Raw genomic sequence first — 144,179 nt, forward strand, 5'->3', positions numbered from 1 at the left:
TAACGGTTTACGCTGGCGGGGCACCAGTGGAGGATGATAGGATGAACATGAAGTCAGGTCAGTTAGCCCACCGTGACAAATTCACAAGGAATGTATCACGATGGTTTTCAAGGGGAACCGCTTGGAGGTCGATCTGACATGGTACATCCCCTTCCCCCCTATTGAGGGCATTGGCTATTGTCAGGTGCTAAGACCTATAACACTGCGACCTGTATAAATCTATTTTTTTTTTATGGATGATAATGGGATGGTGCACCCGCCTCCGCTAACGGTTTACGCTTGGAGGATGATAAGATATGATAGTGTTATCGTGACAAATAATATACAATGGTTTCCAGGGGGAACCGCGTGGAGGTCAACCTGACATGGTACATTGCTAGTAATGGGTTCATGAGTCTCCACTATAACAATCCCCTTCCCCCCTGTATAAATCTATTGTGCTCGCCCTTACTCAAAGATCGCGTTCAGGGGGAACCGCGTGGAGGTTTGACATGGTACATTATAATGGGTTCAACACACCAGTAACAATCCCCTTCCCCCCACTTACTCAAAGATCGCGTTCAGGGGGAAATAATTGATGTACATTGCTAGTAATGGGTGTCTCCACTACTAACAATCCCCTTCTTTATAAATCTATTGTGCTCGCCCTTACTCAAAGATCGCGTTCAGGGGGAACCGCGTGGAGGTCAACCTTAATTGAAATGGGTGTCTCCACTACTAACAATCCCCTTCCCCCCTGTATAAATCTATTGTGGCTCAAAGACAGTCAACCTGACATGGTACATTGCTAGTAATGGGTTCATGAGTCTCCACTACCATCCCCTTCCCCCTGGATAAAAGATCAAAGATCGCGTTCAGGGGGAAAGGTCAACCTGACATGGTACATTGCTAGTAATGGGTTCATGAGTCCCCATTACTAACAATCCCCTTCCCCCCTGTATAAATCTATTGTGCTCGCCCTTACTCAAAGATCGCGTTCAGGGGGAACCGCGTGGAGGTCGATCTGACATGGTACATTGCTAGCGTCAATAAAAAAATCCCCTTCCCCCCTTCACCAATATTGGAATTCAAAATAATTGATGTTGTAAGTGTTTCTTTATAAGGGATGTTAATGAAATGGTGCACCCTTCTGGGCTAACAGTTTACGCGAGGCACCAGTGGAAGAAGATAAGATGAGCATGAAGTCAGGTCAGTTGGCCCTTCGTAAAAAAATTACCAGGAATTTATCATGATGGTTTAAAGGGGGAACTACAGGGGGAGGGGGACTAACTTACTAAAGGGGGAATTACTAGCAAGGGGGTCAACAGTCCACCTTACTAACAATCCTCTTTTTCCGGCGCCCTCCGATCGATTCCCCGTCCAATTCAAACGGGGATCGAAATTACGACGGCCTGAGCCGAGGTTCGAACCCCTAGTGGAGCCCTCAGACTAAAGTCGTCTCCGTCAGCCAGGAGTTGGCCTTCAGCCGCTCCATATGTCTTTACGCAGGTTTGGAGCGCCATCTGCACTCGCCCCCTTAACGTCCGGTGAAGCTGTAAAGGGCAGCTGCGGCCAACAGCATTAGAGTAGTCCGAAAAAAAAAACCTCGAACATTCCTCATATTTATGAGGAATGGTAACCATTCCATTGTCATACATAAAAAAAACTTGTAGGCGAGATAAGATATAGAGGTATCGACGCAGATGACTTTTAACCCTCCCTCTCTCTCTCTTTTATCTATCTTGGTAGAAGAACTTACTAGAACCTTACTTATATATGTAGAGATAATATAATATAATATAATCTCAGGACAATTCACACAGCGCCATCTAGACCCAAGTTAAGCTAGCTAAAGCTTGTGTTATGGGTATTAGATAACTGATACATATACATAGATATTTTTTTTTTTTGTAAATACATACATATTATACGTAGAAAATACCCAGACCGATACAAACAATCATACTTGTGAATACAAATGTTTGTGCCGTGCGAGGAATCGAACCCGCGACCATCGGTTGTAAAGCGGAGTACTAGACCGCTAGACCACCGAGGTCGTCAGATATGTTCAATTTTATTAAATAATCATATATTCATATTACTGACAAACACACATATATATTAAATGCAGACATTTATATTTTCGTAACATCCCTATTGTATCAACTTTTTTATTGTATTTGACCTCGCAGAAAAAAAGAATCAACATAAAAATAAAACGAAACATATCCATCTAGTAGCAATAACCAAACCCACAGTAGCTTTTCATTATGTGCAAATTAAAGAGTATTATATTAAGGAACGCATTCAAAAATGATACTTAACACTTGACGTTAAAGAATAATTTCTATAATCATACACGCAAGTAGGGACTCCAGTATTTGGGAAAGGAACGTAGACTTTATTGTAAGGTGATAAAGTTGTTATAACAAACACGTGGCTATTTGCAATTGACATAACACTAATGTGGTGAGTGAAAAAGTGTTATCAATCATTTTTGACGATGATCGATCACACGTCGCTGTGTATGTAGGGTTGACAAACCTGTTGAACATACAATAAAGTCTGTTAGTCTCTTAATTTAAACTGACAATTGTTTTTAATTTATATTACAATTAGATTATGATGAACCTAAAAAAAACCTAATAAATATTATTTATATTTATTTAAAGTTATTACGCATTTTTACGTAAATATATTTCAGTTTATACAAGTTTCGTATTTATTTGTTATTATAGTAATATTTATTTTTGTCAATTCGTTTATTAAATCGAATTTACGAAAACATTGTGTTAATTTTTATACGGTCGAAGTGAGATTGAGAGGTATACCAACGATATCTCTCTACGACCTTCTTAAAGATTTTGCCCAGTTTATTACAGGAAGTCCTATATTAGAACGTGTATCTAAAGAAACAGATGTGACTGGACGGGGAAAGAAACACGAGCGTTGAACGTAAGTGAATAAGTACTTACTACGTACGTACGTACTAACGTCGCCAAAGGGCCTCTTACACTAACAATCCCCTTCCTTCACCATTCCTCATAAATAACCATTCCATTGTCATGCATACAAAACTTGTAGGCGAGATAATAGATAGAGGTATCGACGCAGACGACTTTTAACTCTACCTCTTTTAACTTCTCTCTTCTCTTTTCGCCAAAGAGCCCCTTATACCTATTATACACCTGGGTCACCAGTTACACGATGGACCCGACACCTGGATGGTGAATCCGAGGGAATGTTAAGAAATACATCTGCATATGATTTAATATCCGTATTCATGAACAGTCTGTTAAACCAGCATATTATTTCATTTTAGAAAAAAAAATATGTAAGTAATTAACATATAAACATATTGTACTCGTAACAGATGAAGATTATCAAGTGTAATATATATAAATTAATTTAAAAGCAAAAGTCTATAACTTACACCATTATTATTTTTTAATAAAAAAAGTGTAACTTCAGTTATATCTTACAAGTTCCTGATAAAAACCTCCTATCAGAGAAATTTATCAGTTGCATACTATCCTAATATACGCAGACATTATATTCGTGAAATAAAAAATAAACAAGCGAAGCATTGAAATATAACCGCCACTCGTTCTCGCATATATTCATCGATAAAAGTCCACAACAAACCGCCGACAAAGGTACCATGTGTCGGCAAATCGATAAAATTTAAGTAACATTCAAACTTTTGATAAAACCGAGGCGGCGGTAGTTAAAACGTATTTCGAGGAGCCGGCCTAATCTATCTTATCTCGAGTTTGAAAGCTCCTCGTATTTGTAATCTGTTAGGGCGTCATTAAATTAAATCTCAAGACGGGACATGTGAAGTGCTGTAACGAATCGAATTATTTTTAAAAACATTTACGAGAACAACTTTATACTTATTTATTTAAGATGTGACTTTAAGCTTTATGAGCAAACCCTGATTAACATATCACACAACTAATCAATGAAACAAATGTCTTCTTAGCTTGGGACTAGATGGCGCTGTATGAGATTGTCCTAAGATGTTATTATTAAAGTCGATTACTAATCTTCTACAGTCATGTTACTAACTTAATTTTCATATAATTGTAACCATGATATTGCGTCATCATTTGATATAGGTATACATAATAAAATTTTAGCTAGATTACATGTCAAGGAAGTGATGTTGACCAAAATGATGAACATTGTATTGCAAACACGTTAATTTACTTAATTAGTAATTTAGCTTATAAAAATAAACATTGTTCCAAAGTAATTAATTGGATGAACATTGTCTTTATAATCAAGATTCTTTTTAATCAACACATTTACTTTTCAGCTAAGTATAATAGTAATAGTTGAACAAATATTATTCTAAGTAAATACACATTAAAAAGGATTAGACATGCGAATAGACATTGATCTAGAGATTGGAACAATGTCGTTAGGAATGAGGACGAATATAAGTGGTATGTACAATTTATTTAGTTACCATTTGATGTCTGCTATTAAGATGATGAATCAAGAACTTACCGTATAGAAGAAAAATTAACCATCTACTCATCGTGTCTTTACGTTGACAGTGTACAGTAAGGACGTTAATAAATTTTGCTCGAGTTATGTTTTAACATTGTATAATGTATATATTCCTTATTTATGCGCATATAACAAAGTAATATGAAAATGCAACGTCGGAATTGTATGTTCAACACATCCATCAACCGTATCATTTATAAATGTAACTGTCAATTGCTTGCAATGTCAACTTTGACGTCCTATAGGAAGCAGATTATTATAAATGGAGACTAGTGGGCTATAAGCTAACATTGTATCATTTCAAGACGACCTCCAACGATTCTTCCTGGAAAGTATTGCATAATTATTGATGTTATTTTTTTTATAGCACACGTGATGGTAAGTGACTACCGCCGTCCAATAACACCCGCAACACCTGGGGAATTGCAAATACGTTACCAGACTTTTAAGAATAAGCTCTTTTCTTGAAGGTTTCAATATCGTATCGGTTTGGAAATACTATTGCTGGAAGGACCACAATATGGTTGTGCGCGGCAAAAAGTTTAACGTAAAGTGGAGGACAACTATTGATCCAAATTATTAGGATGGTATTTGTGTGTCTAGCGGGTAGTATGAATGGTGTATTAATTATTGAACATGAAGGACCAATCTATCTTCAATAGCCTAGTTTAGTTCAGGAGCATAATTTTATCACAACCAAAAAAGAAATAAACGTCCCGATTTCTATGAACCAGTTAGTCACCCTAATTAGCGAGACATGATTCACTACAAAATGGACGCCGAATGTTGTGTATTATTTTCGAAGGAGCAGGTAATTAAGTCATTTAATGTTAAAGAGCTGTTTAAAACGTTGTAATTTACGATAATTTATAGCGCGTCTGTAACTTTTCAACGCGAATAAGTGATTTTGTCTGAGAAACATTTGTTCATGTTCAGGCGGAGTGCTTTTTGTGGTTTCTTAATTAAGTTTACGTTGTAAAAAGCGTAAACAGGTATGCGTGAAGATTTAAAAGTGCCAGTATATTTTTAAAGACTCAATTTGACTTTATTATGCAATAAAGATAAATAATGAGAGAACTAATCCTGAACAATTTATATAATACCATCTAGACCAAAGCGTAGCTTGTAATATAGTAGAAATCTGGTTCTCTTTCTTTGTCCAACCCATGTTCCCAGTTTATCTGGGGTCGGGTCTCCGTGTACATCTGCGCCAGAGAACTCAGTTCTGGGTTGTCTGTATATCAAAGTTATCCTGGTCCATCTGCTTCTTAATATTATTCCACCAAGTAGCGCGTGGCCCCTACCTCTGGTCGAGTTTGGTATCTGGAGCACTTTTTTAACCACGTAGTCGTCTTCGCGTTTTTGAATATGGTCATACCAGCGTAAGCGACTTTCTCTTACTTTTTCCACGATAGGAGCTACTCTGAAGGAACCTCTAATGCACTCGTTGCGGACTTTATCCAGGCGTGTCACACCACCAGACCATCTCAGCATTTTCATCTCATTCGTGTGCAGTTGTTGTTCGTGGACTTTTTTCTTAGTCTGCTCCGTAGGTTAAGGCTGGTCGGACCACTGTCTTATATACTTTCCCCTTGATCTTAACGGGCACTTTAGGATCATCCAGAACACCTGACAGTGACCGGAATTTGAGCCAAGCAGTGTGTATTCGATGATTGACATCTTTATCCACATCGGCATCAAGTGTAATGACTGACCTATTAATAATAGTAGAAATCTGGTTGATTTTTAATATTTATTTTCCTAGATATTATGTATATATAGGGGGTAAGTGGATTGTTGGAGACTAATAACCATATTACTAGCAATGTACCATGTCAGGTTAACCTCCACGTATTGGGGGAAGGGCATTGTTAGTAATGTGGACTCATAACTCCATTACTAGCAAAGTACCATGTCAGGTTGATCTCCACGCGATCCCCCCTGGAAACCATTGTGATAAATTCCTGGTGAATTTGTACGATGGGCTAACTGACCTGCCCTCATGTTCATCTTATCATCCTCCACTGGTGCCCCGCCAGCGTAAACCGTTAGCGCAGGCGGGTACCCATTCTATTTTCATCCTCTAAAAAAACCTCCACGTATTCACCCTGGAAACCATCGTCAATTTACCAAGATGGGCTGACTGACCTCACCTCACGTTCATTTTATCATTCTAGTTCCCTGGCAGAGGAAACCGTTATGGCAGGGGATTTTTTCAGAATTTTTGTCTGCCTGTATGTTTGTTCCGGCTAATCTCTGAAATGGCTGGATCGATTTTGCCGGAACTTTTTTTGGCAGGTAGCTGATGTAATAAGAAGTGTTTTAGTTATTTTTATTTTAGAAAAATAAAGTTATATTCCACACGGATAAAGTTGCGGAAACAGCTAGTAGTTTATATACATATATTATCAAAAAAGAGGCACTTATATCAATTTATATACTACTATAATATTTACATACTCTCGGACACAAATATTTGTACTAAGCGGAAATCGAACCCTCAACCAGGAGAGGGTGAGGTATTGTACAGTGAGATCACCACTGAGAGCTATATTGTGTCAACCAAATCAATATCATCATTACATAGTATAAAATAAAGTCACTGTCGCAGTCTGTCCCTATGTATGCTTAAATTTTTAAAACAACACTACAGATTTTGAAGCGATTATTTTTTAATGGATAGAGTGATTCTAGACGAAGGTTTATATATATAACACATGTATATAGTATAATATAATTTAAGAATATATAATACATTACACATTATAAAAATAACGACCCTTCATTCGTTGATGATGGCAAGTCTAAGTTTAATAAAAAACAAATATTAGTAACAAAAAGGAATTTGTATTGCCGTACGGCAGGGGTCCTTGAAACTGGTCGGAGTTTCTCTCTCTACCACATGATGGACCCGGCACCCGCACTGTGAAACCCAAGAAAGCTAAGAAATTCGTATCTCTTGTGAATACAATGATGAAAAACTCAATTGTTAGAAATGGTTGAGTAACTAAATAGTAAATCAGTCGTAGTAATTAGAGCAGAGAAGTCCCTATAAGCAGCAATTTTTCACGAGTATGACGGTTGAGCCAGCCATCGCTGCACTAGAGCTTAGTTTAGGCAGGCCAATGACGCGGCCCACCATACCGGAACATGTCTAGACATTTTGGTGAGTTTGACTACTTAAGAGACTCGACCACGTCATAGCTATATAGAATTATCATATGATAGTTGTTAACAGTAAAACCTTTATACAATGTTAAATAATAAGAATGGGCACTGGACGAAAATCTTTCACATCTGTACTCTGCGCTGGCTGTTATGTAACTATGTAATACTTATAGACGTTTCTTCGAAAATAAAAAAAAAATATTATCCTGCCAAATTATGTTAACACAGTTAACAAAAGCGTAGTGTACAAGTAGACACTATTTAACTAAGGTATTGTTTCGTCAAATAAAACCCCACACGGCACACCTAAGAAAACATTAATTGCACCAAAAATAACAACTCTAAACACATAAGCGTAAAGTGTATTATAGAATGGCGCTGAATTAAAAATTTAAGTGTTGTTTAAATTATAGACGATGCTGCATTCACATCTGAGGCCAAATACAAACAGTAGCCGGGCCACCCGTGGATTTAGAAATGTCGATATCAAGTGTTGGTTCTGTAAACACGATTAACTAGTGGGGCTCGCTACCATCATCGATCATACAAAACTGTACTTAGTATCGAGTGTTTGTATAGGTTATGGTCTAGTGATGTGACTTTATCTTACCTATATTTTGTTCTATGAGATTTTATTTGATGGTACACAAAGTGGTAAGGAAGAATCGTCTCCTATATTTGACGGTCTTGGTGATCTATCTGATCATCACCACTTTACTTTCAATGGTCATAGATTCCTCACAGAGTACAACACACCGCTTTCCACTTCGCGGTTTCGATTCCTCGCACCCTATAATCCTCAGAGTGTTTTCAGTTGCATGTAATTCTAAAACAAACTTGTTTAAAGAAAATCCGACTAGTGTCTATATAATTTCATTAACTTTAATTAGTAATTGTAGAAAATTTTGAGTGTAGAACATTTTGTATGAAGAAACGCCTGGGATATGCAACCTTAAAAAAGTATGTAATTTTATCGATAAAACTATAAAAACTTACCGTCCATCACTGGCCTATCCACCGACAATGCTTACAATTATCCCGTTGCTCTCGAGGCGTAGTTTGCTCAGCAGCCTGTCAAAACAACTGAGCGCTACCGTGACGCGCCAGTCGACTCGCTTGAGCACTCGCCCGCAGTGCAAACAGACCTCCAAGTGTTTGACTAGGCGGTGTGTTGATGTAATAATTTGAAATCGTGAATGGCTGATTATTTTATTGACAATACGAGACACATAAAGACAGACACTTAAATTTAAGGAACTGTAAGTAACTAGAGATAAAGATAGCCTTAAATTTAGGTACATCTAAGTAAGTAAAGGTAAAGACATTCTGTTTAAGGAAGTTCAAGTAAATTAAGATAAAGATAGCGTTACATTTAAGGAAATATAAATAAGTTAAGATAGAGACATTCTTTTTAAGGAAATTCAAGTAAATTAAGACAAAGACGTTTATGATTTTAAGGAAACATAAGTAAATTAAGATAGAGACATTCTTAAATGTAAGGAAATAAGAGTAAACTAGCAGACCAGGCTAGTGGCTAAGGTTCTTGAATAAAATAATATTGCGACTATAAATTGACATATAAGCTATCCTATCTTTCAAGTTGGATCAAATTGTACACAAGGTGTAAATCAAATTTCCAATCGGTTTAGTAGTTTATGAGTCTATCGTGGACAAACAACGTGACACGTAATTTTTATATTATAAAAATTAAGAGAAAGACATTCATAAATTTAAACAAAACTATACTAAGTTTTGTTTAAATTTATGAATTGATATGTTCGAGCAAAATGTAAACAGAATTGCTTTAATTTAAGGCTAAAGACAGTTACTTTAAGCAAATACTATATAATCTCCTAGTATCATCTATTCACAATTTCAAATGATTACTTATGGCAATCTACTTATATTGGGAAGAGGAAATTATTAATTAATGCTGACTAATAACCCCATTGCTCATTGCTAGCATTGGGATTAACATGTCAGGTTGACCTCCACACAATTCCTCCTGGATTACCAGGGTTAAATGAACTGACGTCATCTGCTTCCTACCATCCTCCACTGGTGCCCTGCCAGAGTATACGAAAAAAAAAGTACTACATTCCATTATTTGGTATGAAAACCCTTGTGACAATGGAAGACAAAGTAATGAGCTGTTTGGTCATAAATCTATTGTAATAATACAATTACTTATTTATGTCAACTAATTAGCAACATGTTAGATGTTAATTAAATACCAGGGAAACCGGTGCAGACGAGTTACTATATATTTATTTGAAGATTTGTCAACATTTGAACATGTATTATCTCAAACCAAAGCCCACCCCGACCACACTTTTATACACACACACGACACCGTCCTCGCCGGCGAAGACGACAACCTCTTACACCTTATATCGCGCCCAGGCGCTCCACACCGGCGCCCCCGGTCGCCCCTTCGATCGATCCCCCGTCCAATTCAAACGGGGACCGATATTACGATGGCCTGAGCCGAGGTTCGGACTAGCAGTGCCCTCAGACTAAAGTTGTATCCGTCAGGCGGGAGTTGGCCTTCAGCTGCTCCATAAGTCCTTCCGCGGGTTTAGAGTGCCATCTGCACTCGCCCCCTATCGTCCGGTGACGCTGTAAAGGCCATCTGCGGCCAACAGCATTAGAGTAGTCCGAAAAATAAATCAAACAAAAGTCTCCGAGGTAGAATTTATTTAAATTTTAGACGTCATTCATTTTATCAAAAAATAATTGGCGGAAGTTCATTATATTACTTAATAGATTTATATACACCCTACAAATATTTAGTGCAATTTCATTCAGGCAACATGGCGGTATGAAGCGATAGGAAGCTATAAATTCCTGGTAAATTTGCCACGATGGGCTAACTGATCTGACCTAATGCTCATCCTATTATTCTCCACTGGTGCCGTCAGCTTATGCCATTAGTGCAGATGGGTGCACATTTCCATTATCTTCAATTAAGAATAAATGGAGACCACATACCATCAGGTTGAGCTGTCAGCTTGTTTGCTATTTAGTTGACATATCAAAATGTATAGGTAATTATAACAACTTATCATTAGGTAGTTAATCAAGTGCTTATTTGAAGTTTATAAATTAGATATATTTTAAAATTCTATATATTACTTTAGAGTGGAGCCTCCTGGGGCACGCTTTTTATGCTTAACTAGCTGTAACTGCGACTTCGTCCGCGTGGAATTTAACCTTATTTTTCTAAAATAAAAGAAGCCTCAGTTACTCTTTATTACATCAGCTACCAAAAAAAGTCCCGTCAAAACCAGTCCAGGCATTTCAGAGATTAACCGGATCAAACAGACAGACAGACAGCCAAAAATTGTAAAAAATGTTATTTTGATGTATCGTATTTATATTCATATGCATGTAGTAAAACACGGTTATTTCAATATTACAAACAGATACTCCAATTTTATTTATATGCATAGATTAAAGCTTCAATGACTATGTAGAACTAAATAAAATTTATATTAATAAAATAAATAATTTTTAATTCCGTTGAATAAAAATCGTATCTCGTCTGCAAAGGCCGTGAAGAATAAACCCACTGGTGTTAATTTATACCCTATAATCGTTCATATAGGTGTGGTTCTCGTTATATTCCCAAATGGCACTCTCTGAAACGGTAATTGTTAATTGTGAAAGCTCTTAACCTAATTTTATTGTAAATGAGCATTATTCATGTCAATGTATTAGTTGCTTAGTGCACGTTGTCCTGATTACACGTGTCACAAACATTATATAATGGAGTAAGTATATCATTATTATTATTATCTATGTTTAATCTATCTGCATCTATATATTCTCCAGCCATGTTACTTATGCTTTGTACAGAATCGTCTGAGTGGTAATATCTCGTGTTTTAATTTTGCATGCCTCAAAGGCTCTGCTTCAATTTATATTATGTATGTTTTTGTGGAGAAAAATTTGCTTGCATAATCTTAGCATATGCTATGACGATAAGCGGTCACAGCATACGCTAAGTTGAGTGTGAGGCATATTGTTTGCAATTAATGTTTAGTCTACTACATCCATCTATTCTCCAGCCAAGTTACTTAGACAAAATCGTCTGAGTTTGCATGCACAACCTTAGCATATGCTGTGACAGTAAGCTGACAAACATGAGATATCTGCAGCTTACAATGCTACAGGTCTAAGCACCTAGTAATAGCCCAAACCTTGTAATAAAAAGTACATTACGTACATACGTATGAAGCCGAGGGTTACTCGAATAATAATCGAAAAAATTGTCCATTCGTGTGGAGATGGAATAAAAAAAGAACTATTCGAAGTGCTTATATTAATTTCATTTGAAAAAAAAAACATTTCTTAACAAAATTTGAGGTTACATTTTAGGCAAAATATTCCTCAAGCCAACACCAAAAATGTTCTATGGAAACAACGTAGGAAAAGGCAGAAGGGCTTGGTGAAGAGTCTGCTTTTGGACTACGCGAAGAACACGACGCTGCATGGACTGAGATATGTTACCCAGAAAGGACTTAGCATTGCTGAGAAGTAAGTGAGGTGAATTAAATATTAATTAAAAATATTAATATTAGTGATATTTCAGGGTGGGTCATCGAGGTTACTTGTGTCCCGAGAGCTAGTAGCTACTTTACCCAAGGGCTAAGTATGGCCATTCAAAGAGGCAACGCTGCCAGTATCTTGGGTACGCTGCCTCGATGTGCCGCGTTGGATTACAATGATTGTTTTTTGTAATTGTTTGTAATAGTCATACTTCAGATATATAATTCAAATAAATAGTTTAAAAATTAATTAGAAAATAGAATTTAAAATAAAAAATAAACAACCTCTGGACATTTAACACAGCACCATCTAGTCCCACGGTAAGCAGAGATTGTGTTATGGGTTCTAGAGAACTGATATAAATAAATAGATTTTTTTATAAATACATTTATAATAATTGTAGAAAACATCCAGACCGATACAAATAAACGAACCCATCAATCAATACAAATATTTGCATTGTGCGAGGAATCGAACCCGCGACCATCGGAATTAAAGTGGTGTGCTAGACCTCGGTGAGGTTGTGATTGAGAGTAAAAATGAATGTTTATTTACAAAATTATGTATTTGCACAAAGCGGATCTTATATATTAAAGAATATTCAGCAGTATTAATTCAGCAATATTAACCATTGGCATATATTTATGTTTACAGATTATTCTGGCTGCTGACATTCACGTTGAGTGTAGCTCTATGCTTCTATTTAATAAGCAATGTTTGGATGAAATGGCAATCGAGTCCAGTTATAGTCAGTTTTAGTGAGAAGTTTGTACCTGTTGAGATGGTAAGATATATATAAATAGAATTTTAATTGTAATAGAACTCAAGTAGTTTCGGTGAATAATATTGTTTCACAGAAAGCACAATTTTACATAGGAATACCACAAGGTTCTATTCTTGGTCCCCTGTTATTTCTAATATATATTTTAATTAGATTTACCGGCAAATCTGCCACCAAATAGCCTTGTAACATTATTTGCCGATGACACACACGTGGGCGTAAGATCCCAAACTAAAAACATTTTAGAACATGAAGTAAACTCGGTCACTACTATTCTAAATGATTGGTTTAAATCAAATGGAATTGTACTTAATACAGATAAAAATGTTATTATAACATATAACACTACCAACAAATCATACATAGGAAATATAAGCCAACATCTTGCAGTAAAGAGACAACTTTCCTTGGATATACTATTGATAATAAATTGAGCCATAAATCGCATTTCGGAAAACTGTGTAAGAAACTCGCGTCAGCTAATTTTGCCTTAAGCAAATTAAAATCATTAGTTCATAAAAAGTCTGTATATTATGCTTACATCCAATCTTTAATTATTGACAATTTGGGGAAACGCTAGCGATGTAAACAAAATAGTCGAGCAGCAAAAACGAGCCGTAAGAATTATTTGTGGTCTCCACAAACGCATATCAGCCAGACCACACTATATAAAAGAAAAAGTTATGACTGCAATTTCATTATACATCTAACACAGTTTAATAAAAGTACACGATGAAAGAAATGAGCTAAGATTTCGGATAATCAAAATTACCACACGTGAAATAAAGATAATAACAATTGCAAAAAAAAAGACTTGATGAAACTTTTAAACAAGGCATTACTTTAAAAATGAAAATATATAATAAGTTACCTATTACTATTAGACAATTACCCCAAAAAGCATTTAAATTGAAAAACATCGTTTTTATAATATTACAGAATATATGTATCAAAATGTAATTATACCGTAATTATGATTTTTAAACATTATTATGACGTATTATAGTTAGCTATACCGGATATTGTGTACGTAATTCATTTATTTTATTTTATTATTAACATAATTATAATCAAATTTTAATTTTATAATCGTATATTATGATTATGACTTGCCATATATGTAAAGATATTTTTACATTGGTCAATAAACGAAACTAAACTAAATTTTTTTTTTTAAATCAACCGCTCATAATAATAATAATATAGTAATAACCCATCAGTTTGACCACCTCTGTGTGGTGATATATCATCTAATTTGTTGATAGTACATACTTACTTACAATGCATATATATATCATATTATTATCGTGTTTTAATTTGTCATTACAGGTTCCCTTCCCGTCTGTAACAATATGTCCGGACATCAAAAATCGAGCGTCCGCATACAATTATTCAGAGGAAATATCAAAATATAATAATAAGTCTTGTATTGATGAGTACGTTAATTAATTCTTTGTAATATTTTCTATTATTCTGAATAATAATATGGATGGCCGTAGATGGCCGTTGGGGCAATAAAGTCTTCGAGTGGCGATCACGGACCGGAAGACGCAACGTGGGTAGGCCTCCAACAAGATTGACCGACGATCTGGTCGAGATCGCTGGAAGACATTGGATGCGAGCAGCTCAGGACCGATTGTCGTGGAGATCTTTGGGGAGGTTTTTGTCCAGCAGTGGACGTCTTCCGGGCTGAAATGATGATGATGATGATGATGATGAATAATAAGAAAAGATTATCGACTTCAAAACTATAAATTAAAATGTCCTTTATCAGGAACTCCATGCTGTCTCTGAAGCAAAGCTAAGTTAATGATCATTTTAGATAAATTTTACACAATTCAAAAAAATATTATATTTTTCACGTTTCTCTAGGGACGACAACATGGGGTTTGTTTAAGAAGGTATATATTATACTAAACCTGAATGTAGATGGATGTAAAGGGAGGAGACGCCTTAAGAAAAGATGTATGGATTGTGTGAAAGATTATATGATCAAAGAAGAGTATGCTCAGATGTAACGACCGATAGAGAGCAGTGGAAGAGAATGACGTACTGCGCCGACCACAAATAATGGGATAAAGGCAAGGCAATGATGATGAGGATACTATACTAAATCTTTTTAATTAATTTTAATATTGTTACAGTCCTCCTTCTTTGTCTTCTTCTACATTTTGACTACAGTACGGACTTCTAGGACTATCATTACATTTTTCAGAAATTTCCGAAATGTTTAAACAATATTATTTTTGGTTACAGTTACATCCATAACAATCTGTCTGCTGATATCATGCGAGCAATGGAAAAGATACAAGATATAGCACTTATTTGTAACATACAACAAATATATCCTCGTTTTAATCTGAACCGAGATGCGGGTAATGTTACTATTATCAAGAATTTATTGGAGGTATATTATTGTATACAATAATTCTTACTAATCTTACTTCTTTACTAAAATTATAAATATCAAAGTAACTCTCTCTGTCTGTTTGCCTTTCACGCAAAATCTACTGTACCGATTTAAATGAAATTTGGCACATAGATAGTCTAGAGCTAGACTCTTAGGAAGATATGTCCTTTCTCAGGGTCCTTTCGCATTAAAAAGTAACCTGAAGAAAGGTTACTTTTTAATGCGAAAAAAGGTTGTATGAAAGTATCATAATTTTTAAAGCTAGAAGCTCGAAATTTAATGTTTAGGCTGATGATTAAATATAAACAAAGAAAAAAGGTTTGTAAGGGGTATCATATTTTTGAAATTATTGTTTGGGCTGTTCATTAAATATTAATAAACATGATTAAATATTAATAACTTAAGAAGTATAGTGAAATACCCCTATTATGACAGTCTGTATGGACAATCGTCATTTTTGAAGCTAAAATGCTAAAAAATGTTTGGGTTAGATTATTAAATATTTTATTATTTGTAATTGGTCAAGGACACACGCGGACGAAGTATTATATACAAAAAATATTTAAGTGTTCACATCAGTTGTTCATCCACCCATAACATAATCGTCCACCCATAACACAAGTTCTGCTTATCGTGGGACTAGATGGCGCTGTGTTAATTGTCCAGGGTTATTTCTTATTATTATTTAAGCTACTGGTTTGATTGTAATAAAAAAAATTACAGGTATCTCCATCAGCTTCTAAATACATTTTCAACTGTAATTGGCGTGGTGATATTGACTGCAGTGAGATGTTTTCTACTGTGCTAACTGAACATGGTGTATGTTTTAACTTCAATTCATTAGCTGCTAATGAAATATTACGTGAGCAAAAGTAAGTAACTAAAAGTTTCATAATCAGTACAGTCTTTAATACAGATGAGGGATTTTATATCAAAACTAAGTGTATCACTGGCTGAACTAGTAACCTTGTCAGAAGGTCTGCATATAGTTTTAAATACGCAAATGTAAATGAATGTGAATGAATGAAATAGCAATGTTTGATACGGATATTTGTGCAAGCTTTGAACAAATATTTGTCAGTGAGCATTAACGCAGATCAAAGCGTCCAAATATGCCTTCAATGCTGATCTTAAAGAAGTATATTCATATACTTTTGAATATTCACGAAGTATGTTTGACAGCGCCAATTGCTCACCAAAAGCTATTATAGACTCTGGTGAAAAGTTTCCAAATATGTGATCAAACCTAGTGTACAACGATCTTTGAATTAGTCTGTAGAATCAGAATTTAGAATTTGGAACGAATTAGGACAGAATTTAGATTTAGGATAATTAATATGCAAAATACACACATGCATTTATCTCATAGCCATGAATATAGATAAATGCGTGCATATATTTTGAGATGCACCATCAGTGTCTATAACAGCGTACTTTGCTAAATAAAGGATTCTTTAAAAAAATCATATACTGGAGTAATAATTTTAGCATTCAGAAGGAGTATAACTACAGTGACGCTTCGACACCAAGTAAAGGTTGGAGTTTGGATACAGGATATTCAAAAGATCGACTGCCTTATCCACGTCGGGGAGTGGTAATACATTAACATGTTATCGTCATTACCTTGCTTTTGTCCCTTATTTGAGATCGACGCAGTATTTAATCTTCTTTCACTGATTCCTATCAGCTGTCATATCTGAGCTTACTTTCCATTTATGCATATCATCTTTTGCATTTCTTCCATCTTGTCTTTGCTTATCATCTCTCTTAACATTGATATATAATTAATTTTCGAATTATAAATTGTTTTACATATGTAGGTAATTTAATTACGTTTTAGAATTCAGGGTCCGTTTATGATCTGACAGTCATACTTCAAATGCCCAAAGAAGATCCTGATGAAACTTGTAACGGTGGAATCAAGGGGTCCAAAGTAAGTTATCTACTATAATAATTATGTTAGAACAGTCCACAAATTAATCAGTCCCGGTGGCCCTAAATTGCATTGAATGTCGCTCTTTTGAATTATGATATTCATATCAAGTTTATTGTTGTATAGGACGTAAAAACAGCGGCGCTGTCACCGGGTCAGATCAGTCAAGTTTGTGGAACATTATACATGAAAATCACTATTAATAAATATTATATTTTTTTTATATATACATCGATATAATTGACACCTCATTCTAAAATACAGGATGTATTTTAGGATGAAGTGTCAATTATATCGATGTACAAGATAACAAGAAACAAAATAGACAGCAATTAATTTATTTAAAGCGAGTTTCATCAAACAATATACAGTTCTCCAAACATTGATTTGTCTTATTGTAATGACTTGTTGTTTCGTAGATTTTCGTACAACATCCAGCTGATCATCCACAGTCATCGCTGTATTACTACGCGTCATTACCTGGTCAAGTATCATCTGTGGCCTTAAAGTTTAGTATGATGAGCACGTCTAAGAGTTTAGAAAATTACAGCCCTGAAGTGTAAGTATAATCTACGATATATTGGGTGACAATATTTGTTCAGATTTATATTGTGTGTTTGACGTTATTCCAATTACTGTTAAATTGTTATTACGTATTGGATGTGAGTAAAAACTAATACTTTTTTTAAATCTGATTATTTCATTACAATTATCAAATGATGTATAATGTCATCTACGTAAATATTATCTTCCTTTAGATTAAATAAAACACGGACATAAAGTTACTAAAATCCATCCATACTCAAAAACTTTTGCGTTTATAATATTGATATGAATACTTTATTTTTTTACTTGCAGACGACAATGTTATTTCCAGAATGAAAGACATTTACGTTATTTCAAAATATACACATCAAGAAACTGTAGGCTAGAATGTCAAGCCAATTATACATTGGAGAAATGTGGATGCGTTTGGTTTCATATGCCACGTATGTTCGTAAGATATATTATTTACGCTGTCATATATGTAATACGTTCTAAATTAAATTGCTTAATTGATTTATATTATTTTCTTGCATTTCGCTAAAACACACAAATATTCAGTGTGGAAACTTGACTACCGTTACGACCTTCTCTAACGGTGATCAAATTCCGACCGTATTCATATTGCTGCACGTGTTTCGCCTTTGAACGAGACATCATCAAGCGTTAAATAGACTTCAGATATAGCTTGGAAGCCTAGTGTTGATTGTTCGTCGACCAAACCGCGCTATCTCACACATGATAATTGAAACGGAATTAAACAAATTAATATAAATTCATTAAGTAGTGAAATGAACTTCCTTAAAATAACACCGAATTGCATAAAATATTCTAAATAAAACCTCTATGTTATAGATAACGACAGTGCATCAATTTGTACAATAGAGAAATTGGACTGCGTCGAAGAAACTGTAGGTAAATATTGCTATAAAATATTTGTGTCATTATGTCATAATCATGGGAGTTTTCTTTTATTTTTTCCATTTTCTTTTACGTTTCATCGTCTATCTTTTGTTCAATTTCTTCTTATTTTTCATTTTTATCTTTTACAGGTACACTTTTTTGAGGTTTTTTTACATTACTTATACTCGCAATCTCCTGACCAATATTTTTTTTTATAACGTCGACATATAGTCAGCAGTATGTCCTCCGGAGAGGTGATGGGTGATGTATGGATATCTTATCCACTAAAAAATCACAAGGGTACCTACTAGCGCAATTGACGGAGTCACAAGGTCATGTTAGCATAACTACTAACGACTCCTGCGGCATTAATTCACCGTATATGGTGTTGGGCAGGCCCCATCTCGTTATTAGGGCGTCCTATTTCGCCCTAAATTGTGGAAGTGTGTAACCAATAATCCTATACATTTTGATTGACAATTAGTTCCTCATAATTTAAGTTATTGACCTAATTTTAATCACAATTAATTAAATATTAATGTAATTTCTTTTGCAGAACAATTCGCCGATGAAATAATTGAAGATTTTGTTGAAAATGAACCAGATCCTTGTTCATGTCTGCCAACATGTAACGCTATATCTTACGATGCCGAAATCCTTAAGACTGACTTCAATTTCAATTCAGTTATTAAACAAGTTGAAAAAAAATATGATCTTAATCTATCTGAACTCATTGATAAGTAATAATTTACAATTCAATACATTATTGTAAGCATAAGAGACAAAAAAATACTTGATTATATATTTTATAGCTGTACCCGCGACTTCGTCCGCATGGAATTTAACTTTATTTTCTAAAATAAAAGTAGACTAACTTACTTCTTATTACATCAGCTACCTGCCAAAAAAAGTTTTTTTTTTATAACACAGGGGACAAACGAGCATGCGTCTCACCTGATGGTAAGTGATTACCGCCGCCCATGAGCACCCGCAACACCAGGGGAATTGCAAGTACGTTGTCGGCCTTTTAAAAAGGAATAAGCTCCTTTCTTGAAGGTTTCAATATCGTATCGGTTCGGAAATACTATTGCTGGAAGGTGATTCTACAATGTGGTGGTGCGAGGTAAAAAGTTTCTAGAAAACCGCGCTGTGGAAGACCGCCATTCATCCAGATGATAGTCCCCCTATGATATATATTTGGCCAAGGTCACTATAACACTCGGACGTCCGCTGCAGAGGCACTGGACATCGTTGCGGACCCAGTGCTTCTGGACGTGGACAAAGATATATGAATTAAGTGTATATTTCTGTATATTATAATTCATTAACATAGTTTATAAGTTCTTTACTCACACAATATGGATGTAATCCGAATTAAATCTCATCATCATCATCATCGCAGCCCGGAAGACGTCCACTGCTGGACATAGGCCTCTCCCAAATTAAATCTAAATATATATAACTCAAAGGTGACTGACATAGTGATCTATCAACGAACAGCCCAAACCACTGGACGGATCGGGATGAAATTTGGCATGCAGGTAGATGTTATGTCGTAAGCATCCGCTAAGAAAGGATTTTGGTGAATTCTACCAAGGGGATAAAATAGGGGATCAAAGTTTGTATGAAACTTTGTCAATTTTAAACCGATCGGGCTGAGACTTTGCATGCATAAAGCTACTATGACGTAGGCATCCTCTAAGAAAGGATTTTGATAAATTCCACCCTTAAGGGATAAATTAACGCGAGCGAAGCCGCGGGAAAAAACTAGTAAATAAATAAATCACACAGTTGCTTTTTGCATTTTATTTTATTTTATTTTAATATATAGATGGCCAATGTTTCAGGTATGATTATTCTCAAATTGATATTCACTTTAAAGAGCCAAGATTTGCGTCGATGCGTCGATCGGAGTTGTTCGGACTGACTGATTTCTTGGCCAACTGCGGTGGCTTGCTTGGACTCTTCCTTGGATTCTCTGCTCTCAGCCTCATTGAGATTATCTATTTCTTCACAATTAGGTAAATTATCTTAATCTTATTAATATATATATAAATGCGAAAGTTTGTAAGTATAGATGTTTGTTACTCTTACACCCTAAAACTAAACGGATTTTGATGAAATTTTACAGTAAAGTAGCTTATGCTTCAGAATAACACATACACTATATGTTGTGTTAAAACTTATATATTGGAATTTAACGCGGGTGAAATCGCAGGCACTGCTAGTAATATTATAAACGCGAAAGTTTGTGAGTATGGACGGTTGTTACTCTTTCATGCAAAAACTACTGACGGATTTTGATGAAACTTAACAGTAATATAGTCTATGAATCAGAATAACACATAGGCTATATTTTTTGTTTGCAACAGTCAGCCCTTTTTTTTTTTAATTTTTTTTTTTAACGTGTGGAAAAATCTTCAACAAGACCGTCACCCCGCCGGAGGGATGGCTAGGTGGTGTGTGGGACTCGTACCCACTAAAAAACCACACGGTATACCTCGAGGTGCCGCGGGCCGAAGTCCGGGGCTCGCACTTGGCACTCAACCCAGACTTCGGCGGCTTGGCCTGTCCTGTAGATGTTGTAGGACAGGCCCCCTCTCTCTGGTTAGGGTGCTATGACTTGCACCCTACCATCTCGTGGAGGCGCGTGGGTACACGCGCGCGCCTCCAGGGGCCTGGTTGTGGGGTGATGCCTTGCAACAGTCATCCCTAGGTGCCGGCAGTTGTCATCTAAAATGAATTGAATTTACTTCACGGAAATGTTTAATTGTTATTTATCTTGTGCTTTAATTAAGAAGAAACTATAGCAAAAGTGTATTACATTTATTATTAATTAATTAGTATAAGCGAAACTAAATATAACTGAATTGTATACATCATAAATATACATATATACCTGTCTACATTACGTAACTAAGGAACAGGACATTGTCGATTATCGTCCCCTCCCTTTACATTCATCCACATTCTTTGTATGTTAGACTATAAGGTATTTATAATATGGGCTATATAAGGCTACTAAATCCTGAAATAAATAAATAAATATATTTGTTATAGACTTGGATTTATATTGAAGAAAGATTTGGATCAAGAGAAAAATACACTGAACAAAGACAGAGTTGTTGATGTTATGGACACTAATACTGAACGACGTTGACAAACTAATAAACATTCATGAAAAGAACCTGCAACAGACAGACTGACAAGTGCAAAAAGAAAATAACTCTAAGCAAATGGCCCTGAATGTTTTGTTACCTTCTCGTAACTTGTTTGTGTTCAAATTATACCATGTTTCATCTGCAATATGTATTAAATAAATTAATAACTATGAACGTTCTATTATTATATCATCAGTTTGACGGCCTCGGTGGTATAGCGGTGATGTGCACCGCCTTCCGTCCGTTGGTTCGAATCCTCGCACGGTACAAACATGACTATGATTGTTAGTATCGATCTGGGTGTTCTTATGTATATAATATACAATGCTGTTGGCCATCTGCGGCCAACAGCATTAGAGTAGTCCGAAAAAACAAAAAATATTGATACTTATACGGAAGACGGTTCAGATTGTTCTAATCCTTCAGTACTATGTTATTGTCGGCTTCAAAAATATGAGCAGATTATCTAGTGAAGCTATATGTATACTCTAATGCTGTTGGCCATCTGCGGTCAACAGCATTAGAGTAGTCCGAAAAAAAAACAAAAAATATTGATACTTATACGGAAGACGGTTCAGATTGTTCTAATCCTTCAGTACTAGGTTATTGTCGGCTTCAAAAATATGAGCAGATCGTCTGGTGAAGCTATATGTATACTCTAATGCTGTTGGCCATCTGCGGCCAACAGCATTAGAGTAGTCCGAAAAAAAAACAAAAAATATTGATACTCATAAGGAAGACGATTCAGATTGTTTCAATCCTGACATCACTATTCATTAACTAAACACGAAGCGAGATATGAAAAAAAAACTTTTAAAATAATATTAGGTACATACCAATAGAATAATGATTGGCTGGAGCATGCAGATCCGCCTGATGTACCTACCTAACCAGTTTGCCTTTATTTTTAACTTGACCTTAGTATGATTTGATTTTGTATCTAATTTTTAGTAGATGTTCAAATTTTGCAGTGGCCGGTTTCCTTTATACCTCATATACATTCAAGATTTGTGCCTGTATTACTGAAAATACTAATTTTGGACATGTCGTAAGTACTTACAATTAATCATGTAACTCGTTTACATTCATAGATATCTAATTAGAATATATGTTTGTGTTTGTGACAACATTATCTGATTGCACTAGGAATGAGTGCGTAGCGATTTCTATGTTGGTTATCGCATGCCTCTTACTTGTTATTGTGTTATTTATTTTAAAAAAATATAGAAATTAGCGACACATAAGTTTCTTTCTCTTTCTTCTTGTTACGAATCTGCGTTCCGAATGATAGGGAGAATAATAAACATTTTTATTTGAATAAAGATTATTTCTATTTCTGTTTAACTAAAATTGGAATTCAAATGAGATTTGTGAAATGAAATGAAATTTATCGCTTAAATGTGGTTTTACATAATTATCATATATTAGTTCTACACATTAGTCATTTCTGATATGCAACAGACAACAAGTGCCATTTATCAGTAGTACTTTTATATATATAATAGTATTCATAATTCCAATTTTTAATCAACATGTACTCAATACATTCATCTCCAATATCATAGTCAATCAGATATGATTGCAAACCATCGTGACAAATTCACTAAAATTTTATCACGATGGTTCCCAGGGCGAATCGCATGAAGGTCAACCTGATATGGTACATTGCTAGCAATGTATAGCAAATATCATATTATTATATTATTGCGATCTATAAATAACTACATAACCTGTTCTATGGCCTACCACACCAAATCTTTGTGTAGTCTGGCCTAACCTATTAAGACAGGCTATATAAAGATTCCATATTTTTTTAAGTTGATGTCTAAAATATGGAAATTGCTCTTTTGCGTACAATGTCTTCATGATTTATGAACTGGCTTTATACATTTAATGTTAATGTTTAGAACCTAAAAATTATTAAAAATCTAAATATATATAACTCAAAGGTGACTAACGTAGTGATCTATCAACGCATAGCCAAAACCACTAGACGGATCGGGCTGAAATTTGGCATGCAGGTAGATATTATGACGTTAGCATCCGATAAGAAAGGATTTTGATTAATTCTACCCCCAAAGGGATAAAATAGGGGATGAAATTAATGATTGTCTGTATGAAACTTTGTCAATTTTAAACCGATCGGGCTGAGACTTTGCATGTATAAAGCTACTATGACGTAGACATCCCCTAAGAAAGGATTTTGATAAATTCCACCCTGAGGGGATAAGTTAACGCGAGCGAAGCCGCGGGCAAAAGCTAGTAGTTTATAAATGACGAACATGTCATGACGTCAGCTTAAAAATTAACAGATGCTTTGTCTATTCTATCCTAATCTACCGCAAAACGTGTAATATAGCTAATTTAAAACATAGCAATAACAATAGATGTATAATTAGTAAATCACAGGATCTGGTAAGATCGTAACAAGTTATCCGCTATAGCTGATTTACGCGGATCGTTATTTTTAACAGTTTTTATATGTTCATTAATGCGACGGGCAATTGTTCTTTTTGTCTGTCCGATGTATGAGCTTCCACATCTGCAAACCACTTTATAAAGTGGATTTCAGTAGATCAATTGTTAGAATCAGGACCCAATCACTGGATTGAACTACACCAACCGAAGGTATTGGCATCAGAATGACATTTCGTCCCAAGAATGGTTAGAGAGGCAATTGAAATACAGAAATATAAAAATTTCAAGCGGGAAGATGGCTATAGTCTCTCTAATGCCTGTATCATTATATCCTATAATTAATACGAACAATTCCTAGAAGACTAGTTAGATAGATTATCATCATCATCTGCTTCTTCCTTATCCCTTTTATTTGTAGTCGACGTAATATGTTTTTCGCTTCCATTCATCCAAAAACCGCTTCAAACTCCGTTGCGTATGTACGTGTGTATGTGTTCGTTATTGTATGTATGTATTTGTGTAATTTGTCATATATATGTGAAATTAGTATGTAACTAGCTAACTATTAAACTATATTGTCCCTTTTTCGAATATAATTAAATAGTATACTTAACTAACGACCAACCTCGTCTTCGCACGAGTGGGTTCCAAACCTTTTAATTCATCGAATTGTTATATATATATATTATATATAAAGCTTCCTCTTGAATAGCTCTATCTATTTATATATTTGTACACTCTCTTAATTAGGTTCTGTTACGTAAGTACACACATTTTTAAGATAGCAGAATAATAAAAACAAACTTGCATTCAAAGACAAAATACTCCTGAAACGGTGGAGTACCGTCGGAAAATATGGTACCTGATACTAGAATACATGGAAAATTCAACAATACATGGTCTCAAATATATATTTCCGAGTGTACAAGAACAGAAGGAGAGAGACAAAGACAGAAACAAGTCACCGCAACAGAAAGGTTGCCTTCAGACTAATTGTTTCAGCCTCAAAAGGTAAGTTTATTGCCATATAGTAAACATTCCTTTGCAACTGTAGTCCTCCTGTAGATAACAGAGTCACAATCATCGTCAAAGTGAAAACAGTATTTTGTATGTACAATTTACTGGTTATATTTAAATTATGTGATTATGGTTGTATTTACAATAAAAAACGTATCTGTGTATTTATATGAGTTGTCTAGTGCAAATAATGAGTAATGTAAAGTGTGAATACTGTAACTACCATATAGTAATTTTTGTAGCTGTGACGTGGTCGTGTGGAATGAGTAGTCATGCTCACTAAAATGTCCAGACATGTGGCGGCTTGGTGGGCCGGGTCATTGGGTTCCCTAAAATAAGGTCGAGCGCAATGATGACTGGCTCATCCGTCATACTCGTGAAACGAGTGCTGCTTGTAGGGACTGGTCTGCTCTTATCACTACTACTGATTTAATCTTATTGCATATTTATATTTGACCCAAAAAATTAGTGCTTGTTGATAGTTTGTATTCACACATTTCGACTTGTAAATGTAAACTTACAAGGTTTATTTAAAAGAGCAACACACAAGTTTCTTTCTCGTTCTTCTTGTGATGAGACAGCTTTCCGAACGAGTGGTAGATAAAAAACAAATTGTTATGACTATTCAAAAGTGCTTAAATTAAGTTTATTTGAATAAATGATTTTCTATTCTATTCTATTCTAGTATCCATAACACAAGCTCTGCTTAGCTTGGAACTAGTTGACGCTGGGGGGATTGTCCAGGGTTATTACATTATAAATAGTTAACAGCATTACTACGGGAAAGGAGGGGATCCTCAGTAATGGGAAGTAATGGCCCCATTTTACCCTGATAGGTCATCATTCAGGTTATCTCCACTATCTAAACTGTTCTACATGATTATTGATATTATTAGAATTGTGGTCAATTTCTGATAAATACGCCATGATGAGTACACAAATATTAGTAGCGTGCGAAGAATAAAACCCGCGACCATCAGAACTAAAGCGTGTCCTAAACCGCTAGACCCTCGAGTCTGATAATTACATATACATCCATTAAAAACACTATTATTTCTTCAGACTTTTCTGGATAGTTGTGTTCCTGGTCAGTGCTGTTCTGTGCGTTTCACTTATCAGTAAAGTATGGTCCAAATACAAAAACAGTCCGGTTATAGTCAGCTTCAGTGAGAAATATGTGCCAGTAGAAAAGGTGAGTATCTAGTTAGTCTAATCTGATAACTATGACTGATTTATTTTGTTATCTAAGTATTTTTTTCTACCACTCATTCGGAAACTCGTTAAGACAAGAAGAACGAGCAAGAAACTTGCGTATTGCTCTGTAGTTCAAAATTATATTTTTAAGATTTTTGTGTGAATACAAACTGCCTAATAGCATAATTATGTAAATAAATAGTTTATTCCTTAAATAAACTATTTATTTACATAATTGTGCTAAAAATATAAATTTAAAAGAGCAATACGCAAGTTTCTTGCTCATTGTTCTTGAGTACGAGTCTGCGTTCCGAATGAGTGGTAGAAAAAAATATATAACTATTAAAAAATGCTTATATAAAATTTATTCGAAAAAGATTATTTATGAATGAATGAATGAAAAATACTTTATTGTTTCTCTCACAGAAAGAATAATTACATAAATTTATATGTACATCAAATATAAAAATAAAAACAATATAATTATAACAATGTTATTTATGTTATTAAGGTATTTATGTTATTTGCTATTCTTATTCATAGTTTTATTTTCGTAGCAGCAATGACAAACTTACTATAGTCCGATGTCCGTATATGTTCATCTTAGGCGAAGATCAACGCTTACTGTAAGCTTTTTTTCGAACTATTCTTATGCTCTTGGCAGTAACTGGCCTTTACAGTTACACCGAATTATAGGAGGCGAGTACAGATGGCACTCCAAACCCGCGGAAGGCCAACTCCTGCCTAACGGAAACGACTTTAGTCTGAGTACACCGCTAAGGGTTCGAATCTTGACTCAGACCGTAGTAAATTCGGTCCCCGTTTTATTTGTACGGGGAAACAATTAGAATATGAGCCTTCCGTTTGTTTGTAATACCAATTACATACAAATAGAATAGAGGCCAGAGACGAATAAGTGCTAGAGAGTTCTTAGGAGTATCAACGCGTAGAAGTTCAACAAACATAACAATTTATTTAGTTATATTTTTTTCTATAATATAATAAAATAACTCAATGTTAAACTATAAACATTTAACTAAGACGTATTAGAATCACTATAGATATGAATTGCGGAAATCAATTCAATGACTCTGATGAAGGTTGGATATTTTTCAATATTATAGTAGCTAGTATTTTTTAAATTCGTAATTACAACCCTAATGTATAAATCATTGTGTATATAATGCTATGGTATAATAAATGTATTATTTTTAAAGGTACCATTCCCATCTGTGACGATATGTCCGAATGTAAAAGTGAATCCATCATACAATTTCACAAATGAATATATAAAATACTTTACAAATGCTTCGTTTCGCAACGAGTAAGTTACTGTTTACTTTTATATAAAAAAAATATAGCAATATTTGCATCGGGCTTACGTCTAAGAGATGTAGATTATCTTTCTAGGGTTAATAATATAATTAAAAGTAGAGTTATTAAATAAACTACATATTTATTTATTTATTTTCATGTGTATGTAGATAAAACATTTAATACCAATATCTAAACAGTACAAATACTTATATTAACAATAAATATTTTTTTCAAATTCTATGTCATTTATAAAATACTTAGTATATGATATTATTAGAAAATATATATTGAATTATTTATTACCAGCATTTTTTTATTATTTTTTTATACTCTATGCCCAAGAAATATTAAATCAGGTTATCTGTTAAAAAGTGCTTTAAGCGATAAGGCAGCCTTTTGTTTATTCCATATATATATATATATTAAGTTCTTTTTTTTTTGTAAAAAAAATCTATGCACAATAGAGATATATATTATTATTATCGACGAGTCAATTAAAAACATATATTAACACATTTTTTTTTTTTATTATTAATTGAGCTCACCCCTCTTTGGGATTTAGAAGTACTACCAGCTTGCCACCTGGCCATAGATCTAAAAGTACACCACTTGTCTTGAAGGCAAGACTACTTACTACATAGAAATATAATTTTATTATAAATATATAGACTAAGTAAATAAACTGGCATCACTCCTAAAGTACAAAAGTCCAGTAGAGGAAAATGGTGATTTTTGGAGAACGGCATACATTTTAACGACATTTTTTCAGATATAAAAACCATAATGAAACCATTAGAAAAGCAATGGAAGCCGTTCAGGATATCTCGATGATATGTCCTACTAGTACTGCTCAACGTATATTTAAAACGTTAAATTTCACTTTAGGTCGAAATTTCACTGATGATACAATTCAAGATAATATGAAGAAGGTATGTTAAGACCAGTAGTTAGAAGGTTCTTAATATAAAATTGGACACACAACACAATGTAATGAAAACTGTGAAATTAGTAGTAGTGTAAGATTTATATAATTGTATATGCATATTGGTAAATGTAACTGGCTCCTAATAAGGATGGGTGACACTTCATGTTGTCAACTCACCCGGCCGGCCAGCGGTGGTTCTGGGCCAGACGGATAAAGTCTGCCTCGGTGCCACTGTTAGGCAAATTGTAACATCTCGGCTGGAGTTGCACAAAAGTGGAAATTAAATAAATATAATAATATTAAAGTAAATTAAAAAAAAGGCACGGACGAATATGTCTGTGGAAAATTGTATTTAAAATAAAATAAAAAATATGAAATTGGATGGAAGTAGATTTGAGTGGACGACGGAAAAATATGGATGTGTGAAAGATGATTAACATAAAAGAAGAGTAAGCTCAAATATGACGGCCGATAAGAATCGATTGATGAAGATGACATACTGCGCAGATCTAAAATAATAGGATAAGGGCAAGGCAATGATTATTGAGAAGGTAGGGTTAGCGTTACCCGTACTGGTGCTCCAGTTTTACTGTTTTTACTGTAGATGGTAATACGGCCATTTGTACGCTTGCTATTGTAATTAAGACATAATAAACTGCTACAAAGTAAACTTCTTCCAGTAATGAACAATGATGATTACAGGTTCTTGTCAATATGGATGACAAATTGCGATGGCTAGACAATATAGCATTGCATATTAAGTATGCTACAATATTGACAGAGGAAGGTTATTGTATCAACAGAGATGTGTTAGCGGCTACAGAAATATTTCGCGAGGAAAAGTAAGAACTCTTAGCGTGCAAATTTCTTCTTTAAAACGCTTTAACAAGTTTAAATAGTTAAGCTAAAAATTTTTTTTTTTAATTTTGTTATGTTCATATACCTATTATGTATTTCATATTTAAAATGTTGATAAATTTTACTTCTACTTATAAAAACGATATTTTTGGAGTCAAATTACACACCAAGGTTTGTGTACAAATTTTATAAAATACTGTTCAATTTTTATGTAACTACCTTTTATTTAACTCCGTCTAATCGCAGCTACGCGGCTATTGATCATAGTGTAATGTAATATATCCTTTAGCATTCTTTGATAAATAGACTCTCCAATTCTAAAAGAATTTTGAAATTTGGATCAGTAGTACCGAGGATTACTCCGAACATTCAAACAAACTTACCCCTATTAGTATAGATATGATAGAAAATGTAAAAAAGGGAGTTTTCTCATAAACTCACTATATGCATTGGATTAATAATATTATAATATTTCAGCTTGCGACCTAATTATCCATTGAGCGATGCCTCTGAACGCAGCAAAGGTTGGGACCTTGTTAAAGGTTACACAAGTGAATCTATACATGTATACCCACCCAGGACGGTAATATTCTCAGTTGTTTTCGGAGTAGATAATATCAAGATGAATTATAAAACCCACTTACCATACCAAATTTTTTACACAAAGCAGCTATTAGAAACTTTAAACATTGTCACATGCATGGTTACTATTAAATTTCTTACTGCGGCCAGATAGCTGTTTCACTTTAAACATGAGATCTAGCAGTAAAATTATAGGGTATAGGCTCATTCCTGCCAAACTTAGTTCTCAAGAATGAAGAATATGTGAATAGTACTAAGGGAGTTAATATAAAAAGTGTCTTCGATTTTACATAGTGTTGTTCTATAATTTCTTTATTCCAATTTATTCCTTGTAAAGCTATGTTAATGGTTGTTTTTCAGACAGGAGAAGCATCTCGTATTACACTATTTCTCAAACTGCCAAAAACCAACCAATATGATTACTGTAATGCTGGTCTTAGTGGATTTAATGTAAGTATTTTTTGTAAGATTTGAAATGCGAATCTAATGTTGTGGTAGGAAAATATTTGACAATCATTAGCTTTAGCTTGAGTGCAGGATTCCTAGTAATGACGACCGATCTATTAATGTACCCGTATCAGACCTTCCCTTGGAAACTACCGTGGTTGATTCCTAGTAAATTCTTCCAGGTAGATTAACTTACCTGGCTTCATTTCCATTTTGTCTTCCTTAATTGGTACCCCAACAGCATATACCGCTAGCAAGGGCGGGTGCACCATTCTTTCGTGCTTTAAAACTACTCTTAGATACGGGGAAGAGATAAATAGTAAAGGAGATTTGCGATTTGAATTTGATGATGTTTGTAAGTATATTTTTTTCTATTTTATCGAATTAAGTTACTTTTCGGAAGTTCATTACATTTGTTTACATCCGCTACTTTTAGCATATGTGTCATAATCATAGCCGCCGAGCAGTCATTACTAGGCATCCCATAAACTAAATCCAAATTCTTTTCATTGCCTGATGATGCCGCTTTTAGAAATATTGTGATACGTGTTTGTTTATTTGACAACGATGGGAGTTTGACCACTTGTGAGGAAGCTCGTAACGCCTTCAGTAACGTGGGTCAGGTTACCGCGCTAAATGTTTGTGATTTTACTCGTGCTTACTTACTAATAGCAATGGAATTAAACACAATAATACAAATCCATTTAGTAATGAGCATGGTTTTACAGATATATTTACAACACCCGGCTGATCATCCGCAAGCGCTCAGGCATTTCTACGTGGCATCCCCAGGGAAGACTACATCTTTGGCAATTAAATTTCAAACCACATCCGCGTCTGCTGATTTGGAAAAATTCGGAGTGGACGTGTACGTATAGTTAAAACGTTCACTACTAGGAATTATATAGAATACATTAGAGTAAATTTATTATAACTCAACACAATATAAAATACAGAACGTAAATTACAATGAGCTTTGCTCATTTTTTAATTATAAGTAGCTTAATGATTGTTGTGCCATATATTTTTGTAATCAATAGACAGTGGCCCGTTATTGACCCTATCATTATTTTGAGGTGTTATGTTATTCAGAGAAAAATACGAGAAGCATTTAGGCCAGAGGTTGCAAAAAAATGCAATTTATAACTATACTTTTAGTATAATATAAAATTGTTATATTTAAATATTCTTATAATTATTTAAGACTATGTGATACTTCCACGATGGATGAACCAAATCTGCAATCTGGTAAGGTGCCTGGGCGAGGGAGATCAGGTGTGCCCGTTGGTGCCTTTGATACGGCAACTTTCTTAGAAGCGGACCGAAACGGAACGCTGACTGTGCGGTATTGATGAGGCAATATAACCATCTGGTTATTGTAATCACTGTTATTGTAATATTGTTATTGTAATCACTGGCATCTGCCAGTCTATGCAGATTCAGTGTTGCCATTCCATGTAACAAAGAAATGTTGATGACTTGGTACAATGTATCCATCAGATAATTTTCCTTCCTCCTTCATAATTCTTTGTTTTTCTTCTAATGAGCCTAATGACATATTAGGCTCATTAGAAGAAACTCATTGAGACAATTTTTCTTACTTGTTTTAAATTCATATTTTAACTGATTGAAAAAAATTTGTATGCGTAGCGGTTTCTATGTTGCTTCTCGCATCCTTGTTAATGTAGATCTACTTAAAACATAATTTATTTAAATGAGCAACACACAAGTTTCTTGCTCATTCTTCTTGTGATGAATCTGCGTTCCGAAAATCTGTGACTTTCCAAAAGTATATTAAGTTTATTTGAACAAAGTTTTTTTTCTATTTCTGTGATGGTACGAAATAATTTATTTAATTTTTTAGCCGCAAATGTTATTTGCATGAGGAACGAGTCTTGAAGTATTTCAAAATTTACACCCCCAACAACTGTAGACTGGAGTGCATATCAAATTATACGTACGAAACATGCGGTTGTGTTTCATTTTATATGCCACGTAAGTTGTTTACTGTATGTATTTACTAGCTAAAACCCGCGATTTCGTCCTCGTCATTTTTTTTATTATAATTATCTATTTTTTTTTTAAATAAAAGTATGTAATCCTAAGTTACTACTTGTAATATTAGCTATCGGTGAGTGTATGTCTCATCAACATCGGTACTCATTTTAGAGATTAGCAAAAGCAAATAGATAAAACAAAAATGTTTGTTATGTAAGTACCGTATAATATATGTGTAAAATAATGTTAAGGGGTGGACAAACCCTATTACTATGAAATATATATAGTATAGTAGGGATATGAAAAATAGATAGCAGCCGATTCTCAGACCTACTGAATATGCATATAAAATTTCATAAAAATCGGTCAAGCCGTTTCAGAGGGTATGGTAACTAACATTGTGACACGAGAATTTTATATATAAGATTAAATCGCCGTACATAGATTATGTTGCTACGAATTTACGATAATTTATAAGTTTATTTTTTTTGTTTTCATCTTAATCTAAATTGTTATTTGTTTTTTTATTATTTTTGTTTTAATTTTCATTTTAATCTAAATTTTTTTTTTCCGTAGACTAAAGGTCCACATCGTTTTTATCTAAATTGTTATTAGAAAATGACTTAGATAGTCTAAGTCATTTTCTAGAATATGTTAGAATAAATATTTCATACTAGCATTAAATTTTATTTTCAGTTTCACAGATAGGTTTATTAACCTAGTACCAGTGCCTGCTAGATTTACATATGTTGCTATCTGTACTTACAGTATACGTCAGTACAGACAGCAACATAATTTTATCAAATTATCGTAATTAAACTATTTTCAGATGATGGAAACCAATCCATTTGTACTTTAGAAAAAATGGCTTGCACTAAAAGGGCTCGAGGTAATTTATTATATTAAAATCTTACTAATATTAGAAACGAGACAGTTTGTGTGTATGGATGAATGTTTGTTACCATCCATCCATCCATCAAACATTTACAGCATATATCACGGGGAGTGTTCTGAAGAATTGTTCGGATTAATACCAGCTGCTCAGTTTCACCACCGTACCACCCGTCAGAAACTAAAATACCATCCTGATCATCTGGATGAATGGCGGTCCTCCACAGTGCGGTTTTCTAGAAACTTTTTGCCACGCACAACCACATTGTGGAATCACCTTCCAGCAATGGTATTTCCGAACTGATACGATATTGAAACCTTCAAGAAAAGAGCTTATTCCTTTTTAAAAGGCCGACAACGTACTTGCAATTCCCCTGGTGTTGCGGGTGCTTATGGGCAGCGGTATTCACTTACCATCAGGTGAGATCTCTTTTGTCCCTGTGTTATAAAAAAAAAACAACTAGCCATCCCAGACTATGGCTCACCTACTGTCCTGTCCTTTATGCCCATCATCCTGCACAAAAGAAGATTTAAAAATGCGACAGTATACGCAAAAGTCATCGCAACGTACTGGAGAAGATACATTTAGTTGCCGTTGAAACGAAAGAAGAAGGAGAAACCATACTCACAAACTTTCGCATCATCACTACAGTAGTATAAAACAAAATCGCTGTCTCTGTCCGTCCCTATATACATAGGGACACAAATTGAATTGTTTCGCACCTCCTTACTTCCAATGATCACGAGTTTGATTTGTATCTATAAAAGAATAATTTAAATATTTACATCAGTTATCTAGTACCCGTAGCATAAGTATAAAACAAAGTCGCTGTCGCTGACTGTCCGTCCCTATGTCTGCTTAAATCTTTAAAACTACGCAACGGATTTTGAAGCGGTTCTTTTAATCGATAGATTGTTTCAAGAGGAAGTTTTATATATATAAATTACATAGTATAAAATAAAGTCGCTGTCGCTGTCTGTCCGCCCCTATTTATGCTTAAATCTTCAAAACTACCTAACGGATTTTGAAGCGATAGATAGAGTGATTCAAGCGGAAGGTTTATATGTATAATACATGTACACCCGTCCACAGCCAGGGCGAGTAGCTGGTTTATAATATTAGTTAGATGATGTAATATCTAATTTCAGCCATATATCAGAGTGAAATCTTCCAGGCGTATTCAAATGACCGTCCTGACAAATGTTCCTGCTTACCGTCATGCGACGAAACCGTTTACGACGCAGAAGTGTATGAATCCGATTTTGATATTCAAAAAATTGCTGCACACTTATTAGCGACTGGGTACAAGTATAAAACAGACGTAGACATGTAAGCATATAATATTATTTATTATTCTTATGTTTAATTCCGCTAACATTAGCATTTGTGAGACCACAAATATTCAGTTCGGAAAGCTGACAAATTTGCGCGTTTATATAGTACTAGCTTCTGCCAGCGGCTTCGCTCGCGTTAATTTATCCCTTTGGGGGTGGAATTTATGGAAAGCCTTTCTTAGGGGATGCCTACGTTATAGTAGCTTTATGCATGCGAAGTCTCAGCCCAGTTTAAAATTGAAAAAGTTTCATACAAACTTTCATCCCCTATTTTATCCCCTTGTGGGTAGAATTAATAAAAATCCTTTCTTAGCGGATGCTTACGACGTAACATCTATCTGTATGCCAAATTTCAGCCCGATCCGTCCATTGGTTTGGGCTCTGCGTTGATAGATCACTATGTCAGTCATCTTTGAGTTATATATATTTAGATTATGTCAAGCAATAACTTTGTACCCCTTTTTACGAATATTACGGATAGTGAGATACGGAAGAGAATGAAATTTCGCTAATATGTTTTATACTATGCATAAAAGTACATTGAATCAATAAAAACATTACACACACGCATAGAAGTATAGTCTATATAATTTATAAATATAGTCTTTCTACTACAGCCCTAATAATATTCAAACTTATAATTTAAATTAATTATAGTCGACTTTCGACCATTAGTATTAATAAATATACATCTTAAATTTGTCCCCCTTCGATCGATCCCCCATCCCATTCAAACGGGGATCGAAATTACGACGGACTGAGCTGAGGTTCGAACCCCTATTGGTGTACTCAGACTAAAGTCGTATCCGTCAGGCAGGAGCTGGCCTTCAGCCGCTCCATAAGTCCTTCCGCGGATTTGGAGTGCCATCTGCACTCGCCCCCTATCGTCCGGTGAAGCTGTAAAGGCCAGCTGCTGCCAACAGCATTAGAGTAGTCCGAAAAAAAAATCTTAAATTTATTTATGTTTCAGCTATGACTACTTTAGGATCGATGTATACTTCAAGTCACCAAGCTCCTTGTCGATACAGCGGTCAGAATTGTATACCCTGTCAGAACTCTTTGGTAACATTGGTGGTCTACTTGGACTTTGTCTTGGAGTTTCCTTCTTCAGTTTGCTGGAGATTTTGTATTACATTTTTATGGGGTGAGTCAGTAATTTAGTTTATTGTAATTTCGGGTTTAGTCCTGATTGATCAGTTTCATAACGGAACTAGATTAGCTGTTCTTTCTATCGACATTGATTAAGACAAGTTTTCCTAATGACGCAATTTTGTCGCTGTTTTATATACAAGAATATATATGTTTACATCTATCTAGTACCAACCTAAGCAGAGCTTGTGTTATTGGTACTAGATAACTAATATAAATACTGAAATACATTTTTGGGTGAATATACACATGGAAAACACCCAGATTATACAAACAATACCCATGAAATCAAATGCGTTTACCATGCGAGGAATAAAACCTGCGGCCATTGCAGCAGGCAGCTATGATAAACCACTAGAACATCGAGGTCGTAAATTTTGTTTTCCAGTGACAGTAAAATTACAGTTCAGTAAAATTTAGTTATGGCAAAACAATCTGAAAGTGCGTCATAATGTATTATATGTTACTGCTCGCAGATGGATAGGATACGAAGCGTCATGATACCTTACAGTTATACCAAAAAATCTGAAAATGCGTCATAATGAATTCTATGGTAATCCTCAGATTCCAGCAGATGAAGTATCAGTTGATTTTTTTGATACTAATTATAAAAACATTAACTCGTATTGTGACAATTTGACTATGTCACATTTCGATCTGATCGATTGCATCAAATTATATTGCACGCCCACACTCTTATAATATACATATAAAAATGCAAAAAAAAACAAATATGTATATATACAGTTTTTAATTCTTCCACTTACATTAAAATCTTAAATATTATATAGATACTGTATTAGAACTGACTGTCATAAAACAAACTAAATAGGTAAAACATAGTGTGGCCCCTGCGATACAAGCTATGCTTAGTGTAGAGGCCGTTGTAAATAAACACAAGTGACCACTTTGTTTAACTGTCATAGGTTAAGTTAAGTTAAAATAAGGTAAAGTTGTGTCTCATGTGAAATGTCTTTTCTTGAAATAATTATTGTTATATTATTTTGTTTATTTTTCGCAGTTTTTAAGTTGTATTTATATGATAAATATTATAGATGTTTTTTTGTAATTGTTCTACGTGTGTATGTATGTAAATATGTATGTGTGTGTGTGTATGTGTGTATACATATGTATATGTAAAATGTACCAATGTCAAATGTGTAAATGTATATTTACATCAATAATGGTTGTCAATAAATGTTTTTCTTTCTTTCTTTATATGTAGACACTCCGTATGATATAAATAAGTTTGTTCTATTTTTTTTCACAGATTTAAGGTAACTAAAGATAAAGTGGAAGAAACTATAGATGAAAAGTACAAACATCAAGACATAGAGATAAAATAGTTAGTAAAAATAGAAATTTTAATTAATGTTAAAAATATGATAATAATAGTGACAATAAATTTTGTATATTACAAAATAAAGAAGTTAGAAAGCTTTGAATTCAATACAATAAAAAATATTGAAATAACGTTTTTTTTAATTCCGCCATTATCACTATATCCTTAAAATTAATAAAAGAAATTATAAAGATTTCTCATGACAATTCACACAGCGTTACCTAATTCCAAGTCAAGTACAGCTTGTGTTATGAGTACTAAACATTTGATATAAATACATAGATATTTATTTTCATATATATACAGAAAATACCCAGACTATACTCATGAATACAAATGTTTGTGCGTGCGAGGAATCGAACCCGCGGTCATCGGAAGTAAAACGGCGAGCTAAACCGCTAGTCTACCTAGGTGGTCATAGTAGAAAGCAATTTAATTACATTATGTATGTCCCGTCCCATATGAGCTCACTATATGCCAATATAATTTGGTATAATACATTCAACATGGTAACTAATATAAAAGTGAAAATGATTTTGTAGGTTTGTTTGTAACACTATCACACTGGTAATATTATAAATCTAATGGCTTACCCAATTATCATGAAATTATAACTAATCTTATACAAAGAGATGATATTATTATGAAGAAAGAAAACTTCAGTACTGCGAAATAGAATGAAAAAAAAAATCTAATGTAAAGAATTTTTTTTTATTGGAATTTATATTTAAAATATTTTGCTTTATATTTATATATCTTTCCTTTGACATTTCTCATTTATATTAGTGCACCGCCAACAATCTTTCTCTGCACCACTCATGGTTGCCTGGTAGATAACGCCGCAATGATATTAAGTCCGCCATAGGTACACATTGTTTTTGTGCATTAAAGTTAAAAAAATTAAATTTTTAACGCATATTTTTTATAAAATATACTAGGCAGTAGTATTTTGGGGATCACTTAAATAGACTACTTTTGGTTCCTGTTAATCATGGTCGTGAGGATAAAGTAGTGAGAATAAATAATAATAATTGAAAGTACATATATATAAATAAATAATAACAATAAAATCCAGGGACACTCACACACTGTTATCTAGTCTAAAGCTAGGCAGAGCTTGTTTTGTTTATTTATATATTTCAGGCTATTAGGCCCATATTATAAGTACTTTATAGACTAACAGAAATATGAAATAGTATAAAATTAAGATATTGAAATTGTCTCTGTCATCACGGCACTGACGGCGGCAATCTGCCACGGTAGCGCCGGTACACCACACCCTTCGGCCTGTTGTCTTCCTTCATGAAGGTGGGCAACATGTTAGTGGGGACCCGGGCTACAAACGCCTTGAAACTCGCGTTGTGGCTCGACTCCAGCTGCGTCACCCTCAATGTCAGGTTACTCTTGGTACGGATATAATCGACATAGTTTAATGAGTACTAGACAACTGATACTTACTTAGTTACATTATACTTATAACACAGTCATCGATACAAACAATCATATATCAATACATGAATACAAATAACATTTGTATTCATGAATATGATTGTTTGTATCGGTGGTATGGCATGCGAGGAGTTCAACCCGACATTATACATATAACATAGTCATGGATACAAACAATCATACATGAATACATGAATACAAATAACATTTGTACTCATTTTGTATTCATGAGTATGATTGTTTGTATCGGTGGTATGCCATGCGAGGAATTCAACCCGACATTATATATATAACACAGTCATCGATACAAACAATCATACATGAATACATGAATACAAATAACATTTGTATTCATTTTGTATTCATGAGTATGATTGTTTGTATCGGTGGTATGCCATGTGAGGAATTCAACCCGACATTATATATATAACACAGTCATCGATACAAACAATCATACATGAATACATGAATACAAATAACATTTGTATTCATTTTGTATTCGTGAGTATGATTGTTGGTATCGGTGGTATGCCATGCGAGGAATTCAACCCGACATTATACATATAACACAGTCATCGATACAAACAATCATACATGAATACATAAATACAAATAACATTTGTATTCATTTTGTATTCGTGAGTATGATTGTTGGTATCGGTGGTATGCCATGCGAGGAATTCAACCCGACATTATACATATAACACAGTCATCGATACAAACAATCATACATGAATACATAAATACAAATAACATTTGTATTCATTTTGTATTCATGAGTATGATTGTTTGTATCGGTGGTATACCATGCGAGGAATTCAACCTGCAACCATTGGAAGTAAAGCCGTGTGCTAAACCGCTAGACTACCATCTATATGTAGACTATAATGATACATAATGACAGACAGTTCGTGTCCAATTAACTATAATAGATAATTGAATTACATAGTGTGTTATTTAGTGTTACATTTCATAGAGGCCAGTGTAACTTGTGTGTAACGTGTTTTTTATACAATTTTTTATAATGAAGTAAGTATTTGTACTTATAATTTTATAATAATCGGAATCTTATTGGATTTTTGGGAGATATTGCATCTCTATGCATTTTCTACCGCATATATTATGGGGAGTATTCTGACGAATTGTTCGGATTAATATCAGCTGCTGAGTTTCACCACCGTACCGGGTGGTGAAACTCAGCCAACCATCCTGATCATCTGGATGAATGGTGGTCCTCCACAGTGCGGTTTTCTAGAAACTTTTTGCCTCGCACAACCACATTGTAGTATCACCTTCCAGCAATGGTATTTCCGAACCGATACGATATTAAAACCTTCAAGAAAAGAGCTTATTCCTTTTTAAAAGGCCGACAACGTACTTGCAATTCCCCTGGTGTTGCGGGTGCTCATGGGCGGCGGTAATCACTTACCATCAGGTGAGCCTGCTGAGCATGCTCGTTTGTCCCCTGTGTCATAAAAAAAATCTATATTCATCCCGTGATGTGTCTATTAGGTTTCATTATTCATCACAATGTATTTGAAGTCAAAATAATTAGCAAAGTTTCATGCAATAAGATATTAAAAATATGTATATGAATATGGAATGGTGCACCCACCTGCGATAACGGTGTATGCTGGATCATCCTCCACTGATGAATATAAGATCAGGTTAGTTTGCCTGTAATGAAAAAATTACCAGTAATTTATCATGATGGTTTCCAGGAGGAACCGCGTGGAGGTCAATCTGACATGGTCATTTTAAGAGGCGAAACTACCGCCTTCTTTCGAATTTGGTTTCTTTATCAAAGTACATGTATATAGAATAGGAATGTTTAAAAAAGTAACAGTTTTATTCATAATATATGTCTCTAATAACATTATATTAAAAAAGCAAGGTTTTGTATAAAATAATAATAATAATCTTAGGACAATTCACACAGCGCCATCTAGACCCAAGTTAAGCTATCTAGAGCTTGTGTTATGGGCACTAGATAACTGATACATATACACAGATATTTCTTTTTTGTAAATACTAGAATTATACAAGATATTATACATAGTAAACACCCAGACCGATACAAACAATCATACTCATGAATACAAATGTTTGTGCCGTGCGAGGAATCGAACCCGCGACCATCGGTCGTAAAGCGGTGTGCTTGACCGCTAGACCACCGAGGTCGTCATGTCAAATGTAATAAAATTTCAATTAATTTTCTTTCGTTTATAAATTTTGCCTCACAAGGAAAGGAACAAATATAAAGAAGAAATCAGAACGTCGCAGCAAAAGTAGGAAAATCCTGTTTAAAGATTTACTAACAGATTACGCATCGAAGACTACGCTGCACGGTCTAAGATATCTCGCCGAGAAGAGTCTCAACATCTTTGAAAAGTAACTAATTTTATTATCTTTTAACAGTAATAATAAAAAGTCCGGTTGGTTTAAGGTTGGAAGTGTACATGCCATATAGGGTCACAAACCAGCAAAGGCTGAGAAAAATAATCTATACATCTATACATATAAATAAAATTGGAGTGTCTGTGTCTAATAACCGTTTTTTACTACATGCATATGAATAAAAATACGGTACGTACACCGAAATAACAATTTTTACAATTTTTATCTATCTGTCTGTTTGTTCCGGCTAATCTCTGAAATGTCTGGACTGATTTTGACGGGACTTTTTTTAGCAGGTAGCTGATGTAATATGAAGTAAGTTAGGCTACTTTTATTTTAGAAAAATAAAGATAAATGCGGACGAAGTTCCGAGTACAGCTAATCAATAATAATAATCAATTCTTCAATTCAATTCAAGTTTCTTGCCAGTTCTTCTCAATTGGATCTATATACCGAACTGGACGGTAGGGAAAAAAAATTCTAAAGTAAAAACTTGACGTTCATAAGCGGCTAAAATTTCCTACATGAATAAATGATTTTTGAATTTTGAATTTTTGAATTTTTTGAATTCAATTCTATTCAGTTATCTAGTCCCAAACTAAGGAGAGCTTATGTTATGAAAGAAAGAAAGAAAAAGATTGAAAGAAAATTTTTTAAATACATATATAAATATTTTTAGAAAATTAAGTTTACATTTTATATTAATAATTATATATATATATATATATAATCGTGACGGGGTGCCACGACGCTTGTGTTTTGATTATATACAATAAATATAATAAAATAATAATAATAATACACATACATACATAAATCCAGGCGGACAACACAAAGCAAACATTTACGACATAATACCATATATAAATAAAAACCAAACATAAACTACACACTGTTATGGGTACTACGTAACTGATTGAAATACTCTTTTTTTTTAAATACATATATAATATACATAGAAAATACCGAGACCAATCACACTAATTATATATATATATATTTTAAAATTAATTGTATTTTATAATAAATAAAGCGATCTTCGTGAACTCATTCAGAGAACAAGAAAATAGATCTATTTGCTCCGTTATATGATTTAATGTACGCAGTGCTCTTGTATATATATATAATAGAGAAGTAAAGCTTGTGTTTTGATTACTAGACAACTGATAACAATAATCAAATACTTTTTTGTAACTACATACATAAATTACAAAGAAAACACCCAGACCGATACAAACAATAATACTCATGAATACAAATGTTTGTGAACCCGCGACCATCGGAAGTAAAGCGGAGTGTTAAACCGCTAGACCACCGAGACCGAAAAACTCATAATTACATATTTATAATTATATGCATGAGTATATGAATCGAACCTATAACCATCGGAATTAACATGACTAGACTAAATCACTGAAACCATGTGTTACTGTAGAATGGCATAGCCGAAGCTAAAGCCAACCTTTCTGTAAGTGGTAACAGTCATTATACCTGAACAGTTCCGCCGATATTACGTTGTTATTTGACGTCTCAACTATTTAACCCCAAAAATGTTAGAAACAAACATATAGATAGACAATTTTATTATGAACTAACTAACCCGCGTTAAATTTCAATTAAAAATTTAGCATATATGCTATTCTGATGCATAAGCTATATTATTGTAAAGTTTCAACAAAATCCGTTCAGCAGTTTTTGCGTGAAATAGTAACAAACATCCGTACTCACAAACTTTCGCGTTTATAATATTATATTAAGATTAAGATGTTCAGTTGATGTATGTACTAAGTTATTGTAAACCCAACATGCATGATCATAAATTATATTAAAGTATTAAGATATGTTGGTCGCATATAAACTAATATATTTTCTACTTATAATTATAATAGTGTATATGTTGTAGGTTGAATGAGGAAAAGATATGAGATATGTGCATATATAGGTATATATACAGGTAATAATTTTAATTTTATATTATATCTTTATGGTATTTTGAAAATACCTATTTTGCATTTAATATTTGAAATTTGAAAACATAAAACTATTTTAGTTTTTAGAGTGACATTTCTATGAATTCACTGTCGATAGCGAGCGGTGTGATGGAAAAAGATAACCGTTTACAAAAATATAATAAATAGCCTTGGACAATTAACACAGACTGATACTGAACTGATATAAATAGATATATTTATTTTGTAAATACATATCTAGACACGAACCATTTGGAGCCACTTTTGACCCCCTCATAACTCAAAAACTCTTTCACATAAACCTGTCAAATTTGGTTCATATATTGAGACTTGCGAGATAAATATGTGTTCCAAATTTCATAAACATATCTCAAACGGTTATTTAGATATTAATATCCAAATATCGTCATTTTTACTGATCAACTATTACAGTATATTTCGTATATGAAAACTAGCCAAGTCAGACCTTAGGCTACAGTATATTATCCTAAGTTATAAGAAGAAATGATATTTTATATTGTTATAAATACATTTCAGGACAGACCATTGAACTTGACACCCATTTAGATCTCATCTCTTTTGTCGTAGAAGTCAACAATCAAGGCATATATCATAATATTAAACTCGGCTATCATTTCACATTTATGTTTTTGATGTGATAGATTATTTTCACTATATAATATTGCAATCCGTAGGTTGTTTTGGCTGGTGACCTTCCTACTGAGTGTGGTACTATGTTTCTTACTAATAAGAAACGTTTGGATCAAATGGCAAACTAGTCCAGTCATAGTCAGTTTCAGTGAGAAGTTTGTGCCAGTTGAAATGGTAAGTATCATATGTATATACTAACTTTTGCCCGCGGCTTCTCTTGCGTTAATTTATCCCCTTAGGGGTGGAATTTATCAAAATCCTTTCTTAAGGGATACCTACGTCATAGTAGCTTTATGCATGCAAAGTCTCAGCTCGATTGGTTTAATATTGAGAAAGTTTCATACAAACTTTTATCCCCTATTTTATCCCCTTGGGGGTAGAATTAATCGAAATCCTTTCTTAGCAGATGCCTACGTTATATAACATCTACCTGCATGCCAAATTTCAGCCCGATCCGTCCCGTGGTTTGGGCTATGCGTTGATAGATCACTATGTCAGTCACCTTTGAATTATATATATTTAGATTACAATATATAGATTGATATGACATCTTCTCCTTGATCGGTCCTCACTGCTGAGGATCACGACTCTACACTATCTTGTCGAGCTGTCACCATCGTCTGGGCTCAGACGTATTAGTAGATTCTTACGTAGTTTTTATACATCAGTAGATAGATACTGCTGTAGATTCTTAGGTTTCTTTTGTTATATATAATTATTTCTGACTAAATTTCAGGTGCCTTTTCCGTCGATAACGATCTGTCCAGAAATAAAAACTAGAGGTACTATATACAACTTCACAAATGAATACATTAAGTACGTTATAAACAGGTGAGCAAAATCTTAGTAATGTTATAAACGCGAAAGTTTGTTTGTATGGATGTGTAGATGGATGGATGAATGTTTGTTACTCTTTCACGCAACTACTTTTTACCTACTTTACTTTTACTGAACGATTTTGATGAAACTTTATAGTAATATAGTTCTTTCATTAGAATAACATATAGGCTACAAATAACATGCGAGTGATACCGTAGGCACAGCTAGTTAAATATAATTTTATTTGGCTGTAATACTCAGTTACGTTTAGTTACATATTTTGTTACCTACATTACATTTTAATAACAAAATGTGTCGATGATTAATATTTCTATAATATCATATAAACATAATATGATATACTAAATAACCATAATAAAAAAACCATATCAGTATAATAGTTAACACTGGCAAGCAAAAATATAAACGAAACTAAGTATTAAGAAAAAGAAATTCTTTTCAAATTTCGAATGGAAATTTGATAAATCTGTGCCTGTTCCATCACTGAAAAGGAGATGGACGAATATGAACAAAAAAAGGAAATTTGGTAATTAATTGGCGGTAAAAATAATGCTGATTAAAATTTAGTAGTGTCATATCAAGAATTCGATTTTTTATTATTCGAAATTTAAATTTATTTTATAACAATGTATTATATGAATGTCATAATTATTCTATGACATTCTGCTTATGGCTTGATGTATCTATCGAGCTATTTAAGCTAACCGATGCACGATGGTTGCAAAGAACCGTCACTTGTAGAAAAAAAAAATCAAATTCAAATCTCGTTTTTTTAGTACAACTATAACAAAAGAAGTGGAAGCGGCAAGAATAAAACTTCAAGATATTAGTCTTATTTGTCAACTTAACGATGTAATGTCCGATTTTGAAATTGGGCGCAAAACTTCGAATGCGTCGGTTACTCGGAGTTTCTTAGAGGTAACCATATCATTATTAATATATTTATATATACATCATATCTCACATACACAGGCAGATAGAGAAGTCAAGAGGAATACCCGTTCGAGTTAAATTAAAATAATAAAATATTTCTCTACTTCTTTTAAAGCCTCTATTATAAAGCTAATATTATAAGGATAATATTAGCTATCTGCGAATGAAAGTCTCGTCAAAATCGGTGCAGCCGTTTCAGAGAAAGAACAAACAAACAGTTAGATTACGTTTAAAATTATTTTTTTGATGTGTATATGTATATTCTTTCTCGTTCTTCTTGTAATCAGAAAACTTTCCGAATGAGTAGTAGATTAAAAATTTTTTTTGGACAATACAAAAGTGTTTAAATTTAAGTCTATTTGAATAAAGAAATTTCTATTATATTCTAATGGTATTTTTTTTATAAATAGTGAGTCTTTTATGGGAATTGGTATAAAATTTAGAATAATATACCAAAGGAATTACCCTTAAATAAATTCAAAACAACTGTTAAATCATAGTTACTGAGCAAAGTCAAAATGATTACCTGAACGACGAGCGTGCCTGGCAATAGTTGTTCATGCACTGGATTTTCATTTAATATTACACATAGACACCTAAATTACAATGTAAATAAACGGGCGTAAAAAAAGTTATTCAATAGAGTTACTTGTCTGTTCTTCTCAATTCGATCTATATATCGAACTGGACGGTAGGGAAAAAATTATAACATAAAAATTTTTACGCTCATAAGCGGCTCAAATGTGCTATATGAATAAATTATTTTTAAATTTGAATTTAAGTACACTGATGCCTGCTTTAGGTCTCACCCACGATAGAAGATTACATGTTCATGTGTTCGTGGCGAGGAAACTCCTCGGTGCCATGCTCTGACCTGTTCTCCACTGTTCTGACGGACGAAGGAGTGTGTTTCAACTTTAACTCACTTGCGACAACTGAAGTACTTAATATGGACAAGTAAGAATAGTTATTTAGCGGTTAGTCACACGGCCTTACTTTTTAAAGATCGCAGGTTCGATTCCCGTATAATATTTTTTTTTTACTAATCTGAATGTTTTCTACATGTATTAAGTATCTTTCAATTCCACTAGATATGAATAGTGAGAGAGATTAACTAAATCGATTTATATTATTTTTTTTTAATTCCACTACCATTAGCATGTGAGAGACCACAAATATTTGGTGCGGAAACCTGACCACCCCTACTGGAAACGTTACGACTATCTCTCATTATCTGCTTCTTCCTTATCCCATTTATTTGGGGTCGGCGTTATATGTTTTTCGCTTCCATTCATCCCTGTTCGCAATCATCGCGTTATTTACTTCCTTTCTTACTATATCGTTACGACCATCTCTATTGGTGATCAAATCCGATCGTTGCATTGTTGATCCGAAACCTGACCACCGTTACTAGTTACTATTAGTGATAAAATTATTACGACACTTATTAAGTCTCTCTCTCTTCCCAGCATTGTATCCCACATGGTGATGGGGTCAGCTTTCCTTGTTTTTCTCCGCCACTTTTCCCTGTCCCATACATCGTCTTCAGAAACCTCGCACTCCACCATATCTCCAACAATTACATCTTCCCACCGCTTCCTTGGTCTGCCTCTGCCTCTTTTACCGGGGATGGAAAGCTGTAGCGCCAGATTGTCAGCGTAGTCAGGTGGTCTTCTTTTCACGTGCGCGTACCATTGCAGTCTGCTTTCCTGCATTTTTTCGGCAATGTAGTGATCAGCCAGACTTCCTCCTACGACCCTTTTTGAGTCTACACTCATATTTGTGATCTCAAACATGCTAATGGTAGCGGAATTAAATAAAATGATATAAATCCATTAAGTAATGATATGGACATCCGCAAAATAACACCCAATTCGATAAAAAAGTGCGAGTTATGTTTTACAGTGTTCAAAAGGAATATAACTACAGCACATCTGAAACACCTAGTCATGGATGGAACTTAACTGAAGGCTACTCCAGAGACCCTGACCCTTATCCACGCCGAGGGATGGTAAATAAACTCTTTAATCATAATGATGAGGATGAGGAATTATAATGTATAATATAAAATCAATGTTTACGCTATATCTCTTACTATAGATGGAAAGAACCTAGTCTGTTACATATATTTGTATACTCAAATTTCTTCATTAGTATTCATCAGTCGATCAATCTCGTGATTACACTGTCGGTTCTGGAAACAAAAGTAACAAACACATGATCTATCTGATCACAATAGAAACTGATCTACTTTGATGATTTTTATATGAGAAACCAGCTTATATCCTGCCTGATGATATGGAAATGGATGATAAACATCATTTCTTCATTAGTAGTCATAATTCATCAGTCGATCAATCTCGTGGTTATAATGTCGATTCTAGAAACAGAAGTAACAAACACATTATCTATCTGATCACAATAGAAACTGATCTACTTTAATGATTTTTATATAAGCTGCTATCTCATATCAGCTGATATCTCACCTGATGATATGGAGATGGATGGTAAACATCGCCTATATACATGAACAGCCCTAAGGATTTCTCCAAATATAATCATTACATGGTAACTCTCCTATATTGCAAATTGGATTAAGATATTATGCTGGGGGCTAAGATGAAATGCCTAGAAATCAAAAGAATATTTTAAAGAAAGTGTTATATATGAACGTGGATAGTTATAAGGAAAGAGGAAGGCCGAAATTGATATGAATGGACTGTGTGAAATATGATAAAGCAAGAAAGACAATTAATAACGAGATGACTGCGAACAAATATGAATGAATGGAAGAAAAAAATATTACGCCAACCCCAAATGATTAGGTAAAGGAAGAAGCAGATGATGCTTCAGTGAACTGTATGTTTATTACCAAATTTCCACTCATCAAACCGTAAAGATAAATAATAATAAATAATAAAATAAACTCAATTTTCTTTCACATTTAGGACTCCAGACATGTGCCAGAATTGGACGTCATACTTAGAGTACCTGATAATGACGATGATCGTTTATGTAATATCGTCAATAAAGGTTTCAAAGTACGTTTATATTTATATTTATTCTTTCATAATTAAAGAGCGATACTCTTGTTGGTGGAGCTCTTGCCACTTCCCACAATCTTCCTTTATTCTCTTTAAATATACAACTCGACTACAATTTTGTCCTTAATGTACTAGATATAACTATGTCTTGGTATTCCCCTTACCCTCTTTCCATTATTTTTTCTTCTTATAGTGCATTCCAAATTCCATTTTAATGATAAAACAATTTAGCATTCTATGAAGGTATTTTTTTATATTATTAAAGTTATTGTGGACGGCTCGTTTTAGGAAAAGAAAATACTAATAGAAAAGCTGAATAGAAAAAATATGTTTATTGCAAAAATTTCTAAATATCTAATTGACTAGTACTAATTGAGCTATTTGATGGCATTTTTAACGTTTTCGTTGTTGAGGTGGATGCAACGCTTGATTGCCAATATTTTTCCGAGTATAATTAAAGACCTTAGGTTTTATTAAGTCCTGACCCACATCCGTATCCTGGATTTTTTTTAATAACTACCTCTTTTCTAATATCTATTTTACTAAATTGATGTTATGTTTTAGATATTCGTACAGCATCCCGCTGATCAACCACTGACATCTCAATATTACTACTCGGTGGCGCCGAGACGAGTCACATCTCTGGGTCTTAAGTTTCAGATGATAACAACAACCAACAGTTTAAAAGACTACAGCCCTAAAGCGTACGTTAATCTACTAATTACATGTTCTTAATACTATAATAGTTGTATCCTACAAATACATGATACTTGCCAAAAATTAACTTTCTCTAGGTAAGTGAATATTAAAAAACTAGTAACACATTTCAGTTTGTTCCGTTGTCATCAGATACGCGATCTTTCATCTGCTCACAGATGGAATAAATTTTCTCTGGCTTTACAACATTTTTATTGATGCTCCGTTTCTATTGATTGTATCGTGACATTATATACCTTATACCCTAGCTCCAATATTATTATTAGAGCTATTCTACATTGAAAGATTGTTTTTATTGCAATCAGTGGTTCCTGACATTAGTAATTATACCTTCAGCGTTATAATAAAGAAATGTAATATTTCTTCCTGTAATATTAATTTAGATTAACTTCTGTCTGCTACCTTTACCGCATGATTATGATTAATCGAAATTACATAACGTATTATTTTGTTCAATTCAATACTATTAGCATATGCGAGACCATAAACATTCAGTGCAGCAATTTGACCACCACTACCTAATGCGTTACCAACATCCTCACTAGTATATCAATTTCCGACAATTATTAATTTAGAACGTTTTGATCTCACAGTAGCGGAAATAAACAAAATAATACAAATACATTATGTAATTCCAATTCCTAGTTTACATTATTGTTGCAAAAAGAAAAACTGAAATGGGATTCCACATTCGATAAAATTGATTAATCGGGATATAAAATTAGTAGCAATAAATATTTTGTTTTCTAGACGACAATGCTACTTCCCAGCGGAACGACAGTTGCACTATTTCAATATTTACACAGCCACTAATTGCATGCTTGAGTGCCATTCAAATTTCACATACGAACAGTGCGGTTGTGTCGCATTCTACATGCCGCGTGAGTAATTTCTAATTTTTTATCGATATTCGTATATTTAAGGCAAATTTTGTACAATTGTATTTGCGTGGGTTTATTTTAGCCGTCATTCGGTGTTTTAGTTTGAAAGCTGCCATTCAGGTATGTTTATGAACTCTTAGTTTGAAGGGTAAAATTATTGTGTACTAGCTGACCCGCGTAACTTCGTCTGCATCACACTTTACACATATCATATGCTAATATGACATTCACATGGGACCTGCATAACGCTATAATTAAATGGCTTTCTACTATATTTCTATACCATATTGCCCGCTCAGCTTCGTCTTCATCGAACTTGACATTTCCACCAATTTACACATCTCTTTTAAATTATACCTTATATGTTAGTTTGATATCTAAGCTATATTACTGTAGTTGTATCAATGTGTTCAGTAATTTTTGCGGGAAAGAGTATCAAACATACATACACACAGAAATTTGCGTTTCTAATATTACTAAGATCAAAGCATGACATCTTCGTCCCCCGAAATATCACATGGGAAGTGTCATTGGCGTCACGTGATGACGTGTTTCCTGTCGTGCAGTTTATGTATATATCTGGCCACTTCCCATCAAACCTTGTTTGCCAATCCTTTTCATTAAACATTAGCTATTACGCGTTTCTGTATCGTTATCTTTTACTTGTACTTGTTTATATTTAATTTCTTTTTTGTTTATGTATGTGTTTATTACATCTTTAAGTTTTAAAAAAACATTTATAGTAATTATTACTTTTTATTTATCCTTTTTATCTATAGGCATTGTCTTGTGTGTCTGTAACAAATTATATTGTAGAATCTCAAAATTTTCATTACCAGGAAGCTAAACTAAGTCATCACTACCAGATACTTCGTTTTTAAAAACTAAAACGTATCTGACTTAGATATAGTCAGATACGTTTTAGTTTTGTAGTGTTAGATGAAGCTACGAGTAGATAACCTAAGTTTGGTTTCAAATTCATTTCTATTCAGGACAGAAAAGAATTTGATAACATACGGCAGTCTTATGATTTATATTAAATATACATATGTCATCATCATTGCCTTGCCTTTATCCCATTATTTGGGGTCGGCGCAGTATGTCATTCTCTTCCACTGCTCTCTATCAGTCGTCATATCTAAACATACTCTTCTTTTATTCATATCATCTTTCACACAATCCATCCATCTTTTCTTAGGGCGTCCCCTCCCTTTACATCCATCCACATTCATATTATACACTTTCCATAAGACATGGTCCTCATTCCTCCGCATAACATGCCCATACCAGCTCAATCTGTTACCTCGCAACTTTTCTATAACCGGCGCAACTTTCAAACTTCCTCGTATATACATACTCATTCCTTATTCTGTCATTCCTGGTAACCCCACACATCCATCTTAACATTCGCATTTCTGCCACATGCACACGCCTTTCGTCCATCCCCTTTACGGCCCAACATTCAGATCCATACAAAATGACAGGTCTTATGATAGATTTATAAACTTTACCCTTTAGTTTCAAGGGCATTCGGGGGTCGCATATCGTTCCCGAGACCTGTCGCCATTTCATCCATCCCGCACTAATTCTGTGCCTTACATCGCGGTCTATGTCGGCATTGTTCTGAATAACTGAACCGAGGTACCGAAAATCGAAGCAGACCGGAAGCATTACACCGTTTAGATAGATAGGCTTGAAACTGGAGAGACCGCCGAAATCGCAGAATAGGTATTCAGTTTTAGTTCTGCTGATCTTCAAGCCAACACTCTCCAGTTTTTCTTGCCATCTATCTAGTCTACTCTGGACCTCGATTCCATCCTCACCAACAAGCACAATATCGTCGGCAAACAGCATACACCAGGGTACCTAGTTCTGAATGTCCGATGTCAGAGCATCCATTACAATGAGGAAGAGGTAAGGGCTTAGAGCCGAACCCTGGTGTAAGCCTACCGCCACACTGAACTTATCGGAGGCACCTACCGCCGATCGGACGTATGTGTTAGACCGAATGTACATGGCACGTATCAGATCTACATACTTCCCTGGTACACCTTTCTTCTTTAGGGCCCACCACAAAACTAGACGGGGAATTCGGTCGTATGCCTTTTCGAGATCGACAAATACCATATGCAAATTTTTATTTACACTCCGGTATTTTTCGCACAGCTGGCGTAGTGCAAAAATGGCATCCGTGGTACCTCGACCAGGCATAAAACCGAATTGATTTTGTGAAATATCACACTCCTCTCGCAAGCGTCTCTCTATCATTTTCTCCCACACTTTCATAGTATGTGACATAAGCTTTATTCCTCGATAATTGCTGCAGTCTTGAACATCACCCTTATTCTTGAAGATAGGCTGTACGGGTATCTATTCCCCGTACTTGTTTGTAAGGTTGCGGGTGCAGGTGGAAACAAGAAAGACAAGTGTAATTATCCTCTCGAGCAGAGTTCGGTGGTCTGTACTAGCGATGGAAGCGGAATGAATTGTGCCGTTTTTTTTTTTTTTTTTTTTTTTTTTTTTTTCGGACTACTCTAATGCTGTTGGCCGTAGCTGGCCTTTACAGCTTCACCGGACGTTATGGGGCGAGTGCAGATGGCACTCCAAACCCGCGGAAGGACTTATGGAGCGGCTGAAGGCCAACTGACGGATACGACTTTAGTCTGAGGGCACCACTAGGGGTTCGAACCTCGGCTCAGGCCGTCGTAATTTCGATCCCCGTTTGAATTGGATGGGGGATCGATCGGAGGGGCGCCCGGGGGCGCCGGTGTGGAGCGCCCGGGCGCGCGCAGGCGCCCGGTTGAATGCGCGATATTGTGTGTTTGAGGTCGTCGTCTTCGCCGGCGAGGACGGTGTCGTGTGTGTGTGTAAAAGTGTGGTCGGGGTGGAACGGGTGGGCCCGTGGGGAGGTTACCTGCCGTTATGGGGTCGTCGGGGTCAATGAGAACGTGCCTCGGGCGACGTTGTCGCGTATGTCGGATATTACTCCTCGGTGCGTAGTCGACCGCACTGACTATAAGCGGATTAGGGTGGGATTGGGCAGAGTCGAAGTAGCGTCGAGACGCTTCCTTCATAAACTGCTTGATGGAGGGCAGATTAAGATCGCGGTGGAGATCTACGCTGCGAACGAACCACGGCGCACCGGTGGCTCGACGCAGAAACCTATTCTGAATGACCTGCAGTCTGTTGATTAAGCAGTAGGGTATGTGGGCGAATACGGGACTAGCGTAGGTCATGATGGGACGGATGCAAGCCTTGTATAATGTCAGCTTGTTGCGAAGCGACATTTTACTGTGCTTGTTAATAAAAGGATAGAGTCGCCCTAGTATAAAGGCGGCTCGGTCGCGGACACGCTTGATGTGAGGACGAAACGTTAGTTTCCTATCTAGGGTGACGCCGAGATATTTCGTTTTCGAAACCCACGGGATGTTTTGGCCGAATAGTTCGATCGGGTGATTCATAGAGTCGAATTCCCTGCTAAAGTACACTGCTGCACTTTTTTCGGGATTGACTTCTATGCGCCACCGGCGGAACCATTCGCCCAGTATCGTTACGGCTTTCTGAAGCCGTCTGGCTATTGTCGCACGGGACTTGGCGGATGTAAAGAGAGCCGTGTCATCGGCAAACAGCGATATTTCGACTTTTAAGTCGGAGAATTTGGGGATGTCGTTGGTGTACAACGAGTAGAGCATCGGAGAGAGGACGGCGCCCTGAGGGACGCCGGCTCGTATGGGGTGCGGGTCGGATAACGCTCCGTTTATACGGTAGCGATAAGAGCGATTCGACAGGAAATCTCGTACAATGAGTACTAGCCTGTCGGGGACACCTAACTGATGAAGCTTGTAAATCAAGCCGTTGTGCCAGACTTTATCGAAAGCCTTAGCCACATCGAAAAATAGGACGCCTGTACCGCCTTTGGGGGACTTGGTGGCGAAGTACAGAGTGTTTTTGTGAATGTGCTCCGTGATGCGGTGCACTTGATGGACGCATGAGTGTTTGGCTCGGAAGCCAAACTGCTCATTGATGAGCAGGCCTTTGGAGTATATAAACTCCTTTAGGCGGGCGAGGAGGATTCGCTCGTACAGCTTGCCTATAGCCTTGAGGAGGCTGATAGGACGATAACTGGACGGGTCGGATTTATTTTTACCGGGCTTGGGGATGCCAATGACCACGGCTTCTTTCCAGCTGTCTGGAAATATAGCGTTGGACAGCGCCGCGTTAAAAATAGCGACGAGTAATAACAAAAGTTGGGATGGCAGACTTTTGACTAATCTATTCGATATGCCGTCTGAGCCGGGTGATTTTTTGATAGGTAGTTGTTTAACTAGCGTTTTGACCTCATCAAGCGTGACTGGTGAGAGGGATTTGGTGGGCGGGGTGGACGCGATGCGTTCGACTTCGGTGTCTATCTTCTCGAGATGACCTGCCTCGACTGGGAGCGTGCTGGGGGAGCATTGGGCTTCTAAGTTGGACGCTAGACACTCAGCCTTGTCTTCGTCGAAGAAGGCTATAGTGTTGTCGAGTCGGACTAGCGGGGGCATGTCGTTTGTCTGTTGGTCGGTTTTGAGAGATTTCGCTATGCGCCAGTACGCGGTGTGGCATGGCGTTATCTCTTCTAGGAGCTTGCCCCACCGGCCGTCCCGGATCTGCGCGATGCGCTCCTTAACGCTACGCTGTAAGGCTCGCAGGCGCACCCGGTTCGGTTCGGAGGGGTAGCGATCGTACGCTCTAGTGGCTGCGTTCTTATCGCTTATTAACCTCCTTACGTCATCGGGGAGCTGCCAGCGACGGTCGTCCGTCGCCGGTACCTCCCTGGAGCAGTCCTTGACTGCCGACTGCAGGTGGTTAGTAAGCGAGTCGATCGCAATGAGAGTGTCCTCGGTGGACTCTATGACGTCGGGAATACGGTTTAGTATCGGTGTGTCGGTCGATTCGAGAGATTTCTCGAGTCGTTGCCAGTCTGTTATTGTTTTGGTTGGTAGTGGCGTGTCGGGCGGAGGGCCCAGAAGGTGGGTTACCGGTCGATGGTCCGAGTTAAGCTCGGCATGGACTTCTGGGGAGCTCACCCGTAGGGTTACGTTCCTCAGCAGTGCCATGTCCAGTATGTCGGGTCGGTGGTTCACGTTATGGGGATAATGAGTAGGGCGGAGCGGGGCGATTATCTCGAATTCGAGCGAGTCGGCTAGTCTGTCTAGTTTGTGGCCGTTTGTCGTGGACACGTGGCAGTTCCAGCGGGTGTGTTTACAATTCAAATCGCCAGCCAGAATGGTGGCGCTGTTGATATCTAGGAGGGCGCGTAGGTCGCTTTCCAGCAGTAGTTTGCCGGGAGGCTGATATACGGATGCCACGGCGAGCGGTCGGTGGCCGGTCATGCCGAGAAGACAGACGGAGGCCTCCATATGAGTGAGAGGCGGTGTTTGTAGCGGTATACAATGTAGGGACCGTTTATAGTATATGAGCGTACCGCCGCCTCTACAGGCGGTGCGGTCGTTCCTAACTAAGTTGTAATTGGCGATTCTAGGATCGCGGACTGAACGTTTCAGTAGGGTCTCCTGCACGAGGAGAATATCGACTTGGTGGTCAGTGAGAAAGGAGGCGATTTCCTCCTTTTGTTTTTTTAATCCGAACGCGTTAAAAAACGCTATTCGAACGGACCGAGGCTTTTCTCTCTGAGCTCGAGTACCCATAATTACAGGTTAAAATTGAGGATGGCGGTAAGTACGCCGATGTGCTCGCAGACGGCTGCGAGCCTATTTTGGGGCGACTCCTTATACAGGCGGAGCTTGGAGGCCAGAAGGGCAATCTCGTTAGGGTCGATGGTGCTGGCTAAGCGAGCGACCAATGCGAAGTCCTGCGCGAGGGAGCTGCCGTTGGCCTTGGGGGCCGCGGGCAGTGTTTTGGGGACGGGTTTGTGTATGGGCATGGGCGGGGCCGACTGGGCGGGCGGGGCTTTCTGGGCGGGCGGGTTGGGTGCTACCTTGCTTACAATTGCCGGGGGTTTAATCCAGGCATTGTTAGCAGGCAGAGGGGCGGGTACGAGCGGCTCGGGTTGTGTTTGAGCCTTGGCAGGGGCACGTGCCGGAGCACGGTTGCCCTGGGTGTGGGTGGCCTTCTTTTTGGCGGGACGTGGGGCGCGTGAACAACCGCGGTAATTCGCGGTGTGACCCTCTGTGAGGCAGAGGGTGCAACTGGGGGGCGTGGGGGTGTTGGGCCTACGGCCGCAATCTGCGGTGGCGTGATCGCCTAGGCATGACGCACCGTGGGCGAGCGAAACAATTACGGGCAGAGTGCCCGTAGTTCTGACAACGGTGGCATTGTCCGGGGTAGGTACGCTTGCGAGGCGCCTCTACGGAGAGCGAGGATAGTTGGCAAATGCTCTTTATATCAAAGATCGATTTGCCTTCTGGGGATAAATCTAATACGACTAGAACAAGGTCGATAGCGGCCTTGTTGCGTGAGCGCGACTGGTACATACGATGTACCTCGTGCGCTGGGTAATTCTGGGACTGAAGGTCCTCAAGGATGGAGTCTGTTGAGAGCTCCTTGGGTAAACCGCGTATTACAACGCGGAGCTTTTTCTCTTCCTCGAGAGCATAGGTGTGATAACCTATGTTTTTCTCCCGCAGGAAGGTGGTGAGACGACGATGGTCGTCAGATGATGGGACTGATACTTTGATCCCTATTGAGGTAGCCTTAGCATGGCTGAAATTGATATGCTTGTTTTTAAGCATATTGGATACGGTGTTCCAGGCACTTTTGTCCTGGATGATGACGGGGGCGGGGCTTTGGTCTCGGGGTGCGACTTGCGTGCACTCGGACCGGGGGCGGTTTTAGCGGTGCCGTCATGGGCACGCTTTGTTTTGGCTGGCTGGGAGCCCTGGGTCTTCTTGGCACGCTTGTTGCCAACAAGAATAAAATCGTCCTCGTCTGAGGAGACCGGGGGGATGGGAGAGGGGACGTCGCCGTCGCGGATGGCGTCGAGCTCCATACTAGGAGCGTCAAGCTCCGCGACGGAGTCGTCCTGCTCCATGGACGGAGAGGCGGGATCGGCCTGGTCGGCTTGGGTCGGGGGAAGCGGCGGGAGCCGTTGGGAATCGTCCTCGAATTCGTCAGTGTCAGTCTGAGTCATCATTGGGGACGCGGGGGGCGAGCTGTACACTAAGTGGACGGGCTTGGCGGCTTTGAATGCTATAAAAGCATTTAAGATGCCGGGACACTTTTTTTCCAGGAACTGGAAGAACAGAGGCATATCGGCCTCTGATAAGGACATTTTTTTGAACAGTGGTAATGTTAATTACCACTGTTCAAAAGAATAGAATAAGAGTAGAAATAGTAATATAAAACAATACAATAACAATACAACACAATAACAATACAATACAATGAAACAATAGGGTAAGTCAGTACTTAAGATAAGGACGGTCGTCGGCGGGTGCAGCCGACGGTGTCAGCGGGGGCCTCCCTGCCGGGTGAGGCAGGGGGGTGAGTGCCTATTGATATGTGACTCTAATATGTAAGATCACTAATCTTATTGAGTGAAAAATGTGTACCTAAGCGAACCTACTTGGTGGCGTCGGTGGCGTCGGTGGCGGGCGGCAGGCAGCAGGCGTCGGCGGGTGTTGGTGGCAGCGGCGGCGGCTCGGATCGGCGCGTCGCGCAATAGGCGTGACGCACCTCCCTAACTCACGACAGTCCGTGCCACTGAACGTCCACACACAACACTTCACTTCACTTGAACGAAGAGAGTTTCTCCTTCAGTCCTCACAACACAACACTACACACGCGGAAAGTCCGGTAGCACTGTGTCGGAACGGATGCCGAGAGCGCGGTCGGCCGCGGTCGGCGCGGGACACGGAGGCCCCGGGCCACGCTAGGTGCACCGAGTGCACCTAACACGCGGCGAAGTATATGAATAAGAACGCGCGAACGTAACTGCGCTACGTGCGCGCGCGCGGTGGTTTGCTCGAGGGAGCAGAGAACAGCGAGACGGCGGCGGGACGAGCGAGCACATACGTGCGTTCGCTAGCGCGTCGGTCAGCGGAGTGTCGAATTGTGCCGCGTTCGGCACCTATATTTATACTCCGCCCGCTCGTACCGTGTCACGTACTAGGTAACGATTGTGTTACGCACATAGGTGCGAGCGGGACGGAGAGCGCGAAAAGACCACCTCTACTCGCTCCTTTATTTATTAATTTAAACTTTACATACAATACAATTTAATTCTACCTATTAGGGAATTGAAACTACTACAATTATAAATTTTATTAAGCTAACAATAATCAAATATTTACAATAGTCGCGAACATATCTCCCGCCGCAGCTAAGCTGTATTTATTTCGAGTTCGCGTTGTTCGATTGGCAGGATTACTAATTTCTTCGTAGGCCGCCGAAGTATCCCCTTGTTAGTGCGCACGTCGACCGCCCGTATTTCACCATCCGGTCCCGGATACGTAGCCACCACCACGCCGCGCGGCCAGGAGTTCCGAGGCAGGTTGCCGTCCGCCACCAGCACCAAGTCTTCTAACTTGATGACTCCGTGTTTAGCTCGGGGCTCCCGCCGGTGTTGTAGCTGTATTGTGTGGGCGCGCTCTTCGCTTGTATTTTCCGTCTGGTGGGAATCGTCTTCATGAGGCCACTCTTCTTCTGGTCGATATAGAAATTGCGGCCCCCGGAACCATCTGTGTGTTGAAGTGAAGTGGTGTGGCACGTCGCGTGTGGCATCATCCGCGACGTTGTCGGCCGTCGGCACCCATCTCCACTCGTTCGTTTTCGTATCTTCCATAATTTCAGCGACTCGGTGAGCGACGAAGGGCTTGAATGCACGCGGCCCGGTGCGTAACCAAGACAGTACGGTACGCGAATCCGACCAGTAAACACGACGGGCAGGTTTCAGATCGTGTTCTTCGACAGCCGTGCGTGACAGGCGGCTCCCTAGTACGGCCGCTTGTAGCTCCAGACGTGGTATAGTGGTGACCTTGTTCAAAGGGGCCACTCTTCCCTTGGCTGCGATGAGTGACACACGTACCTCGCCGGTCACGCATACGGCCCGCCAGTATACGACACAGGCGTATGCATCTGAGCTCGCGTCGACGAATGTGTGAAGCTCCGTCGTATATGCCGTCGCCACACCGGGGTAACACCGTGGTATTACCAAGTGGGGTAACTGCTGTGCGTGCGATATCCAGCTCCGCCACGCTGCTGCTTCCCGTTCTTGCAGTTCGGTGTCCCAGCCGATACCCGTGCGCCACGTTTCTTGTAATATCTTCTTGGCTTGTATTGTGACGGGTGTGGCCAGGCCCAATGGGTCAAACAGCGACATAACGGCGCGGAGGGCTTCTCTCTTCGTTGGGGTGCGTTCGCCTCGTATGATGTGTAACGGAAGTTTGTTCCCGTTGAAGTTGAACCCGAGACTGTCTTCCTCAGGCCGCCACACCATACCCAGTATCTTCTCAGCGTCGAGTTGCACCATGTTCTCTTCATTTCTATGTGAGAACTCTTCTCGTACATGGCGCGAGTTCGATGCCCAGCGCTGAAGATAGTAGTTCGCCCGGCTGTGGATGTAGGCGACCTCGCTTGAGACTCGTACGGCTTGCTCTTCAGTGTCGAAGCTAGCGAGGTAGTCGTCAACATAGTGATTGACAACCACCGCTGCAGCCGCCTCCGGGAACTCTTCTTTATGTAGTTCGGCGTTCTTGTTCTTCACGTATATCGCCGTGCATGGCGACGAAGTGGCCCGAAGATGACGCTCTTCATCCTATATTCGACAGCTGGACCCTGGCGTCGATCTCCTCTCCATAGAAACCGTTGCATGTCTCGGTCTTCTTCTCGTATTGTGACACGCATGAACATATCCTTGATGTCCGCTGTGATCGCCACACGGCGCTGTCGGAACCTCATGAGGACCCCAGGTAGTGATTGGAGTAGGTCGGGTCCCGACAGCAGCATGTCGTTGAGACTAATGCCCCTTGTCTTGGCGGCGGCGTCGTGCACGATGCGCAGCTTGTCCGGTTTCTGTGGGTTGATGACAGCGAAGTGTGGCAGGTACCATACTCGTTCAGTCTTCACCGGTGGGGCGATTTCTGCATATCCCCTTTCTAACAGCGTGGTAATTTGCTGTTTATATCTGTTCTTCATGTCTTCATTCTTGTCGAGTTTTTTCTCAATTAACTCGAGGCGTCGCATTGCTGAGTCGTAGTTAGCCGGCGGCGTTGCGTTGTCGCGTTTCCATAGCAACGCGGTCTCGTAGCCTCCCGCCGGTAACGGGCGAGTTTTTTCTTGCAATATTTTCAGCGCGCGTTGTTCCTCTTCATTGTATGAGCGCTTCGGTGTGACGCCCAGTGATTCGAGAGCGAAGTGTTCTTTCATTAATCGCTCTATGGATTCTTCATTTTCTTGCCCGTCGACTAAGTGACTGATTCTGTGCACTTGCTGTCTCGCTCTCGCCGCTCCCGTGCCGTGCAACACCCAACCCAGGTCGGTGAGTGATGCGACCGGTTGTGTCTTATTGCCTCTTCTGACTTCATGTGCGAGCAGCAAATGCCAGTTGTCTTGACCCAGCAGAACCGTCGGTTGACCTTCTTCATATGTCAGCTGATCTATTATATCGTACAAGTGTGGACAGTCTTCTATTGCGCTGCGTGATACTGTTTGTGGAGATAACAGTAGTTTCTTCATGGTTCGCGCAGACACGGCATGATCTTCCGATCTTCGTCCCCGTATTGTGAAGTGGACAAGCTTCGATTCATCGGCGTTTATACGTGTCCCGGCCACGGCCTCTATGTAGAAGGGTGCGGGAGGGCCAGTGGCGCCGATTTGCTTCGCTGTTGCTTCTTCGATGATGGTGCACGTTGCGCCGTCGTCCAGGAGTGCGTATGTATCGCACGTTCCTTTGGGACCGATCACTTGTATCGGCACTATCTTGAGGAATGCGATCTTCTTATCTTCTCTATACTGCGGCTGCTTTATATCGGAGGGCTCGCTGTCCTTCTTCTCTATAGTGTCGACGTGCAGGAGTGGGTGATGTAGGTGTGTACACCCACCAACGTTGCATCTCTTCGTCTTGCAGTTGTGACGAAATCTTTTTATCCTCAGGCAACGGAAACATAGCCTGTGTTTTTTTGCTATCTCCCATCTTGCTTGTGGCTCGGCGTTCTTCACAGTGATGCAGTCGGGTGGTGCGTGTCCCTCCCTGTTGCACGTCGGACACGGCGGTGAAGTCGGGTTCTCCTGCGTGATGTATGTTTTCACGCTTCTCTTCGTTGCTGGCTCCCGCCGGTCTTCATTTACTATTACTTCGGCGGGTGCGAAGTCACCGCACCTGGCTGCGGTGATTTGCAGGAACTTGGAGAGCGTTATCAGGTCCGGTTGATCAGCTGGCTGTTCTGCTACGAAGTCGTAGTATTTGAATCGTAGCGCAGAAGGCATCTTCTCCGTGATGGATCTTGTCACTTCTTCGTTGTACAAATAGTGGTTCTTCTTCAGGGCTTGAATTGTTGCAGTGACATTGGCTATTCTGGATGCGAATAGACAGATGTCCTTGGGGTTGTCTGACAGCCGCGGCAGCGCACGAAGTTTATTCATCTCGGCCATCACGAGTGCTCCTGGACGGCCGAACCTCGTAGCAAGTAATTGTATTACTTCTGCTGCAGACGTATCCCCAACGAAAAGACAGTGTGCAGCCTCTTTGGCCGCACCCTTTAAACACCGGCGTAATCTACCCAAGTTTTCTTGCTCGGTCAGCTGCCCCGCAGACTCTTCGTAGGCCATCTTCCAGGGCAGCCATTCGCTTGACGCGCCGTTGAAGGGTGGTAGTTCTGTGACTCGCGGCACTGTGGAGGGCTGAATTGCGCGAGCTGCCATAGTCATAGCAGTCGCCAATTCCTTATAGTCGATGCCCCCTTTCAGTGAATCCTCTTCTTTCTTCGTTGGCATCATCGGTGCTATGGAGTCTTCCCTCGGACCGTTGTGGCTTGCATGGTCCCGTCGGAATGCGTCGCTGCACGGCTGCGGCTGCGGCGCTTTCGTTCCCTCTCCGGCGGGTATCGATGAGATATTAATCCCCTGATGCAAGTCGGCGGTCGTCCTCTCTGTGTGCGGCTCCATTGTGAGTGCCAATGTGCTCGTCCGGCGAATCCAGTCCGTAGTCCTCTCTTCTTAATGTGGCGGCGTCCTCTTCATTTTCGTCCTCCTCTTCGTCGTCCGTGTCCGCCTCCAATGCTGCGACGCGTGCGGCGGCCAGTTCTACCTCCTTGCGTAGCAATTCTTCTCTGGCTTTAGCCAATTCTTTCTTCTTTTTTGAAGCTGTGGTGCGCGGCGCCCTTGGAATTGTTGTGGTAGTCTCCGCAGAAGTCTCCGCGGAAGTCTCCGTGGTAGCAGTAGGTTCCGAGGACGTGTACGTCGTGGTGGTCGACGTAGTGGCGGCAGCAGGCGACGTAGTGGCGGCGACGGTCGGCGTAGCGGCGACAGGCGACGTGACGGCGGCGGTGTTTTCTTCGTTTGATTGAGCTTCCATGGCTGTTCTTTGGCTTCTTGTTGTTGGCATCTGTGATCTTGATCTCTGTGCAGTCTTGCTTTCTTCTTCCAACAATCCGGCTCGAAGGACCAGATGTACGGGTATCTATTCCCCGTACTTGTTTGTAGGTTGCGGGTGCAGGTGGAAACAAGAAAGACAAGTGTAATTATCCTCTCGAGCAGAGTTCGGTGGTCTGTACTAGCGATGGAAGCGGAATGAATTGTGCCGCGTTCGGCACCTATATTTATACTCCGCCCGCTCGTACCGTGTCACGTACTAGGTAACGATTGTGTTACGCACATAGGTGCGAGCGGGACGGAGAGCGCGAAAAGACCACCTCTACTCGCTCCTTTATTTATTAATTTAAACTTTACATACAATACAATTTAATTCTACCTATTAGGGAATTGAAACTACTACAATTATAAATTTTATTAAGCTAACAATAATCAAATATTTACAATAGTCGCGAACATAGGCATATAATAAAAAGTATATAATAAAAGTATATAATAAAATAAATATGTATATAATAAAAATTACTCTTACAGATAACGACAGCGAATCAATTTGCACAAGTGAACAAGCAAAGTGCATTGGATTAGCTCGTGGTTAGTTTTTTCTTAAATAAATATCAGTTCTGTTAAGTCACCAACTATTTTATATACATATTATTGTTTACTATGTTATTTATAATATTAGATTATAATAGTTGTTACCTTACTTCCGATGATCGCGGGTTCGATTCCTCGCACGGCACAAACATTTATATTCATGAGTATGATTGTTTGTATCGATTCGTATTTACGAAAAAATATATAGCTTTAGCTAGCCTAACTTGGGACTAGATGGTGCTGTGTGAATTGTCCTGAGATTATTATTATTAAATATTACATTAGTCAGTAAAATATTTGCGGCCATATGTTTTTTTTTTGTTTTATTGTTCTGTTACTATGAATGAGAGAATTAATGAGAATTAATACGTAGATAATTGAATTCATTAAGTCGGATCAATTAGTATAATATAAAAATAACACTCTTTCAGTGGATTTCGCGAAAAGAGTCATCGACGATTTCATAGACGAAGGCTCCGATCCGTGCTCCTGCTTACCAACCTGCAATTCAATAGAGTACGATGCAGACAGTACTGTTTCAGATTACAATTTCAAAGACATATTAAGACAAATAGAGACACTGAAGAAAACAAATCTGTCGAAGCTAATTGAAGGGTAATTCTTTCCGAATTTATTTCTTTCTACCCGTATTTTATAAATAACTCTCAAAAGCAATAAAGCTGATGATTCTTTTGATAGCAAATCGTAATGTTCGGCAATACGAGTAAAAAATAGTACGTTGTTGTCGATTGAGACGATTTATATTATAGATGATAATGATCTGACAAAAGGTACATAAAAATATTGATCTTATATACTAAATGACAATAGGAAAATGTAAGGTGACAAAGTTTAGACGCGGCAGTGCTTAGTAGACAATATCGAATTTACCTGACTAGCCATTATTAAACACCTGTAGGTTTATTTGGATACATTATTTTCTATTCTATTCTACTCTGTTCTATTCTGTTTTATTCTGTTCTATTCTGTTCTATTCTGTTCTATTCTGTTCTATTCTGTTCTATTCTTTTCTATTCTGTTCTATTCTGTTCTATTCTGTTCTATTCTATTCTGTTCAATCCTATCCTGTCCTATTCTATTCTATTCATGTCAGTGAAATGTAACACCCCTGATCTAGTGAATTTCATGAGTACTTTTATAAAAAAATTACACCTATCTTAAGCGAATTTTTTTAACTTTCATAGAATTCAGTATTCGAGACTAAAATTACACTTCAAAGAGCCCAAATTCGTGTCTATGCGTCGGTCGGAGTTGTTCGGACTGACGGATTTCTTGGCGAACTGCGGCGGACTGCTGGGTCTCTTCCTCGGGTTCTCGTTCCTCAGTCTAATCGAGGTCGTATATTTCTTTACGTTGAGGTAAGAAAACTTTGTACCTTATAGTTTTTATTGCGGTTTTAGATACCTTAAGAAAGTTTTATACATTATAGTTATTATTGCGTTTTTAGATACCTTAATAAAGGTATTCTTGAATCATAAAAAATAATTGCAAATATATTCTATATATAGATATATAAATTGAGGACAAAATGGGAGTCGTGTCGTATCAAGAATTAAAGAGCATGATGGAAGATCGCGGAAAGTGGCAAGAGCTCCACCGACAAGAGCGTAGCTCTTAAATTATGAATGAATGAATGAACATTCTGCAAAGATTTTATTATAGGAAAACCAGCACTCTAGAATAAAATCATAATCATTACATAGTATAAAACAAAGTCGCTGTCGCTGTCTGTCCGTCCCTATGTATGCTTAAATCTTTAAAACTACGCAACAAATTTTCAAGTGGTTTTTTTAATAGATTTAGTGATTCAAGATTAAGGTTTATATGTATAATACATGTACACCCGGGCGAATCCAGGGCGAGTATCTAGTAATATTATAATCACGAAATGTTTGTTACTCTTTCACGCAAAAACTAATGAACGGATTTTGAAGAAACTTTTCAGTAATATAGCTTATGCGTCAGAATAACACTTAGGCTACATTTTATATTATTACTGCGTTTTTGAAATATGATAGCGTAGCAGTGTGTAGCTAGATAGAGCTTACACATCCACTAGACACACACAGTATATATATATTGACATACAAAGTAAGTATATATATTTGGTATAGGCCAGATTCGAACTGCACTTTTGGGTCCAAGTCAAGATAACTGAACAAGCCTAGTGACCGCATCACTTAAATGCTTCTTAGAAGTTAATAACGAAAATTCTATCTCTATATATCTTCATAGTATTAAAATAATTGATACAGAATTTAAAAAAATACATTTTTATCTTATTTCAGATGCGGATTCCTTTTGAAAAAGGATTTGGATGTAGACAAAGATACCGCAATAAAAAATACTACTATCAACTAATGTTAACTGATATTTCTTTTACACTTAACCAGGTTTTTTATATTTAACTTGAATATGACTAAATTTCACAGTATTCCTGTAATAATAAAAACATCTGATTCACATAATTGGCTTTGCGGCGTGATATTGCATCTCTGTGCATTTTCTACCGCATATATCACGGGGAGTGTTCTGAGGAATTGTTCGGATTAATACCAGCTACTGAGTTTCACCACCGTACCACCCGTCAGAAAAGGCAGTCCTTCACAGTGCGGTTTTCTAGAAACTTTTTGTCACGCACAACCACATTGTGGAATCACCTTACAGCAATGGTATTTTCAACGAAAAAAGAGCTTATTCCTTTTTAAAAGGCCGACAACGTACTTGCAATTCCCCTGGTGTTGCGGGTGCTCATGGGCGGCGGTAATCACTTACCATCAGGTGAGCCGCATGCTCGTTTGTCCCCTGTGTTATAAAAAAAACCATAATTATTAATAAATTGAAACTATAAACATTTAATTAATAAAATTGTACAATATTTAATTCAGTAACTGATTTTTATATTATGAAATTGTATAATAGCATTTTTAATTGACATTACATAGTTTGACGACCTCGATGGTCGCGGGTTCGATTCCTCGCACGGCAGAAACATTTGTATTCATGAGTATGATTGTTTGTATCGGTCTGGGTGTTTTATATATATAATATGTATGTATTTACAAAAAAAAAATATCTATGTATATGTATCAGTTATCTAGTACCCATAACACAAGCTTTAGCTATCTTAACTTGGGTCTAGATGGCGCTGTGTGAATTGTCCTGAGATTGTCCTGTCCCCCCTCCGATCGATCCCCCGTCTAATTCAAACGGGGATCGAAATACGACGGCCTGAGAGCCGAGGTTCGAATCTCAGCGGTGCCCGCAGACTAAAGTCGTATCCGTCAGCCAGGAGTTGGCCTAAGCCATAAGTTTTTGTCCTTCTGCGGGTTTGGAGTGCCATCACACACACACACAACGTCCGGTGAAGCAGTAAAGGCCAGCTGCGGCCAGAGCTGCATTAGAGTAGTCCGAAAAAAAAAACTATCTGTCTCTATGTATGCTTGCTATCAGTGCACGACGCACCTCTTTGTTTATTATTTATGTATTTTGTCTATTATTTTATATAGAAAAATATATAGGATATAGTCATTCTTGTTCTGCTAATTATTATACATTTGTACATAATATTATATTATTGCTTCCTAAAACCCGTGTTTGCATAATTACATCTACCAGCCCCATATATATGTACATACAGTCCTTCGTTCACACTGTCTTTAAAACTACACAACGGATTTTGAAGCTATTTTTTTAATAGATAGAGTGATTCAAGAGGAAGGTTTATATACATAATACATGTACACTCGTGCTAAGCCGTGGCTAGCTAATAATATCTTGAGATCTACTATAATTTTTTTTTTCATTTTTTTTTTTTTTTTAAAGATCATTAGGTTATTTACATATATTACGTTATACGCTAGCACTTTGCAGGTTTATTTTTAACTAGCTGATCCCGCGACTTCGTCCGCGTGGAATTTAACTTTATTTTTAAAAATAAAAATAGCCTTATTACATCAGCTACCTGCCAATAAAAGTCCCTTCAAAATCGGTCCAGCCATTTCAGAGATTAGACGGAAAAAACAGACAGACAGACAAAAAAAGTAAAAAATATTATTTTGGTATACCATATTTATATTCATATGCATGTAGTAAAAAACGGTTATTTCAATATTGCAAACAGACACTTCAATTTTATTTATATGTATAGATAATTCATCATCATCATCGCGGATGAAAGGACAGACATGGCCTTCGGCTATCACACTATATAATTTCGGATCAAATGGATCAGTTCCCCTCTGCCCACATTACAGTGAGCTCCGTAATTATCCAATCTTGTTATTAGCACCATAAAAAATCAACAATAAGTTATATGAGATCTATTAAATATATGGAAGTGTAATTAGAAGTTAATAAGAATCTTGAATCGAGTTAGATTTTGTTTTTTTTTTAAATTTATTTAATAAAGATAAGTACATATATTTTTACAAAATGACCCGCCAAACTGCAGAACAGTTAGTTGGCAAGATATCGCTCAGTTTTCTTAATACTCATTTACCTATATACATCTGTACAGGACTCCTTACATTTGGGCCGCAGGCTGGTATGACTATTCCTTATTTTTAAATATTTATATTTTATATCGGTTGCTATAGTTTTGTTATTTCTTCTATTATCCTTGTATTGCTCTTGCTTTCATATAGTTTGTTACGACATTGTTATAATATACTGTTCTTTTATATATTACACCTTTAATTACCACCATCGTTGACTGCACCGACCCCAGCACCCTATACACAGTCCCACACAACATCTATACAAATAAATACACGTTTTTACAGAAATTTAGCAATAATCTATGTACAATTTATTTTTTAAACATTAACTAAAATTACTATTTTTTAATTTTAAATATAGTGAAATACAAAAGTAAAATGTATATGTAGGTCCGGGGAGTCGAAATAATAGACTTTCTTCGAGAACAGTGATGGCTGGCTCTATCATACTGGTGAACGAGTGCTGCTTGTAGGGACTGGTCTGCTCTAATCACTACGACTGATTTACTCTTATATAGTTGCTTAAGAGGCCTTTCACATTTTTTGGCCTAAAAGCAGTGTCTTTGGGGTTCTGGTTCTAAGAAATTAAGAGTCGGATATACATTTTGATTCCTGAATTATATAGATAGATATCTAATCTTAAAAACAACATCTTTGAAATGTTAATTTTCTCTTTGTTAGTCTTCCTAATTTCTAAAATAGTTTATTCAAAAACGCTAAGAGACAGAAGTTTGGGGTCGTCGTTCATTAATAAACAAACATAAATTGATATGATATTTGTACTAAAACTTGATAATTACTTTATAAATTGAGACAGCATCGTCCTTTTTTTCATTTTCAACTTAAATATCTAAAAAATTGATCATAATGAAACCCGAAATTTCAACAAAACTTTGCCATAATCATTTCTAATTTTCTCATAAATACAACGAAATTTTTGCATAAAAAAAACATAATAATAAAGTTAATATACTTGTAAATTAGAAATATAAAAAAAAATATATAAGTTTCTAAGAAAAAATAAACAATAATAATAATTTAAAGTTGTATAAATTCCGTTGCGCCAAAAGTAAATTCTCAGTGCTGCGCTAGCGCTCGTCGAGGTAGGACCTATGCCATTTTTTACAACACCGCTAAGATAAGACATTCGTCAGTGAACATTAGTATAGAGCGACTAAACCATTTTGATAATTTAAGTAATATTTAATTAATTTTGCTAATATATACTTATTTCTACGAATATTAATTTAAAGTTGTTGTTAAATATATATATACATATATATATATAATAATAATATTTATTTTAGCATGCCAAGACAAAAGTACAGTTATGCTACAAATAAAACCTACCTACCCTGCTGGACTATGAAAAGCACAAGAGCATGGTATTTCGTCACACTAATGGCAATTAATTGTTAAAATTAAAAAAGAGAACATTTTAGTATTTTAAAAAATAACGCTTATCTGAGAGAAAAATGTAAGAAAATGTAAACCAATTTTACTCTATGTTTATTTTGTAGTTTTTTTCTAAATTAAAATAGGGTTATTGTTTATAAAAATACCATTATTATTTTTACGTACATTTGTCTTGTGTTATATAGTGTATATCATCTAGTATGCAATGTGGATTGTAAATAAATTACCAAATTATATTCCTTAATGTTTAGAGATATTTTATCCAATTTTATTTTATTTTACACAATACAGATATTTCTAAATTGCAGCTATTCTGTTATTATACTCGTTGGACTTTCATTACTGTACAGTTATGTCAAATAATTATGCGTGTTTGGGTGAAAAGTCAACAACATTATAAATGTTTTTATTTAGAGACTAGCTTTTAGCTCGCGGCTTCGCCCGCGTGAATATGGGATATATAGGTTATCGCGCGTTTAAAGATCCGTGTACAGTATTGGGTCGTTATATATAAACCTTCCTCTTGAGTCTATCTATTCTGTCTATTAAATAACAACGAATCAAAATCTGCGTAGTTTTTTAAGATCAAAACATACATAGATCTATTACATGTGTAGATGATATTTTAACCGGAAATTGAAGCCGTTAAAATGGTATTGGCAGATCAGTTGGAATCATCGGTATTCTTGGTATATAAGCTTCAATTCTTTAGTAAGCAATATATCCAATGGGACGCCATTGCACATGTTCGGCGGGCTTAAATTTCATGACTGGATCATGCTTTTGAGAAATTCCTTCCTCAAGTTTGAGCATTTAGTGTGGGAAATCACTATCTGTGCTTCCATAAAAATGAGCTCTCAAATTTGTCAGTAGTTTTAAACTTTCAATTAAAGTCCATAAGGGAGACGATGTTAATGACACAGAGAGTCTTTCAGAAATCTCCAGCAAAAGTATAAAAGTAATCCCGCCAATGAGAGCAGAGGTGTTTCTAAGGTCTTTTAAGGTTCTGTCCAAAATCTCTATAGCTCATGGTGATTTCATTACATATAATCAATGAGGCGTCTTATAATAATTTATAAAAAGGTTTGACATTAACAATTAATTATTTATCAAGAATCAAGAATCGGCCAACCAAGAACGAGAAGCTGCAATATCAGCCAATATCATGCGGCGACGTCAATGATGCAGGAACAGCAATGATAGCAGTTGAAGCTTTTTTTTACAACTTAGAATGGCAAACAAGCTGACGGCTCTCCTGATGGAAAGGGGTAACCGTCGCCTATATACATGAGCAGTACCTGCCATGTTCATATCAGCACATTGTTTCCCTCATGCGTTACCATTCCTGAAAACTCGGGTGTTATTCCCCTGTACCTTGTAAATTCACTACCATATATATACACAGGTAGTCTATATAGATAGATATACATATACACAGATAGTATACCCTGAGAAAGGTCATAGACTACTTTATAGTGCGAAAAAAGTATTGTAAGGGATTAAAAGCGGAGATGAAAGGTTGTATAAAAGTATCGTCATTGTTTAATTGAAACAAAGAAACTTTTTAGGTTATAATCTAAATATATTTCCTTTATTTGGTCAATTTCATTATACCACGCTGACGAAGTCGCGGACACACCTAATATACATATAAAGATGGGACCTTTAAATCAAAACAAAGCCTTGAAAACAGAACTATTATATATAAATAAAATAATTATTTGCTAAGTATAATATTTAGAACAAGTGAATATGGCAATAATGTATCCGACTCTTATAATAAATTATATTGTATCTATTAATAAATAAACTGAATTAATATGTAAGAAGAATTAATTAGTAAATTTATGTTATAGTAATTTCATCTTCCTGTCCTTATCCCAATTATTTGTTACTCATATTACTTAAGGTTTTGGCTTTTAGTTGTACAATCGGCCAGCATCCTGACATCAACCCTCTAGGAATAATATAATAAAAAAATATGGTCATTATTAGCACTTTGATAATTAAGATAAATCACGTTATTTAAAAAAATCCAATAAGTAGTCTCAGTTAAGTAGAAACATATCACATTATTAATTAAAATATTACAAGGATCAAAATGGTTCATACTAAATCCACACCGATTGAGCTACACGGTTATTTGCGTCTGTGTGCGTGTATTACTGTATGTGTGCGTAAATCCATGCGATTAAACCTAAAGTTGAGCGGCATCATTTTGTAATAGTCCTCTTAACCATTTGGTTGTATATTTAATATTTTTTCTATTTGAATATTTAATTTAATTAGTGCTAATTGGTGGTTTGTATTCACACACTTCAACTTAAAATGTAAAGTAACAATTAAATTATTTAAAAGAGCAACACGCATGTTTCTTTCTCGTTCTTCTTGAGATGAGACAGCTTTCCGAATGAGCGGTAGATAAAAAAAAATGTGATGACTATTCAAAAGTGCTTCAATGTAAGTTTATTTGAATAAATGATTTTCTATTCTTCTATTCTATTCTGCGCGTTACGAATTTAATTTTCAGACATTACAAGAAAGCACTAATATCCAGCAAGAAACATTCCTCGTTCCTCGTTCTAGCGTTCAACTCACTCGTTCATTCGTTTCCGTTCACTTTTACATTCATTCTCTCATTCACGTTTCAATTCATGCATACATCATTCAGTTAACACAGTCGTTCGTTACATACAAATCCCACATGTATATAATTGTAAAAATAAAAGGCTCACAATATGACAGCCAAAAATTACGAAAAATAGATGATACCGAATGCACTATCTATCTAAATATAAAAGTCTAATAGCAATGACTTCTATATTCAGATATAAATTTAATGATCAAAGTTTCATTAAAATTGTCCCGCTTGTATATACGCTGGTTATTGAAAAATAATGATATAAACAAGAAATCAAATAAATTAGCCAAAAGTAACAAATTAATAAGGACTGTTGCCCGCATACCACAATTACAGACGTATAAGCAATATGTTTGTACAAAAATGATGCCTGACTGCCGTCTGTTTGTTCTTACTAATCTTATCTATATAATTATTTAGTCAATGATAAAAATTAGTAACTAAATACGGCTTGCTCATACGTCATGCTCGTGAACGAATGCTGCTTGTAGAGACTGGTCTGCTCTATTCACTACGACTGTTTTAATCATATTGTGTACTATCTAAATATAAAATTCTAGTTGCAATGACTTTCATATGGCCAGATATAAATTTAATAATCAAAGTTCCATTAAAATTGTTCCGACTGTGTATACACTGGCGGTGTACTATTGAAAAATGATGGTGACAAGAAGTCAAATAAATTAGGCAAACGTAACGAATTGAAAAGGACTCCCACATACCACAATTACAGACGTATAAGCAATATGTCTATATAAAAATGATGCCTGACTGTCCATCTGTTTGTTCTTACTAATCTCTGAAACTGGCTTGATTGAAGAGACTTTCACTCGCATCTGCGAGTGAAAGTCTCTTCAGAATCAAGCTAATGTTATAAGGAGTAACTTAGTTTTGTTCTTACTAATCTCTGAAACAGATGGACTGATTCTGATGAGACTTTCAGTAGCAGCTATAATAATATATAGTAATAGCTAATGTTCTAAGGAATAACTTAGGCTACTTTTAGTTTAAAAATTTTATCTTAATATATAAATATATGATTCTACGCGTTCTTTTTAAATTTGAAATTAGCTGTTAGCCGTGAATCGGCTAGATTTGAAAAAGACATTTTTTTTAATTTATATTTATTATAAAAAAAAAACATAATAATTCTAAGCGAACTAATTCATGGCTACCAGCTAGTTTCAAATTAAAAAAAAAACACTGACGTGTCTTACTAACCTCACTCGTTATCAAATTGGCGAAAGCTTCTCAGTAACCAACTGTGAAAATAAATGACATAGTTCTGCCAGAGGGAAACTACATACGATACTGTCACTGATATCTTTGATGGGCTAATACTCAATATGAAAGGCTTCATTTACATTTGTTCGGTGTCGGTGGTCCAGCAGTTTAGCCGTTTACTTCCGATGGTTGCGGGTTCGATTCCTCGCACGACACAAATATTTCTACTTATGAGTATTATTGTATGTATCGGTCTGGATGATTTCTATCTATAATATGTATGAATTTAAGAAAAGAAATCTATGTGTATATGTATATATAACAAGCTTTAGTTAGCTTAACTTGGGACTAGATGGCGCTGTGTGAATTGTTCTGAGATTATTATTAAATAAACGACCAACTGGTTCAGTAAACCATTAACTAAATAAAAGTATATCAGTCGTAGTGTTAGAACAGACCAAAAACTAATAATAAAATATTCAATTTGTTTCTTACCAGTTCTTCTCAATTGGATCTATATACTGAACTGGACGGTAGGGAAAAAATTAAAATTATAATGTAAAAATTTGACATTCATAAGCGGCTAATATGTCCTACATGAATAAATGATTTTTGAACTTAGACCAGACCAAGCAGCACTCGTTCACGTAATTATCGTATTAATTTTCTAATATAATCTCTTAGTTTGGAACTAGATGGCGTTGTGTAATATCCAAAGTTATTGTTATTTACCTCTTTCCACGTATCGAATATATTGCACTAGTCATCTCGACGTGCCTCGCTTTATAAGTAAAACAATAGCTCAATATATAATTCTGTAGTTTCAAATCCATATTACCAGTAGCTCAAGCAACAATACGTATCTTGATCGACCGTCAATCACTCTGTGTCATTGCTTACAATTTTAAAATTGCCTCTTCGAACTTTCTAGACCATTAATTTTAGGTCTTACTCGTATAGTCTTAGGGTATATAATATGTGTGTAAGTATGTATTATTTAAAAGTAATGGAGTCAATCAAACGGAGACAATCGACGCGTTTGATTGACAGATAAAAGAAGTTTGCTTTGGTCTTTGTTCGTATATTATTCTATGTAATTGGATGGGGGTAATAGCAGATTGTGGAGATTGCAGATAAGTTTGCTGATAAACTGCGATTTATTTGATATAATGTCGAAAGATTTTTTTCTCTTAAGAATATAATATGCAATGGATATTTTGTAATTAAGAGACAGTGTCGAGGTCCTTAACATAACTCTAGGTAGAAGTGAACTACGCAGGGCTGTTTACCCTATTAGAGGTCCTGGGCACATTAAGATAATTAGGCCCCTATTACCATAGTAATAAAGCACTATTTTGTTAGAATAGACAAAGTCATTTTTTAATGTATCTCTTTAGAGATGTATATAAGGATGTCTTACCTTCAAAAGAAACCAGGTAAAAAGTAGTATTAAAAATTCGCTATGTGAAGAGGAGCTCAAGTTCTTGCTAGACATTTATAAAAGTATTAACGAAAACGAATAAATTTATATATATACTTTATTGCACTTATTATATTAATAGACAAAGATAGTTATATTAAATTGTGAGCAAGGGCGGGCTTATCTCTGCAAGAGATTTCTTCCAGCCAACCTAACGCTGTGACAGAGGTGGTAATTAGCGAGCAACGATAGTGCTTGAGTTTTTAAGTGGTTGTAATACATAACCATAGATATTCCAATGTATACTTAAAGAACAAACAAAAAAAAAAAAAGTATACACACACTAAATATATAAAATACAATACATATAATAAATAAATATTATATTATAAATATAATAAAATAACCATATATAAATACATAAACAAATACATAAGCAACTATATAATGATTACATTTGAAACCATGTCATGTATTGATGGAGAGAAAATGACATTTTAATCTTTTTTTTAAATAAATTTATCATAGTCGGTAAGCATTTGTTAAGATAGATATCTTTTACCCAGAAGATATCTATCTTTACAAATGCTTACATGCGCGCGCTACATCCTAGGTCTTGCCATCATTTACCATCAGATGAGGTAAGACCAAGCGCAATATCATAACTAATAAAAAAAAGACTGATTTTTAAGCGAGAGTAGAGTAGCTATCGGTTATTGTTTGGTAATGAGTAAGGACTAGACTAGATTAGGCCCCAATCCATTGCGAGGCCCTAGCACGTACCCAGTGTGGCAAGTGCGGAAGAAGGGACCTGCGCTAGAGATATGAACTTCTTTCGAGATGTCCTTGGTATACCTCTCGCTCCTACTTCGACCGCATACAAATTAAACACACAGTATTTTTTTAAATATTATAAAGTGGTAAATTTTTTGGAGTGTTATTTCTGAGACTACTGATCTGGTTTTAAAAAATCTTTTAGAGTTTGATAGCCTATTTATTGAGGTAGGCTATATTTATAGGTCTATAACGCTACGACTAATAAGAATGGAGGTGCAAAAGATTAATTTTGCAAAAATGTGACTCAGACGAATATAACATATTGTAGTTATATATTAAGAAAAGAAGTAGAATTTGGTCTTGTTTAATTCAATTTTTTTTAAATAAATTAAATTTTTATAGGTTTTGATATAATATATTATAGATATATTATATATATGTTAAGAAAATAATGGACTTTGGATTTCGAAATTCAAAAATTATTGTATAGATTTTGATTGAATATTCGGCATTGAAAAGGTTGAACGGTTGAATGAAATTTATGACCATCGTGATCTTGACAGACAAGTATAAAAACAAGTCGGGCAGCATCTGAGCTATCAATGTGTCCTTAACAATTGACAAGATTTATTTCTTATTCAATTCAAAATGGTTGAAACAAAGCAGATCGTAAAGAGAAATATTGTAACGAGAAAAGTTTCTTAGACACGGGCTGTTGTAAATCAAATAATTTATATGTATCATCATTACATAGTATAAAACAAAGTCGCTGTCGCTGTCTGTCCCTATGTATGCTTAAATCTTTAAAACTACGCAACGGATTTTGAAGCGGTTTTTTTAATAGATAGAGCGATTAATGGTTTATATATATATATATATGTATATGTATAATATGTTGAGAGCGTGGACTGTAGGTTGCTGATGATAAAAATACCTTTGCGGGACCAAACTAATTATATTTAAATTATACAATAACTTAATTACACTGAACAACGTATAGCGCCTATTAGACAATATCGTGGAAGAAAGTGAGTTAAAAAGGAATTCAATGGTGCCATCCTCTAGCATTCATGCAATGGTATTACCATATGCATAAACATAAAATGATTATTTGTTGCTAGCAACATAATACATGTACACCCGTGCGAAGCCGGGGCGAGTAGGTAGTAATATATATAGGATAAGATGTAACATGTAATAACAATCATAGTCTAGGAGAATTTACACAGAGCCATCTAGTCAGCTAAGCATAAGTTTACTTTACTTAATATACATGGAAAACAGGCTGATACAAAGAATCGTACTCACGAATGCAAATATTTTAGTAATGTGGACTAATAACCATAGTGCTAGAAATGTACCATGTCAGGTTGACCTCCACGCGGTTCCCCCTGGAAACCATCATGTTAAATTCTTGATGAATTTGCCACGATGGGCTGACCTGACTTTATACTCATCTTATCATCCACCACTGGTGCTACGCAAGCGTATACCGTTAGCGCAAGTAAGTGCACCATTATCATATGCTATATGTATATATATTACAATAATTAGTGCTTGTTGGTATATATAGTAAATGTAAACTTACAAGGATTATTTAAAAGAGCAACACACAAGTTTCTTGCTCGTTCTACTTGTGATGAGACAGCTTTCCGAACGAGTGGTAGATAAAAAACAAATTGTTATGACTATTCAAAAGTGCTTAAATTAAGTTTATTTGAATAAATGATTTTCTATACTATTCTATTCTATCTTAACACTACAATGCAACAATCTCCCCAAGATCAGATACAGTGTCTGTTGTCAGGTTATATAAGAGATTGCTTTAAGCGGTAAGGCCGCTGTTTGTTCAGCACATGTACGTAAAGTTTTTTTTTTTATTTATTTTTCTATGCACTATAAAGAGTTATGTTAATATCTTATATATATATATAAAATTCTCGTGTCACAATGTCAGTTACTATACTCCTCCCAAACGGCTTGATCGATTTTTATGAAATTTTATATGAATATTAAGTAGGTCTGAGAATCAGCTGCTATCTATTTCTCATACCCTTAAGTGGTAAGGGATATAAATATATTTACCACCTCTAAATATATATTTTTTATTTTTTCAATATAATATTTTATTTTCATTTTACGATTATTTAGGATTGAAAAATACATACAACTCTTCACCTTTTACCTTCTTTCACCCTTCTAGCATCATACCTATACATATTTTTTAATAGCGATTTTAATATATATGACAAAACAAAGTTTGCCGGGACAGCTAGTAATTATATAATATAGTGAGGTCATGTGATACTGTCAATAAGACTTCATAAATCCATGCTTTATTAGATGAAACCGGTGCAGTATTTTTCTGTTTATTGTCTAGTATCCATAACACAAGCTTTGCTTACTTTAGGATTAGACGACGCTGCTCGAATTGTCTTGAGTAGGTATCTACTTACGTCCTGAATATCGTACTTTTCTACCGAATAAAATGAAACATAACTCTTTTGTAGTGACGGCTATTCGATTGTGGAACTCTTTACCTCACGAACTACGTGCCAGTTCTAGTATTCAAATATTCAAAAGCCGATTAAATACGTAACGCGAAAGATATCGCAATACTGACGTATTTTTATATCTATATATTTATGTATATATTTTTTTTTTGGATGACAATGGAATGGTGCACCTACCTGCGCTAACGATTTACGCTGGCGGGGCACCTATATAGATGAGCGTATATATTAGCCCATCGTAACAATATTTGTTACGATGGATAGGGGGAACCGCGTGGAGGTATGACATTGTACATTTAGCAATGGGGTTATCAACCCCATTACTAACAATCCCCTTTCCCCCTTTATAATTATATTTTAAGTGTTGGAGGAGGATGGCAAGAATTAGCTGGAAGGATAAAGTAAGAAACGAAGAAGTACTACACAGGGTAAAAGTAAAAAGGCAGATATTGAAAACAATAGAAAATAGACGAGGAAAAATGTTAGGACACTTGATACGGCACGATGATTTCATGAAAATTATTATTGAGGGGAAAATAGAAGGAAAGAGGGGGAGGGGAAGACCAAGGAATAGCTACATCAAACAAATTGAGGACAAAATGGGAGTCGCGTCGTATCAAGAATTAAAGAGCATGATGGAAGATCGCGGAAAGTGGCAAGAGCTCCACCGACAAGAGCGTTGCTCTTAAATTATGAATGAATGAATGAATTACCATTTATGTATGTCTATATATTCATATATTTATGTGAGTCTATTTATAATTATAGTTAATATTATTAGAACTTTATTGATACTTATAGAATATTATACTATCTGTGTTTATAGTTAATATCTTTAGAACAATATTTTAATATCTCCTCTTTTCGTACACATATATATGACTATTCTAGTTAATACACTATCCTATAACATTTTCTAGGTTTGCTGGAAGAAATCTCTTTTTAGAGATAAGCTCGCTCTTGTACATTACATTTATCGTATATAATTTTATTTACTATGTGTGTACAGTAAAGAATAAAGAATAAATTTCAACTTAGACCAGAGCACCGTTATGCATTTATTCATCATAAAAGGAAGAGACTAATGTAACTGCCGCCGATGTGGTCAGGCGTTTTGTCGACTTCTAGCGCATTGGGTTCAATTTTATCATTTCATTTGGGTTGGCAATTTTAAAACTATATACGTCGTGATTCTTGCATGCCTGTATTATGTATAATGTCGTGATTATTAATTACCTCAGAAGGAGTAAGAGGAGTCATCGACGTTATAGCCAGAGAGCTATAATCTTATTTTGTATATATTTAAAAAATATTAAGTATTTTTGTCGGTTGTTTAGTACTGGATGACGCTGGTCATCACCATTTAGTGTTATACGATTGACTACTGATGAGTTTCATACAGACAGTAATTCATCAGAACACAGTTGATGACGTTATGTGAATAGTTCTGCATCATTATTATTGATATTAATTAAAAACATTTTTTTTTTTTAAATTTAATTTTTTTTTTTTTTTTTATTTATAAAACTGTTTAAATTTAATTATAAAACAAAGACTGTTAAATACATTTTTGAATATAGAATTCTTTTTTCGTTTTCGTTGTACAATCAGACATCAAATGAAAAAGCCACTCGCTGGAATCGCTGTCAGATCGGGCGCACTCTTTATGACGTCATTACGCTCGCGATCTAATGCAGCGCTTTTTCCAGCACGGCTTTACGGGTGAATTTATTTGACAATTATTAAGGTGTCCGCATTAAGGGGGCATTATGGAGCGAGTCGGGATGAAAGTGATGTTTTTCTTGGGTTGTTTTCCCCAGTAACTCAGAGTAAAGACCGACACGTGCTCGATATTAGCCCACGCTGCCGGATTAGAAAATAATTCAGCGCTGAATGTTATTATGGAAGTGAGCCGGATTTATTTTACTGCGAGCGGAGATGTATGCTGGTGTTTCTGTATTATCCGTTTGTATAGTGAGTTTATTGAGAAAACGGCCGTAGTCGGAGAGCAAGAGAAAAATACAGAGGAGATACTGCACAAGTATACATTTTAAACGTTAATGCAAGAGTGTAGAAACTTACCATTTGAAATGAAATGATATTTATTCAGTAGAAGAAAAAACTAAAACACATATTAAACAAACAAAAAAAGAATAACAAACAGTGCGACAATTACAATAAAAAAAACAGTACACAAATTATGTGTATGTCTGTCGAAGCGTCTACTGAATAGGTCCGTGCTCAGCATAATGCTGCAGCGGCTGGAGCGCTGCAACGCTGTTTTACAGCACAAGACCTGGGGTGATGTATTGCCGTGTTGTTTTATTAAGACTCGTAAATACCTAAAAATAACTGTTGCTTGCTGTTAATATGAAATTTTATTATACCAAGTGATGATAAAGATATACAGTGGTTTAAGTCACTGTCTCACTTTTACGAAATACATAGGCAAAGTCCAACAATAAAATATATACGTTCAAAAATTATAATATTTATATTTTTTAATATATATATTTGCATTTTATTAGCATTTGCGAAGTAAAATAAACTATTTGAAAAGAAGGTAGAACACTTTTATAGAATGTTACAATATCACTTGCCTATATACCCATATTATAGACATCGCTAAGTTTAGGACTAAATAATACTGTTCGACATGTACAGAGTAAACTCCTGTTGCGTATTATCTCCCTCTTGGTGTTTCTATTGCTCTGTGAGTCAAGATAATCGTATCGTGTACCAAATTTTATAGCGCGGGGACCATTTTGGGCTCACTGTTTTCACGTAAATCTTGTTTATGTCCCGTTTGGTATAATTATTGCTTTATCCGCATGAGTAACCCGCGTCCTAGATGTTATTGAATGTTCCTATAAAATATTATTGATGGCTGCAATAAAAGATTTTTATGTTGGTCGCTTTTTATACTTCGCTTTATAGAACATCGCAATTTATTTGGGTTGTTCCTCTTCCGGTAACTTCTATTCTAACATCGTTATGTGCACTTATAATAAAGCATTTGTTTAATATATAATACACAACGTTGAGTACCTTTGGTTCTGTTAGTCGAGGGTTCGATTCCGTACAATTTAAACTTTTTTATTATTATGTTGAAATAAAAAAAAATACTTTCTACACGCAGGATGTAAATACACGTGGTACTAAAATTAATGGAATTTGCGAGAAGCAGTAGTATCAAATTAATATCAAATTCAAATAGTATCAAATTAATTCAATAATATCAAAATTAGCGACCACACTATGTGAAATCATCTTAGATTTCGCTACTCACAAGGCGATCTAGGAATTATTTAAATAAGATAATTGCATAATAATAATTTAAAAAAAACAATTTATAATAATAAATTAGTAGAAATAAGTAGTTACTTGGACATATAATGTGAAATAAAAAATATAGTCTTTTGCAAATAATACAAGGAAAAATCCAAGACCGACGAAGACGGGCAGAATAGAATAGAAAATCATTTATTCAAATAAACTTTCATTGAAGCACTTTTGAATAGTCATTACATTTTTTTAATCTACCGCTCTTTCGTAAAGCTGTCTAATCACAAGAAGAACGAGCAAGAAACTTGCGTGTTGAGCTTTTAAATAATTTTATTATTACTTTACATTTTTAAGTTTAAGTGTGTGGGTACAAACCACCAATTAGCACTAATTCAATTAAATACTCAAATAGAAAAAATATTGAATATATAACCAGCTGGTTAAACAATTAATAAGAGGAAGTCAGTCTAGTGATTAGAGCAGACCAGTGCCTACAAGCAGCAGACGTCGCATATCATGGCTAAAGAACTTAAGACAGTGGTTTAGGATACCACTAGTTCTATGTTCAGAACAGCGGTGAACAAAGTTAAGATCGGCATGATCGCCAACCTTAAGCAGAAGACGACATATCAAGAAGAAGATACTACTAAGTAATAAGTAATAGTACAAATAGAACCTAAATTTTCTCATTTACAGCGCAATGCAGAAGTTTCACCACTTACTTAAACACAGTTAAAAGTTAATACTTTACTTCTGTACCACAATTAATCAATCCTCGACAGGAAACTGCGGCGCAGGCGAGTTGTTCCAACAAATAAGCGATACGAGCGCTACAAGCGATCCGCTCGAGCGATAGCCGTGCTAAGTGGTACGCGGTGCAAATATTTCTCGTCGCGTTCTGTTCCTCGACTTAGTTAGTGCTGGCTTACAAGTTACATAGATTCGCGCGATGTGCCCCGAGGAACCGCGGTCCAAGTTATAAGATATATATTTTATCGAATTTAATGTCGCGGAAGTCCATTTGGATATCATTTCGTAATTCCGCTACAATTAGCACGTTTGAGACCACATATATTCAGTCCGGAATCTTGACTACCGTTATGACCTCCTCTGATGGTGATCAAATTCTGATCGTCGATCATATAGCGATACGTACCTTCACTAATTGTGAACAAATTCCTAACGTTATTGAGTCTACATCCAAATTGCGACACGTGTTTTGCCTCTAAACGAGGCATTATCAAGCATTGATTGGAATTTGAATGTAGCTTGGAAGCCTGGTGTAGACTGTTCAGCGCAGTTTGGTCGTCATGGTTAGAAATTTAAGTTATAAGATAAATTCTTTTCTAGTTTCATACAAATAAATGTAGCTGTATATATATATATATATATAATGAATAATAATGAATGAATATAAACACAGAATACACAAAATTTTCTCGTGAGCACTTGTTTCGGTTATTACAGTCGCTACTTGGTGACTTGGCATACTTTTTAATCATGCTTCTCAATTTTATGAAAATATCATCTATGCCAGAAGGAATATAGACAGTTACAAAACAGTTAGTGATTGCACTAATAAAAGCTTACGTAACAATAACAATTTTGATTTTACCTAAATGTCGTTTAACTAAAGTTAGTAATTCGTTTTATAATTGCGTAAGGTTTTACAATAAAATTCCAGAGTCTGTTATAAATCTGCCAGAAAAAAGATTTAAATGTCAAATAAAACAGTTCCTTTGCAAAAAAGGTTACTATAAAATTGAAGAATTCGTTAACGATAATAATGTTTTTAAAGAAAAACTTTAAATCTATAGCACTGACAATATTATCTGATTACATTAATAATGAGTGCGTAGCAACAAAATGTTGATTATCGCATGCCTCTTACTTGTTATACTGTAATTATTATAAAAAAAAAAACATCTATTACATATAAAGAAAAACACACAATTATTTTCATAAAAAATAATCGTGATAAACACATAATTTATCTTGGACACACCAAGATAATTTATATGATGTCTAAGTCACTTCAATTAAAAATATTATAGATACATATTCCTTACACTACTAAATATTAAGTAAAGATTAGGTTAACATTAAGTTAAGATTAAGAAAAGATTAAAATAAGGTTCCAGTGTTCAGTAACCGTTATTACACCACAGTTTTAGTATTTCCGCTATATCTTATGCACTTGGACGGTTACACGCAAATACTGTCAGTGTTAACTAGGTTGTCTAGGATTTACGTGGCACTTTATTTGACTACCGCACTTATGTCTGTTTCAGCTTCTACACTACTAATCGCTGAAATAGTTTCATGTAATATATGTAGATAGTGTAAAATTTGGGACCATACTTGAATGACGTCATACGCTAGAAGTGAAGAAGGGGGTCGACCATGTGTGACTTTATATAACAAGACTAGTTGATTCCGAAAAAAAAATAGAGGTTAATGGTGGATAGATGAAAAAAGAGGAAAGGAGAATAGTAATTTGGGATTGTATGTATTTTTTAATGTCAAATAATAATAAAATAAAAATGGTCTAAAAACTATAAAATAAATATTAGGGGTGGACAACTCTACAGGAGTAGGGACAACTACTATTAGGGGTATGAAAAATATATAGTAGCCGATTCTCAGACCTACTGAATATGCATATAAAATTTCATGAAAATAGGTCAAGCTGTTTCGTAGGACTATGGTAACTAACATTGTGACACGAGAATTTTAATGTATATAAGATGCAAAAGGTAATAATAATAATAATTTAATGAGCGCCATCTAGTCCCAAGCTAAGCAGAACTTCTGTTTTGGGTAGTAACCAATGGATATAAATTCTTTAATACATACATAATATATACATAGAAAACACCCAGGTTGATACAAACAATCATACTCATGAATACAAATATTTTAGTAATGTGGACTAATAACCTCAGTGCTATCAATGTACCTGTGGGGTCGGTAGTAATAGTAATGTAAATAAAATAGACCCTCAACTAATGATAAAATGTATATTAAAGAAAATTATAGAAATCGATACGAGAAAATATTATTAGAATTACAGTTGTATGTGGCGAGTGACGGATGAGGTGAGAATATTTTATAGGTGAAATATGGAAAGTGTCTGTCTTGTCTGTAAGCGGCCAGTTGTCATGAAAAGAGGTAATGATGTGAAATGATTATAATACAAATATATACAGTACACCATATACCGTTAGGTTGACCTCCACGCAGTTACCCCTGGAAACCATCGTGATAAATGAATGAATGAATGAATGAAACTCTTTATTGTTCCTCTCACAGAAAATACAATTACATATACAATTATGTATAAAATGATAAAAAAATTATATATTTTTTTACACAATAAATTATAATACAATAAACAAGACAAAGAGGTAACAATGGGCGGCCTTATCGCTAAAAAGCGATCTCTTCAAGGCAACCTTAGGATGGTGAGAAGTGATTAGATTTGCGTCTAGTAGAGGTGTAATGATGGTAACAATATTGGAAGAAAATTAGATAAATTAGTTTAATTCCATGTAAATTAACCAACTAAATGACTTGACTTCATACTCATCTTATTTTTTTGTCCACCGGTGCCCCTCCTGCGTAAACCACCATGTGCACCATTCCATTATCATCATACAGGTTCAATCAGCATGGCTATAAACTTTGTGTCTCTCTATTTACATAAAAAGAATATAAAATAGATCGAGGTAATACTAAAGTCTTTATATAATACCTGAACTACTTTATCGTTATGGACGGAATCGAAACAACTCAATATTAACGCAATATCCGATGTAATATTCGCCTTGTCTGTTCTTATCTCTGCCGATAAAAGGAAATTGTGCCAACACTATCCTAAGATTACACTTCAAACTCAAAAAGAACCTTAACAACAACTATTTACACTATTGAAAAAGAAACTTTAAAACGTAGCACGTTGAGACGAATTCGCAATAGCGACAATCGCAGACAGATATCGAAGGAGACACGGTTGTATCAACTTAAAAAGCATTTGCAAATTGGAACCGTGTTATATAATAACCGTGTATACAGGTAAAAGCACTTGGTATTCACATAGTGTGACTATCAACGTAGGCATTGCAATCAGATACGAATAGGTCCTAACATCGAGATAAAATTGAAATCGTTAGAACGACATGTTGATTCGTAATGTGCCTTACAAGAGTTACTTCAAAGTTAAGACTTTTAACAGCGCCTTCTTTATACATTTTAGCATATTAGAACAAGTCATATTAAAGATGTATTAAGTATACTGAAGTGCAGTTAGAAGTTCTGAATCTTGAACTGAGGTAGATTTTGTTTAAAATCGTATGTATCATCCATTTAGTGTTTCTTGTGCGGACTGATCTGTTCGGATTACGAACACTGATTAGACTATTTGCTTTTGCGATAGCATATGCTGATGGTCATTCTATTCTCCCAAATTTGAATGTTAAAATGTATCTGTATTATTGTATATATTTACAAGATTTATTTGAAAAGAATACGAGCTGAGTTTCATTTCAGTTCTTCTCATCTCGACATCATTCTGAACAGACGGTAAATTTGATATATCATAAGAGTCTATAATGAATAAAGATATTTCGAATTTGAATTTGAACTGTTTGTAATTGAAAAACTTAATTCAGATAGAGACAGATGAAGAAAGATTCCTCCGTCAAAGTATACTGGGAGAGAAGATCTGCATTCCCAAATTCACAATAATTACACATAGTACAAAATATCAATATGAAAAATTATATAATTTTACCATTGCATTTAGAAACAATTTACAATTTTACATAGTTTAAAACTAGCTTGAGGATATTTTTATTGAATAAGTGTTAGTATTCCGTATATGACTAGTATAATGATGACTATAAAAACTTCCTATTGTACTATGCTTGCTGACATAACAAAATTTACTATTTAAATTACTACTATTATAGACATAGTAGGTAAACCTATACAATGTATATTGTTTCGCATGAATAAATAAACTTACAATTACTGAGACAATAATTACCATGTTTTTTGTTCCGATTGAGAAAATAAACTTAGAAATTTTATTTAAAAATATATTCCACTAGCTGAGCCGCGCAACGTTGCCTGCATCACATTATATCCGTTTATGCAATCTAGACATTCTGAGTGACATAAATCTGACATCAATGGTAGAAATGGAAATAGAAATAATCTTTCATTCAAATGTACTTATTCATGAATAGTCATGTTTTTTTATCCTACCACTCATTCGGAACGCAGACTCATCAAAAGAAGACTTATTTTTTCATTAGATATACATATTTGAAATTTTGTAATGTTCAATTAATGATAATAAAATGGTGTCCCTGCAATACGTTAACGGTTTATTCGGTCGGAGCATCAATGTTGATAAGATGAACATAACATGAAGTTGCTCTATTTTGTTCGTCTGAATAATTGAAAAAAAAATATATTACACACGCACCAGAAAACGAGAATTTTATTTAATGTATAATATTACTACTAACCTTATAAATGCGAAAGTTTGTGAGTATAGATAGATAGACGAATGGATCTTTGTTACACTTTCACGCAAAATCTACTGAACGGATTTTTTTCATCAAAATCCGTTTAGTATGTTTTACGTGAAAGTATACTTTACGGTAATATATAATAGTTTATGCATCAGAATAACACAGGCTATAAATTTAATAAATTTTCACGCGAATGAAACCGTGGGCACAACTAGTACTAGTAGCTCACTATACAGTATTGTTAGATAATTTCCTGACAAAATAAAATCCGATCTCATTGGAATCACAGCGGTAAAGAAGCAATAGAATGAATTTTTCGCAGTTATCAAGATCGAGACGAAGATCTCTAAACTAAATAACCCAAGAACTAACATAAAACCAAATAGTTGAACAGTAAAAAAATGTAGAATAGGATCGGTAGTTGTGTCTGTGTGTAGCACAATTTCTATGTAAATGTTATTGGCGCATTCGTTTAATCCAGAGCTTTTGCCGGTCCAAACGAGCGTGTTCTGGTTCAAACTGGATTAGGGCTGCCACATTGTTGTTTTAGGCGGATTAGCTCGTTCACGGTTAAGTTTTGAATAATAAAAAGAGATGACACAGATCTCGGCTATTATGTTAATTCGGTGGTTCATGTTATGACTGTAAGCCACTGAAATATACAAAAAAAATAAGTACTGAAAATATATTAAAGTACTTAAGAGAGAATTCGAGGAAAAGAAATAAAAAATGAGGTCTTTTTATTTGATGACCTGTATTTTTATTGCTAACTAGCTTTTGCCCGTGGCTTCGCTCGCGTTAATTTATCCTCTTAGGGGTGGAATTTATCAAAATCCTTTCTTAGGGGATGCGTACGTCATAGTAGCTTTATACATGCAATGTCTCAGCCCGATCGGTTTAAAATTGACAAAGTTTCATACAAACTTTCATTTACCCCTATTTTATACCCTTTGGGGTAGAATTAATCAAAATACTTTCTTAGCGGATGCCTACGCCATAACATCTACCTGCATGCAAAATTTCAGCCCGATCCGTCCAGTGGTTTGGGTTGTGCGTTAATAGATCACTATGTCAGTCAGTCACCTTTGACTTATATATATTTAGATTGTTTGTTATGGCACCTAATTATAAGTTTGAAGTCTATAATACCAAACGAAGCTAAGCTTGTGTTATGGGTAATAGACAACTGATAGTATAATTAAATACTTTTTTCTAAATGCATACGTAATACAAATATACAATAGACAATCATACTTCTGAAATATCAAGAATATAAATGTTTATACCGAAAGAGGAATCGAACCCGCTACTATCGAAATTAAAGTGGTGTGCTAGACCTCTAGACTACTGAGAACTTTATAAACTTTGTGACGACAATCATACTCTTGAAATGTCACGAAGATAAATATTCGTAACGAGCAAGGAATTAAACCTCCGACCATCGGAATTAATGTGATCTGCTCGACCGCTGAGGCCTAAACTTTGTGATAGTGGCAACCCTGGACAATAAAACTTAAGGAACAGATTCGTTGTTTATCAGATCGTTTTCGAAGACTCTTGTTAGTTCAGTAACTATCAATACGTAGAACAGTTAAAACGTTAACTTCAAGATTTTATATTGCATTATAATTTTTTTTTTTTCGGACTACTCTAATGCTGTTGGCCGTAGCTGGCCTTTACAGCTTCACCGGACGTTATGGGGCGAGTGCAGATGGCACTCCAAACCCGCGGAAGGACTTATGGAGCGGCAAGGCCAACTCCTGCCCGACGGATACGACTTTAGTCTGAGGGCACCACTAGGGATTCGAACCTCGACTCAGGCCGTCGTAATTTCGATCCCCGTTTGAATTGGACGGGGGATCGATCAGAGGGGCGGTTCGATCGGAAGGGAGCATTATAAATGACAATCTTTCTTTACATTTACTTCTTAGTTCCATGCTACATATGGAACCATTTCTAATTGAGATTGAAAAAGATATACTTATGATATAAGCATATGAAATCTGTACTGTAATTATAGGATAAGGATATGACTTTAGAAATGGCTATATCATGGGCATTATATTGTACTATATTGCTGATCTTGTTACTATCTAAATATATGTAACTCAAAGGTGACTGATATAGTGATCTATCAACGCACAGCCCAAACCACTGGACGGATGGGGCTGAAATGTGGCATGCTGGTAGATGTTACGACGTAGGCATCCGCTAAGAAAGGATTTTGATTAATTCTACCCCCAAGAGGATAAAATAGGGAATGAATGTTTATATGAAACTTCGTTAATTTTAAACCGATCGGGCTGAGACTTTGCTTGTATAAAGCTACTATGACGTAGCCATCCCCTAAAAAAGGATTTTGATAAATTCCACCCCTAAAGGGATACATTAACGTAAGCGAAGCCGCGAGCAAAAGCTAGTTTATTATATATCTGGTTAAAATATTTTGTATTAAAACTTTTCTGCTTACAAACACGGTGTAAACTGTACAAATAGATAAAAAAACACACAATATATTCGTAATTATCATGCAGAATAGATATTCTACATGAAAAATAAGATTTAATAAAAATAAAAGTTCAAAAAAAAAATTGATTTTATTAACAAACAATTTTTCACTTTTACCAAAGTAAAAAAACTACCTCCCATGCTAATATATAGCTTACAATCCAATACATTAAATTTCAACAGTACATTTCAAAGATGTATCATTACATAATATAAAACAAAGTCGCTGTCGCTGTCTGTCTGTCCCTATGTATGCTTAAATCTTTAAAACTAAGCAATGGATTTTGAAGCGGCTTTTTTAATTAAATAGAGCGATTTAAGAGGAAGGTTTATATGTATAATACACCCGTGCGAAGCCGGGGTAGGTGGCTAGTATATAATAAAGAAAGCCAATAACAGGTTTTCAGAGACTTAGCAAAAGAAAGAAATACATACACAGAGATAGAGCTGACGTTGCCAGCCAGCCATTTTTCCACAAGATGGACCGAAATTTTGTTTGTTACAGTTACATAGAAATTCCCTCACTAGCGTTATCCAAAATTATAAAGTAACAGTATTAGTTTACTCATCAAAACATTATACCAACACTATAATTTTAAGCCACAATTTAACCCCAAAATACAGTAGTCAAACTAAACAACTGCTAATCCATAATCCCGGTCACAAAGTGTCATAAACTGCGCTGCGGTTTGAAAAACCCGCTATTTATATGATAATGAAATTGTATGGCTTATACCATTTAAATAGTCGGATAGAACTTTATAAATGTTGTGATACAATCTACTTAGTAAATCTTGAAGTAGTTTGGGTAATTTATTTATTTATTTAAGAGCTTAGTATCACAATAGTGAGCATGTCAGCTCCGTGTTGGCTTGTTAATTAGTTGTATACTTACATAATCACATTAAATCTAAAATTAAATTTACTGTAAAGACTTATCTTACTACTACTCTTACTTTATCCTCTTAAGGGTGGAATTTATTAAAATTCTTTCTTAAGGGATGCCTACGTCATAGTAGCTTTATGCATGTAAAGTCTCAGCCCGATTGGTTTGAAATTGACAAAGTTTCATACAAACTTTCATCCCCTAGTTTATCCCCTTGGGGGTAGAATTAATCAAAATCCTTTCTTAGCGGATTCCTACATCATAACATCTCCCTGCATGCCAAATTTCAGCCCGATCCGTCCAGTGGTTTGGGCTGTGCGTTGATAGATCACTATGTCAGTCACCTTTGAGTATATATATTTAGATTTAAACTTTTTTCTACAAATCTATAAATTAGTGCAGATTGTTTTGATAAAGGTTCTGATAAAATATTCTGAATAATCCTTAATAATCTTTTATTTCTCTCTGCAAGATTGGTCTTTCAGTCTCATTTTTGACGCATTCCATCAACAAAATGTTGGATATCATCAATACAACCACTTTTAATAATATATTTTAGTCATCATATTATATATTTTTTTAAGCTTTTTATTTTAAGTTAGACAATTGGAGTAAATACTACTTATAATATGTATATAAAATTTGAGTAATATATATTTAGATTTAAACTTTTTTCTACAAATCTATAAATTAGTGCAGATTGTTTTGATAAAGGTTCTGATAAAATATTCTGAATAATCCTTAAAAATCCTTTATTTCTCTCTGCAAGATGGGTCTTTCATCATTTTTGAATATTTCATCAAATTTGTTTGATGGAATGTGAATCTATTCTCTTCATCAAATTTGTTTGATGGAATGTGTCCTGATGCAATCTAAGTGCTATGACTATAAACTGACGACTAAGTAGTCTGGGTATAACATAGTTTTGCTACCTAATAGATTTATTTATTAATCTATTATTTTTTACATTGGAATCACTTGTATACATAAACAACACTATGGAAAGATTTTATCAAATTAGGTGTTATTTTGCAGAGGTAATGTACCTCACTACGTGAATGTAGACTTAGGTGGTATGGACATATTCTGCGTAAACCTGAAAACCACATTGTGAGAAAGTACCTTTCCATGGCTACAACAAAAAGAGGACGAGGCAGGCCACCAACTACCTGGTTGACAAATGTCCACAGGGACATGAAGGAGTTGGGCCTGTCAAATGACGATGCTTACCAGCGAAATATATGGCGCCCCAGGATTAGAAAAGCCGACCCCGAGTAACGGGAAGAGGCGAGGATGAAGAAGAAGAAGACATTTCACTACTTAATGGATTATTTTGTTTAATTCCGCTAGAATTAGCATGTGTGAGATCACAAATATTCAGTGCGGAAACTTGACTACCGTTACGACCTTCTCTAATGGTGATCAAATTCCGACCCTTATTGAGTCTACACCCATATTGCGACACGTGTTTCGCCTTTGAACGAGGCATCACCAGGCATTGATTAGAGTTTGGATATAGCTTGAAAGCCTAATATTGAGAGTTCGGTCGCAAGTTTGGTTACCGCCATATAAATCGATTAAATAGTATCTCTACGGATATCCCGTTATCATGTGACATGGGATTAGGATGTCTAGGATGCCATGCCTCTTGTCCTGTACTTTCACTGCCAAATCGCAGCCTACAACGGAAGCACAATTTTTTTTTTATTAGGGGGTTTGGACCATTGTCAGGTGTTTGGACCTGTAGCATTACGACTTACATAGATCTATTGTACTTGCCCTTTTTCAGAATTCGCTACCTAGACACGTCAAGAATTGAAGGATATTCTTAGAAGCGATGGTTTTCATCTCCTCAGGATAGAGTGGAAACTTTCCAAAGGAGATATTTCGTTTATGCATGAGTGGGCTACAACCACATAGGATGTGAAGCGGCGTTTCCTCTTCAGTTTGGCAGAATCTGTAGATTTTTGTGTTAACGACTTACAAAGCAAGCTGGTTGGCTTGAAATAAGTTAGACTGAAGTACTATTGACTTTTTATAGTCTACGTCAGTTGAACAGTCAATATGAATAGCCTTCAATGTTTTAATATAACTAGTGGTCGCCAAGTAGTCGAAATTCGATCATAATTAATTTAGCATTCAGTAAGACTATAGACAAATAATAACAAAGACAAACAATATTAATCTATTCTCAATGTAACCACAGACATTAACAATAAAAAAGAAGTATGTACAGGCGTGTGTGTGTCAAATACATGGTAATTTTATTAATTTTTTTTCAGTGTATTTTTAATGCATAATTAAAAGAATATTAGCATTTTACACTGCTTCCTTATAAGTGTGCGAAATTTCATACTCCTCCATCCGCGAAATGTTTGTAAAAAGGGGTAAAAAGTAAAGGTAAGGTAAAAAGTTTTTGCTTTATTTAAATTCAAATTCAAATTCAAAAATCATTTATTCATGTAGGACATTTTAGCCGCTTATGAACGTCAAGTTTTTACATTATATTTTTTTTCCCCTACCGTCCAGTTCGGTATATAGATCCAATTGGGAAGAACTGGCAAAAAATTCAATTGAATTACTTTTTTTGAAAAGCCTCTTTATTTACAATGCATAGGTATTTATATAGGTGTCTATGTCTAACATTAAATGAAAATCCCGAACATGAAAACTATTGCCATGCACGCTCGTCATTCAAGTAATCGTTTAGTGAGTTAGATGATGTTAGATATTTTGAATTTACATATTAATATGTAGATAATTTAATATCAGATATACCGTATGCTTGATTGCCACCTTCCTGCAATATGAAAACACAATATCAAATATAATATGTTGACATACAAATATAACATTTAATATATTAACATAACAATTCCTATCCACCAAATTCCAGTCCTGACCATACGAGAAACAGTAACTTACCGAGCGCAATCCCGTGGCAAATCCCGGGCTAACGCTGCCTTGTAATTCAGTCCCGTGATTCCGTGTCCGGGATGCTCCCGCCCTAAATTGCGACCCGCTATAATTTCGGGCTTGTATTAAACGTTCTCTACATTGGCAGTTGTAGAGTTAGGAAAGTTTCGATTAGATGCGGCATTTGAATTTTGGTTTTGGTAACAAACTTAAATTCTAGGATATAGAAATAATTTTTATTTAAATATTTTTATTTATTTCTATAAAGATTATATCTATTTATTAGCACATTTTAATTTATTTAACTCAATACTGTTTTTTATATCTACCGCTAGATGGCGCTGGTACCTACAAAGTAAAACGCGGTCTAATTAAGGATTTTTAGTTCATACAGTATTACACACTTAATTTAGTTTTTACGTTTGTTATATATAAACTTGGATCAATGTACAAATACAACTTCATAGCTGTATTTTCTTTCAATCTGTTCAAAACGCTTCTATCGCTTTTTTTGGCAAAAGAAAATTCTGTACCAAAATTTCAAATTCCAAATATTCTAAAATTTCAAATAGCGTTAAAGTCATTATTTTAGTTTTATATACATTATTACAATTTTAATAAAATAATATATATTATAAATATAAAGTATTTATAGTAATTAAGTATAAATGATTAATTTTAATATTAAACACTTATTATCCATACATATAAATAAAATTGGAGTGTCTGTTTGTAATATTGAAATAATCGTTTTTTACTACATGCACATGAATATAAATACGGTACATACACCAAAATAACATTTTTTAAAATGTTTGTCTGTCTGTTTGTTCCGGCTAATCTCTAAAATGAATGGACCGACTTTGACGGGACTTTTTTTGGCAGGTAGCTGATGTAACAAAGAGTAATTTAGGATACTTTTATTTTAGAAAAATAAAGTTAAATTCCACGCGGACGAAGTCGCGAGTACAGCTAGTTATTTCTAACGTACATATAACTGCCCTGATCATGTTCATACTATACTTTTTACTAGTGACTCATATATAGCGTTTACCATTAGCGCAGGCGAGGCACCGTTCAATTATTAACAATTAAAAAAATATTATAAATGTCGTGTCTACATTTAACTATATCTATGTACGAACCCGTAATGCTGGTCAAATATAAAAGCAGTTAAAGGCGGTGTTAGATCCCTTTAATTTAGTCCCGCTAGCCTGATAAATAGCCTACCCTCACTGCCAAATTGTCACCTATTAAATCCATAAATCTTTCCCCGGGCTATTGGTCCAGTGGAAATTATAGACTGGACTAGAGCTTATTACTGGATGACAGTTTGTCCAAGTTCTCTATAATTTTACTCTGGTTATAGAAATAATCTTTATTCAAATAAACTTAATATAAGCACTTTTGAATAGTCACATTTTTTTTACTACATAGCACTCATTTCATAGAAAAATGCAGACTCATCACAAGAACAAATGAGCAGGAACCCGCGACCATGTGTGTTGCAGTTAATATAAGCATTTTAAATAAATTATGTTTTAAGTAGATCTACTTAAAACATTTACAAGGATGCGAGAAGTAACATAGAAACTGCTACCCTCTCAAATTTTTTTCAATCAGTTAACATATGAATTTGAGACAAGTAAGAAAAATTGTCTCAAGATATATTAAGCTCATTAGAGGAAAACAAAGAATTATGAAGGAGGAAGGAAAATTTTACTCTGGTTATAGAAATAGTAATAGAAATAATCTTTATTCATATAAACTTAATATAAGCACTTTTGAATAGTCACATTTTTTTACTCTACCACTCATTCGGAATGCAGATTCATCACAAGAAGAATGAGCAAGAAACTTGTGTGTTGCTCTTTTAAATAAATGTTGTTTAAAGTAGATTTACATTAACAAGGATTAGGCATGCGACTAACAATACAGAAACCGTTACGCGCTTAATCTTTCTTTTAAGTTATTAGAATGGGAAATAAACTGATGACTAGTAATTTTAACCTATAAACATGAACACGGACGATCACGTTATCATGTGATCATTCATTTTTACAATAGCATATACTCGTTATGATTTAGGAAGGAAAATTTTACTCTGTATTATTCTTGTAGAAATTAATTTTACAGTTAATTGTCAGTTCTTCTCATCTCGATATCATTCTGAACTGACGGTAGATTTGTCATATCATGAGAGTCTGTAATAGACCTACATGAATAAAGATATTTTTAATTTGAATTTGAATTTCTAGATTTTTTTTTATTTTGATTATCTATGCAATGGAAATAAAAAAATTAGAAGAAGAGATTAGAAATAATGTACGATGGGACTGGCATTATCATATTCACAATTATAAGATTTTATAAAATATCTTAGTTTTATATATATATATATATATATATATATATATATATATATATATATATATATATCTTACTCCTTAACAAAGCAAACGTATCCTGTAGTAATAGTTTCAAAATTAGTAAGGTTCTATTGTGAAAAACATACAAGTGTGTGCGGTGATGTTTTTTTATTGATTTTATGTATTTTTTTAATTAAAAATATAATAATAGCTGTACTTTTTCTCTGTATAAATTATAAATGTGCGAAATTTCACACTTCCATCCGCCCAATTTTCGTAATAAGTCGTAGATTTTTCTTTTTTTCTTCGCGTATTAATATATAGAATAAACCACAAGCCCATATTGCTCTTAAAATTATAATCAAATTTAATATCCATAGTTTCAATCAAGAACAATATCAAATAATCAACATAACATCTCCTAAACGCATAAATCTAACGAAGTTGAATAAACGTTACCCGGACAAATGTACTAAGCCGACGAGTTTATCCTTGCAGCCCACTGAAATCCCAAAACAATGGGAGACATGTTAACTACCTCGGGTCACCGCAAGGCATGTTGCAGATTACTCAGCGGGATAGAGACGCCGACGAGAAGCAGGCTCCCGCTAAGGCAGGATAGGGGTGGGCGGTCATAGTTCGATACGTTTAAACGTTAATCAAAAGTGCTTAAATTTAAATTAATTTGAATAAAGAATAATTTGAATAATTTTGTATTCGATTCGATTTTGTTTTTAATATTAATCGCCGACGACTACAGATAAAGTAGGCTAAAGGTGGTTCTTAATAGTTCATACTTAGTTGTCCATTTTATTAGTATTACATATTTCTTATAGTTAATGTTAGTAATAGTTAAGTATAGACACAAATTACACACACAAAAATAAAATACTCAAATAATCAATATTAAATTAAATTAAAATACAGTCACAATACAAATATGGAAATCACCGCTCTACTATTCCATTGGAAGTAGCACAGCAGTGATTAACATGCATATAGCTTTTAAATAAGTGTTTATTTAAGCGTTATTCAAAAGTGCTTAAATTTAAATTAATTTAAATAAAGAATTTTCTATTCTATTCGATTTAGTTTTTTATATTAATCGCCGAGAACTAAAGACAAAGTGCCAAGCGAAACTCTAATGCAAAATAGGTTAAGCAGTGTGACAGATATGGTTTAGCTCTTGGTCCGATTACTACCGACTTAGTCCGTGATAAAATAAATGACATATCTAAAATCACTAAACTTCTTGTTACGTGCCGCAACACCGACCACGGCAATGTACCTATCCCGCCTACACTACGCTACCAAGGAACAGGACATTGTTGACTACATCCGGACTAAAAGCAACCTGACATTGAGGGTGACGCAGTTGGAATCGAGCCACAACGCGAGCTTCAAAGCGTTCGTGGCCCGGGTCCCCACCAGCATGCTGCCCACCTACATGAAGGAGGACTACTGGCCGAAGGGGGTGGTCTATCGGCGCTACCGTGGCAGATTGCCGTCGTCAGTGCCGTGACCATAGAGACAATTTTATTAACATATTTTATTATTATTTCTTATGTATGTTAGTCTATAAGATATTTATAATATGGGCCATGTAGCCTGAATTAATTAAATAAAATAACAGTAGCTAACTTTTTTTTATTGAGGGGATTGGGCTATTATCAGGTGCAAAGACCTGTAGCACTGCGACCTGTATAGATCTATTGTGCTCGCCCTTATTGAAAGTTCGCTACCTAGACCCGTAAGGGACAAGAATTGAAGGATATTCTTAGGAGCGATGGTTTTTATCGCCTCAGCTAACTCATTAGTTATACTATTAGGTATGTGCGAGTGAAATTCTCATCAAATTCCGTCCAGCCGTTTCAGAGATTGACAAGAACAATACGGTCAGACATTCGACTTTGTTTTATAAAAAGTTATTATAGAAATGACTGGTCTGATTGGGTTTCGAACACTGATTAGACTATTTGCTTTTGCAATAGCATATGCTGGTGGTCACTCTATTCTCCCAAATTTAAATTTTAATGACTGTGTATTATTTTAAACATGTACAACATTTATTTTGAAAAGAATACGAGCTGAGTTTCTTGTCAGTTCTTCTCATCTCGAAATCATTCCGAACTAACGGTAGATTTGACATATCACAAGAGTCTGTAATAGACCTACATGAATGAAGATATTTTGAATTTGAATAATTACCATCATCGAAATATGATAAACGTTTCTAATGTGTTATTTAAAACATTAATTTTAGCAGTTAATAGTTGAGTTTACCATCTCTAGTGCAGGCAAAGGTAAAAAACATTATCGAAATGTGATAAACGTTTTATATAGCATAGTTAATTTTAGCAGTTAACAGTCCATCTCTAGTGCAGGCAAAGCAACCGGGTTTGCGGGGCGGGGGGGACGTGTTAATTGAATTAAATGGGTGTCTGGGCTACGGGTTAATAGGGGACGTAATCACAGCCTGCCTGTCCGGAAACTGCGGCTGTTTGTAGTGCTTAATAACTTTGTATCGCAATTACAGCACTATATATGTGTGGGAATCGCTAGTGACACTCGTACAATAGTCGTTTAGAATATTAAATAATTTAATTATACAATTCGAGTATATCAAAATTCAAATTCAAAATATCTTTATTCATATAGGTCTATTACAGACTCTTATGATATGTCAAATCTACCGTCAGTTCGGAATGATATCGAGATGAGAAGAACTGACAAGAAACTCAGATCGTATTTTTTTTTTTTTTCAAATAATAGTGGAACATGTTTATAATAAATATAGTTTTTAAAATTCAAATTTGGGAGAATAGAGTGACCGCCAGCATATGCTATCGCAAAGAACAAAAAATTTAATCAGTGTTCACAACCTGAACAGACCAGTCCCCACAAGTAGCACCCGTTCACGAGTATGACGTATGAGCCAGCCATCATTGTACTCAACCATATTTGAGGGAGCACATCGACCCGGCCCACCACGCCGCCATATATACTAAGAATGAACACAAAATTGTATTCAAAAATATCTCAAACACGAGAAATATCACGGAGAGTAAGTTTGTTCAACGCAGAGTTATTTAATTATTAATTACTAGCTGTACCCGCGATTCGCGGGAATTGAACTTTAATTTTCTAAAAGAAAATTAGCCTAAGTTACTCCTTATTCTATCAGTTACCTGCCAATAAAAGTCCCGTCAAAATCGGTCCAGCCATTTCAGAGATTAGCCAGATCAAACAGAGAGACAGATGGACAAAAATTTTTAAAAATGTAATTTTGGTGTATATATCGTATTTATATTCTTATGCATGTAGTAAAAAACGGTTATTTCAATATTACAAACAGACACTCCAATTTTATTTATATGTATAGATAATGGGGAAAGAACAACGGGGTATTCGGTTCCAAAATTATAACAATTTAGATAAGTTATAACAAAATTCTAATTTAAGTAGACTAGTACTGAAGTCGAAATTAAAAAAGACACTTTTAGGTACAGTTAATAAAATAAATTATATGATATATAAAGATGTATATAGGTACTTACCTATATATATCTATACACATAAATAGACGTCTTTAAGATTAGTACATTTTTTTTATTTATATATATAATTATTATAAGTACACTTATTTTTATACAAAGCCTAACTGAAGAACAGTTTTATGCCAGTTTTTTTTTATTTATAGGATATAGTTCAGTTTTCTTAATACTTAGGTAAGTATTAAGAAAACTGAACTATATCCTATAAATTAAAAAAAAAATTCTTATATACTACAATAAACGAAAAGATAACTATATACCTTAAAAATTACTCTAATTGTAAATATGTACTGACAGTTGGATAAAACATTCAATTTTAGTGAAACTGAGTTATTTCTTATACTTCTGCATTATTATCAATAATGCTAAAAACTGTTGTGCAAAATTACACACACACACACACACGCCCACACGCACACATACACACACATTGCATTCTCATTTGAAGTAGCGCATATTCTCAGTCATACTCCTATAATGTACATATGCAATAAAATTGAATTACATATATATAAATTTAAAATATTTTTCTAACTTACTATATAAGATAAGAGAGCTACAGTTAAAGTACAAATCTTCTCTTTTAAGCATTTTTGTACTTAAAAGAGAAGGTTTGTTCTTTAACTGTAGATAATTTAGTAAAAATTGTGTAACCTAAATAAATAATTTGAATATGACCCGATGGAAGGAAATTGTTAGTAATGTGGACTGATACAACAATACGTTACAAATATTCACACATACACGCCTATAGGCGACGTTTACCATTTACCATCATGTAAGATCAAAGCTTGTATTGATAGTGTCATTCTACGACACTACTGTCAGTCTCCAGTCAATCACCCCGTCAGTATATCTGTCGTGAATAAAGACAGTTATTGTGAGTTGTTGGTTTTTCGTGACTTGACCACGAGCTGTTGAAGGAATGTGATTTTTATTATATTTTAATTATTCAATAATAAAGATCAAGTCTTGTGTTGATAGTGTCATTCTACGACACTACTGTCAGTCTCCAGTCAATCAACCCGTCAGTATATCTGTCATTAATAAAGTCAGTTATTGTGAGTTGTTGATTTTTCGTGACTTGACCACGAGCTGTTGAAGGAATGTGATTTTTATTATTGAATAATTAAAAAATTAATTACGTTCTTTTAATAATATATTTTAGTCATCATATTATATATTTTTTAAGTATTTTAATTTTAGTTTCTTTGTTGTACAATTAGGTGTAAATACTAGTATAAATAATTATAATATTCTCAAAACTTAGAGATAAAATATATCTTCAGACGATTATTAAGTAATAAAGATCAACTTATGTTTATAATGTTATTCTACGATACTACTGTCAGTCTCCAGTCATTCATCCCGTCAGTATATCTGTCGTGAATATAGTCCGTTATTGGGAGTTGTTAGTTTGGCGTGACTGGACCACGAGCTATTGAAGGAATGTGATTTTTATTATATTTTAATTATTCAATAATAAAGATCAAGTCTTGTGTTGATAGTGTCATTCTACGACACTACTGTCAGTCTCCAGTCAATCAACCCGTCAGTATATCTGTCGTGAATAAAGACAGTTATTGTGAGTTGTTGGTTTTTCGTGACTTGACCACGAGCTGTTGAAGGAATGTGATTTTTATTATATATAAATAATTAATAAAAAATCGCTTGTGTTGCCAGTGTCATTCTACGAACGTTGCCAACTGGGTCCCCTTTTAATAATATATCTGTCAGTATATCTGTCGTGAATAAAGTCCTTTATTGTGAGTTGTTGGTTTTTCGTGAGACTTGACCACGAGCTGTTGAAGGAATGTGATTTTTATTATATTTTAATTATTCAATAATAAAGATCAAGTCTTGTGTTGATAGTGTCATTCTACGACACTACTCTCAGTCTCCAGTCAATCAACCCGTCAGTATATCTGTCGTGAATAAAGTCAATTATTGTGAGTTGTTGATTTTTCTTGACTTGACCACGAGCTGTTGAAGGAAAGTGACGTTTGTTATATTTTAATTACTAAACAATAAATTACCTAAGTAGTGGTTGTTTCATTTCTGAGATTTTAGTTACCTAAAAAGTAATAGACAGCTAATACTATACAAAGAAGCATTATGAGGTACTTCTGCCAAAGTATATATATTATTCAGTCCAAGATCGTTGTTAGACGCCGAGGGTAAACCCAAGGAGTAATTACCTCCGTCATACATAATGTATGGGATGACTACAATTTTAAGCCAATAAATAACACCCCAGTAATACAGACGAAAATATGGTAATGCATTTATTATACATCTCGTGGCTTAACGCGGCCTGTATTTATATAGAGTGGATAATTTGATTTTTTTTTAGTATTCTCCCATTGACGGGACTTTTTTAATGGAATTGTGCATATGTCTGCGCTAACAGTTTACGCTGAACAGACACGAGGTCAGGTCAGTTAGCACATCAAGGTAAATTTACTAGGAATTCATGACGATGGTTTTCAGGAGGAACAGCGTGGAGGTTAACCTGATATGGTACATTGCTAACAATGAGGTAATTAGTACATTACTAGCAATCCCCTTTAATGGGCTAACATAATTATATTTGCGGATAAAAATAAAAAAAAAATACTACCAAAAAAAATTACCACGTTGTTTTTTTTATTGGCAATGACAAATAAGCTGATGACCTACCTAACCTACCTCAGTTACAATTGAAGTGACTAAACAGTTATGAACAAATCTTTATATTATTCAAATCATTGTGGCTTTAGATTTACTGGCTCTTACCAGTCAGTGAGGTAAAAAAATATGACTGTAAAAAAAGTGTATAAAAATAATTTATTTCAATAGATTTTTTTCTATTCTACAACAATAGAAGAATTAACCATATAAATGTAGCCATTCTAAAGTGATATGCTTACCTAGATTTTTATTTTTATTTATGCGAAAAAGAAGGAAAGCTGACCCCACCATATGGGGTATATACTCAGGAAGAGAGAGATAGATTTATGGCCCGCTGAAATTAATGAGGTCCCTATAATTACGATATTTTCGAAAGGCCACATTGCGTGAGTGCCAGTAATTGCTTTTGACATTCTACTAATTGTATATCATTACTTGTATTGGAACAAGAAAAAAAGGTTAAGTACAAATTTGGCACTTCACACAATTTGCACGCACCTAAATAGGTATACACTAATTATACACAGCTTCTAGAAACATGTAGGTTTGAATAAAAAATATGTTCCTTTAAAAGAAAAATGAACAACTATATTGACCTACCTAAAATCTTATTTATATCCAAAAAAAGATTTTGCGAAATATAGTTTAATTTTAAAAAATATCTTAAGAAATATAGTTTCTTTTTATTTTTATTTAAATTATAAATTTCTCATTTATAATTCACAAGAAACAATCTAGTTTCATACGGTTCAAAGGTTCCTATAACACTGACAGCATTTTTACGCTGAATTGCTAGAGAAATCTTTTGAGCCTGATACGATCCAGAACGTGGATTTTGGCCTCTATCCATAATGTGCTTTCCTACTTCTTTTATATATTCTTTCGCCTCTGCTCTCCACATGCTTGTATTTTTTTTTAAATGATTGTGTATTGTGAATTATAGTTTTTTTTTTAATAAAAATATGTTTCCAGGATCCCATACTTCATTTCAGTTACTAGGACATAAAATTATTATTAAAAATGGTTATATATTAACTAACAAATAAAAATATGTTAATTTGTTATGCTGTAACAGCGTAAGCAATTACAAATGTTAGTATATAAGTATTTGAATCATATCTACTTATATTCTCAGACAGATAATATTTTTACTAGCATAAAACAAATAAAAAAAATGGTATTAACAACTCTACATCATTCCAGTGAAAGTTTAAACCGCCTATTTTCTAAAATATTATCGCCCCAGCCAAGTCTTGTTTGTGAAATAATGGATTCATTCCATATTAATTTACATTCCTAATAAGATTGGCGTGACAATGCCAGTGTATCCGAATTACCCTGTCAAATATAATAATCTCATTGCTCTGTGCTGTTAAAACTCTGAAACGGGGCTACCAATGAGCGAAATAAGGATAGCTATATATTAGTCAGTTAGAGGAGTCCTCGAGGCAGTGACGTGATCCAATTTGAATTTTCTCCTTTCAGATTTTGTTATATCAAATACATGTCATTATTAACTTTCCATCGTCTCGTTTATTTGTACAGGGGCTGGGACATGGGGTGATAATAATGTTTTATATTCGACTTTCTTTTATCTTTATTTAGTTTTTAAATTAAATTGTTTTGTCTAATGCAATATTAATCCAATATCTGGACCCAAGTTAAGCTAGCTAAAGCTTGTGTTACGCATACTAGAGTCGCCTAGTATGCGTAACACAAGCTTTAGCTAGCTAAAAAAAATATCTATGTATTCGTATCAGTCGTGATACGAATACATAGATATTTTTTTTTCGTAAATACATATTATACATAGAAAACACCCAGACCGTTATAAACAATCGATTCATCGCAAATTTTTGAAGTTTAGTTACGCAATAAATTTCTGAACGCACCCTGTTTGACAGGTATCAGCAGTTTGTATGGGAAAATAAAATTGCTGTTTTTACTATTTTATATGCAAGTTCTTCATATTTTATCACCTTTTAAACTTTGCCTGTACTTCCACGAATATTTCAAGACTAAAATTAGCTAAATTGGTTCTACCGTTCTCGAGTTTTTGCGAGACTAACGAACAGCAATTCATTTTTATATATGTACTAGCTACTGGCCCCGGCTACGCACGGGTGTACATGTATTATATATATATATATATAAAACTTCCTCTAGAATCACTCTATCTAAAAAACTGTTTCAAAATCCTTTGCGCAGTTTTAAAGATTTAAGCATACATAGGGATGGACAGACAGCGACAGCGACTTTATTTTATAGTTTTTTTTTTCCGGACTACTCTAATGCTGTTGACCGTAGCTGGCCTTTACAGCTTCACCAGACGTTATGGGGCGAGTGCAGATGGCACTGCAAACCCGCGGAAGGACTTATGGAGCGGCTGAAGGCCAACTCCTGCCCGACGGATACGACTTTAGTCTGAGGGCACCACTAGGGGTTCGAACCTCGGCTCAGGCCACGAATTTCGATCCCCGTTTGAATTGGACGGGGGATCGATCGGAGGGGATTTATTTTATAGTATATAATGATATAGATATGTGAATACCGGTGAAAGTCAATCCACCATAACAATAAGTAGTTGCTTTAATTATAACAATAATTTATATGTATACAATAGTTTTATTAAAAAAATTGTAAATACAGGTGTTGGATATAATGATATTTATATATTAATGACGTTTATAATAGTCCTATCATCCATCTTGATCCCGCCATCCATCATGCGGTGTCGCGCGCTCTCTGAAATGTCACCGGTACTTGTATTATATCACCCTGGCCACATATGGTGTCAATACCCTGTCAAGATAAATTTTCAATTTTGTTGAGAGATCTATTTTAACCTCTCTTTGGTATACGTTTATTTCGAAATAGATGTTTATTTAATAATAAATTACCCTGGACAATTAACACGGCGCCATCTAGACCTACGGTAAGCAGAGCTTGTGGTATAGGTACTAGACAACTGATAAAAGTAGTTAGATATATTTTATTTCTGTAAATACATTATAATATAGACTGAATCTGCATTCGGAACGTGGCAGTAAAATAAAAAAAATGTTTTGTTATTAAAAAATTATTGTCTAAATTTTTAATTTACTCAAATATGGGTTGTGTTAGTAAATAAAATAACAATTTTTATTCACTGGTATTACAACTCTAAATATAGACTGAATCTGCATTCGGAACGTGGCAGTAAAATAAAAAAAATATTTTGTTATTAAAAAATTATTATGTCTAAATTTTTAATTTACTCAAATATGGGTTGTGTTAGTAAATAAAATAACAATTTTTATTCACTGGTATTACAAATATAACTGAATCTGCATATTAAAAAAAATATTTTGTTATTTTAAAAATTTACTCAAGTAAATAAAATAACAATTTTTTTCACTGGTTTACAACTCTAAATATAGACTGAATCTGCATTCGAAACATGGCAGTAAAATAAAAAAAATGTTTTGTTATTAAAAAATTATTTCACTAAATTAAAATAACAATTTTTATTCACTGGTATTACAACTTTAAATATTATTTAAAAGTATCCAAAGATTTTTTTTATTTACTCAAATAAACCCACAATTCAGTAAATTAAAAAACATTTTCTATTCACTAGTGTTTACAACACAACTGAGTTTCACACACTCTCACACTATATATATACATATATAAAAACGCTCCAACACGACAGATGTGAAGCATGTCATTGTCGAATCGATAAAGTATTATACGTGTATGTCATTGTCAAATGGAATCGATAAAATTAATCGAGCATTCATAATTGCGAATGTCGATATTATAAATTAAGTTTTATTGCTGCGCCTCTCAATTTTAATACACTCGATTTGGTGGAATTAATTCTGTTTGTAATGTAATGGATATAAGTGATGTATTTAATTGATTTATATTTTGTCTTTTTTTTATGTGTGGGTTTTGTTTAAGTGGAACTTGACAGCCTACTTGTTCCACCAAGTAGGCTGGAGATCAGACATAAGGACATCATCTAGGACACATCATCATCATCATCATTGCCTTGCCTTTATCCCATTATTTGGGGTCGGCGCAGTATGTCATTCTCTTCCACTGCTCTCTATCGGTCGTCATATCTAAACATACTCTTCTTTTATTCATATCATCTTTCACACAATCCATCCATATTTTCTTAGGGCGTCCCCTCTCTTTACATCCATCCACATTCATATTATACACTTTCCATAAGACATGGTCCTCATTCCTCCGCATAACATGCCCATACCAGCTCAATCTGTTACCTCGAAACTTTTCTATAACCGGCGCAACTTTCAAACTTCCTCGTATATATACATTCCTTATTCTGTCATTCCTGGTAACCCCACACATCCATCTTAACATCTAGGACACAACCCCATCATATAATAATAATCATCATCATCATTGAGCCTTCAACAGCCTTTATCCCATTATTTGGGGTCAGCACAGTATGTCATTCTTCCACTGATCTTTATCAGCTTCCACTGATCTACATATATCTATGGATTGTCTGAAAGATGATATAAATAAAAGGAGAGTATGCTCAGATATGACGATCTGAGCATCCATCTAGACCGAAGTAAAGCTAGGTAAAAAAGTTATTGGTATTAGACAACTGATACAAATACATAGATATATTTTTTTCCTAAATACATAGAAAACACCTAGACCGACAATCATACTCATGAATACAAATGTTTATGCCGTGCGAGGACCGAACCCGCGACCATCAGACCGCTAGACCACCGTGGCCGAATTTGCAGTAACGACGGTCCACCATTCGTCGCCTTGCTTAACTCTACTCTGCCATATCTCAAATCGGAAGATGTCTTCCAAATTTATTGACTGTAAAAATAGTTGATTTTGTATTTATTCAGATGTAGAATGCTCGCTTACACGCTTTCACAATTACGTAAGACGAAATAGGTCGCCCTAACAACGAGATGGGGTCTACCCTGCACCATACAGGGTGGAGTTCCGACAAGTGCGCTCATAGGAAACTTTGTGTTGGTGTTGTTTTTTAGTGGGTAATAGGTAGATTACCACAATTATTTTTTTTACATTCATATTCATATACAAGCCTTATTTTTGTCTAATTATTACTATCCTATCTAAGAGAGTAGAAATAGGATTTAATAATTTTTCTTCAATTACTTTCATATTTTCAAGCCTTGTTCCTCTAGCCCACTTATACAACACCCTAGGTATGAAAATAAAAATAAAATTGTTATGACTATTCAGAAGCGCTTAAATTAAGTTTATTTGAATAAATTATTTTCTATTCTATTCTATGAAAAGGGGTGGTGACAGCATCTTCAGATTTGATAATATCTAAAACTTTTTTATTCCATTCTACTAACATTTTTTGTTTGTTCCTTAATTCGAGACTTATTCTCCTACTCAGCTCATAGACATCCTATTGCTGAAAAGGAGTACTGACAGTATCTTCAGAAATTCTCAGAAATTCTTCTTCAGAATTGAAAATATCTGAAACTTTTCTATTCCATTACTAACATTTTTTGTTTGTTCCTTAAAAGAGCCCCCGCGGACATCGAATTTACGACTCACACAATCTTAACTACCGTGCCAAATGGATTGTCAATATTCATTACTCGTATTCACACGTAGCTATTCGGTTCCAGACTGTATACAAACAGCACCAAACAGTACTTTGAAAGGGAAATAAATAATATATTATGTGCATTTTACAACCTTGACTTGACAGTGGAGTGATGGCGCAAGATGTAAGCGGTAGCGAGTTTCGTCTCAAAAAACGCTATATAGTGAATTACTTTTATTGATCTATAAATTAGCTACGCGTACATTTCGCACGGGTATATCACTCAATTTATACAAAACCTTAACAAATTACACACCTAATCGTTCCTTAGGAATAACTCTGTTGGTAAATGAAAACATAAACAAAAAGCGATCTGTAATTTTTAAGATTACCGCGAATATACAGACAGACGCGGCGGGAGACTTTGTTTATATATAGTTTAGATAGTACTAAGTAGTGCAAAGCAAATAATTCTTTCTTTTAATTGTAAAGTGTAACATTTTTAACATCTAATAAATTATATTGATTTGATATTCGCAATGGATTTTCACGTGGATTTTGCGGTGTACTCATTTAAAAATGGATACCTAATATACATGCATAAAGTACACTGTAGATCATATTAAATATACAATTAGAGATGAGTTACTTAATTAAGCGGTTTTTTTTAATAGATAGAGTGATTCAAGAGGAATGATTATATATATGTAATACATGTACACCCGTGTGAAGCCAGGGCGAGAAGCTAGGTAACTATAAAGATGCACAAACGTACAATAAGTTACTTAAAAGAGTTTACATTTATATATTTATCGCAATTTCAAATTAAAACTTATATAACAAGAACAGCTCGAAGCTGCATTTAAATATACGCTACCGCTTATAACTTGCGCGCCATACGAAATTGGTACAAGTAAAAGGGGCGAAAAGTGCTATGGTACGTAAAAATGCGAGGGTTGCTATCGTTATGAACGGCCGTTTGTCATTGGCAGCACTTTTATAGCCTGTGGTCATTGCCGTTTATCTGCCAACTTGCATGGCCAGGAGATTAGTTAGTGCCTAAATTATCAAAGAAAAAAAAAATTTTAGGTTTTAAAAAATACTGGATAATGGACTATAGTTAATTTAAAATTCAGTAAGACTATAGACAAATGATATTAAAAACAAACAATATTAATCTTTTGTAGTAGATGGTTGTGAATCCAGTGATGGTTATAAGGGCAGAGGAAGGCTGAAAAAGAGATGGATGGACTGTGTGAAAGATGATATGGTAAGAAAGGAAGTAAATAACGCGATGACTGCGAACAGGGATGAACGGAAGCGAAAAACATATTACGCCGACCCCAAATAAATGGGATAAGGAAGAAGCAGATGATGATGATGATGGTTATGAATCTAGTGATGATACACCTATGCATGTGCGGAAACGTCATTGCGACACCGTCCACACAAAGACAAATTTTTGATAATGCCTTCTTACGTTCCCGCACATGCATAAGTGTATCATAACCGGATTCATAATCATCTACTACATTTCACAGCTCTTCGTGTTCCAACAGCATCTACATTTTGAATTTCCATGTCATATAACCTTCACGATGTATATTTTAATACCACAAAAATTCATCCCAGCCATTATAAATGAGAAAAATCGTCTTTTAAATTGATTTATTCTTCGTGCTGATAACGTACGTTGTAGAAATATGTAGTAAAACTATTTATGACTGGAAAAATGTATTTAATGGTAAGATGGTAGACAGTGAAGTGACATAATATAAATTTGTTTCTATAATTTTGATTAGAGAGTACAAGAAAACTTTAAATATATCAAAAGATTTTCTCAACATCTTTTCTCAATTCGACTACAATAAACAAAAGAATATATATGCGCGTGTATGCCAGATGCATGGTAGTTTGTGTTTTTTTTTATTGAATTAATGTATTTTTAATGCATAATTTTAAAAAGATATTAGCATAATGCTTTCTTTCTTTATATAAACGTGCAAATGAAATATAAGTGTGCGATATTTCATATTCCTTTGTTAAAAGGTGTGCAAAGTTGACTAGCTCTGCCCGCGGTTTCACTCGCATGAAATTTATAGCCTTTGTGTTATTTTGATGTATAAGCTATGTTACTGTAAAATTCCCTCAAAATCCGTTCAGTAGTTTTTGCGTGAAAGAGTAACAAACATCCATCGTATGATCATATCATCAAATTAGTGCGTAGCGATTTCTATGTTGATTATCGCATGCCTCCTACTTGTTATACTGTAATTATTTATATAAAAAAACATCTATTAAAAAGAGCAACACACAAGTTTCTTACTCATTCTTCTTGTGATGAATCTGCATTCCGAATGAGTGGTAGAATCAAAATATGACTATTCAAAAGTGCTTGCAATGAGTTTATTTGAATAAAGATTATTTCTATTTCTATTTCTATTTCTATTTCCATCCATCCATACATACTCACAACCTTTCTTTATAAAATTTATAAGATAAGTAAATTAATAAGATAAGTAAGTACAATCCATACAAACTTTCGCACTTATGACATTAATGAGACGCATTGCAATGCAATACTGTACATTACTTTTCTAAAACAACATCAATCATAAATACTTAATAGCGAGCACACTTAATAGTGCCCGCCGATTGTACAAATAATTCGACGCCATTTTGTAAAGCCATTCGTTACACGAAGTAGCATGACCATACATCATGAGTGGGACCGGACACGCCGCTACACGGTTGCACAATCATTTTTCATTACACACGATTCATTAACATGCGGGGGGACGGCCAATTATATCCGCTCCATCCATCACATCGCCCTACCATTTCATATTTTGTGTCGCGAAACAGTTTTGTAATCTGACATTTTGACAACTGACAGAAAACGTATTTGTTTAATAAGGTTTAAAACGCTAATTGCTGCTGTGTAATACTAATGAGTTAGTTCAATTTATTTAAGTTAATATACTGTTTACCTTTAGACTGAACAAGCAAAATAACGTAAGAATTAGAAAAGTTAATTAAAAAAAATGTGAAAATGTTTCTGATCGTGTATCTTAACATCGTCCCTACTTTTATTTTTTCAAATAAATAATTATTTTATTTATTCATTCACATTTTTGATATTAGCACTTAGTGGTACTTAAAATTCATTTTATACATATCAAAATTTATTATGTTGCTACTCCACAGATTTTGTTTTTTATTTAAAATCCGCAAAATAAAAGAATCATATAATAACACTAGACAACTCACACAGCGCCATCTAGTGCCAAGCTAAGCAGAGTTAGTGTTATAGGTACTAAACAACTGAAATAAATACTTTGATTTTGTACATACAAAAAAAACAGACGAATATAAACAATCAAACTCATGAATACAAATAGAAATAATCTTTATTCTAATAAACTTAACATAAGCACTTTTGAATAGTCACATTTTTTTTATTCCACCGCTTATTCGGAATGCAGACTCAACACAAGAAGAATGAGCAAGAAACTTGTGTGTTGCTCTTTTAAATAAATGTTGTTTTAAGTAGATTTACATTAATAAGGATTAGGCATGCGACAATCAACATAGAAACCGCTACATACTTAATCTTTGATAATTAGATATTTTCAACAAAAACATTATTATCATTTATAAATTCTTCAATTTTATAATAATCTTTTTTACAAAGAAAATATTTATAATTAGATTTGCATACTAAACGGATATTTCTCATAATGTCTGCCTGTTGATATGACAGCGACATTTCCACTGCACTGCGGATTTGTTTCGCATTAGCGTCGCCATTTTTATTTGTGTTATTATCGTTATTTATAAGGGGATCGCGTCTAATAAATCCTCACAATTTATACCAGTTCGCACATGTCCCCTCGTTAATCGTCCGGCTGCCATCGTATTCAGATTGCGTTACAATTTTGAACTGTAAAATACAAGTTACGTTTGAAACGTGTCATTGTAATTAGATTTACAACTGGCCACATTTAGTTTGCATTTCAATTTCAAATTAATTCAGTTGACATATTTTTTTAATATTTTATTTTTTTACTCTTTATTGCATCAGAAGTAAACAAACCTATACATCTAAATAAAATTGGAGTGTCTGTTTGTAATATTTAAATAACCGTTTTTTACTACATGCATATGAATATAAATACGGTACATACACCAAAATAATAGTTTTTACCATTTTTGTCTGCCTGTCTGTCTGTCGGTTTGTTCCGGCTAATCTCTGAAATGGCTGGACCGAATTTGACGGGAATTTTTTACTTTCTTTTTTTCTTTGCTCAGGAGCGTCCCGATGTGTAGTACTGTTTAGTGGCCACACACTCTACAGTGTATATTTTCATAAAAACAATTATATTGCAATAATTAAATCAATAATATTCTTTCTTTATAAAAGCTAGAGTATACTAAAATTTTATTTTATGTCCTCGATGGTCTAGCGGTTTTAGCACATCACCTTCCTTTTGATGGTCACGAGATCGATTCTTAGCATGATATAAACATTTGTATATATGAGTATGATTGTTTGTATTGGACTGGTTATTTTCTATGTATATCTGTTATTTGTTTTTGCCTAGTACCCATAACAAAAACTGTGCTTATATTTAGGCTAGATGTCGCTGTGTGTGATTGTCCTATGTTGTTATTATGTTATCATTTTCCGTATAATCATACAATTCTCATTCAAAATGAACATCTTCAAGTTTCTACAATTTGTCATTCAGATTACGAATCTCCTAGTTTGGAAGTCAGTTAATATATCATATTACATCACAGCCAATTAAACATTCTCAAATCCTATTTCCGACTCTCACCTCAGTCGCTCCATCATTAGGGTGAGTTCATAGTGAAAAATCGCTCTCAACCCCCGCCACGGGTGATGCAGGGGCGGCATTAAACGGGCACACCACACAAATCATGCTGTCTCACCACTCGATCTACTCCAGTTACCATCTTTCGATTTATTAACGTCTGGAGCGATTTATCGACGCGCAGTTATAGGGTCCAAGCATTTTAGTACCTATATTTCGTAACTTATGGTGAAAGGTAGCGTTTCGTCCCCGATTTCGACATGGGATGATCGTGCTATGGGAACTTCAATATCAATTTGAAATTTGAAGGAGCTATTTGGAATTGGAAGTTGTAATCCGAGATGTCGAGTCAGACTTGTCGACTATTGACGTCGTAATAAATATAACAATTGCTATATATAGTTGGGTAGTGCATGTAGATTAAGAAACAAGAGAAGTTTCTTTTCTACGTTACTGAAATGGAATTAAACTGACGTCTGACCCGATGGGAAGTATATCCGTCACCTATTGACCTCTAAAGCACATGATTCTCACTACGTGCATCACGGAATAGCTCATACCTTAAATTTACTTCATTTTATCCTACAGTGTGACTATCAGGAATTTCTGTACATTAAAATAAAAAGATATCTTCGTTAAACATCGCCGGTAAGATCGTTCCTGAAGCGTTTGTAATCCAATACGAGTACAGCCAGTGAAATGCGGACATGCCAAAAGTTCCTTTCATCTCGACGTTGAAAATTCACAATATCTCTGACTATTAGACCGGTATTTTCTTTTGTCTGATAGTGGAATGGTGTACTTGCTTGCACTACCGGTTTACTCTGGCGGGGCACCAGTGAAAGATGACAAAACGAGGATGAGATCAGGACAGTTAATCGCCGGTAAATTCACCTGGAATTTATCATAATGATTTCCATGGGGAACTGCATGGTGGTCAACTTTACTTGGTACATTACTAGCGATGGAGTAATTAGTTGTTAGCAATGTTTTTTTTTTATAACACAGGGTACAAACGATCATGCGGCTCACCTGATGGTAAGTGATTACCGCCGCCCATGAGCACCCGCAACACCAGGGGAATTGCAAGTACGTTGTCGGCCTTTTAAAAAGGAATAAGCTCTTTTCTTGAAGGTTTCAATATCGTATCGGTTCGGAAATACCATTGCTGGAAGGTGATTCCACAATGTGGTTGTACGAGGCAAAAAGTGAATACTAACAATATCTTTCCCCTCTGTTCAATGCGTATTATTTCAAGTCAAATCTTACCAACCAAGCAAGTCGTCATTTTATTAGATTAGGATATAACCTTAAAAATAAAGTATGACGTGGTTAGCAATAAAAAACACAAATAAATAATAAAAATGCGTCACGGAGCGGTTCATGCGAGTGGAGACTAGGTACATTAGTTATTATAACACGACAAAATATGTGTAATAAAACGTAATTTATCGCGCAAATAAAATATAACAGTGGTTAGGGTGGCAGATGGGGCGAGAGATGTTGCGTGTGGTACAAGATCATGGCATTAGCGAGCACTGATTTCAAGGTCAACTTTTAGAAAATTATTATAAAAAAATAATATCTCACTATTACTACTATTCACACAGCACCGTCTAGTCCCAAACTATGCAGAGCTTGTGTTATGGGTACTAAACAACTGATATTTTTTTTTGTAAATACATACTTTATATACATAGCAACACATGTTTTTACCTTACGAGGATTCGGAACTAGCGACCATCGGAAGTAAGGCGTGTGTTAAACAGACCAATCGAGGCCATCTCATTATTAAGGTACGCCTTAAATATATCGACCATACATGGTAGTAGAAATGTTATTCATGTACAGGCTCATTTGAAAATAATAAGAGCTATGTTCCTTCCTAGTTCTTCTTCTTCTCAACTAGTAAGGACTCCGTACTGACAGTACATTTGACATATCAGAGAGTCTGTATTAGACCTACATCACTAAAGATAGACTGAAGGTCCATGCCCTTTTTTGCGTTTTATTTATTTTTTACTTTTCACGTTTTGCTTGCTCAGCATAAATATGTTTTGTGGCTTCCCGCAATATATCTATTAATTAGACAATTGTATTTATTACTAGTATTTACATAACCTAATTGTACAACTAAGAAAAAAAAAAAAGAAAAAAAAAATTGTATTTACTACACCTGACAAAAATATTAAAACTTCACGTTCATAACCTGATAAAACGTCTTAAATAATAATAATAATAATAATTAACACCTAGACACGTTGCTGAACAAACACCTAGACACGTTGCATATCCCCTCCTCTACAATAGACCTATTACAAAAAGCCGTCATACTAAACACATGCCGAATAGTCAGAAAATTTCTATCTTCATCACATAACTCATCCATGCTTGGCTAAGGCCCGCGTGTTTGAATATATTACCCTCGTAAAAAGGGAGATATAATAAATATATATATATATATATATGTAATAATAATAATCTCAGGACAATTTACACAGTGCCATCTAGACCCAAATTAAGCTACCTAAAGCTTGTGTTATGGGTACTAGACAACTGATACAAATACATAGATATGTTTTTTTTTCGTAAATACATACATATTATACATAGAAAATACCCAGACCGATACAAACAATTGTACTCATGAATACAAAATGTTTGTGCCGTGCGAGGAACCCGCGACCATCGGTAGCAAGGCGGTGTGCTAAACCGCTAGACCACCGAGGCCGTCAATATTTTTGGATTTCATTACTCAGCGGTTACATCGCCGCTTCAGCTCTTAAATCGAGCCATCCATCAACACGGATATATTGACAGAGTCCTCTGCTACGGATGCTAAAGAAAAATGGCGTTCATTTGTTGGCGTCACCGTTTTGTTCGTTGCCTTCGAGAGTCGAGATAATGGTTGATTTATCTGCGCGATTACAAGCCTGGGCTTTGTGTGGGCTGATGTATTGAATTAATGCCTTAATACTGTTGACATACTAACAAGGATATGACTAATTTTAATAGGAAATGTTTGGACAGCTGGAGTTTTGCAATCTGTGATTTCATTGGCAGTGAGCTATATTGAACAGTAAGGTCGATATTCGCTTCTAATGGCAGTGAGTAGGCTATATGTTACTGGTCAATATTCGCTTCTAAAAAGATTTTTATGTATAACTAGCTGCACCCGCGACTTCGTCCGCGTGGAATATAACTTTATTTTTCTAAAATAGAAGTAGCCTAAGTTACTCCTTATTACATCAGCTACCTGCCAAAAAAAATCTCATCAAAATCGGTCCAGCCATTTCAGAGATTATACGCAACAAACAGACAGACAGACAAAAATTGTAAAAAATGTTATTTTGGTGTATGTACCGCATTTATATTCATATGCATGTAGTAAAAAAAGGTTATTTCAATATTACAAAACAGACACTCGAATTTTATTTATATGTATAGATATATCGACGCGTCTATTTTTAAGATAAAATACAAGTATATATACAATGTATTTTAAGTTCAAATTAAATTTAAAAAAAAAAATTGCTGTGCCGTTAGGTCGTGAAGAAGTAACAAGGATTCACACAGACAGATACACTTTTACATTTATATATTTATATTAATTTCCTGTCATATTGGATTAAAATATATATTGTGATATATGGATATACTAGCTGTGCCCGCGGTTTTATTCGCGTTACAACTTAATAAGAAATATGGCCTATTCTGATATATAAATTATATTACTATACTGTAAAATTTTATCAAAATTCGTTCAGTAGTTTTTGCGTGAAAGCGTAACAAATATGCATACTGCGAGTAACTTTCGCGTTTATAATATTATATTAAAATCAAGTGTCAAGTTCATCATAACATCACCAGTTGACAAAGTCTCTAGCCCCCCATCGTGAAGAACAGACGTGAAGTATATTATTACAAACATATTTAAAAAAAGACATTTAAATCATAATTTAGAGCTACGAGAAAAAAATGTAACCCAAAATTTTTATGCGAACACAAAAGGCGAAACATCACTCACGCCACCTCGACGGCACTTTATGCAACAAAGCCAACCTTTTACTCTCTACAAAATGCTTCGAGACACGTTCCGTCAACGGCGACTTTACCCTACACTGCGTCACAGTTTAAACACATCCATTAAATATTTATTCACCAATTTGCAGCGCGCCAAAACTTTGTACGTGGTTTTTTTGCTCTGCTTTAGGGTAAACACGAGTGTAGTCTGCGTGTGTACATGTGGAGGGTTCCACAGCTGTAATAATGAGTATTAATGGGCACGCCACATAAATAACGCATAACAAAGAGCAAGGGAAGAGCTGCAACATAATGCCAATACTTCAAAACCATTAGCGATCGTGAACCCGACGGAGTAGAATAGAGAATTACCGAGAGCTTATTACTCATTGTTGTTTTATTTATTTGTATTGCCAATTTGAAATACGACATTAAATTTATGGAATATTATTTATTACGCTTAAAAATATTGTAAATATTAATATTAATTATAAACCGATATTAAACATCCAGATCAATGTAAATAATAAACGTACATATAAATACAAATTTTTATGTAGAACGAGAACGTGACCATCTTAAGTCGACTTGAGTGCTAAATCGCTAGAATGTCGAGTTATTTTATAATATTTAAAGATTTTAAATTAATACTTTTAAATAATATAAAGATATTCACACAGTAATGAATGAATGGGTTAGGTAATAGGAAATAGTATTCTCATTGCAAACAATGTACTTAGCGTGTCAGGTCCCTCGGAATGGACTAACGGACCTGACATGAGGTCAGGTAGTTAGTCCATTCATAATCATATCAGCTCATCCTATAATCACTAATTTAAGCGAGTGAACCATTCCTTTATGTAATATATAAAATTCTCGTGTCACAATATTAGTGCCTTACTTCTCCGAACCGTCTTAACCGATCTTGATGAAATTCTATATCTATAATACATAAAGAATTTCATCAAGATTTTTATGCCCGTATGTGATAAGAATGGACATCACCTAACACATCACAGAAGTATTTTTATACTTCTCATATATATTTTTTTTATAATGTCTTAAAAAACACACATAACCCTAAATTTCCACCCATACTATCAATCTCTATTTTTAAATAGTATATTAGTACTTCAATTTATATGGCAAACAGTTTGCCGGGTAGCTTTCAAATAAATAAAATTCACGCTGAAAAAAATATATCTATTGGCAACTCCATGAAATCTATGTTCTAAAACACACTCATCACGGTGACCACGTCTGAGTGTCCAGTATATTTACGTAGCGTACTTAATTACTTTACATAATATTCGCATACAAGCCTTTTTAGGGTTCGTTTCGTATAAAAAAAATCATGGTTACACAAATCCTTACTAATTACTAATATTATAAATACGAAAGTAACTTTGTCTGTCTGTCTCATTTTCACGCCAAAGCTACTGAACTCAAATGACATTTGGTACACAGATAGTCTAGATCCTAAAAAAGACATAGTTTACTTTTTATTACGAAAAAAAATGAAAGTTTGTATGAAAGTATTGTCAATTTTAAAGCTAGAAACTTGAAACCTATTTTTTAGGCTGTTGATTAAATATACAAATATGACAGTTTTTAAATAAAAATACTTATTATATATAATTTTTCTTTGTTTTTTTTTAGATTATAGAATATTTTTTATTATTTGGTCAAGGTCACTATAACATGCGGACAAATTCGCGGGCACAGTTACTAATACATATTATGATTATAATTTATAATTAATTTATATCCCTGGACAATTCACACAGTGCCAACTAGTAGATAAACTGCACTTAGAACAGGACTTGATGGCGTTGTGTTAATTGTCAAATTATTATTTTAAATTATTTAGCAGCCAAGAAATTTAAATTCAAAATATCTTTATTCATGTTGGTCTATTATAGACTCTTATGATATGTCAAATCTACTGTCTTATGAACTCTTCAATAAAACAAAGTCGCTGTTGCTGACTGTCCGTCCCTATGTATCCATAAATCTTTAAAACTACGCAACGGATTTTGAATTGGTTTTTTTTTAATAGATACAGTGATTCAAGAGGAAGGTTTATATATATAATACATGTACACCCGTGCAAAGCCCGGGCGAGTAGCTAGTTATGAATAAATCATTATGAACCTTCTCCTGTAACTATATATTTATTTTGACATATCCCAAATATTCATTATTACTCTGTAACTTCATCTTAAAATTGTTTAACGCAATAAAAACCATTTTCCATTACTGACAAGTTAACTCTTAACCATATTGTCTAAGCAACAGTTAAAATGAATACAAATAGTGCTAATGAAGTTACTCGAGCGGTTGCACGTTGAAATAAGAATAAAGAATAATAAGAATAAAATAAAAAGAAAATGAAACACGACAATTGTGAGTTGTAAAGCTAAAATGTTTTCCGTACACAAATTTAAAACTTATATACTTTTAATAAAACGAAAGAAATAGAAATAATCTTTATTCGAATAAACTTAATATAAGCACTTCTGAATAGTCACATTTTTTATTCTACCACTCATTCGGAACGCAGACTCATCACGAGAAGAATGAGCAAGGAACTTTCGTGTTTCTCTTTTAAATAAATGTTGTTCAGAATTACATTTTTCGGAATTTTATGCGAATACAGACTGCCAAATAGTAAAGTTCACATAAATAAACGAATAGTTACCCGTGTAACAAGAATTCATACTGTATTTTCTTGTTTAAACGACTTTAGCGACGGAATTTAGTTCTATATAAAAATATAAAGAATGTATTCAAATTCAAATTCAAAATAAAGAGATAACTTATATTTGTCTGTATACTTATTAATAGACTAGCTGCAACCGCGACTACCTCCGCGTGGAATTTAACTTTATTTTTCTAAAATAAAAGTAGCCTAAGTTACTCATTATTACATCAGCTACCTGCCAATAAAAGTCCCGTCTAAATCGGTCCATGTATTTCAGAGATTAGTCGTAAAAAACATAGCGATAGACAGACAGACAAAAATTGTAAAAAGTGTTTTTTTTTGTATGTACCATATTTCTATTCATATACATGTAGTAAAAAACGGTTATTTCAATATTACAAACAGATACTCCAATTTTATTTATATGTATTGATAGATATATAGAAAAAGGTAATTAGAAATGGAATAACAGTGCATAGTACCACGTCATACTACAAATTAATGTCCCTTAAAAACAATATAGGTTACTTTTTAATGAGATAAAAGTATTGTAAGACAATATAGGTTACTTTTTAATGAGATAAAAGTATTGTAAGACAATATAGGTTACTTTTTAATGAGATAAAAGTATTGTAAGACAATATAGGTTACTTTTTAATGCGATAAAAGTATTGTAAGGTGTTGAAAGTTATCTCTTTCCATGACGATTGGACGCTTACAGACGAGACATACACTTTCCATAGTTCACCTATAAAATTTTCTCACGTCGTCCGTCACTCGCCTTACGCAGCTCTGTTCCATATACATTTTCGTTGAGACAATTTATTGTTAATCTTATATTTATTTACTTATTTATTTATTAGCATACAAAACAGATTACAATCAATACAATAATATAATTAGGAGCGTGTAGGTCGGTACAAAACTGGATTGTAATCCAACACTATGTATGCCTAAGAGCTAAATTATATAGACGCATTCAATATACGCTAGATAGCTAGATAAGGATATATAATAAAAAGTAAACTAAATAGAAAATGATATATAACTACGTAATGCAATGATTCATTATGTAAACAGAATTTTATTAAAGAAAAAATTGGTACAATATTAAATATATTGTAATTGTCTCTTTACGGTGGAAATTTAATCGTCTCCGGAACTGGACCAGTGTTGAATGGAAAATATGTATATTTCTATTCGAGATAAGAATTTCATTGTATTGGCGACACATTCGAACTATTTGATTATAATATGAAGTATTATTTGAGTAAACCATATTCTTTTATTATAATAATTATTTATTGAGGGTTTATTTTATTTCTACATTTATTGCTACCGACCCCACAGGTATATGAAATGTTATATGAAAATATCATCAGTTTTAAAACTAGAAACTTGAAACTTATTTTTTATGCTATTGATTAAATATAAATAAATACGACATTCAAAGTAAGTAAAAATTTTACGTTTGAGGGGGTAAAATATAATAGAAGATGAAAATTTGTATGGAAATTCGTTATTTTTGAAGATGGAACGATAAAACTTTTTTCTTTATTTGGTTAATGTCACTATTCCACACGGACGGTAGAAAAAAAATCTTAATACAAAAAAAATACGTTTATAAGTGGCTAAAATGCCCTACATGAAGAAATGATTTCTGATATGATTTGCTACGGGCGCAGCTAGTAAAGTGTAATTCTAAAAACTAATTCAGCTTACATGTGTCGCCTATACAATAAATCAATCGAAGCTTCCGTCCATTAAACCTCAATGACAGCTACCTGACTATCCATCTGTGTAAACACACTTCAAACAACTTAAATGACACTTGAAAGTTACATAAACGTAATATTTAATAGAATTTGAACATTAACACCAAAAGATTAAGTGCATTTTTCTAAACTTACGGAAAGTAGAAAATGTGGAAGTACTTATAATATTGACAAAAAGGAAATCACAAAATCTGTGAGTACGGATGGATGTTTGTTACTCTTTCACGCAAAAACTACTGAACGGATTTTGATGAAACTTTACAGTAACATAGCTTACACATCAGAATAACACATAGGCTATAATTTAAAAAGATATTGCGTAAATTGGGTGATATGTAATGATAAGTGTGATGCAGGCGAAGTTACACGGGTCAACTAGTTAAAAATAAGATGCAAACTAACGACCCACTTCGTCTTAGGCCGTTGCTATTATTTTAGGGTTTATATTTTTACATAACAATAGTTTTTTTTTTATTATATAGAGTTCAAACGAGGTTACAACTCATCTGATGGTAAGTGTTGTACCCCCGCCCATAAGCACCCGCAACATCACTGGATTTGCAAGTGTGTTGCCAACTTTTTAAGAAGGAATAAACTCTTTTCTTGAAGGTTTCAATATCATATGGGTTCGGAAATAATTTGCATTGCTGGACGGTGATTTTCCAATATAGCCAACGTTCTTGGTATTGACAATTAGAATATTTTTTTACGAAAGGTCCGTGGTCTAGCCGATTACAACACCGCTTTACTTCCGATGGTCGCGGGTTCGATTCCTCGCACGGTGCAAACATTTGTAATCATAAGTTTTCTATGTAGATTATGTATGATTTACAAAAAAATTAACATCTAAGTATTTATATCAGTTGTCTAGTACCCATAACACAAGCTCTGCTTACCGTGGGACTAGATGGCGCTGTGTGAATTGTTCAGTGTTCATTTATTTATTTTACATTATGTTTAGATTTATATACAGAATACATATATATAGAGATACATTAAATCAATAAAAACACATTACACATACTACCGTGTATTTGACACATATATATACTATATTGTTTACTGTTAAAATCTGTGCTCAAATTCAAATTAGATTAATATAGATTAAGTAGTTTTACTCAATCAAAACATAACCTGATTATAGTCTTACACAATAGGGCCTTAAACTTATAATTTAAATTAATTATGGTCGAATTTGGACCACTGGGCGACCAGTTATGTGTGAGAGAAGAAAAGCATAAACAACAGGGAAACATACCGCGTTTACCTTAGAGATGTGCTAACTCGTAATAAAATTAACTCGAGTTAACTCGAGTTGAAATTCAGGTAACTCGAGTCAACTCGAGTTACATGGAATTATCAGTTTTTTTTAATTTTTCGAACAATTCTAATGTTTTTAGCCTTGAAAACTTTACTGAACCATAGGGGGCGAGTAGAAATGGCATTTCAAAGCAGCAGAAGGACTTATGGAATGGATGCATGGCTGCAGGTCAACTTCTCCTATTTGAGTACTATTGTTTAAATATAATTCAATAACAAACTCGTGTTACCAACATATTTAAAATGAATCCAAGCAATTTTTACATTTTACACTTCTACTCACAGGTGATTCGTAAAAAACAAGGAATTTTCTCTTAAGTCCCGGTATTTACAAAAATATACTACGGTATAATAAGCTACAGTAACCGTTTACCATCAGATGGGCCGTATACGTGTTTGACACCTACGTAGTATAAAAAAAATACTAGGTATTTAAATTATGAACAAATGACAACTGACAACCGCTAATGTTATTATTTTATTCATACCGGACGAATATGAGCAAAAAAATTATAACCTAAAATCAATATTGAGACATTTGTGACGAGTGAAAATTGTATGATATGAAATGATCGGAAAACCTCATGTCATTGTCGATTCAACGATCGAATCATGCCTAGCTCTTTCACTTGATTAGTTCATTTACCAGTAGAATTCTTCCAACTCGAGTTGGCAGAATTCAACTCGAGTTAACTCGAATCCAGCGTAACTCGAGTTGACACGTCTCTAGTTTAGCTTATTAGTGGGACATCCTGAGCATCCAAAAGCGGCGGTACTCATAATGATTAAACCTCATTAATGTCTGCGCATATGTTTTAATTGCGCTTAACGAGAACGCATGAAGCATCCACGACGCGTATATGTCACACGGCAGCTAATTGTATGGAAATGCATGTAAAAAATACAATGATAATTGTGTTGAAATTTGCGTTCTTTACGGTTTTTTTAATTTTACCCGACTTTATAAAATGTGCTATTAAACAGCTTGCTTTGTAAGATGTAATTCTGTTGTAGGGTTGAGTTTAGGCTAGAGAGCGGGTCAATGGCGCTGAAATCGGAGCATAGGAAACTGTTTTATATACATTTTTATTATTGTCTATTAATTTTTTTTATTATCTATATTGTTCTCTCTCTCACTCTCTCTCTCTCTGCCTAGCCATTTCCCATTTCTTTTGAAGTCGGTTCACCTAGTCCTTCATCAGGTACATCTCCTTGGTCGTCGAGTTGTTTATTTCTGTTTTCTTTAGGTCGTTATTGATAATGGACTGCCAAGTTAGTAAGGATCTTCCTCGTCTCTTTGGGCCGGTGTTCAGGTTCAGGACTTTTTTGGACATATTACTCTCTCTCTCATTACGTGGCCATATCATCTCACCCTTGTCTAAGTGAGTTTATCTTATATTGATAAGTATATTAGAATAGAATAGAATAGAATAGAATAGAATAGAATAGAAAATCATTTATTCAAATAAACTTAATTTAAGCACTTTTGAATAGTCATAACAATTTGTTTTTTATCTACCACTCGTTCGGAAAGCTGTCTCATCACAAGAAGAACGAGCAAGAAACTTGTGTGTTGCTCTTTTAAATAATCCTTGTAAGTTTACATTTACAAGTCGAAACGTGTGAATACAAACTACCAACAAGCACAAATTTTTGGGTCAAATATAAATATGCAATAAGATTAAATCAGTCGTAGTGATCAGAGCGGTCTGCTCTTCCCTACAAGCAGCACTCGTTCACGAGTATGACGGATTAGCCAGCCATCACTGCGCTCGACCATATTTTAGGGAGCCCATTGACCCGGCCCACCACACCGCCACATGTGTGGACATTTTAGTGAGCATGACTACTCATTCCACACGACCACGTCACAGCTACAAAAATTACTATATGGTAGTTACAGTATTCGCACTTTACATAAGGATGCATGCGGCAATCAATACAAAAGCCGCTACGCTATCATATATCAAGAAAGCAGTATGTTGTATGCATATTGTTTTATATATGACATTTAGTCAGTACAATTTTCGCGACTACTCCGGTGCCTTTAGTCTCGTCATCGATCTCCTTATTTTACATGCTGTAGAATGCTAAAGCAACTTTTCGACTCCGTCAATGCTGCTCGTGGACTGTGTAATTTTTTATTGGTTATGAATTCCATACACCCCTAGTCATCCCTCTGACGAGAAGACAATCTTATGAATAGAATAGAATAGAATAGAAAATCATTTATTCAAATAAACTTACATTGAAGCACTTTTGAATAGTCATTACATTTTTTAATCTACCGCTCGTTCGGAAAGCTGTCTCATCACAAGAAGAACGAGCAAGAAACTTGCGTGTTGCTCTTTTAAATAATTTTATTATTGCTTTACATTTTTAAGTTTAAGTGTGTGAATACAAACCACCAATTAGCACTAATTCTATTAAATACTCAAATAGAAAAAAAATATTGAATATATAACCCACTGGTTAAACAATTAATAAGAGGAAATCAGTCATAGTGATTAGAGCAGACCAGTCCCTACAAGCAGCACCCGTTCACGAGTATGACGGATGAGCCAGCCATCACTGCGCTCATATGACTATTTTTCCACGCGAAACAAAAGGACGATTGCTATCAGGTGTTAACGCTTAATGAGAACGCATGAAGCATCCACGACGCGTATATGTCACACGGCAGGTAATTGTATGGAAATGCATGTAAAAAATACAATGATAATTGTGTTGAAATTTGCGTTCTTTACGGTTTTTTTAATTTTACCCGACTTTATAAAATGTGCTATTAAACAGCTTGCTTTGTAAGATGTAATTCTGTTGTAGCGTTGAGTTTAGGCTAGAGAGCGGGCCAATGGCGTTGATATCGGAGCATAGGAAACTGTTTTGTATACATTTTTATTATTGTCTATTAATTTTTTTATTATCTATATTGTTCTCTCTCTCACTCTCGGTCTGCCTAGCCATTTCCCGTTATTTATTTAGTTATATTAATTTGCGTTCTTTATGGTTTTTTTTATTTTTAACTGATTTTATAAAATGTGCTATTAAACAGCTTGCTTTGTAAGATGTAGTTCTGTTGTAGCGTAGCGTTTAAGCTAGAGAGCGGGCCATCGACGCCGGCATCTTGGTGTTGGATACTGTTTAATATGTATACTAGCTGTAGCCGCTGTTTCACCCGTATAAAATTTATAGCCTATATGTTATTCTGATGTGTAATGTATATTACTGTAAAGTTTCATCAGAATCCGTTCAATAGTTTTTGCGTGAAAGAGGAACAAACATCCATCCAAACTCAAAACACAAACTTTCGCGTTATAAAAAAAATATTTTTATTTCTATGTTTGTTTCAAATCTGAAGAGATAGATGTAGCCCAAATTCTTTCTAAGGTAGACCTACCTTAGAAAGAATTTGGGCTACACCAATAACCTTTGCGTGTAATTTTACATTTCTGATTATTCGGTAAAAAGAAACATTGTAGATAACAATATTACATTACATTTGACACAATATTACATTCGACAGCCTCGGTGGTCTAGTGGTTTAGCATACCGCTTTACTATCCGATGGTCGTGGGTTTGATTCCTCGCACGGTACAAACATTTGTATTCATGAGTATGATTGTTTGTATCGGTCTGGGTGTTTTCTATGTAGCCATGTATTTATATCAGTTGTCTAGTACCCATAACACAAGCTCTGCTTAACTCGGGACTAGATGGCGCTGTGTGAATTGTCCTGAGATATTATTATTATTAAAACAAGGTAAATGCTAATAAGATATACATATACCAATAAGATATATATATTTCTTATTGACATTATATAAGAACTTTGTGACTTAGTGGTATAGAAATACAACCCCATTTAAACCCGACGAACATAAGTTCGAATCTGGCCGAAAGCAAAAAATAATGCAAATAACCCACCGGTAATAGAAACACCGTTAACAAACCAAATTAGACTTCATAGGTGATCTGCTAAGATAGATTCAAATATACTAATCGTAATAGTCATGCCAAGTATAGCTTGAACAGCGACGTCAAACTTAGCAATGAATACCCCATCTGGAACAAGTCGTGTAGATATACCTTTATTTATTACGATAATTCTGTACTCATTTTAAAGGAATTCGTAGACGTAATTACAATTAAATACACATGTCTATAAATAAGACAGACAGACAGCAATAATTATTTTGTCATTACATCATTAGGATGTCAACCGTACAGTCCTAAGGCGTGGCATTAAATGTTTGAGGCTCTACACTTACTTAATATATTATTACTATTAAATATGTAAGAAAGGGATGTAAGTAACTGTTTGTAACACAACTTTGTGTATAACAATACATATATATATATATACAAATAATAAAAATGAATTATTTCAGATTAGATATATATTTAATATAGGCACGTGAACTGTCATCGTTACACTACAAAGAAATCAATGACAATTAAATTAAAAAGTTATGTCATATAGACATAAATTGGGGGCCCGCAAGCATTTCATATTAACTTTGGGTAAAATTTATATTAGATATGGTAAGAAAGGGAGTATATAACGAGATGACTGCGAACAGAGATGAATAATAATAATAATAATAATCTCAGGACAATTCACACAGCGCCATCTAGACCCAAGTTAAGCTAGCTAAAGCTTGTGTTATGGGTACTAGACAACTGATATAAATACATAGATAATTTTTTTTCGTAAATACATACATATTATACATAGAAAATACCCAGACCGATACAAACAATCATACTCATGAATACAAATGTTTGTGCCGTGCGAGGAATCGAACCTGCGACCATCGGACGTAAAGAGGTGTGCTAGACCGCTAGACCACCGAGGTCGTCAATGAATGGAAGAGAAAAACATATTACGTCACAAATAAATGGGATAAGGAAGAAGTAGATAATGATTATTAAATATAACAGGTGCAAAAGAAAATAGTAATAAAAAAAAACCTTTCAAACCTCGCGTGCACAATTGTAGACATAAGATATAATTAAAAACGTATTTATAATTTCCGATTGAAAATGATTGTATTCATTTGTTCGTAAATAAACTACTCAATTTGGTACTACTAATTAGTTTTGAAAAGTTTAAGGGTAGAATTTTTTTTATAGTCTTCTATAATAAGAAGAACTTTAGATACATGGAATTTACCAAAACCATCGGATGAAAAAAATAATTCAGGTCTGAAAGGCATAAGGTTAAAACTCATAGGAGTTACTGATCTTAATAAAATGTATTTATTAAATAAATACATAAAAAAATATATTATAATATATCTGGATAATTCACACAGTGGCACTGTGTGAATCTAGTTTTTTTTTTATAACACAGGGGACAAATCAGCATGCGGCTCACCTGATGGTAAGTGATTACCGCCGGCCATGAGCACCCGCAACACCAGGGGAGTTACCCCTAAGATAAGTAGATTTACGGCTACTAGACAACTGATATAAATTCATATATATATATTGTAAATGCATCATCATTACATAGTATAAAACAAAGTCGCTGTCGCTCTCTATCCGTCCCTATGTATGCTTAAATCTTTAAAACTTCGCAACGGATTTTGACGCGATTTTTTTTGATAGATAGAGTGATTCAAGAGAAGTTTTATATATATAATACATGTACACCCGTGAGAAGTCGGGACGAGTAGCTAGTAACATATATAGAATACAATACAAACATAGTCATGAACACAAACGTTTGTATCGTGCGGGAATCGAAGTAAGGTGATATCCTAAACCGCTAGACCACTGAAGCCGTCTGTTTAGTATTATTCCATATTGAGCATAAATCTAATTACTTAGCTATTGCCCGCGACTTCGCTCGCTTTAATTTATCCCCTTAGCGGTGGATTTTATCAAAATCCTTTCTTAGCGGATGCCTACGTCATAACATCTACCTGCATGCCAAATTTCAGCCCGATCCGTCCAGAGGTTTGGGCTGTGCGTTGATAGATCACTATGTCAGTCACCTTTGAGTAGAATAGAATAGAAAATCATTTATTCAAATAAACTTAATTTAAGCACTTTTGAATAGTCAACATTTTTTTAAATCTACCGCTTATTCGGAAAGCTGTCTCATCACAAGAAGAATAAGCAAGAAACTTGTGTGTTGCTCTTTTAAACAATCCTTGTAAGTTCACATTTTACAAGTCGAAACGTGTGAATACAAACTACCAACCAGCACTAATTTATTTAGGCTCAAATAAAAAAGAGTTATATATATTTAGATGTAACTAACAATACTTCTAACTACCCCGTGTAGGAACCAATCATGAAGATATTTTTTATAGAACCAACGTGCAATTATGTAAAAACGTTGAACACTAGACAAGTCTTTTCCTTTAAATGAAGTTACGCCTTTCCAAAGTTGAAACGACGTCGGTAATGACGTGTAAAAGATTGATCGAACTAACCTTGAAATGGGGTTCGGCCTCTTTTTAAATTTTTATATTCATTTCCCGGCAGCTTTGCTTATTTTTGTTTAATACAGTATAGGGTTCTTCGGAACGAAATAATATGAAAGTATTCGGTACTTCTATTTATTCAATATTCACACAATTACTCATAATTAATGTTTACAACACAAGTAGGCATCTTTTGTGAAATCTCTCTAGCACATACTAATTAAAAAAGCAGATACGATAGTCATCCCATAGAGTACTTACTATAAATACAATTTTAAAGATTATCACTCAGGAGTCCTGGCGCTATATTAGGAATGTTTTAATATAGATTTTTAATTAGAAGTTAATTAGTTATATTTTTCATAACAACAGAAGCTGTCTATAATTTAACAAGACCTATGTTTAATCATTAATCATTAACCTAATTCAATAATTAAAATTATATAATGTGATTAAAATCTGTATAATTTATAGAGAAACTATATATAGATCTATGTATACTAATTTTGGATAGTGTTATGAACTTATGATAAATTGATAAAGTGTGATTTTAATAAAACAATAACAGAAATTATAGGCATTAAATTAATTTGAAACTCCATATACATTTTTTTAGACAATTCACACAACGCCATTTCGCGCTAATGTTAGCAATACTTGTGTTATAGGTACTAGACAACTGATATAAGTTCTTAGATACATTTTTTTATTTCATATATAATATATACAACATACTGAAGAATACAAATGTTTGCACCGTGCAAGAAATCGAATCTAACAAGCTCATTTAAAAAGTAGAGCTAAGTTTCATGACAGTGCTTCTTAACTCGAAAGCACTTCGAACAGATGGTAAATTTGAGTTTGTAATAAACTTACATGAATATTATATATTTTGACTTTTTATATTCGTATTACTTATCTTTGAGAAGAGCACCAGACGAGTTTCTTGTTCATTCTTTCATTCATTCGGAACGTGGCTGTAAAGAAAATAAAAATATTCAAAAGTGTCTAAATTTATTCTTTAATTTACTCAAATAAATGATGGAAAACTGGGCCGCGATCCGATCAATCGATTCATTGACAAATTCACCAATGGTTAACAAAAGAAACTATGGAAATGTAAGTGATCTTATCGCGTAATCTTTGCAAAGGTACAGTCGCGCACAAAAGCCTGTCACAATAAACAGAGGTGCGTTGTAAAGATGGCGTCTTACGAGAAATTACCAACGACAAGGCTTCGTTTCGGCCTTTAGTAACGGATAAGTAAATTATAGACTTATATGAATAAAGATATATAGAAAATGTACGAAAAAAATAACCACTGAGGAAACTAGGTCGCGAACCGATCAATTGATTCTTTGACAAGTTCGCCAATGGTTGACAAAAGAAACTATGGAAACAAATGTAAGTGATCTTATCGCGTAATCTTTGGCAAGGTACAGTCGCGCACAAAAGCCGGTCACAATAAACAGAGATGCGTTGTAAAGATGGCGTCTTACCAGAAATGACCAACGACAAGGCATCGTCTCGGCCTTTAGTAACGGATAAGTAAATTATAGACTTATATGAATAAAGATATATAGAAAATGTACGAAAAAAATAACCACTGAGGAAACTAGGTCGCGAACCGATCAATCGATTCATTGACAAGTTCGCCAATGGTTGACAAAAGAAACTATGGGAACAAATGTAAGTGATCTTATCGCGTAATCTTTGGCAAGGTACAGTCGCGCACAAAAGCCTGTCACAATAAACAAAGGTGCGTTGTAAAGATGGCGTCTTATGAGAAATTACTAACGACAAGGCTTCGTTTCGGCCTTTAGTAACGGATAAGTAAATTATAGACCTATATGAATAAAGATATATAAAAAATGTTCGAAAAAAAATAACCACTGAGGAAACTAGGTCGCGAACCGATCAATCGATTCTTTGACAAGTTCGCCAATGGTTAACAAAAGAAACTATGGAAATGTAAGTGATCTTATCGCGTAATCTTTGGCAAGGTACAGTCGCGCACAAAAGCCTGTCACAATAAACAGAGGCGCGTTGTAAAGCCGGCGTCTTACGAGCAATTACGAAAAGATAAGGCCCCGTCTCGGTCTTTAGTGACGGAAATACTGGGGGATTTCGCAGAAATGGAGAGTGGAGTTAAACCCGCAGTCTATTGAGGTGCCAATAAGTTTTGTTTAAATCTGACTCGGATTAAGACGCCTTGAAGGTTTTAAGCTATTGTTTCAATGAACATTGTAGTTTATATCCGTGGGAATAGATAAAGTGTTTCACACAATGTAACAAGATTTTTAGAAGTTTCTTTGTTGATCTTCGCCTTTTTTGTCTGTTTTAGGTGACATTCTTTGTCTATTGTTATATTCATACGCCTTCTTTATAGATTACTTATTATTTACCACACTTATAGAAAAAGGGTAGTTATTGGAAAAGAAATAGTAAAGTGGTATATTATTAAACTAAATAGAAGTTCTGTAATAGTAAGTAACAATAGTTCTATATTGTTATATTGACGGCTCGGTGGTCCAGTGGTTTAGCATGGGTTTGATAAAAACATTTGTATTCATGACTATGATTTTTATAATGTTCTAGATGTTTTCTATGTATATTATGTATGTAATTACAAAAACATATATCTAACTATTTAGGTATATCAGTTGTTTAATATCTTTAATAAATGTATATAGTATTTGAAGAAGGAATGATGGAAACTAATATTTTATATGATAATGTTTTGAAAGTATTTTAAATAAATAAAAACACGTGTGGGTAAAGTGTTACCCACACGTGTTTTTATTTATTTGCTATGTACATAGTATTATGAGTTATAAACCTTAACTTAATATGTAATATACATGGAGTATAAGAGTACAAGCTTAATAAAATTACAGTTTAAAGAAATTATTATAAAATTAGAAAAGAACTACCTATTATTCAAGACTTTGTGAAATCGTCCGCGTGAAATTTAATAAATGATATTTCTAATAGGAAAATAATCTAAATTATTCCTATATATAATTATTCCTATATAACACTGGCTATCTACCAGTGAAAGTCCCGTCAAAATCGGTTCAATCGTTTCGGATAGTAGAAGAGAAATAAACACTTCAATTTTATTTGTATAGATAATGAATTCATCTTGGCCGAGTCGATGTTTAGTACAACACAATAGAAATGTTTATTTACAATTAAATTATTTCTGTAAATCATCATTGCCTCATCATTGCCTTGCCATTTTCCCATTATTTGGGGTCGGCGCAGTATGTCATTCTCTTTCACTACTCTCTATCGGTCGTTATATCTGAACATACTCTTCTTTTATTCATATGATCTTTCACACAATCCATCCATCTTTTCTTAGGGCGTCCCCTCCCTTTACATCCATCAGTACAACACAATAGAAATATTTATTTACAATTAAATTATTTCTGTAAATCATCATTGCCTCATCATTGCCTTGCCTTTTTCCCATTATTTGGGGTCGGCGCAGTATGTCATTCTCTTTCACTGCTCTCTATCGGTCGTCATATCTGAACATACTCTTCTTTTATTCATATCATCTTTCACACAATCCATCCATCTTTTCTTAGGGCGTCCCCTCCCTTTACATCCATCAGTACAACACGATAGAAATGTTTATTTACAATTAAATCATTTCTGTAAATATGGAGGATATTTAAAACTAGTTGTAAACGGCGGCTTCGTCTAGACAAACATTCACCTCCTATGTCGGACCCTGCGAGTAAAATTTTTGAAAGAACTTAGTCACTGTTTGTCCTCACTACCAAATATCAGAATTCATTAAGATTTCGTCAGCCGTTTAATCATGAAATAGCGAGAAACAAAAGAAGATACTTTCGCATTTATCGACGGCCTCGGTGGTCTAGCGGTTTAGAACTTCACCTTACTTTTGATGATCCCGGGTTCGATTCCTCGCACGGCATAAATATTTATATATATGAGTATGATTGTTTGTATCAGCCTGGGTGTTTTCTGTATACAATATGTATGTATTTACCAAAAAACAAATATATCTATGTATTTGTATCAGTTATCTAGCGCAAGCTTTAGCTAACTTAACTTGGGGGTAGATGGCACTGTGAATATTCCTGAGATTATTGTTATTATTTATTATGTAACTAACGACCCGACCCGTCATGGCTCGGATGCATTACAAATCTTAGAATCTTTCTCGGCTTACTCTATACTATAATATGCATGTATTATACATATTAGCTTTCCTCTTGAATCACTATCTATCGCTGAAAAATTCATTAAAATCCGTTGCGAAATTTAAATGGTATAAGTGAACAGACAGCGGTAGCTACTTTGTTTTTTACTGAATAAAGATATTAATAGATGTGAACCGAAAGCAAAACTTTAATATTAACCATTCTATTTGACGTGTTCCAACATGTTTTAAGCAATAAGAGCAACAATCTGAAAACGTCTTACTCAAACTAAAACATCGTCCATAAAAGTTTAACACGGCGCCACGTTCCACATTCACTGTCAATTCCAGGACCCAATGCATAAATCAGATAAATAACGAAATGTAGTAGTACCAAGTGGCAACAACTGAAGCCGAAAAAGGTATCAGTGTGCCATCCAAGTGCACTCTACCGTCTCACGGGTCGTAACGTTACAATTTTACGACCACTTTTATTACTAGACGCTTTCGTGCGCGATTACCCTCCAGAGTGAGTTTTGCTGTTAGATGCCCTTTCGCAAGAACTTTTACCGTTTATTCCACACGCTCGTATCGCTTGATCTCTCACCATTGCTGTATTAACTGGAAATCCTTTTTGAATTTTCGTTGAAAGACTGCAATGTAAATTGCCTGTTGAGACGTGTTGAAGAGGGGTGGCCGGCTTGTCAGCAATTACACTTTAATGTGTGTTTTATTATCAACGTCTAATGTAGTAGTGCATTAATTTATCACCTCCCCCTGTTTACGAGTTACGGCTTGACAATTGAAATGATGGTGTACACAGGATACAAAGAGGCTGGTACACGACCACTCATTTACGAGCTACCCTCCCGCGCGCAGACCTTTAAGTTAAACACGTCGAGGGGACGTTCGTGATGAGACGAGGGGTCCTAGTAAAATGGATGGGCTTCACAATCGTTTGGACAGACAAGCGATGGACGTATCAAAGGCATGGCAACTGCAAATTCAGTTGCAGTTCCGATTGAATCGAGACTGCGGCGTGCCTCTGAAGCGAGTTGATTGGAACGTGTCTGCACAAGTGATAGCTGTGCTGTTTGCTACGATAGCGACGTACAGTTTACTTTTGATAATTCAAATGTTCCCATCCGTGGAATGTTTAGTTAAATCAAACTTCAAAGTCAGATGCAGTACAGGCAAATAGTACTGTAGATTTTTATGCAGAAACTAAAAAACAAGTATATAAATTATTTTCTTAGCAAATACCAATTTGGTATGAAAGTATTTCAGATATTACTATTTGTACAAAGATATCCTTTATATATCGTTAACTGCGAAGTTAGTCGCTTAAACCGGAGTCGCACTAAGCGGTTATATTTCTTAGTACTGACTATGAAACCTAACTTGATTTAACATTATCGTTGCTAAAACCGGTTAGTCGTTTTAAGTAAAGTAGAGGAAGTATATAAGAGAGAGGGAGAGAGAGAAGAGAGAGAGAGAGAGAGAGAGAGAAGTGACGGTTTTTTTTATGGATGATACTGGAATGGTACACCCGCGCTTGCGTTGCGCTAACGGTTTACGCTGGCGGGCCACCAATGGAGGATGATAAGATGAGGATGAGGTCAGGTCAGTTAGCCAATCGTGACAAATTTACCAGGAATTTATCGCGATTGTTTCCAGGGGGAACCGCGTGGAGGTCAACCTGACATGGGACATTGCTAGTGATGGGATTATGAGTCCACATTACTAACAATTCCCTCCCCCCCAGAGGTGACGGTTAGCTGTTACCATCAAATGGGACATTAGCTTATTTATCATTCCAAATACATAAAAGTATAATAATAAAAAAATTCCAACCGTTATGTCGGTGAACGGTCTTATCCCAACAAGTCTGGAACAACATCTCAGACGGTTGGAATTCCGGGGCGGCTCACTCCCGGGAAAGATGCAGAAAGCGGTGCTCTTAGATTCTGCCCGCATTGTACGCCGGTTTCTCTCCCTGGGGCCCTGAACCCCGGCCGACTGTGGTTCTGCCCGGGGGTATGTTGCCATCTCCTCTCCTTAAGAGAGGAGATGAGAATTTTTGGAAAAAAAAAAAAAATAATCTCAGGACAATTCACACAGTGCCATCTAGACCCAGTTAAGCTAGCTAAAGCTTGTGTTATGGGCACTAGATAACTGATACATATACATAGATATTTTTGTTTTGTAAATACATACATATTATACATAGAAAACACCCAGACCGATACAAACAAACATACTCATGAATACAAAATATTTGTGCCGTGCGAGGAATCGAACCCGCGACCATCGGTCGTAAAGCGGTGTGCTAGACCGCCAGACCACCGAGGTAGTCACATAAAAGTATAGAAATTGTAAAATGAAATGTTATATGAAAAAAAAAATGTTTTTCATACTAGTTTTTTTTAATATCCTAAAATACATCTTATTTAGAGGTAGGAATAGGTAAGACAGAGATACCCAGATGACTTTGTTCAAAGTCTTCCTCTGTAAAATAACAATAATAATCCTGGGTAATTCACACAGCGCCATCTAGTCCCAAACTAAGCAGAACTTGTATTATGGGTCCAAGATATAAGATACATTTTTTTTGTTAATACTTACATAGAACACAGAACGATACAAACAATCATACTCATGAATAAAAATGTTTGTGCCGTGCGAGGAATCGAATCCGCGACCATTGGACATAAAGCAGTGTGCTAAACTACTACACCACCGGGGTCGTCGAATAATTAATTAAAATTCATCAGATAACCATCGACAATACTGATGTCTGCGTGTCCATAGACAATAAATCTTATTTCCATTGTAACATATAGCCAGTCACAAATATATTTATGCGAAGTTTGAATGCACACTTCGCATGTTTCTACACCATTTGGATACCATGTGATGATATAACGAGAGATGCCGTAAGATTTACTATGTATTGATTTATAATAAGCATCATTATTACTGTTGGCAACATTAATCACAATAATTAAAACTCCATATAAATTAATATTCCCTCGGTGGTTTAGCGGTTTAGCACGCCGCTTTACTCCCGATGGTCGTGGGTTCGATTCCTCGCACGGCACAAACATTTTTATTCATGAATATGATTGTTTGTATCGGTCTGGGCGTTTTCTATGTATAATATGTATGTATTTACAAAACAAAAATATCTATGTATATGTATCAGTTATCTAGTGCCCATAACACAAGCTTTAGCTAGCATAATTCGTCTACGCTATCGCATCTGTATTAATATGATTGTTTGTGTCGGTCTGTGTATTTTCTATGTATTTATAAAAAAAATGCGTCTAAGTATTTATATCAGTTATCTAGCACCCATAACACAAGCTCTACTTAAGGTAGCAATAGATGGCGCTGTATTAATAATCCAGTACTATTATTAATATTACCTAGCTACTCGCCCCAGCTTTGCACGGATGTACATGTATTATATATATAAACGTTCCTCTAGAATCACTCTATCTATTAAAAAAAACCGCTTCAAAATCCGTTGCGTAGTTGTAAAGATTTAAGCATACATATGGACGGACAGACAGCGACAGCGACTTTGTTTTATACTATGTAATGATTTATATGGCAGAAGTTTAATCTATTATGTATTTATGCATAACATTTTCATTTTATATGACTTGACAGATATTGATGAAAATTAATATATAGTTATTTATTACGAGAATGAATACCTTATCTTTTATGGGACACAGTCACCTAGATATATCAAAATAATAATTGCATTTAATAATGTCCAGTAAGACAAATTCAATATTGTCTACTAAGCACCGCCGTGTCTAAACTGTGTCACCCCACCTTACATTTTCCTATTGTTATTTAGTATATAAGATAATTATTTCTTTGTACATATTGTCAGTTTATTACCATCTGTAATATACATCGTCTCGACCAACAACTTCGTATCATTAACCCGCAACATCTTTCATCTCAACAAAAGCGAGTGAAATCACGGGCCACAGCTAGTATATAACATACGGCAATGCTCACATGAAATAAGACCTCTAATAACTTGCTGATAACGTAACTTTTAGTGCGTGATTTATTGAAATTACTAAAGTATTTTATAGGTCAACATTTACAAAGAAAACAACATATAAACCAATGTTTTTTATGTAAGTTTATTTATTTATTTGCATTGATTATGTTACAGAGTTCTACATATGTAGTCCCATATTCAGCTACTTTTTAGCATACAAGTTTAAATTTATGTTAATATTAGGTCCTAACATATGAAATTGGCGTAACCTAAGGGAGGAATCTAAAGTCGATTTTTTCAAAATCCTTACTTCCTTACTAATATTATAAATGCGAAAGTAACTCTGTCTGTCTGTCCCGCTTTCTCGTCAAAACTACTGAACCGATTTTAATTAAATTTGGTATACAGATAGTCTAGACCCTGAGGAAGGACATAGGCTAGCTAGCCTATTATTTTTGAGGCTATTAATTAAATAATATATATATATAAAAGTGTCGTCATTGTCAAAGCTAGATGCTTGAAACTTATTTTTTAGGCCGTTGATTGAATTGTATTCAATTTTGTATCCTTATTTTTGAAGCTAAAACGATGAAGCTTTTTATTTGACTTTCATTGGGTTTTTTTTTTTTTATGATAATGGAATGGTGCACCCACCTGCGCTAACGGTTTACGCTGGCGGGGCACCAGTGGAGGATGATAAGATGAGCATGAGGTCAGGTCAGTTAGCCCATCGTGACAAATTCACCAAGAATTTATCAGGATGGTTTCCAGGGAGAACCGCGTGGAGGTCAACCTGACATGGTACATTGCTAGCAATTAGATAATAAATCCACATTACTAACAATCCCCTTTCCCCCCTACTTTCATTGGGTTAGGTCATTAAATATTTTTTCATTATTTTCGTGGACGAAATCGCGGGTACAGCTAGTATAATATATTTATTTAATCAATATATGCACCATTGCTATTTATGCACTTTTTCCCTTCTCATAGGTAGTTCATTGATCCCATTACTAAAAAAACCATTCGAACGTGAAACAATAGAATTTTGAAGGCGTTTTGGACTCTTGGAGAGAGGATCATGTCTTAAAAATGGACGTGGATACACATACATAAATAAAATATATAAAAAAATTTAATTGGAGAGCAAGTGAGAATTGACTAGTTTTTTTTTAATGACGGCAATGTTGATATTTTAAAAGGTTTTATATAATAATCATTTCGTAAATGCTAACTCAAAAGGGCTTTAGATAATGATCATCACAAATCATTAAAGACTATATCCACTTATCATGTTTTTTTGTTCATTTCAATGTTTGTGTAAAGTCAAAGGTTAAGTCACGTTTCAGTTAATGAAATTTAAGAATGTAATGACTTAAAAGTCAAGCTGTATATTTAAAGATATACTTTATTAGAGACAGGTGCATGCCTACGGCTAGTGATGTGACTATTGCGTGAAAATATATCGATATTATTGCATAATTTTCTTTTTAGACACGTATTTATTCCTTTATTGGGTCACCTATGTCATATATCTACTGTTATACTACATTACGGCCTCGGTGATTTAGCGGTTTAGCACAGCACTTTACTTATGTTGGTCGCGGGTTCGATTTCTCGCAAGGTACAAATATTTGTATTCATGAGTATGATTGTTTGTAACGTTTATTTATTATAACTTTAAAAGGGGAAACAAAGCTATAAATTACATTATAAACAATAGAAATACTAATTTAATTAGTAATATCATCACAGCATACATAACAATGAGCGTTGATTATCATGCGTCTCCATTAAGTGAAGTAATGCGTAACTTTATGCAGTAATTTAGTTAACTTAACTATTTGTAAACGGCATATGTTTGTGCAATATGGTTACATATGAATATGGATGGTTATAAGGGCAGAGGAAGGCCGAAAAAGAGATGGATGGACTGTGTGAAAGATGATATGGTAAGAAAGGAAGTAAATAACGCGATGACAGGGATGAATGGAAGCAAAAATCATATTACGCCGACCGCAAATAAATTGGATAAGGAAGAAGCACATTATCAATTCATAATTTAATATATTATAGTGTGGATAACAACATAAAGTAAAACAATTCACGTGTTCGGATTGTACCGAAACTATAAATAATTCTGCTAGGTAAATCTGATAAATGATAAGGATATATAGTATATTAAAACTTAAAATATAACTGATCAATGATAAAATAAGTAAAACTTATCGATCACTTACATTAACATCCCTAACGCAAACCAGTCATTCATTTCCACGACTCGTAATTCATAGTTGCCCCTTATTAATGCGTCTGAATCAAAGGACGATGACATATTTACCACCATTACTCATTGGACCAGTCTAAATATACGGGCAACTAGAAATTCGTCCGCTGAACAACCAAGAATAGAACTTCAAATAAACCATTAGACTGTGGCACGAGACAGCCGAGATTACCGCGCGTACGATTTATATCTGACTGATCGCGCCCACAAAGCTTTGATCACGAACGCAGCTTCATTTCAAAGTACTAATTAACCGACTGAGCCGGGAACATTGCTCGTAATTAATTGCTAACAATAATGACCTGTTACGGTAAGTTAAACCACTCGAATATACTCACTGAACATGCCCCAACCGAGAAAGACTCCAGAAATCTCTGGACTTGAAAGTCAGGTGGCCAAAGTTATCATTCCGGTTCCCCATAAATATTCCCTTAATTCCAAAATAAATTGACCAGTGAATCTCTTTCAATGGCCACATTAACACTAAAATATCATTTTTAAAATCCAGCCTCGTAAATGCTCGGCGGGGTCCGAGCGACCACCTTGTCAGCTAGCGCGTAAATTAACATGAAAACGTCATACAAAGAGCTAACCCTTCCTCGCTGCATAATAAGCTACTCACAGCGTTTCTCTCCCGCGGCGCGTTTACGGAGCCGCCTATTCAAACAGCCGGACATTATCGTAAATATTGTGGTATTTATTCAGATTTTGGGCACAAACAATTCAATTCACGCACCGACTGCTAATTGGGCATAAATCGTGGTAAAAATATTCAATAAGCTTCTCACATCGATTAATATTTTATACAGTGAATGCCTTCATTTGAATTCGTGTTCCGCGACGCGTAGATAATTCAGGTACGTCGATTTGTCGCTGATCGTGTTATTGGAACGGGTTTATTGTTTAATCGTGTTTTGTAAACGGACTTCATATATTGCGAGCTTTATGTTCTTCACAGCACGATATGAATAAAGCAACCGTTTATTAATTAACTCATTGTGAACATATTAATCTAAAATCTCTTAAATTAAAATAAATAATATTTTCCGCGAATATTTAAAGAACAACTGCAATAATTTACTTGAGATAGCATAACTGAACTTTAATAAGGTCGTTAACATAACCGAAAAGAATTTACAAAGAAAAACGTAACACGCCAGGCGGCAACACGAAAAACGTCAAGTTGAACACTTTATAATAGAAATAATAACGCAACAGCCGTCATGAATTATTGCCCACATTTCATGTTAAATTGTATGTAAATGCGGGGCCGCAGCGACATGGCTCCCACAATAACATAATAATGGAGGATTTGTGACTCACGTCAGGTTGTTAGTGTGTACTTAACCCTTTATCAGGACACGCACGCGGGACGTGAGATCATTACGCGGGTCGAGCGCGGGGCGGCGCGGCAACGCGGCAGCGCGACGCGACGCGACGTCAAAATGTACACTTTAGACCCACTCGGCATTATAGTCCAGTAAAATTTGAAATTAAACTATTATGTGACCAGTTTTGATGTAATAAATAAAAATAAGTCCTCAAATACGTGAATAATATTCGGGAAGAAATGTTTATTTAAGTTAACAAGAAAGAGAAGAATAAATTAAGAAATGGGTTGAAAAACCCTTTTCTTTCAAAATAACTCGATAACGGGAAGAAATATGAAAATATGTTTTAAATAAAAGTTGTAGATAATAAAAATCCGCACAAAACAGGACCTCTTCATTTTTCTGCTATTGTTTAGCCACAAAAAATATAAACTGAATTGGCTGGTTGTCGACTGAAAAATTTGTAAAAAGTAACAGGCCGCACGTAGTATAATACAGCGCGCGCATCACATAGATAAATACTAATATTATACATGTTTCCCCTTTTGGAGATCATTTTAGGTAAACATGTTTCCCCTTTTACAGATTGTTTTAGTTAATCAGTTTTTTTTTTATTTTTGTGGCTAAACAACACCAGATTATGAAAAAGTGAAAAGGACCGGTTTTGTGCGGATTCTTATTCTCTACAACTTTTATTTAGAACATTTTTTCATATTTCCTACCGTTATCGATTTATTTTGATTAAAAGACGTTTTTCAGACATTTTTATATTTTTTCATCCCTGTGCCGTAACTTAAATAAAAATTTCTTTCTGAATATTATTATTCACGTATTAGACTCAGATCAGTGGCAGACTTTCTTTTATATTGCGCCAAAACTGGTCACATCATGGTTTAATTTTAAAATGTACTGTACTATTATAGGGTTAGCGTGTGTTAAGATTTTCGTGAGTGAACAGTTAAAACGTGTGACATGTTTCGGTTGTAATATAATGTTTATGTTGACGATTTATCGATACCGGTTTCCTGTACTCACATAACAATGGACCGTCTCTATTGTACGACTGAACCGATGTTTGGAATCAACAAAATACTCGATTGAGACATTTGAATTTGTAATGAATGAGAATAGGAACCAGTTGGTCGTTTGTTCACTAATTTAGTGGTATGTTAATTTTTTTTAACTGTTCATGCCAGACTGATGGGATGCAAATGTAATACTAGACTATAAAATATGATTCTAAAATCTATAATAATAAGCGTGGGAAGGCCTCCAGCAAGGTGGACCGACGATCGCTGGAAGGCGATGGATGCAACCAGCGTAAGAACCGATCGTAGTGGAGACCTTTGAGGGAGGCCTTTGTTCAGCAGTGGACGTCTTCCGAGCTGAGATGATGATGGTGATGATGATGACGATGATGAATAATTCACACAGACCTTGTATATTTGATATTGTCAATACTTTATTGTATTACAGTAAAAAACAAAGGTTGGACTTATGCAACTCCCTCAGTCAACTTTAGCGATATGCAGTTATATTTGATTGAGGCTAAAAGAATAAACGAGAAGTGAACCTAAAACAGAAACAGACATCCATCCATATCTACAATCTATATATCTATACATATAAATAAAATGGGAGTGTCTGTTTGTAATATTGAAACAACCGTTTTTTACTACATGCATATGAATATAAATACGGTACATACACTAAAATAACATTTTTTATAATTTTTGTGTGTCTGTCTGTTTGTTTCGGCTAATCTCTGAAATGGCTGGGCCGATTTTGACGGGACTTTTATTGGCAGGTAGCTGATGTAATAAGGAATAACTTAGGCTACTTTCATTTTAGAAAAAAGATTTTATTTTTAAGGTAAATTCCACGCAGACGAATTCGCGGGTACAGCTAGTATATAATATTAGTAAGATTTCAACCGTGATAAATGACTATTTTGCAATTTATATCAGTTGTGAAATTGAATTATTTATTTGTGCCGGCGGCGCTTGTGAAAAATGTTTGTACCCGAGCCCTTGGGGGATGTAGGGTGCATAGGGTGGATCAGAAAGCAATTTCCGAGCCCCGGGCGATTGTCTGAAATCTCTGTAACGAGTGGAATTGCTTTGTATCAGCTTTGATGGAGATAATTTTATTGCATGCAAATTGCCCTTGAGATGTAAGGAAATGTGATAATTATATATGAAAGAATAAAATTATAATTATTTTGATAATGTTATAATCGCGAAAGTTTTTGAATATTGATGTTTGTTACTCTTTCACGCAAAAACTACTGAACAGATTACGATGATACTTTACAGTGATATAGCTTATGCATCAGAATAACATATAGGCTATATTTTTTATTGAAATTAGTGGGTGAAACCACGGGCACAACTATGTAGTGCATGTATAATTTAACTACGATGGTTTCCAGGAACCGTGCAGAGTTGAATCTGACATGTCATTCAAATACAAAAATCATTTATTCATGTAGGACATATTAGCCGCTTATGAACGTCAAATTTTTTAAATTATATTTTTAATTTTTCCCTACCATCTAGTTCAGTATATAGATTGAGAAGAACTGGCAAGAAACTCAATTGAATATTATAAGATTAATATTTTTTTAAAGTCAGTTTATTTACAATGTATATTTATATAAGTGTCTATGTCTAACATTAAATGAAAATCCCGTGCATGAACAACTATTGCCATGCACGCTCGTCATTCAAATAATCGTTTAGTGAGTAATAGGCTTTGCTCAGTAAATATGATTTAACAGATGTTTTGAATTTATTTGTATTTGCATCAGTTGTCTAGTACCCATAACACAAGATTTAGTTAGCTTAACTTGGGTCTAGATGGCGCTGTGTGAATTGTCCTAAGATTATTATTATTAACGGTGAGAATATTAGCCTCTTTGAATTTCTCTCTTTACTAGTCCCATTACTAACATGGTCCATTACATCCCGGTCGTCATTCTATTTTGCTTCACAGTGCAGACCCTGCATTGTCTTTGATCGCCGCTCTGTGGCTCCCTAAAGCAACAATCAAAAGTGAACGTGGTCAGATGACTCTGTTAAGTCAGGTGTCACTTAAATTGCAGCCGGGGAGTACTTGGATTCGATTCTATGGCATTTTCTCCGTTAGACGTGTAATTCAGTCTACATTACACCTATATACAGACTCATAGTGTATTGAGGTATATACATAACGGTGATAACCTGATAAAGTGATACATAGAATACAACAAAGTCGCTGTCTATCCATCAGGCAGGAGTTGGCCTTCAGCCGCTCCATACTTATGCAGGATCGCTCTTCTATTTTTTTTTTGGTTCGGTTTTTCCCTTTTCAGGAAAGGCAAAAGGACTCAGCCCACACAGCCATCTCGCTCTTCTGTAACATGTTTAACATTTACCTGCGCTAAAGTTAATGTTTGCCCCTCCGATCGATCCCCCATCCAATTCAAACGGGGATCGAAATTACGACGGCCTGAGCCGAGGTTGGAACCCCTAGTGGTGCCCTCAGACTAAAGTCATATCCGTCAGGCAGGAGTTGGCCTTCAGCCGCTCCATAAGTCCTTCCGCGGGTTTGGAGTGCTATCTGCACTCGCCCTCTATCGTCCGGTGAAGCTGTAAAGGCCCAACAGCATTAGAGTAGTCCGAAAAAAAAACCTATGTGTGCTTAAATCTTTAAAACTACGCAACGGATTTTGAAGCGGTTTTTTTAATAGATAGACTGATTCAAGGGGAAGGTTTATATGTATAATACATGTACACCCGTGCGAAGCCGTGGCGAGTAGCTAGTATGAAATAAAGTAATGATAAATATATTGAATGGTTCGGTGGTCTAATGACATAACACACCGACTATCCCTTCCAATGGTCGCGGGTTCGATTCCTCACCCAGTACAAACATTCATTGTATTTATGAGTAGGATTATTTTTGTTCGGTATTTTATATGTTTATTAACAAAAAAAAAAAGAATTTATGTATTTGTATCAGTTGCTTAGGAGCCATAACAAACG

The 144,179-nt window shown here is 35.1% G+C and overlaps 3 protein-coding genes across 3 annotated transcripts; all 3 read left to right on the forward strand.

The window, feature by feature from the left end:
- The first annotated feature begins 11,433 nt into the window (after window positions 1-11,433).
- LOC131843183 (pickpocket protein 28-like) lies at window positions 11,434-21,946 on the forward strand. Its single transcript, XM_059191799.1, has 14 exons — window positions 11,434-11,438; window positions 12,046-12,204; window positions 12,871-13,000; window positions 14,327-14,418; window positions 15,254-15,404; window positions 16,131-16,279; window positions 16,896-17,001; window positions 17,248-17,340; window positions 17,760-17,899; window positions 18,199-18,329; window positions 18,739-18,798; window positions 19,343-19,526; window positions 20,634-20,807; window positions 21,847-21,946. The coding sequence occupies exons 1-14, from the start codon at window positions 11,434-11,436 to the stop codon at window positions 21,944-21,946; spliced, it is 1,674 nt and encodes a 557-aa protein (XP_059047782.1).
- A 966-nt stretch (window positions 21,947-22,912) lies between these two features.
- Window positions 22,913-37,424, forward strand: LOC131843182 (pickpocket protein 28-like). The gene is made up of 14 exons (XM_059191798.1): window positions 22,913-22,995; window positions 25,182-25,376; window positions 26,445-26,574; window positions 27,794-27,900; window positions 28,663-28,822; window positions 29,521-29,660; window positions 30,154-30,259; window positions 30,619-30,708; window positions 31,434-31,573; window positions 32,570-32,700; window positions 33,533-33,592; window positions 34,744-34,924; window positions 35,900-36,073; window positions 37,349-37,424. Exons 1-14 carry the CDS (start codon window positions 22,991-22,993, stop codon window positions 37,422-37,424), a joined length of 1,695 nt encoding a protein of 564 aa, XP_059047781.1. The 5' UTR covers window positions 22,913-22,990.
- Window positions 37,425-40,471: 3,047 nt separating this feature from the next.
- Window positions 40,472-65,809, forward strand: LOC131843184 (pickpocket protein 28-like). The gene is made up of 15 exons (XM_059191800.1): window positions 40,472-40,536; window positions 41,114-41,260; window positions 43,932-44,061; window positions 44,624-44,718; window positions 45,504-45,645; window positions 46,463-46,617; window positions 47,566-47,671; window positions 48,609-48,701; window positions 49,269-49,408; window positions 50,172-50,302; window positions 63,365-63,424; window positions 63,859-64,042; window positions 64,163-64,218; window positions 64,611-64,806; window positions 65,737-65,809. Exons 1-15 carry the CDS (start codon window positions 40,472-40,474, stop codon window positions 65,807-65,809), a joined length of 1,773 nt encoding a protein of 590 aa, XP_059047783.1.
- The last annotated feature ends 78,370 nt before the right edge of the window (window positions 65,810-144,179 follow it).

The sequence above is a fragment of the Achroia grisella genome, unplaced genomic scaffold (genome assembly GCF_030625045.1).
Source record: "Achroia grisella isolate CSIRO2021 unplaced genomic scaffold, CSIRO_AGI_Agris_v1 utg283, whole genome shotgun sequence".
Taxonomy (NCBI): Eukaryota; Metazoa; Arthropoda; class Insecta; order Lepidoptera; family Pyralidae; genus Achroia; species Achroia grisella.

Coding starts and splice junctions, on each gene's coding strand:
- LOC131843183 (XM_059191799.1), top strand. Junction 16,280..16,895: donor GAAATATTACGTGAGCAAAA/GTAAGTAACTAA, acceptor TAATAATTTTAG/CATTCAGAAGGAGTATAACT. Junction 19,527..20,633: donor CTATCTGAACTCATTGATAA/GTAATAATTTAC, acceptor CCAATGTTTCAG/GTATGATTATTCTCAAATTG.
- LOC131843182 (XM_059191798.1), top strand. Junction 30,260..30,618: donor ATGTATACCCACCCAGGACG/GTAATATTCTCA, acceptor GTTGTTTTTCAG/ACAGGAGAAGCATCTCGTAT. Junction 30,709..31,433: donor CTGGTCTTAGTGGATTTAAT/GTAAGTATTTTT, acceptor ATGGTTTTACAG/ATATATTTACAACACCCGGC.
- LOC131843184 (XM_059191800.1), top strand. CDS start 40,472: ATGGTGCACCCACCTGCGATAACGGTGTATGCTGGATCATCCTCCACT. Junction 44,719..45,503: donor ATTAAGTACGTTATAAACAG/GTGAGCAAAATC, acceptor TCGTTTTTTTAG/TACAACTATAACAAAAGAAG. Junction 50,303..63,364: donor TGTCGCATTCTACATGCCGC/GTGAGTAATTTC, acceptor TTACTCTTACAG/ATAACGACAGCGAATCAATT.